The sequence below is a fragment of the Lethenteron reissneri genome, chromosome 22 (genome assembly GCF_015708825.2).
Source record: "Lethenteron reissneri isolate LAM-NWPU_2019-01 chromosome 22, ASM1570882v1, whole genome shotgun sequence".
NCBI classification, from domain to species: Eukaryota; Metazoa; Chordata; class Hyperoartia; order Petromyzontiformes; family Petromyzontidae; genus Lethenteron; species Lethenteron reissneri.
The window spans coordinates 7,302,678-7,424,573 of record NC_083800.1 but is presented as its reverse complement, the minus strand read 5'-3'; the positions used below and the strand labels follow the sequence as shown (position 1 = coordinate 7,424,573).

The window sequence follows — 121,896 nt, the reverse complement described above, 5'->3', positions numbered from 1 at the left end:
TATTGTGAAAATTGCGGTTAATCTGAAATATTCAATCGGAAATAATGACCCGCTCATGATTACTAATGAGGGGGTGGGGGCGGGGTAGACATAAGTGACGTCATCCGCTCATGATTGTGAATGAGGGGGGGGGGGGGTGCCCCATGTAGTGACGTCACCCGCTCATGATTATTAATGAGGGGTGCGGTATGTGGAGTGACGTCACGCGCGGGACACACACACATTATTGGCTTATTATATTACTAACCTTTTTGCCCGTCCAAGGGCGGGTGTATATGGCAGTAAATCTGAAATATTCAATAGAAAAATTGTTCTATTCAATAGAAAAATTGTTCTATTCAATAGAAAAATAGTTCAGCTCATGATTATTAATGAGGGGGGTTGCCCCATATGGAGTGACATCACCCGTTAATGGTTATTGGGGAGGGGTGCGGCATGTGGAGTGACGTCACAACCTCATGGTTATTGGGGAGGGGTGCGGCATGTGGAGTGACGTCACAACCTCATGGTTATTGGGGAGGGGTGCGGCATGTGGAGTGAACCGCTCATGGTTATTACTGAGGGGAGGGGTTCGGCATGTGGAGTGCGCGACCTTGTGCGTTCGTGTACATTTCCACGCGGGCATGAATATTAATGAGGGGGGGGGGCGGCTCTTTTGCGGTGACGTCACACATGTAGCACTGTGCTGCTTAGATTTATTTTTTACTGTCACTTTCTGTAAAGAAACGTCGCATTTGAAGCGACTTTGCGTAATAAATTTAGCTTGCCCTTCCGCTGCGTTGGTGTAAAAATTTGCTCATGAATATTAATGAAGGGGGGGGTGGGCCTCATGTAGTGACGTCACGCACGGGACACACATTCTTGACTCATTATAGTCGTACTCCTGGTAGGAACCTCCTGGTGACACCAGCCCACAGGGGATTATTGTGCGTCGTGCAGGGAGGAGCTGGTCACCCCGTGGTGCCCTTATAAAACTCAACGTTTAACCCACTCACGCCGGCTTGTGCCCGCCCTGGCAGTCGGGCATATTTGCGGAATACACCACGCCGCCGTTGACCCTGGCCATTGACCGAGCAACCAAACGTTCCTACCAGCTCCCTCCGCAGGAATGTTTATAACCTTAAAACAGGGACGTTAAACTTCTGTAGGTCCCATCCCTTCCTCCTGCCCCACTCCCATAATCCTTAAGGCCCACACCTTCCTCTTTGGGCCCCACCTTCTTTAGTCCCTGCCCCCTTCCTCCGGACACAGGGTGGGGCTTGTGTGGGTGGTGTGGAAGGGGGACATGGGGCACGGCAGTCGTGGGTGGGGTCAGTCGGGGTGGGGCGGCTTCATGATGATGACCGGACCACATGTTCGTTCGGTTGAACTTTAAGGATCAATATATGCAGTGGTGAGGGAATGCTGCCATGGTGTATTGGTCAGCACATTGAACTTCCAGAGGTCAAGCTACCAAATCGATGTCTTGAACATTAAACATGTTCTTTGCAAGTGCTTGCCATTCAAAACTTTCTGATCGTTCTCATGTAAATAAATACTGCAGTTCTAGATTTGAAGCTTTCGTGACTGCAAGGATTCATATTCTTAGGTTTTTTTCGGTAAAGTCACATAGGTAAAAAATTAATAAAAGTAAAATCACGTTTCGGAGGCAACACAAGCTTCCGTCTTCAGGTGGAACCGTCACAGCACGATAGCTGTATCTCACTTGATAGCTGTATCTGACTTGATACAGCTATCGTGCTGTGACGGTTCCACCTGAAGACGGAATCTTGTGTTGCCTCCGAAACGTCGAGATTTTTATTTTACTTTTATTAATTTTCATTTTTTACCTACGTGACTTTACCGAAAAAACCTAAGAATATAAATACCGTAGGCCATCCATTTCTAGTGCTTTGATCTTTCAGCCCTCCATGTAAACAAATTATGCACAATCGTCCACTTCAGAAAGTCATTCGTTGACATGACTGCATATAACTTGCAACCACAGCGTTACTAAACTCAGGACTCAAAGATCAATAACTTTCATATTCGCACTAATTTTATTACAAAAAAGTGGTCAAATAAAACATTGACATAAGACCCAGCCCCAGGTCCACTTGGATAAAAGTTTACTTTTAAAAGCATGGATGGGAACAGTCACAAACCTAGCTACCTGTGATGTTGGAGCTGTGTTGGTGGGAAAGAGCGGAAGGAAAATATGAAGAAAAATGCATTGAAATGCCTACTTGTGAGCATGCAATCATTCAATCCATTTTTATAAAAAGAAACCCTCCAATCTTGCACCTATCACAGCGGTCTATAAATACAAGGCTATATATTTAAGTAAAAAAATGTTGCTCTCTTGGCACAAGGCACTATTGAGACTGGCTATTCTACACAGATACCACATGAAGGTGTAATTGAATGCAGGCTTCAACAAAAAGCACAAGGAGGAATTCGACCCTGGGACAGTATGGCAGGCAGCAAGCATTGGCGCAGTGCCACACCAGACCATGTACGTTTCCAGCCTCTACAACCAAAGGATAACTTTTCACACGATTTAAGACAAGCTAAAGTATTGTAAAGCTGCTTGTGTAATCACCATAACAAAGACCCCAGTAGCCACAGGCAGGCCAGACCAATCAAGTTCAGTGCACGAGAAAAAGAACACTGAAATGGAGTATGTAATAAAGCTCATTCATTCGTGCCCTATACGCTTGGGTATCTCATGGCGATTTACAGCATATCTCACACATTTCAAAGGCCACCCCTAGTGGCAGTTGTCCCTGCGGGTGACTCGGCATCTGGCCTGCCTGAAGACCGGAATTAGTCTGCCAGTAGGAGGCAATGATTTGCTATGTAGAATCCTAATTGAGCAAGTTGTGGATAAGTTAATTTTTTTTTCAAATTTTAACCCAGACGCAGGTACACAATAGTCTACTCTTGCGAATAATGGGGGGGGGGGGTCTTTAATGTCAACTCTGAAGCAGACGACTTGTATTGATAATACCCACAGGAATAATTAGGGCAGCTGCCGGATTCGAACTGCAACAAGTGGTGAACGTGCTACCGCAAGGCCATGTCACTTCTCCCCACTGAGTAAGCGATTTCCCTTCAATGTCATGGTTGGATATTCGGGGTGCATTGGCGCCGATAAATATTTGTGCCAAAGCATTTGAGACATCGCCTGTAAAGTTGTGATAGATTGAAGGTGGATATATTGACAAATACAAAAATGAATACGACTCAAACTAGTGAAAACAGGTAATACATTAAAAAGATTAATTCCTGCCATTTACATTGCAGTATTCACATTTTCTACTTTAACGACTGTATATAGTTAAAATCAATTACAATTTACTCTCTCTCTCTCTGTTGATATAAAAACAGTACTAGCGATTATTCTTATAAAAATACTTCCAATGGCCATTTACCTTAAAAATATGAACATTACAAAGATATTTGCTGTTCAGAATAATTCTGCCTAAAGCCCACCATGAAATAGAGATTTAAAAACGATGATCCCATGTACATTCTGTATTACAATATAAATGCATTGAACAGTATTGCTGGGAGACTGTACAAGCAGACGTAACATAGTTGTACGTCGGCTATTAGCTAAGGTCCTGATTTATTTTCAGGTCCATCAGGTCTTCTTGTCCAGAGATCACCAGGTTCTTTGGAGAGAAAAAAGAAAACATCATCATGAGAAATACGTACACAGGACTATCCCCCCCCCTAGACGGGGGCTAACACATTCCTGCGGAGGGAGCTAGTAGGAACGTTTGGTTGCTTGGTCAATGGCCAGGGTCAACGGCGGCGTGGTGTATTCCGCAAATATGGCCGACTGTGAGGGCAGGCACAAGCCGGCGTGAGTAGGTTAATCGTTGAGTTTTATAAGGGCACCACGGGGTGACCAGCCCCTCCCCACCCAGCCCCACCCCTCCCACCCAGCCTCACCCTCCCCTCCCCACCCAGCCCCTCCCCACCCTCCCCTCTCTACCCAGCCCCACCCCTCCCATTTTTGGATGCACGACGGACGGACACAATAATCCCCTGTGGGCTGGTGTAACCAGGAGGTTCCTACCAGTATAATCATACTCCACCATGACATGCATTGTGATCACCCATCAAAGCACAATCCAGATTCAACCCTGCTTAGAACAGAGATCAAATTACCTGGCGCATTGCGGGTGATTTGGTGTAGGCCCTAGGACACATACATCAGTCCTAAATACTCAGTGACCTACCTTCGATTTAAAGCTTTCGTGACTGCAGGGATTCATCTTCTTGGTTCTTTCGGTAAAGTCACGTAGAAGGGAAATAATAAAATAATAAAAATAAAACAGTGAGAATTGTATTTTATTATGTTTTATTTTTATCATTTCCCTTCTACGTGACTTTACCGAAAGAACCAAGAAGATGACCTACCTTCCTTACTCATCGTTGAAATTGCATCCTATAATTTCTAATTAATAGCCGTATGAACAGAATTATGAAGTTTGGTAATGTGTAAAACATTTACCTTCTCATTGGCCAGGTGCAGGAGACAGACAAACGCCATGGGCACCGACAGGTTCTTAGACATCGAGATGGGTAACCTTGGGGAAGCAATATCCACACGTCACGATACAGAGCAGTTTCACAAGCCACGGGAATTACTATACGATGTAAGTAACAGTTATAACTTGAGAGTGTAACTATACAAACATGGCATTTTATGGACAATTTAATGTATTTGTGAAAAAGTGCGTTGATTCTCACCTGGCGGGTAGTTCTTTGTACATTTCTGAAAAGAGAATTTCTTTGGAGACTTTTGCTTCTTCATTTTCATTTGCATTATTCTAAAAAAGATATAAACATTGCTTACAAAAACACATTAAGAAATGTTTATTCAAATTGATTTGCGGTTTTTATATTTAAACATTTTGAACTGCTAGTGTTTTGTATAATATATAGATTTTACTGGTAGGAACCTCCTGGTTACACCAGCCCACAGGGGATTATTGTGTCCGTCCGTCCGTCGTGCAGGGAGGGGCTGGGTGGGGAGGGAGGGGAGGGGCTGGGTGGGGCTGGGTGGGGCTTGGTGGGGTGGGGCTGGGTGGGGAGGGGCTGGGTGGGGGGAGGGGCTGGGTGGGGGGTGGGGCTGGGTGGGGAGGGGCTGGTCACCCCGTGGTGCCCTTATAAAACTCAACGTTTAACCTACTCACGCCGGCTAGTGCCCGCCCTCACAGTCGGGCATATTTGCGGAATACACCACGCCGCCGTTGACCCTGGCCATTGACCGAGCAACCCAACGTTCCTACCAGCTCCCTCCGCAGGAATGTGTTTATGAGCCTTAACTGAACTGCAGTTACTGGGACTCAATACATTTGGCCAGTCTTCCATACACTAAATAATATACATAAAACACATTCTAAAACATAGAAACATCCCTCACATAGCCGTTAAGAGACTATAGATTTAAATGTTGTTCTCGAGCACTTATAATTATTAAGGATGGAATGGCATACCTGGCTAACCATTTGTTTTCCAGCGCAAATTTTTACACAACACACCGTGTATACATTCACAGCTGATTATTCTTTGGTTCTTTCGGTAAAGTCACGTATAAAGATAAAATAATAAAATAAATAATAGCATACGACGTTTCGATTGCAACACAACCAATGAAATAGCAACAAAAAACTAATTTTGTTGCTATTTCATTTATACCTGATGATGATTGCTTGTGTTGCAATCGAAACGTCGTATGCTATTATTTAATTTATTATTTTATCTTTATACGTGACTTTACCGAAAGAACCAAAGAACAATTCCTGCAGTCACGAAAGCTCCAAAATTAAGATTGAATATTCACAGCTGAGTTCAATTATGGAGAATCCTAGAACCGTAGAAATTTTTGTTGTGGTCAGGATTTATAGCGCAGTGCGCTAACCACTAAGCCACTGCTCCCCATATTGTAGCATTATATACACACACACAAAATGTGTAGCATAGTCGGAACACAATGTTCAAATGGCACATTTTCTCTTGCATTTGAATAAAACAAATATCAAGACACACGTGTACTTCAGTGTAAAGAATGGGGAGAGAATAACTTGAGATTGGCGCCACATAACAACAGCAATGGATCCTATCTAGATCTACAAGTCAACAAGTGCAGACTCTGGTGTCACAACCACAGTCTTCGTGAGCTGCAGACATAAGCAGCCACAAAACCCCTCCAGGAATGCTCCGCGTGGCTTTCTGTAATGGGGATGACTGTTGCATTAGCGGCACAGAAAATAGCTCAAGGGGGTTTAGGTGGGGTCGACCACATGCACCGCACTCGGGCAAGTTTTGACAAACTCCTTTAACTGCAGAAAAACGTTCAACCACCCCCAACTCGATATATCGCATCCAACCTCTATGTGAAGCTCAAATGAATAGACTCACACACACTGCGAGTGCGCAAGCTGCGATTTGTTTGTGAAAGCCTCTCTCTTGGGGTTGAGTCATAGCAAAACGTCTACAACTTCTGATGACACCAGGGGGATGAATAAGGAGTGGCACTGAACATAACGTAGTGTGCTGGCCCATGTTCACATTTTCAGGATCACAAAACAAATTAATGATTCATTTACATTAAGACCTTAAATGAATCATAACGTACTTTGGTTCTTTCGGTAAAGTCACGGAGAAAGAAAATAAATTAAATGATAGGAATAACCGAAGAGTAATTTCTGCAGTCACGAAAGCTTCGAATCAAGTTTATAACGTAACTTTGTAGGAGGCTTCTTGAAAAATAAAACGATTCATTTTAATGTACTTGTCATCATAAACTAAATATTGATTTCCTTTACGTAACAAATATATGTGCAATAAAAGGAAAATAGGTTTGTAATTTTTAACGTCGGTTTTATCATCTCTTTTGAATATCACAATGATTGAGGCATCATTCCATGATGGAGGTATGAAGGCTTAGGAAGGCCTTTATCTATCAGTAAACATATCAAGGCTGATGATGATTTTATAGAAAAAGGAGGCAAATCCTACATCTTAAACCATTTCCAGTGATAAAAAAAGTTTCAAAACCTAAAAATTGGTAAACAGTTTGTTCTAGATTTGAAGTTTTCGTGACTGCAAGGATCCATACTATTTGTTTTTTTCGGTAAAGTCACGTAGGTAAAAAACAAAATAAAATAAATTAAAATTAAAACAACTAAATTAAAACAAATCACGTTTCGAAGGCAACACAAGCCTCTCATACGCTACAGTAATTTTGCTGGAGCAGCCATCTGATGACGGAGGCTTGTGTTGCCTTCGAAACGCCGTGATTTGTTTTAATTTAGTTGTTTTCATTTTAATTTATTTGGCTGGGATTTCAACAATATTCACCGATGCATGGAAAACAAATTACGGTACTATATTAAATGTATTCTGCAGTCTTGGTGGATTTTAGTAAAGAGAACAGGGTCTGCTGAGACCAAGTCATCTGCTGACGATACTCATACATTGATATTGCTAATCCAGGGTTTGTATACTTAAAACAAATGCTGCTTGAAAACATCGGTATAAAAAGCCACATTGACTGAGGAACCAAACTTTAAATTTCGATCTGACCATTTGCAATCTCATATTGCTAATTCTATAAATAGCCAACTTAAGAAGGTTATGAAAAAGCCATAGCCACTTCCGTAATGTGAAAATTGATGGTTTGACAAAGTAAAATAACACGTTGAATTCCTTCTCATGAATGGTAGATATAATAGCAACAGCTTGTAAGATTCACAGAACATTTAGACAGGTACCCCATCATTGACTAACTTCATGACAAGTGATTTATGTTCTAACCAAAAATGAAAAGTGGTTTTAGTCATGCCAGCCTGAGGTTTGGCCGTGGGCTTGGGTGTAGCATTGTTTGTAGCCCGTGTATTCAGTCTCACAATGAAAAATGATGTTGACAACTTTAATATAAAAATTGTGCAATCCACCACAATATTTACGTTAAGTTTATAACAGTTTATAAAACATTTGTAATGTTCCTAGGTATGCATTAAATTAAGCTGTATTTTTAATATTATGGCAATGAAAGGGCTGGACGCATCAATCATTACTACATCGTTAACCCAGTGACTTTGTTGTGGTTGGGATACTGTGCGAGTTGAGTACAGTACAGTATTGCCATTACTGAAAATGTACAAAGTTTAAAAGAGTTTCAAGAAAACCTCAAGGCTCCCTCCATCGACGAGTTGCAACAGGCCTCAGATAACATGCTATATCCTCTTCCATTAAACCTAAGGCAAATAACAACGTTCCGTCTCACTGGGTATGGTTAATCAACAGAAGGCTCCCAACCGCACCACCCCTCACCCCCCTCCCCATATCCAACATCTTCTCTATGAACATTTGAATCCCTGGGATTTTATATATTTATTTTAAGTTCGCTTCTTTAAACCGTCCCCTTTCCAAGTGAGGTTGAGAACGTTTTCATTGGTGGTGTTGGCAAACAATAAACCACGCGCTTTCGCCACACCGCGTTTGAATGATGGCTTGTCTCTCTGTATTGGATGTAAACAAGATCCAGCCCAGCTGGATGAAACCATTTTTTTCTCAAAAGCCACAGGTTGACATCGATTGTATACTGCAGCCAAGCTCAGTCAGATAAAGCAAGCATTGTTTCTTTTTTCCTGTCCAAGGGTAAATTTAAACGGTTCAAGTTCGACAGGTTATCATCATCCTGACCATCCTAATGACTCGGGGAGCCATCTTCACTGGCAAAGAAAAGGCGCCCATGAGAGTCCACTCTTTGTTCTGCTTAAAGGGTAACAAAAAAAAAACACCCAGCCCCCACCAGCAATTCAGCAAAAAGTCCTCCTTGAAAACTAATTCAATAAAAGAGAGCACAAACGCTGCTTCTGTTCCCACACTGAAGACGTAATGCACTGTTTAACTCTTATTTATAGCTGTACATTTGTATTTGCACAAAGCATGGCTGCATACAATATAAAAACCCACACAAAGACAAAACTTCATGAAGCACCAAGGCAGAATAACAACGTGTTAGAGGAATGCAGTCTCCCCTGATCTGGGTGTTTTTAAATTGTAAATGTGCACTGCGGTAGCTATTAAAGCTTTTAAGCGCAGCTGTTGGGAAAGTTTTTTTTCCATGCAAAGCAAATCTTGAACTTGACTACTAATCTACACAGGTTATGAATGAAACGCAATGGCATTAATGGTGAGACAAAGACATGTATCGCCCTTGCCTTTAATATAAGCTTGCCTTGAAACCAATAAACTGTAAAACTATTGGTAAAATGCCAAGGTGGGTTAGAGTAGGGGAATCAAGCACAGCGCCAGTTGAGTTAGGAAATGTTTTGCCAGCTGCATAATATACAACAAAACATACCACACAAACGAATTATATATCAAGTTTTTAAGGAGAGTTGGCCAATTACAATGCCATTAATTGTTTCGTGTGGGAGTAAATCAGATTATCCCAGAGAAATACCATACCTACAAAGGGAATAACACTCAAAGCTCCATACAAATAGACGAAAGTCAATTTGCTGCACTGCCATCTCCTGGCCACATCACAGCACAGGGAATACATTTGCATGACTGACAAATTCTTGCCTTACAAAGCACTGGATTTACGGTCGGGAAAATAATTATTTAAACCCAAGTATTGTGATAAACGCAATATTTAATTTATTTTACTTTTGGTGAAACACATTTTAAAACGCTGCTTTTACATTCACAAAACAAGAATAAAGCATGTTGATTAAAACTGTCCAGGGTAGGCTAAACTTTGCTGTCAATGACTTTTCCATGATGGGACGACACGGGGACATCGTACATTTTGTTAAAACGTGTCGTATGTACTCTGGCATGGGCCGCTCCCTTTAGCTCATCTTACGCTGTTTTGCACTGCCAAGTCTAACGGACAATCTAAATACATTGGCCTGGAAACCAAATGCCAACAAGTCTCAGAAAATACCTCGTACACAATAGCAAGTAGGGAGGTGATGGGGCTGTTAGGGATACTTCTATTCAATTTGGTTTAAACTGGTAATCTCTCAAGCAGCTGATAATTTAACGTATAAAAAATCTTGACAAAATACCAAGCTTCTGAGGATCCACAAATAAATAAAACCCATTGCGAGTATAAAGTTAAAAGTATAAAAATTCAACGAAAACATATCGCGCCTAACGTTGTGAACTTTCCTGCAATGACAACCAATCCACTCGGATGTAAACATCTCCACGTGTACTTACTACACAGCAGAGCTAAATTAGTGTAATTAAATAAACAGTAGTCAGCTCTTTCATTGATCCCCTTCTATAAGGCCGAAGTTAATTTTCAAACAAATTTAGAGACACAAATCTACAGATGAAGTGACAAAGAGATACAGAGATATGTGTGTGAATAAATAAATCTAAGCAAGGGTCCAAAGGCACGGGCAGTACTACAGAGAAATAGGTGGAGTTTTGTGAGACGACTCTCATTTGGATGAGCGGAGAGTATATAAAAGTGATAAGACCAGTATTAACATAGGGTCTGAACGTTAGGCTAAAAACCACAGCAGAACAGATGTGCTCCACAGAAATCAAAGATGACCAGATGGATCTCGGGGATTACAATACTTCACCGGCTCAAAATTGCATAGATGAGGAAGGCAAGAGTGGTAACCCCCATCTCGGACAAGCTTAAATTAAATTTACTCAGATGAGTAGGACATACCATGATACGACAAGGAAACCAAATCGGAAAGATGTGATGAACATGGAAGACTCAAGGTGGAGACTGAGAGGGAGGCCTAGAAATAGTTGGGTTCCAAGTGGTGAATCAGGACATGAAGGACTGTGGAGTTCACGTGGACAGGATTGAGTGGAGAAAGGAAATCACCAAGGCAGAACACCACATGAGTGGGAACAATGCAAAAATAAAAATGTTGTAGACGTCTGCTAAGATAGGTACACACACCAATATATGTCGAGATACATTTTTATAAGGATAAACATAATAAATTACGCAAAAAAAAATCAGGTATGCCCCTATGTTTTAAATATATAAAAAGACATCAAACACTTTCAACAATATTTGATAATTCAGGCGTATGTCCCTAGGGATGTGAGCAAGTCAGTGCTCAAGGGAGGGTCTTATTCTTCACGAGGCTCAGCACCTGGACATAACAACCTGCGCTCGGGCCCACCAGCCAGACACATGAGACAGCCACCCCCCCCCCCCCCATGGCTTGCCATCTGTCTGTACCCCCACCAACCCATCAACACATCCTCCGTAACACACACACACACATTGCAGTATCTTTCACCTTCAAGCGCCTAACAGACTAAGTCACAGGACTGGTTTGACAGGGATACAGTAAATATATAGCAGTTTAAAAGTGTATAAATAAGTTACATCCCTTTGACAATCCACGACTGGATGCAGATCTCCCCCAACACACCTTGATCATACTTCACGACGCTGGTCAGTGTAGGATGATGAAGCGGGTGCCGACAACGGGTAGAGATATTACTCACCAATAATGGTGAGTAATATCAAACAGTCGTGGCTGAGATTCAAACGTATGTTGCCAGGTGTATTGGGCTAATCACATCACCAAAACGATACTTTATTAGCAGTGGGGTTTTCTAGTATTACAGCGGCATTATTAAAATATTTGAATGCGGCACCTCTTTACGCTATATAATCCAGGTACCATTGCATTAAAGGTTGTTCATACCATGTCTCCCTCCTGCATTGTCAGCATATTCCAAATGTTCTGCTTCAGCCTCTTGACGTCCATTTTCTTTGCCGTTTTCGCATAATCAAGCAGAATCTTGTTAACCTGCCCAGGTCCGTCACACACAAACAAACGTGCTCATTAAAGCAAGTTCAGAAAGCCAGTGTTTTTTAATGGAAGCATTCCTTTTGTTAGGGGACTCAACAGGACAATCAAATTTGTGCTTAGTAACAAGCAAACACACATGGATACATTGCTAACGCACATGTTACATCTCGCAGATATGCAACAAAGTGTATTTAACCATATTAAAAATGCTTTATGAAAAGTTTGAGTGCAAATCTTGTCTAAGAATCATAAAGATCTGGGTAGTGGTCCTCATACACTGTATGGTAGTTTAGTAGTGACTGGTTTAGGGGTTTTGCAGTTAAGTTAAAACACAAAAAGTTATCAAACAGAAATAGATATTTATTGGGCATAGCATATATGTTCTCTTATACACAATGTGCATGTATCCATAAATGCTGCCCACTAGAAAACAATAGTGTTGTTACAGGGGTCTGCCACAGTGGGAATGTGGCCTTAGTTGTGGACATTAATGTAAAGTTGGACACCCAAGGGAGAGAGACTGCAGACTCTAACCTTGTGAGGCTCGGCAACAAGATTGTCTCCTCCGTAGAAGGTGGCGTTGTTGTTCATGGAGTCTGAGTATAAGCACATGGTCTGGCTGAAGTTCTGGGTCTGGTCTGTGGTGTTAAATTGTCCAGGCTCGTATGCAGGTCCCGCATCGTCGTCGTCGTCGTCGTCGTCATCAGCAGCCTGAACACAACACGTGTACATTAGCGCGAGTACATAAGCTTCTTACAATAGACACATTTCATTTACTGCCATTTGTGGTTCTGTATTAACAGCACTGTTTGAAATAAATTGTCACATGTGTTTGGTTATTTTAATTGAGAAAACTGTAATTATGTACACGCCATAATTAGATGCTTAACTTAGACTAGGAATCGGTCGACAGATATTAATGACAAAAGTGGAGATGTGCGATTTATGAAGTTTGCCTGTAAATCCTCTCACATCGAAGTCACCACCTGCTGGCCATTCAAGGACCCCGCCTCCCACCAAGCGTAAACCGTGACTTACCGGCAGCGCGGGGCAGTAATTGGCGGCGTCGTTAGCATTATCGTAGTTGTACGCAGCGATGCCGTCGTCATGATTGCTGCCCATGTCGGCTCGGACGACCCGCATCAGCTGCAGCAACAGAACAACCGTTTGTGATGCGCGACACGCGGGAATGGAACAACTCATTCACAAGACTGTGAGGAATGTATCAACCATGGGCGAAATTTTTTTTTATGACCGTAATGATGATTGATGCCAAGGTGAAGCAGAATGCAAGTACAATACTCTTAACTACCCCAGTGACCTATCATCATTGAACTATGATTATTGGATAAAGGTGGGACACTCACCTTGAGCGAAGGTCTGAGGAACGCACGGATAAGGTTTTCCGGGTCGTAGTGAAAGTCATCCGGAAGGGTCGTTGATTTCATGTTGTATTTTTCCACAGTTGTCTTTGTGATGGTTGTAGCTGCCTGCAATGTACAAAGATCCCCCATCTAGCCTTAACAGACTGTAGGGGCAAGTGCTGTTAGCGAGCACCTATGAAGGCCGGCACGGCACACGAGGGAGTGGGTGGCCAACACCACGCCTGGCCGCCTGTCTCCTTAGTGATGGTGTTTACACATCGCACCAGGTACTCATTTGAGGCCAAGTCGACTTAGGGGAGGCTCGGGACCGGTTCAGATAATCGCCAGGTTCATAGCGCAGCACGCTAACCGCTACGCTACCGATCTGCACATACATCACAAGTATATTTTATCAAGGGCAGTGACCTTAAATTATTTGGTTACATTGTTTACTGGTGCATCATTTATGCACATTTGTAAAACACTAGAATTTCGGCGGCTTGTGGCCGACTTATTCTAGCTCCTGCGGAGGGCTTCTTGGCGCTTCTCACCTCGCCCATCGCCCCCACTGATGTTCTCTTGCAGATACTCCTGACTATTGTATGTAGGGTGTGTCGGCATATATGTCTGCAAAATAAATTTCTTTTTTTGGGGGTGAACATTTTTTATGGGGGGGGGTTGACAATTGTTGTAAACCTGTTGGATCATTTTTTTAATCAAGCCTCCTGAAAGGCTCTTATAATGTGTTGCCGGACAAACGGAACGCTGGGCTTTTATAATAGAAATGCTCAATGGATGGATATTATGTATTTATGGATAATGGTTGAAACAATAATTGATGGAACAATAATTGAATTGATCATACTGGTTCAGGAGGCTCTATAATTTAGTTTAGGGACAACCAGAATGCCAGGCTTTGATAATAGATCAGTTGAAAGCTTTTATGTAGTTTTAAATATGAACATTGCATTGCATAACTAAAAATTCCCATTAACTAAAAAAAATCCAATATACACACTCTTCTCTATTTGTCTGCAAAGAAAGCATATAGAAAAGCAAAAACTGTTTATTTACTTTGAACCACTAAAACTGCACACAAACCTTTGACTGCTTGAATTCATTCAAATTGATTTCTTGGTCAAAGTCGAGATCGAACGTCTTCTTCACTTTAAGTGTTTTAGTTACATCTTTGTCAGACAATAAAGAAACTGTAACGGACAAAAAAACACACGTGAAATTAAAAAGCCCACGCAAATATCACCGCAACAATTAAGTTAAAACTCGACAAACCCATCCTTCGGTGTACAGTACATGTGCACAGCACAATCATTCAATATTTTGAAATGCATGTCACTCCATATATTGTTTAAAGTTATTTGGTCAGAAAGGAGCCCTCAATTTTGACATATACAACGACTTTTGCAGTCTACTATGAATACATTTTGTAAAAACTATACACACAATTCCCCAAACTACCAGTTTTCCCACTCATTAATTGGTTCAACCTCTAGAAAATTGCAGAATCAATATTAACAGATAATATATACATAAATTTCGATTTAAAGCTTTCGTGACTGCAGGGATTCATCTTCTTGGTTCTCTCGGTAAAGTCACGTAGAAGGGAATTAATAAAATAATAAAAATAAAACATAATAAAATAATTATCCTCATGACAGCATTGTGGCCGAAACGTCGTGAGAACGGCTTCTTGCATTGTGGCCGAAACGTCGTGAGAATTATTTTATCAGGTTTTCTTTTTATTATTTTATTATTTCCCTTCTACGAGACTTTACCGAAAGAACCAAGAAGAAAAAATATATACATAAATACACAAGAACATCTACTTTGACAATAATGGGACGTGTAGAATATGGAAGAGATGCACTACTATTACAGAAAAAGTAACCACAGTTGAGGCCATCAGATGCAAGTGGAGAGTTGTTGTTGCCAAAACAAATCAGTGATTCGCTCATTAGTATATTACACATGGCCACTCACCTTTATATATGGGCTTAAGCCTCCAATGGTCAGGGCCTGCCCAGGTTGACAGTAACTTGGGATCAAAGTAAGAGTATTCGCTGGGCTGGAGAGACAGCTGTCCCCGCATTGTCTCAATGCCAGCATTCTCAATCCTCATGACAGCATTGCTGCAAAACACAGCTAAGCATTACTCTCAAATTAAAACGTAAACGGATATTCAATACTTAAATAAAATTAGACTGACGACCATCAGTGATATCAATGACGGTTGTTTTTTCCCCACTAAAAACCTGCAATCGGTCCTTTAACTCAAGACCTTAGGAGCTAAATGTTTAACACAGTCCGAGAACCATAATCACTTGTGACTTCCAAGCAAGTGTTGCTCACCATTACATGAAGTAATTTATGAAGCTAGTTGTTATTACTGGCGAAACGTCAAACTCAGATTGTAAATGTTGTGGCTTGGCTCTCCAACACACCGGTGTGCTGTACTAGTGACGAATTGGCATGTTCTGTTTACGTGCAACCCTTATAATTGGCTGTGTCGAGTGGTGGTGGGTTTTAACGACACATATTTATGCGATCTAACCAAAAAACCTCTACCATTCACACAATTAGATCAACTAAAATGAGTATGTATAAATTATGTCCAATTCGTCCAATTTTTATTTTTTTATTTCTCATGATCAGCACAATCAAGACAGATTGAGATATTATGAGACAGCAAAAAAAGGACAAATCAAACAATACAAATTAGAGTATAAGTAGGATCACAAAGTACAAACAAGATAAAACAGACAGCAGAGATGGGGAGTACAAATGACACAGGAAAGACCATAACAAATCGTGACACAGAATTATGAAAATTTTTCAAATGACTAGGATTTTAAGAACTAAAGCCCGAATGTGTTTTGTCCAAATGACTATGTTCTCCCATTCTCGGTAATAACACAGGAATGTGGTGGTCTCTTCTGCTGTTGTGTGGTCGCGACGGTTCGGTGTTTCACACCTCTTCCCAGCCACGGCAGCGCAACCGGTCCTGAATTCGTTGATCGTCCCGCCCTCGCCGTTGTCACCATTGAAATCGTCTCCCATGACCCCGAAGTCACCGCCGCCATCGTTGTCGTCATCTTCGTAGTCATCTTCTAGGGGTTGAGGCTCCGCATCCATATCAAAGGCCAGACGGCCGCCTTTGAGCTTCTCTAGCATGGCCATGGCATCCTGCGTGAAACCAAACGTGTAAGCGACACTTCCCAGAAAACTAAACTGAATTATTTTTTATTTTACCAGGTAAGGTCCACTGAGCTATGTAGCTATTTTTCAAAAGCAACCTGGCCACAAATGATAGCTCAACGAAGTGGCTTATCATGTAGAAGTTTATAGCAGCCAAATACTCGAAGCGCATATTTCTAAATGTGGAGGGAGAAGAGGACCCGGATAAAAATCCACGTGACCACAAGGCTGAGCTGAAGGGTTATGAAACACCTCACCCTTATCAAAGAGCTGCAGATGTTAATTTTGATTAACGCAGTAATGTACTGTAGCATATCAATATTTTAACAAAACTACAACATAAGTTATATCTGGGTGTTTTAAATAACCCATTGTATTAGTCAGCATGCTGGGGCATGCCTATAAGCCTGTACTTTGGAAACAAGGGTTGGTGGAACACAGATTTATATAACTCTAAAAAGATTACAGTTAAACCTTCCTTGATGAATAATTATATACTTCATCGCGAGAAAACAATAAAATCACAATTTTATTCTGGAGAAACCTCCAACATCAATGTCTCAAGGGTGGCCACAAGCTGACTTCATGTGATGTCATATAAAGCATAAACACATCTCCATGAATCAGAGACGAAAGGCCCAGCTGATTACCACCAGGGTCAGGGTTTTGGGAAATTACTCTTAACAGCAAGCACGTACCAGTTTTGAAGTATCGTTATCACCCTGATTGAACAAGAAAGAGGCCATGGAAGGACAAATCATCTTCTCCTCAAATGAAGACTGCTGCAGAATGCCTGTAATGTAAAGTACTAGTTAAAATTAGGAAAGAAGCCACCCCTTCAAAAGGTCACCATTTAAATCCAAACACTGTATGGGTAACATAAATGCATTTGTACAACAAAATATGTATTGCTGGTTCAATTCAGAGTAGGTAAAATTCCAAAAATGTTTCAACTTGCTAAAACAAGTACACGCTGCAGACAGAATTCCAAAATATGTGTTCCCCCTTCTAGATGTATGACTGATTTGAATTACATTAACTGTATTAGACACCTTTGCCAGCGGCACATTTTATGGTCGATGACTGTTTCATAAAAAAACAGCCCTGTTTTTGCAATGGGCAATACAAGTGATCAACAAGACATTTCCAATAATGATTAACTGTCTTCTTGGTTCTTTCGGTAAAGTCACGTAGAAGGGAAATAATAAAAGAATAAAAAGAAAACATAATAAAATTGATTCATAATCAACGTTTTTGGGTTTAGATCGCGTTATTTATAAATGTGTCGTAACCCTCCACCACCCGACACGGCCAATCAGTAAAAAAGTGTCGCGTTGACAAAAGACAAATAGTTCACTGCTTTAGCCCATCGGTGTGTTGTAGCGTGAATGCAATTACCAGCGAAACGTCGTACTCAAATTGTAAATGTTGTGGTTTCACGCTTCAACACACCGATGGGCTAAAGCAGTGAACTATTTGTCTTTTGTCAACGTGACACTTTTTTACTGATTGGCCGTGTCGGGTGGTGGAGGGTTACGACACATTTATAAATAACGCGATCTAAACCCAAAAACGTTGATTATGAATAATATTGGTCGCGAAAGCCTACGTGTTGAACATAATAAAATTGAATTGTATTATATTGTTTTATTTTTATTATTTTATTATTTCCTTTCTACATGACTTTACCGAAATAACCAAGAAGATGAATCCCTGCAGTCACGAAAGCTTTAAATCGAAAAATGATTAACTGCTTATTATCAACTTAACACTATTGAGCATTACGTTTAAGTGAACCAACACTAATTATAGCAGCACACAGCTTAATGTAATACTTATGAACTGTGATTGAAGAGGCACATAACAACTAACTCATCCATTGCAATCGATTCAATTGCTCACAATATGTGCATCAAAGAGTGCATGTAAGAATAGATTATTGGTGGTGAGTGGATAGCTCATTGGTCACAGCAGAGCTGACACTTGTGATTGTAATTTTGAATCTGGGCAGCAATCTGTAATTAAATGAAGCTTAATCTTGATTTGAAGCTTTCGTGACTGCAGAAATCCATACTCTTTGGTTCTTTCCGTAAAGTCACGTGACTTTACCGATAGAACCAAAAGTATAAATGTAGTTGGTTAATGGGCTCAGCCCGGAGTGCATAAAAAATGACATAAGAGTAGATTTTTCACTTAACTTCGACAAATATAAAATAAATAATCTTGCCTCCAACAAACATCTCGATAGCAGGAAACACAGTAAGTATAGTGCGCATTAGAGGTCACTTAAAGGGAGCTCAAGTATTTTTGTGATGCCACCTTCTGTGGGACATTTTATAACAGGGTGATGCACTGGTCTGCAAAAGTACAGTGCCATGTTGTTAGACATGACACCAAAAGCGCAAATAGGAAAAAAACATGATAAAATTATGATATAAAAAACGAAGACTGTCTATTGCATGCAATATTGACCAATGCTAATAGAACAAATTAGACATAACATAAGAGGGTCAATAAAAAAAGTCAGTAAAACAGCAATAACAAAGGCTCTTGAATAAGTGAAAATCCAGAATCATCACAATGCTTGGAATTGCAGGATAGGAGGTGAATTATCACATGCCGGGTATTTTAGGTGGTTGCTTTAACAGGCTGTGTACAACACATCTACTTTAAGGTACTAAATACTGCAGGAAAGAGATAATTAGGTGTCCATATGGATAATATTTAAAAGATACAAATGGGAGAAAAAAAGGTTTACAATTTTCTTAAAATCAGTCCTTAGTTATGGAAGACAAAGCAGTAAAACATTATAGGTGAATAGGTTTTTGCGTTATTACCCCAGAACACTTATCATGAGATGATTCATATCAAACGTTTCTCAAGGTGTTACATTTCATAAAAAATGGTATTCCATGCAACTGGGTATAGGTGGACCCTCCTAGACAAAAAGGCCAGTCCTGGAATGTACTGTATGCCATGAGGCACACCCTGGCACCGCAGACGGTAATAATAGTGGCTGTCTATGGCCACAGAAGGAATCGGACAAATCCAAAAGAAACCGCACAATTTCGTCCGCTTATGCAGGACCGGACAGGCACAATTCCCAACAGCCGATTAGTCATTCTTGAATTCACAAAGCTCATCTTTTCACTTGAAAACACTCAACAATTATTTCTAACAGGCCTATCAATTCAATCTTAATTCTGCTCTAATCTTGCCTCCAACAAGTATGCATGCATGTACATGGAAGCCCTGTTGTCAGTCCACTTCTGGACGAAGGCCTGCCTACACTATCCAGGTCGTGTGGGTTATTTGACCATAATTTACCATGCTTGGGAAAGCAATACATATTGGTGATGGCAGGGAGCACAGACGCTGTAGTGTAGTATAATAAGTACAATCGGTATACCTGCACTGCTCTCTGCTGACAACATCGCCCCACAGCGCCACCTGTAATACCCGTTTTACCCAACCTTAGCTTCCAAGCTCTACTGAGATCGGGCTCATGCCATGCGATTTGGTTATAGAGCAAGTCTGCAATGCTGTAAAATTACATTTATGTGGCACCGATATACCCACCGCGTAGCTCAGAGATGTCGGTGAGAGTGGAAATGGTGGGCGGCGTGTACTTGGAGTTTACTCGTAGCGGCACCAGGTCGCAGTCGAACAGAAGATTACAGCTGTAGTCCGCACACTTGAGGTTATTCAGGAGGAGGCCCATCGTTCCACACTCGTCGTACGAGGTACCAGTCTTCAACAACGGCTGACACTGAAAAGTGGGGGTGGGCAGGAGGGATACATGAGTTTAGCATGGAGGAACGGGAGCAATCATTCACAAAACATGGTGTTTGCAGCTGGAGAATACATTAGAGGGTGTAGGGCAAAGAAGACCTCAGTCAGTACTTGTCGTTTGAAATCTAATCGTTAACATTTTACATAAGGTTGTGTACTCAACTCCTGGGGTTTTCCATTACCCAAATGTCTAAAAGAGAGAATATACTTTTCAAATTTTAAGCAACTGCCACTTTAACAGAATTAGCGATGCATTTGTGTTATCATTAAAGATGCCTTTGAAAATATATTTAAGTTTAAAATGTATTATGTGTATGTACCATCAACACCTTGGTCCAATAACCCAGCACTCACTGGTCAACAGTTCATTGTAGTAGCAAACTTGTTGGCTCAATTCCATGGTCCAAACAGTAATCAAATGCGCAATATATGTGCATCTATATAAACTTGTATGTGTGCATATGCAATCCCACCTGCTCCTCCCCATCAAATTTGCTGTTTGTGATTTTGTCCAAATTCGTTTCGATATTCTTCACCGAATTCTTCTTCCTCTGCTTCGGCTTGCCTTTATGCACTCCGTTATCTGGGTTTTCTTCTCCATCACCTATACGGAGACACAGTTTATGAACTCAAGATGGTCCTATTTGTAATCATATACAAACAGTACAAGTTTATTAAACTCTCAAAGTAAAAGTACAATTAAACAAATCAGACTACGAATATCCTTTGCAATGTACTCGAGCAAAATTCCCTTTTTTCTGCCTGTTGCTGAATGAGGGCCTCCCTAGGCTGTGGTTGGTGGGAGTTATTTGATCATAATTTTCCCACTGGTCAGTGTGGGTTGTTGAAGAAAGCATAAAATTAGAGTGTCAAAATGAGATGTTGCTGCATTTCCCTCTGCAGCCCATAATGCCTAAAACACCTGTGGTTAGGCAAGGTGATCAACCATCAAAACACTACCCCGATTCAACCCTGCATAACTTCACATTCATTTGTTCAGAGGCAAATATACAGTACACATTGACTAGTAATCATTTCACTTTACACAAGTTTAGAAATGATTTTATCTCAAGTGACACATTTCCCTATACACATCCAACACCTTAACAATGGGGATTATGATATGGGAGTTCACCTGCTTGCTGCTCATTTGAGGTTTGAGAATTTCCAGCAATGTCTCCCAGCATCTTGTAAGCATCGGCGTGCACGGAATCTACTCGCACTGCGTAAATTTTGGTGCTGGCATCCAGTGTCCCTGCTGCCATCTGCAATGGCACATACGGAAGCTTTTGGTGTCAATTGAAATATGTAAAATGTAGAACTTCAGAGTAGGTTAAATTCCAAAAGCAATATCTGTGAACAAGTCAATACCAAAATCATCACCGACAACAGAAAAATACGGCTGGAATATAGTGTTGACCATAAAATGCCATTGTATACCTGAAAGTTGGTCATTTCAGTTCCTTTTTGTTTACACAAGTCGGCCATGTAATCGATCAAATGCAGGCCAAAAGCATTCTTGGTTGTGATTTTCTGAAGAAAAAAATACCAAGCACAGTCAGACATCAATTGTGTAATATTGCAACATAATGCAGTCAGCGACTATGATGATTGAATTTGCATATGATGATCAGGAAGTTAGTTGCCATCATATATATATTTTTACAAAAGTATATAAAATGTTACGAGGACAATTATAACGATATCAGCTTCTCTTAAGTTTGTAATTGAATTTAACATTTTCATCAACTTGTTTTTTGTGTATTTTTAGTATGAATTGGCAAACTAAAAGTTCTTCAAATAAAATTCACTCAAAGCAAGCCTACCATAAGTCTTCTCATCATTATAACTTTACAATATATAATGCTTATAATGCATGTGGGATGTCAGTTAAACAAGATTTTATTAATCCATGAAGTTACGTTCGAGAATGAGGACATCATATAACCATCATGCATTCAATTACTCTGGAAAACATTTTACTTAACACTACTTTTTTTACTTTAACTATTGTGGACTTTAATTATTGGACAAAGTAAACAAATGGAAGGTATTTTATTATTTTCACCTACGTGACTTTACCGAAAAAACCAGAGTATGGATCCTTGCAGTCACGAAAACTTCAAATCTAGAATACCTTCCATTTGTTTACTTTTTCCAATAATTCAAGTCCACAATAGTAAAAGTACAAATATTTTATTTTCACCTGTTACTTTGCCGAAAGAACCAAAGAAAATGGAAGGTATGTTTATCGTGGATCATGTATCATAGTACCGCCATCTCATGGCAATCTTTGGTATCATACAGAACTAACTTGCGCAAACATGTTCCTCTACAGCAGTGGTTCCAACTCTCAAAATGTTTGTGTACAAGTAAAAAATACAACGTTTTGTGGATAAAAATCGCATCTTAAACATTTTTGCGGACCACTTATGATGGCCTGGTGGAGCAAGGCCAGTTGCGTATATCATCACATTCACTTGCATGTTTTCTAATTTTGTAAGCTCACACTTACATATGTCATATAGGACATATGCAAGTGTCCACAGATCAAGTAAATATATCAAGATAAAAAAAATTAAGTCTAGAATTGAATGGTCAAGGGAAAGGGTGCATTAAATTGTTGCGTACATAGTCCTTTTATAAACCCGCTGCTAGATGAGGGCATCCCCATGCCTTGTGGGTCATGGGGGTTATTTGATTAAATTTCACCATGCTGGTTAGTGCAGATTGGTAAATATAGGGAGTATAGGACAAGAGACCATTATATTTTGCTCCACTGCCTACAGCACCTGTTTTACGCAAGATGGTGACCCATCTAAGCACGAGTGAAGCTCAGCCCAGCATAGCTTCTGAGATATAACGAGATCAGGCACATTCCTGACGATTTGATCATCAGCTAAAGTATATATACTTGAATATTTCAGAGACATTCTGGACACCAGTGCATTGTACACTAACATTTTCAGTTGATAGTTTGATGCACGTGGAATAATGCTCAGATAGCTGAGTGTTGGTCATCCCACCAGGCAAGGTCAAGAGAGATCTGCGCCTGCACAACAGATATAAAAATGACAGAATATTTCAATGCAACATCACATTTAGAAGTTGCTTATGTTATTGCAACTGGAAAATCCTACCATAATAAAAGCCTAATGTGGTTATTATACATATCAACTAGATCAATAAAAATACAATCCTGGCTAATTTGTGAATTATAAAGTATAAACATTGTGAGTTTAAACTGGCTAATATTTTACTAATGAATTAGGATGCACTTAACACTTGACGTTATAGTTTCCGTACTGCCATCATATGGATCCCAAGTCAGCACACAAATATGTATTTAGGGACTTTTCAGGTTTTGTTTGAAGTTCTTGGTCAGAGTCCAAGTTATGATGCAAACATGATCATGGCTGTTCAGATGTCTGATGAAAACTTACTTCTTCAGAAACATGTTCGTTTTTATTATAATTTGATTAAAAAATGCACTCCAACCTGCATTTGCTTGCCTCTTTCGTTCAATGATCCACCTTAATAATGCAGATTTCTAGCTGGTATATCCAAAAGCTACGTATTTTTATTTGTTCAGGTCTACTCCAGTATTTACCGGTCTATGGTAGGCGAGATGGGGCTCACCCCTCCCCTCTGTTGCAGCTCTATCACCCGGGACTTGCGCCTCTCCTTGCGGTCGTCGGCATCACTCTTCTTGCTGCCGAGGAACAGGGGCGAGTTGGCCACCGATCCATCGTCGCAGCCGGGGACATTCTGCTGTCGGTGCGTGGCCGGCGAGAGGAAGACCCCTCCGCCGGATGTCGTTGCTCCATGGATGCCAGAGCCCGTGGAGCGCCGGGGAGTGGTGAACATGTCACCGCTGCCCGGTGTTAAGAGCTGGTTGCGGTAGCGCACCTGCGGAGAGCTCATGGCTGCAAAGCCTGAAAGGTTCAGCAACACCAGTGTTAGTTCATGAGACACATTGCATATTACAAATTAATTTGTCTTTATACACAAACATTCAACGAAAATCAGGTTACTGTGCGCAACAATCACGTTGTGTGTCAATGGACAGCTAGTGAGAAAGCAATAGGCTCTCTCACCTGTTTAAATACTATATAGGAGTGTAATTATTGCCAGCTGATATTATGACGATGTATAAAAACGAACTGCGCACCGATGTGGATGATTGTAGTAAACAGTAAAGAATAGGTATAAAGTCTCTCCACATAACGGTAAAATTAAATACTATTGTCGTATATATAACAGGCCCGACTGTTGATGAACCTAATTCAGAACTTGTCTATGGTATTATTACAGAAATCAATGACAGCACAAATATTAAATGAAGTGTAAACAAAATTGGTGGACATTCGACAATCCCATTGCAAGCCCAAGTCGATCCATAATGTATCTATCCTGTAACTAGTTATTTTATAAACAAAGCGTAGCCTAGTAATATAATCTAATTAAAAAACATGAATCGCGCATTTGTTAAGTGGTATTAAAACGACAGCACACGTTAATTATAATGCAACACAATGAGTGGGTTTTCCACATTGTTATTCCAGGGAAAGTCAATTCATAGAATATCTAATAAACTGGACATACAACCCTTTTGTTAATCTACTGCTGGATGAGGGCCTCCCTATACCGTGTAGGACTCTAGGTCATGGGGGCTATTAGACCAAATTTCACCACGCTGACCGGTGCTGGTAAGTGAGAGGCAAGGGGGGCAGACGTGTGAGCATAGCACAATGCAAATTATGTTCCAGCACGGTCCCTATATTCTCCACAATGTAGCTACACAGCAGCCGATATCAACTTATTGTGCATGGTCGTTGCCCATCCAAGAACTAGACAGGCTCGAATTTGCTTAGCTTCCGTGTTCTGGCGCATTGGGTCATAGGCAACTACCGTTGCAAAACAACAAAGCACAGGCTTAGTGTGATCATTACCTGAAACAAAACACGATATTAAATTAGATGTCGGGTGTGATCAATACTAATAGCACTAATGTGAATTAAGAGACAAAATGAGTAGGGATTTTTCGATTTAAAGCTTTCGTGACTGCAGGGATTCATCTTCTTGGTTCTTTCGGTAAAGTCACGTAGAAGGGAAATAATAATATTTTATTTACTTTTATTATTTCCCTTCTACGTGACTTTACCGAAAGAACCAAGAAAAAAAATGAGTAGGAATTTAACTTTTCTATTGCAAGGCCGTATTACCCAGAGTACGTACATAGCACAATTACTGTGATAAATAACAAAGCAGAGACTAGCGAGCGGATATCCACTTTAAATAAAACACGCTAATAAGATATACGCTTTTAAAATCCCGAGTACAAATGTCAAAGAAGTAATGATGAGAGACGCTCACACACAGCACAATGTTAGGCCTCGTCTAGGCTGGCGGCCGAGTCGCAACTCGACAGTTAACGAAGCAAACATCGCGAAGCTTATCCCCGTCACGGACGACGCGATTACTAAGTAACGTGTGAGCATAGGAGCTATCGTAAAGTCTTATTTGTGATACAATTCGTGAATGTAAAAGTGTTTAAAGTCTCCTTTACCAGACGACGGAACGGACCCGAGTTTGAATATCGCGCACGGCCGCAATGCGCATGCGCGGCTGCTGCCGGGTTTAGATTTCCCAGCGCTGACAGTCGGTGCCGGGCCGGTCACGTGGGGGAAACCGTCCAACGAGGACGCGGCGACGTTCGGTGGCGTCGACAATGCGGTGTATGATATTTGAAGTGGTTGCGTGAAAAGCGCGGGAAAATTGTTGTTTGTTCTTAGGCGGCGGCGACCTGCAATTGTTTGACGCGTTACCAACGTTGGACATCGCGGGATTTGTTTTGTTTGTTATGCTTCATGTCATCTTCCGTTCGCGACGATGAACGAAGGCGGTGGAGACGAAGGTTCGGTCGCGGAGCGCAACGTTGAAGCGCCTTCGCCAGCCGACAACGTAACGTAACCAATCAACTTCAGGGACAGTGCACATTATCAGAGTTATGTTCTTTTGTTTGTATTTATGACTGCAGGTATTGCGGTCTATGCAAACATGACTCCTTGCAAAAAGGTGTCAGTTTTGTTGCCAGATAGAAGGGTAAAAAACCAATTATCATATTTTTACTGGCAAATGAGGTCCCCATAGTGTAACGTTAATCTTTACAATTCTCTTTATAAAATAAATTAAACTTCCAGTTGCGGTAGCAACAACAGTGCAGGGACGTAATCTAAATGATCAGCCCCCCCCCCCAGTCGTCGATTCTCATTCGCACTCCGGGATGAAGGCTTCGGTTAATTGTGTTGTTTGACCATACTTCACCACACCGGTCAATGGGAGTTGGTGAAGAAGGGGGAGGAGGAGAGGCGATTATCTGAGGATCGGTTCCCGTTAAATTTCGATTTAAAGCTTTCGTGACTGCAGGGATTCATCTTCTTGGTTCTTTCGGTAAAGTCACGTAGAAGACCCCCCCCCACTACCTACAGTCCTACACATTCCACAAGTAGTGACTAATCCCATATATGCATTTTTCCATAAATATGCTAAATTCCTCTGTTGATATGTAAATTACTTTGTCAAGGCGCCCTTCCTCCTCCAACCCAGCTTAAATATACGCTGCCAAGCTTGGTGGTGTTCATTGGGACGATGTCTTTCCGACAGCCCTGTTCTTCACCTGAGGACGACTGCTTGCGTTGTGGCCGTAACGTCGTGAGAATTGTATTTTATTATGTTTTACTTTAATTATTCCCTTCTCCGTGACTTTACCGAAAGAACCAAGAAGATGATCGGTTCCCGATTTCACTCGCCACTGATGTGAGCCGTGAGCCGGTAACGTGCGGTGTGATAACCAGGCACGCATTCTAGATTTGAAGCTTTCGTGACTGCAAGGATTCATAATACTCTTAGGTTTTTTTCGGTAAAGTCACGTAGGTAAAAAATAAAGAATAATAGAAATAAAATAATAAATTACGTGTTTAAATTTATGTATTACTTTATTATTTTATTTCTATTATGAATTTTTTACCTACGTGACTTTACCGAAAAAAGCCAAGAGTAGGCATACCTTCCACCAATAATTCGTCTGTAAAGCAGGGTTAATGCCAAATGCATTTCTATTCATGCGACGGAGATTACGTTTTGCTTCTGTCCATATAAAACAGATATATCACATGAATCGCTGTGTGTTTCTACTACTGGAGGAATACGATGAGCTAAAAAGCTATTTTTCACATCCAGTACTTCATGTTGGGATCACATGAAGTAATCCCAACTTCATATCTCCCCCCCCCCCTCTGTTGAAATATTAATGTAAGTGGTGGGCTGCCCTCCACTAACGTTATGTAACCCACTTAACATTCTAATCCACACTTACAATTATGTAAGTGGTGGGCTGCCCACCACTTACATTAACATTGGCTGCTAACATTTGGGTTACACCCATTTCAAACCTTTATAAGCAGTTTGCCTTTAGAAGCTATAACCCCCTTTTCCTGATGACGACCGCTTGTGTTGCGATCGAAACGTCGTAGTTTTTGTTATTTTCTTTGAACCTATCTATGTGACTTTATCGAAAGACCCAAAGAATAAGTAACATTTTTTGTTCCAAATTTGTACACGTATTCGTGTGAGTGGAATACTTCCCATTTTTTCAAATTAATTGCAGAACTGAGCAAAGTGTTGCTACTCAACCGTCTACTTCATTGTGGTCAGCAGAGAGCAGCCAGACCAGTACACTTAATTTGTTGAACCAAATTTATTCTTTGGTCCGATCTTTCGCAACCCAAACGAGCCAGTGTGTTGAAGTGTGATCATATAACCGCCACGGCTGTCACGGGGTGGAGAGGCCCCCATCTCGCAGTGAATTGTACACAACCCCACTGTCGTTGGTATTATATGGCTTACGCATTGTGCACAGCGTATAAGAGTATAGTAATTAGCACTGACTCTATAGAATTAGTCTTGTGTACCTTATAACTTTCTCTTTTACTTAGTCCTTGGGCCAGAACAGAAATTGGTATAATCTAAGGTATAAAAACTCTAATAATACAAATGTATTCACTGTATATGGCAAAAAAAAGATTGCATCATTTGATATCCCACTAATTTCAAGTGTTTATTACGTAATTTACTGTCATTGGTCACGTAAAAAATTGGAACCACTTTAAGTTATGCTACCGCAGGTGCAGCATGGAACTCCTGCCCTGTTGCAAATCAATCACAAATTAAATATCTGGTCTGAGCTCATAGACTAACTGGCCAAAATGTATTAATTTGAAATGCTATATATAGAGTACACGTACATTTCTTCCTTATAATTATCATGGCGTATATTTCTATCTGGCCTATCCATTTTTTTCTTCCAAACAATGTTTAGTTGAATAAACATCACTTTATTCAAACGGATAACTAAACATGGAAACCATGTGATTGTTTTGCAACAGTGCATGAGTTCCACGCTGCGACAGAGACTCATAAAGTCACGGCGGTCCTTCGAACTGACCCACCCCAAGAGACGGTGCCTTGCGAGCGGCACCGAGGAGCTGGCGTCTGGAACAATCCTATCGCTTGAGCAACCCAGCCAGGGCCTGGAGGAGGGTGTCTGCGCGCTGTCGCCCGATCGTGGAGCCACTGAACGCAACACCGGATTGGGGTTAAGCACACCGGAGGGATGTGCTTCAACCGCATCACCGGGAGAGTCGGACTTAAAGCGTACGCCTGCGTCCAGCTTGAATATTAGTACAGGTAAAACTAATCGAGTCATTTTCAGCTGTAGTGCATAATTGTTTATCGTTTGAATGTTAATAATTTTGAGCATTTTATAACAATACCTTTGTTTGTACGAAGTACAGCCGTTTTGTCAATCTACTGCTGAATGAGGGTCTCCCCCATGCCATGTGAGCATTTGACTACATTTACCAGACTGGTCAATGCGGGTTAATAAAGGTGAGACATATCAATGTAAGAACTGCATGTGTTGAAAATGACAGTTGCTATTTTTTCGTAATATTTATTAGTAGCAATAATAAGCTTACGTAGCACCTTTGAGAAAACTGAATCTACGGCACTTTGGAATCTAAAAAAAGAGGTACAATCGTCAAGAAATGTGATTAAAACAATGAAAAGCATTTTTTCTCAAACTGTACAATATATTTTAATACAATTGACCTCTGCAGGCAGCAGCCCTGGTGTGATGTGGACTCCTGGATCAGGTAAAGCCCTATCGGAGAGCCAGGCCACAACTATCCAACAGATGGCGAAGGAGCTTGAGGATATGAAAGGAGCGCTTGCAACGAAAGAGGAATTGTTGCGCAGGCTCCGATTGGTCTCGAGCTACCGGAGTAAGGTAACTGCATGGCAGCTGTGCCATCTACATTCCCCCATTTGTGAAGCTGAGCAGTATTCTTGGTTCTTTAAGTTCAAGTTCATTTATTAGGTATAGCCCTGTGAGCCATTCGGCTCTTGAATCGGGTTCAACTACCAACAAACAAAAAACATGAACAAAAAAACATCTTAAAGTGAATATGTAACTGAGTGCAAACAGAAAATCCAAGAAAAGACAGCAAAATATTGCAGAAAAAAACACCGTACACCAACGCTGTGTGCAAAAATCCCAGTGGGATGCAAGTCAAACAACCAACAACAACCACAAGACAAATTCACGTAGAAGGGAAATAATAAAATAATAAAAATAAACATTTTATTACGTTTTATTTTATTAAATAATAAAAATAAAACATCTTTTATTATGTTTTATTTTTATTATTTTATTATTTCCCTTCTACGTGACTTTACCGAAAGAACCAAGAAGATGAATCCCTGCAGTCACGAAAGCTTTAAATCGAAAAATCTGAGCAGTATTGTTTTTTTCTCAGGTGTGGTCCAGCAAATTAAAATCAATGTATTCGAGTATATCGCAATTTGTTCGTGAGGTTAAATGGCATAAACTAAAGTGCATATCATGTGATTGTACATGTACATGAACCTACTGATCAATTATTGCATGATAAAAACATTAATTTTGGTTTGCCACTTAAATCCGCATATTCCCGCTGTGAGGACTAAAGCAAGTTGGTTTGTCATGTATCAAAAACCACTATAATATGGCATGTGAGAAGGTGCACCATGAGTTTTCCCTTGAGATTACATGAAGGGACATCCCAAGTAGTTACGTGATGTTATCTTCTAGAGGCTATTGTCTGGGATGTATTGCTGTTACACAAAGCAATGTAATATCACCGAGAAAAGATAAAGATTTAAAAAAAAAATTCTGGTATCCCAATTGTGGTCACTGCACAGCTCATCCAAGCCTCTCATTGTGTTCAGAATAACCTGGAGGAACTGGAGAGGCTGATTTTCAAGTGGAGGAGCGCCTGCCAGAGTCTCCTGTGTGACCTGCAGCAGGAAGCCACGTCCGACAAAGTTTACAGCCTGGGTCAGATAATTGCTGGAATGGGCCTGGACCCTGATCTTCTGCAATACAACTCCACCGAGGACTGCTTCACCTAAAAAGTGAAGCAGAGGGCAAGCTGAGAGTCCTGAACCCAGAGTTTGCCTTGTTTGCAGTCCATTTGCTGTAGCGTATGTTTTTGACATTTAAACTTGCACTATGATTTTTTTAAAGTGGAAAATATGTATGGCTTACCTTTCAGGTGACGGAGCATGATAAAATTTGAAAGTGTTTCAAGGGTGAAAATATTTCCCTCTAGTAACTGATTATTGCAGCTAAGATGCTTGCATTTATAGAAAATTTCCATTTACAACCTGTTATTAATTTTTCAGTTTCATGAAATGCAGTCGCAAATCAATATATTCCTATCCCTGTTTCAGGCTGAACTTAAACGGTCCAGTATTCCTACATTATTAATGTTATATAAATTAATGTTTGTGTTGCTCCATTTAACATGAGATGGAACCCTAGGGAAATTAAGTTGCACAAAATCTGCAACTTCCAATTATTGTTAGACTCAGAAAACGATCCGATTGGTTGGACAGGTTCATGCGGTTGTCATGGGTTACAAATGGCTGTCCAACATGGCTACATTTATTATGTTTATGGTGGCATAGAAATAGTATTAGAAATGTGGATGAAGCTGGCTTTATTTGGGTTATGGGGATTTTCATTAATTGGGCATTTAAATGCCCCAGCATCTCAAAGCACCTCATTTAATCTAATTTCAATAATTCCATAGACCAGCTATATTTTTATTTTTTACCGATGGCACAAGGTGACGCAGCGCTGGCCGGCAAGTGGGCATTATTCTGTCAGTAGAGGGCGATGATGCTATTGGTCATGACAAAAAAAGTAATACTCTTTGGTTCTTTCAGTAAAGTCACATAGGTAGAAAAAATAATAGATCACGACGTTTCGATCACAGGATATTTGCAGTCACGAAAGCTTCAATTAAAAAAAAGTAATACTGTACAGGTAAACCTCGATTTGAGAAAGGGACGCATTCTTTAACAAACATGCACAAAACAAAATTCATGAATTGGAATTGCTTTTACCCCTGTTTATTTAGTGCAAAAACTTAAGAGATGTATTTCAGACAGTCATTCCAACTCTATTCCTAACCTAAAAATATACACCGACACCACTTTTCACGAGCATAATAGAGAACAAAAATACTAAAACTACTTAATAATAATTAATTAATAAAAATACTAATTACCCTTTTCAGGGAACTCGCCAAAAGATCTGCTGCATGTTGGAATTCCTGAAAAGGTGATGTGGAAGCCTTACTATTGCACGAGGGTAGGGGTCGGCAACCAAAACAACGAGCCTTGTTTTTCGAATTCGGTAAAAATAACATTTCAAGAGCCGCAATGCATGTGGTGAATACCAGACGGCGGTCCTTTATAAATAACGTCACGAAGCACTCCGTAATGAGCCGCATGCTGCTCCGGAGCATACGCCGGTTGGCGTTCCCCCGGCTTAGGTTGTTATATCCGAAGTAGGTCTTGTGTTTGTGAGTGACATTGTGAATGTATAGGTTTTCATTTATAAGCTGATCTCATTGGACTTGAGTCCTGCAACTATTGTATTGTGGTATTCCACCATTAATTGAATTGAGATAATGCTCTCTTGATGAAAACAAATTTTGTTTGCACTTTTAGAAGTCTAATTCACATTTGTATATTATTGCTGTGTTCGAGGCGATATGCGAGTTAGGAGAGCATTGCATGTATTAATTGTAAAGACTTTAGAAGTTAATCTGCTTGTGGTTGTAATTTAATTGCTGAAAAGAACAATAAAGAAACGATGAAAATGCCCATCCCAAGATTGGTTCAACCAAGGTATGTTAACGCTGAGCCACCGTTTTCATCGGGCGTTTCGAGAAGCAGATGCATATTCCAAAATGTGTCTCTGTGGAGCACATTTCACTTCAGTTTATACTGCAGGGACTCTTAGAATTCCTATTTTAAAATCTATTTGTAATGTTTTAGTTAGAGGCGGCACATGACTGTATAACATTCACTATGTTTTGGGTCATTATCTGGCTCTGGGTGATGTCTATAGCTATATTCTCTGGTGCTGGGAGTTTCCTCTTTTACATACTCAATGGCAGATCTTACTTCTATCAGTGTGGTCAGAATCTCTAAAACTTAATGTCTACTAATAATATCACTCCCTCATGAACATAATCTCTCCCTAAATTATAAAATAGGTTGCTGCTCTTCATAAATATGGAATTCTATTTCCTTTTTGCTAAGACCAACTATGTCCCATTATTTTAATGTCCACAATTCGACAAGGTTTCATGCTTAAGGTAAAAGTCTGCACAATCTATCAATGGTCAAATGAAAAAAGGCATCTCCTGTTGTTATGGCCAACACTGCTGACACCTACCCTGCTGTCATCTAGAATGATGAAATTAGATTTGAAAGTGATTGGGGACCAGGCTTCAGGCTACATTTTCATTGAGGGGATGATATACAGTTATTCACATTGGTGAGTACGAGTTGGTGAAGATACCCATCAAGGGTAATGCACCACTCACATTTAGGTGATCCAGCCAATTGAGGCACAGCGTAGGTTTTTACAATTGTGTTGTATTGCCCCTCGATGTTTTATCAGCTTGTACCGTGTGTTGTTTGGCATGATGGCTGACATTTCACTCCACATGCTGGGAGTTTTTTCAGGAACTGAATTTAGCAGCTTACTTCTCCCTCGATCGTATAGAATTTCCTGCTGCTGATGGTGTTGCCGGTTCTTGATGCCGACTGGCTCGACTCTGACGTAGGCCGGCTAATGCTATGCTTCATTTGGAAGGAAACAGAAATCTCAACATTCGTTAGCTAAACAGATGGATTGTCATATCCTGGCCAAGACTTTTCAGCGTTGCGGGTTTTTGGAGGTTACGTTATTCATAAACCCTTAAGCACAGCTTTCCAGATAAGTCTGTCATTTGTATCGCTTCCTGGATGACACTTATAAATTGTTGTTGGTCGTCTTAGAACCATCACTTTGTTGAAGTTGACCCACAGCCGGTGCCCTGGTGTGTGCTCAGCCACAGCCTATTTGTCAGGTATTTGCAAGCCAAGTGCAGTGTTGATACTTTGACACAACACAACCTAGATGTGGCTGCACGTGCAGTCCAGGCAGGAGACTCATTCCTTCATAGCTTGTCCTTGCTTGATGGATTCCCTGATTGGATCTTCTTCAGTGCTGGAGTGGTTTTGGTACGTTTCTCCTGTGTAATGCCTTGCATATCCAAGACATGACAAGGAAGAAACGTCCACGTTTTGAAATGGTCACACAGATGAGAAAACAAGATCCCTTGGCCTGAAGTTGATGATGAGCCATGATGTTATGGAGTTTTAGTATCTCGCAGCAAACTTGGGCAAATCAACTTTTACTTTGCCTCATCTGGGTTCATTATGTAGTGCCGTTTTATGGCACCCAAAAGCATTCTATAACAGACTGTTCTTTATGTCGAATGGTAAACGTAAATTATGAAAGTTGTCACAAAATTCACTCAATGATACACGTACCAAGGGCCCTGTTTATTTGTGTTTTATTTTTGAAATAAAAATTTACATAGAACTTCAAACTACAGACTGAAGATGGACATACAGTCATTAACAATCGGGTAACATTCTTAAATCGTGTAAAGTAATTTGAAGTATTCAAGCAATTTAATTAATTAAAATACGAACACGAAGCAGTTTCTTTATATTAAGATCCATTCTCAACAATATGCTAATGCACCAAAAAAACACACCAACATTTCCCTGCGTGTGCTATTACAAGAGTAGCTGGTGAGGTTCGCTATGATTGAAAAAATACTTCTGCGAGAAGGTGGATATGTTCCCTGTGTAGACGGCATTGTAGTTGTAGATGAGAGCCTTTGATTCCATCGCCTCAGTTGGGAATTTGTGGAAGTTCTTGCGAGCTGCAGATTTCAAAAGCAAAACACGCGATGAGCCTAAGCCAATACTGTCGCGTTAACCCGAGAAAACCGAAGATCAAGAGGGGAAAAAAAAAACGATTGAAGAATGGTAATCACATTGCGACTGCTATATTACCATGGGTTACGCATACAACTAAGATTTAAAACTAGCCATTCCATGGTGAAAAAAGGTTGCCTTTATCAACTTGAATACAGCCGGGGTGTGGAAAATGTTCAACTCATTGCTAAGCAAGTTTGCACTGCAGGCGCATGTTCGCATTTATACTGGGCTGCAACTCATGCGCGAGTTGTACGATAAAATGTCGAAAACACACAAAACCCAGCAATATGTCTCGAATGTTATCACACTCAGCTGACATTTCAGCCCAAGGGAAAATGTGGTTTAAAACTGTAACAAGCACCTAGTTGTGTGCAGCTCATCTTTGTTGCAGTTTTAAATAACTCAAGGTATGTCTCTTATCTAAAACAGGTTGTTCAGAGTAGAGGGTAAGTCAAATGTCTTTCATATTGATCCAACAGCTTTCAAACACTAATTTGTCCAGCTCGAACAATTCTTAGCATTCAACGATCATGATTCATTGTGAACTCGACTCAAGTATATATTTTTTACTGGCGAATGTAGCACCTCCAATGGCTGCACGTGTCATACGAACCAACTAAAATATGCAGAAACTGTAAACGATCAATTCCGACACGCACAATCTTATTCTCTCAACAAATTATCTCCGTAAAACAATGTATTTACATGGGATAAGAGGATAATGGAGCTGTAATTCTCACCGTTGTTTGGTACAACCTATAAGTGGCGTATATAATTTAGCGACGCGATTTAGCGACGGGGAGGAAAAAGGCAGGCAGACACACCTTCATTCACAAAGAAGTCCCCCATGTAGAAGGCAGCGCGAATGGCGTCTATCGAGTGGGGGTTCTGCAGCTTGATGCTCCACTCAAAGGGGTTTTTCTCTGGGTGCCACTGCACTCCATACACCGGATACTTGAAGGCTGCACACACAACGTAACAGGGGTCAGCGCGACACAGTGGGTGCAGTATTGCTGTGCTGTTACGTCGCAGCCAAAGCCTGGAATTCAGATGCAAGTCTTCCCATACAATTCTAGAACTCATCACTCCCCTCCTTCTCAACTGGTACAGCTGAACTCCGGATCTCATCACCCTCTTCATTCACAACCTATGCTGCCAAAACTCTGGCACTCATTAGCCTCCTATCATGTGATGGACGGATGAGTAGTTAATGGAGAAGCCTTTGGTTGTATTAATGATTCACTCTGGGGCTTGTAAAGGCATAGGGATATGCTGTGGTGCCGTGATGACGTGATGAACTCACTGCGCTATGAGCTCAGCGACCTGAGTTTGATTCCCAGCCACGGTTAACATCAGCGACGAGTGATATCTGAACCGGTCCTGCTCCCACCCCCCAATTCACCAACCCGTAATAACCAGCGTGGTGAAATATGTTCATACTACCCCCATGATTGATCATCGTGGCCAAAACCGTTGATGCCACCATACCTCGCCAAGCAACGCACCTCCGTTTAGCACGGTTGGCTACATACGGTGCAGAAGAAGTCCAACATACATACACACATACAAACAACACTCCCTGCCATCTGCCAGGTCCTGCGGTTGCTGCACGTTTACCTTCCATTGTGGAGATAAATTCGACACCGGTGGAATCGGTGTTCACCGAGATCACGCGGTAAAACGACTTAAGCTTCTCATTGGCTGTGAAGTTCTGCATGAGAGTAAATGCCACAATGGTTAGCTGCCTATACACATATTGAACAACATAGTTCTTTGCTTCTAGATTTGAAGCTTTCGTGACTGCAAGGATTCATACTCTTAGTTTTTTCGGTAAAGTCACGTAGGTAAAAAAAATGAAATTAAAATGAATAAAAATGAAATAATTTCATTTTTTACCTACGTGACTTTACCGAAAAAAGCTAAGAGTATAGTTCTTTGCTGTACCGATATTTTTTTGTCAACACTTATGTTTAATTTAACATGTAGGATTTGGCGACCAATATTATTCACAATAACATTTTTTGAGTTAGACAGGATAATAATACATATTCAGCGTGACTAGCACTGCCTGTGCATTTGCCGGGGTGCAGGCGTAAGGTCACCACCCAGATGTGTGTGATGACGTCACTACCGCGCAATTGCCCTACTGCCCGCGAGCCAGCCAGCAAAACTTTTTTTTAACAATATAGTGAATGATCTTAGAATTAAATTGACTGATTTATATAGGAACACATGGATGAGAGAACATACATAGGTTAATGAGATCATTCAAACCGTTTAAATAAATACTATTAATTTCATTTTAACAAATGCTTGCATGATTGACATTACACCGCGAGACAGAGAGAAGAAAGCATGGATTTGAGATCACAAGCAGGTTAATTCCATCATTTAAACCGTGAAGAAATGTGTAAGTGGGCTTGGGCAGGATACATCCATAAAAGGGATTTTATAATTATTATTCTTTACCCAGGAAATGGTCAAGAATAAATAAGTGGTGGCCTAGGAATGGAATGTGCCTGTATGTACGTATGTTGAACTTCTTTTGCACGATACGTAGCCAACCGTGCTAATCAGAGGTCTGAGGGGAAGTCGGAGAAGGTGATGGAGCAATGAAATCAGCTCGCATGCAGGTGCAAGGTGGGTCGTTAACATTGCGGGTTCGTGTGAGGAGGCGTTGGCTTGGGGAGGCCTTCATCCAGCAGTGGACTGAACATGGCTAATGACGATGAGCCTGGCCTTGCCACCACCCTTTCCTTCTCTTTCTGTTCCGTCATATCCTGCACCCCCCCCCCTCTCTCTTCTTTCCTTCATTCTACTACTCACTCTGTCGATGACCCGCGGAGAATATCGGAAACCCCTTTTGCGCATTCAACTATTGTAACTAGTAACTAATTCAACTAGTCTTAATCAATTAAGATGGAGACTTGTGTTGCCTCCGAAACGTTGTGATTTAATTGATTTAATTTCATTTAATATAATTCTATTTATATTATTATTTTTACCTACGTGACTTTACCGAAAAAACCGAAGAGTATGAATCCTTGCAGTCACGAAAGCTTCAAATCTAGAACTATTGTACTGTTGATCAAGATACCAATAAAATGGTGGTGTTCGCCTGTGATACAAAAACAGTGGAGGCATAGAGGGTTGGTGGATCACACAAATGCTGTGGAACTCCCTTCCCGTCGGTGTCGAAGAGACGATACTCCTGGCTTGCCAGGAGAACTCGGTAGAGCAATAAGCGGACTAATAGAATCTGTCGCTTTTGTATGGGATGCAGTGTTGGGTTTTCTTAGGATGCTCCGGTTTACCTCCCACATGTTAAAAACCCGACTAATTAGCTGAAACTTCTTAGTTAATAGAGAACCGCAGAGCTTGGACACATGTTGGCACCAGCTCGCCGCCTTGCTGCCTTCCAGGTCGTCTGTGGTTTCCTCAGCGATTGCGAGTTGAAATGTGCACAATGATCGGCGTGATATAAAAAGCAAACTAAACGACCCGACTTTAAATCGCTATATCTCTGCAACCATGAACCGCCCATGAATGAAACTCTTACCACTTGAAAGGGCCGGGCATAGAGTTTCAAATGATTACCGCTAGATGCCTTTCCCAGCGCACAAACAGCCCCTAGCCTCAGTCATTCGCAAGACACACTTCCTCAACGTTGGATAGGTCGCACGGGACCCCAAGACTTGGCGCTACACTCTTGGCCCCCTAGATCCACAGACATCACACCCTGCGACTTTTTCTTGTGGGGATACGTCAAAGGCCGTGTTTTTGTGCCACCATTAGCGACTAATCTGGATGACCTCAAAAACAGAATCATGGTAGCGGTGACTTCAGTGTAAGGAGACACTTTGAGAGGCGTTTGGGACGAATTCAACTATCATCTCGATGTTGTCCGTACAGCAGGTGGAGGGCACATAGAGCATTTATAAAATGGTTAGTAAAATTTGATAACTCATTAAACCGTTTGTAACTTTTTGTGTAATTGTAACATGCTGCCATCGTGAAATATGCTGCTTTTAAATGGGGTCCATCTTTTTAAAACACCCTGTAATACATTCTCGTCAAACGTAGTCGCCAGCAAAGTTACTGCATTGGGAAATACGCGGAACTAAATGTTGCACCACTTACCTTCGTCGAGAGGGACCAGTGATGGAAGTTGGCTGTGATGGGTTTCGTTTTGAGTGCGTGCATCACCTCCGTGGGAAAATTCCGGAATAGACGGCTCTCCTTTGCATCTGTGCAATTTGGTACGAAAAAAAATTAAGGGTCAATTTACTGTCATCGTGCTATCGTCGCTTCCGAACTTTGTTCTGCTAATACGCAGACATCGCCACGTTGCATTCGCTAAGCGACTGCGGCAGCACATTAGATCGTTCACGCAAATTGCTTCTCACGATCACCGAGAAACCACAGATGAGCGCGAAGGCAACCAGGCGGTGAGCCGGTGTCAACAATTGCCCAAGCTCTGCAGTCCTCGCCAAATTAAGATGTTTTCAGCTAATTAATAAGTCTTTATACGCGTGGCAGAAAACCGGAGCACCAGGAGAAAACTCACGCCTGCAAGGGGGTAACACTCTATCCCATAAAGATGGAACAGATGATAATAGTCTACACTTTGCTGCGCCGTCTTCTCCTGGAGAGCCACGGTTTGGCACCTCAACGCCCACGGTAAGGGATTTTCGCAACATCTGTGCGATCTACCAACCCTCGCCTCCACCGTGCTGGATTGCAGCCGTGCGCCACCGCCGCCCGGCTTAATAGGTGCTCGCTAAATGGCACTTTGCCTCAACAGTCTGTACGGCTACAGGAGGATCTCTGTTTGTGTCGGTCTGTGGGCCTCACCTTTGGTGAAGACCAATGGCATGGCGTTGTTGCTCGTGTTGGTGTGCGTCAGCAGGTTTTCTCCACTGATAAGGATGCTCAGCTCCTCAAACCCCAAGCACGTTCCCCAAATAGGAAAGTAGTCATTGTTATCATTTGCCTGTTACACACACACACACACACCCACACAACATGAATCACACACGGGTACTGTGACCAGTATCTACACGTTCAGTCCCATCAATCCATCGCTGGATGAGGGTCTCCCTGCGTCTTGGAAGTTATTTTGACCATAGCTTCACCATGCTGGTTGGTGCAAGGTTTATTAAGGTGGGAAACATATAAGTACAGTGCAGGAATGGGGTTTGTAGCACTGTGGTTCACGTACTTTACGAAAAGTGTGGTCCCGGACAGTAGGTATATTTATTTTATTGAGAGAGGCAGTCGGTCAGATGCAGAGAAGAGAATGCAGGTCTCTGAGTCTGCCGCTTGAATAGGTGAGGAGTCTGCAGCATGAATGGGGAGTGGGACGGATGTTCCAGACATTGGGGGCAGCAGAGGAGAATGTTCAAAGTTTAACTTATATAAGCTAAACTAATAATCTATTTTTTTTTCACCAGGCAAGGCTGAAGCAACCTATCCACAAATGAGAGTCCAACAAAGTGGCTGATTATCATATGGAAATTTGTAGCAGGCAAATACTCTAAGGGGCCCTCCATTTAGTACGTACGCAAAAATGTCAAAACTTTACCCCTCTCCCTGTACGCACGCGTACTATTTACACCCCCCTCCCCCCACCTGCGTACGTTCGCTTGACACACTCCCCCACCGAATTATTTTTGTTCTGGTTTACACAAAACAAGTAAAAATGTCATTGCAGGAGTTTTGGCCATTTCAGGAGCGCGTGAATCTGGTCTGTAACATTTATCACAACGCGGAATAGGCAACCGTGGGTGTTTAATGAGCGCCGTTAATGCTTGTCTGTTTTCGGCACTCATAGGCTTTTCATTGCACTTGAGTGGTGTGTGTGTGTGTGCGCGATGTGCCTGAGCATTACAGTCGACCTGTGGCACCTGGGTCTGCCCGGTGACCACCTGCCAGCGGGCGTTCGACATTTAACGTGGCCTCAAGGAGCACATAGCCTGGCACAAGCGTCGTGGTGACGTCACCGCCACTTAGTGGCGATTGGCGGTTGTTGTTGTTGAGCGTTACAACACAAAGAGTGAGCGGGCAGTGCCCTTACGTCTTTGTTCAAACCACGCGCAGATGCAGGAAACACATTTTTTTACTCAATCTCAAAAAGGTGTGTTAATTTGCTTCTCAGGTAACAGTAAAAGGCAGGAGATGCTGATTACGACGATGACGAAATGTCTGCCATCGCTGGCGTGAAAAAAAAAAATCTTAATCCGAGGGCAACATCAAGTCAACATGTTGCAACAATGTATGTAAATAACAATAATAAACATTATTTACCCAGGACAGCCACACTTAGGCTCAAGACTCTTATTTTAAGGAAGGTCCTGCATTGTGATGTTTACCCAATACCACTGACAGTGTATGTTTTTACCCTTCCTTCTACCTATGGGAGGAAATCAGAGAACCCAGAGGAAAATTCATTCAGATAAGGGGGGAGAATATACAAACTCCACACAGAAGGGTGCCCGAGTCAGGAATCGAACCCGGGTCCTTCTTGCTGTGCAGGCGCCAATTGTTTCCACTGCGTCAACCCTGATGCCCAAATCACGTGTTTTGTATGTTAAACAAAGCACACGGTTCGTGCGAGATTGCTGTTTGTTTCGTGGGAATTTTTTACTCGTATACCTGCACACAAGACAAAGATCCCCCTTATAGCCTTAAAATACATTGGGGCAAGTACTTTTTGCGAGCACCTATGATTTTGCTGTCTTTTCTTGGATTTTCTGTTTGCACTCAGTCACATATTCACTTTAAGATGTTTTTGTTCGTGTTTTTGTTTTTTGTTTGTTTTGGTTGCACCCGATTCAAGAGCCGAATGGCTCACAGGGCTATACCTAATAAATGAACTTGAACTTGAAGGTCGGTACAACACACGAAGGAGTGGATGGCCAACACCACTCCCAACAGCCTTTGTCTCCCCAGTGGAGATGTTTACACACCGCACCAGATACTCATTTGACGCCGAGTTGATCTAGGGGAGAAGGCCCCGACCGGTTCAGACGTCACTGTTGTTGGTGGCCATGAGCCGGAATCGAACTCTTGGGTTGCTAGATTCGTAGCTCGGTGCGTTAACCGCTACACTGCCGCTCCCCCCAGTGATACACAAAGACACAAGCGCGCCACGTGACCCACCTTGAGTGCAAGATCAAACAAAAGCCTGGCAGCTTTTGCGTAACCAGACGTTTTCAGGTCAACAGCACCGCCAGGGAAAAGCACCCTTTGAAATGCAAATCACACATTGGTAAATTATTTATTATATATATACTGCTCGAAGTTATTTGACTCTGAGATGTGTTGGTTGACACCACAGACACGGCACTCCCAAACGCTGCTTATAATCCACACACACACTGTCCCGTTGTAACAAATGAGTCCATTTCTGCATAGATTACTAAAATAACAGAATGTTACGCTCACGACATATGCAGTGAATCGTGCGTTTAAGATCGGATTGTTTACTTTTGTACTCATTATACGATCGTGTTATGTGTGTTAATCGAGCAAACTAAACTGCACAGAGACAGAGAGAGAAACGCATAATAAACAATACAATTGGCATCGTAAAAACGAAATGAAACTAATCACTTCTTGATTTTAATCGTGACGCTTCATCTAATCATTGTATGAATTGTGGCAGGCCTAGTATTTGCCAACACCACAGAAACCTTACGGATAGAATCTGAAACACACGTGATCCGGAATTTAGTTGCTTTAAAACTCAAGTGTAATGATTACCCGTTGAGGTAACTGAACAGTGTTTTCAGCTCTGCATCAGACAAGTCGTTCCTGGATGGGGGAAAAACACAAACATTTACAGGTCATGTGAAAGGAAACGGCAAACGGCCATCGACTGTTTAAGAACCTGACCAGACCATGAACCAGAGAGGGTGACTCCGGTCACTTTTGCTAATGAGACTCATCCTGTCCTCGAGTTTTCACCTGGTTACAAGAAATAAACTTGACTTGACTGGGACATTGCGAAACGTTGTGTACCTCGGTTAAATTCAGCGGAGGCACTGATCTGGCTATCAGACCTGAGACATGGACTTATGAGTTGTTAGACAAAAGCATCTCTTGCAAGACGTCTGTCCAGCACTGCAAGTGTAGGCCAAAATTCCCTCTTCTCGAGAGGGGCTGTCTAGAGCCCTCTCTAGTGGAGGCCTCTTCATCCAACAATGGATAGAGCATGGCTGATGATGATGGTGACGACAACGAGATCCTCACCGAATGGGCACAACCCGGGCGCCGGCAGACTCTATGTACTTGACGTATGAAGCCGCGATGTAGGACTCTCCAAACTGCGTGCTAGCCGGGAACACAGCTTGGGAGAGAATACCTGCACGGCAGAAACAGACGGACTTCACCGACTTTGAATCACACGTAGACGTAACGGTGTGCACACTCAAGCGCACTGCGCTACGAGCACTCACGCACTCACGCACTCACTCCCGCACCTCCGATGAGCAGTTGGCTACGTATGGTCCAAAAGAAGTTGAGCAACAACAAACGTCATTCGCCACCAAGTGGCGGTGACATCCCAACGGCGCGTGCAGAGTTCAACATACATACATGCATTCAGTCATCTATGTGTATATGATAATGCAGTAGGAGTAGTTATGTTAAATACGCAAATCTGTAAAGCTCTTGTTTTTTTTTGTCTCGGCTAAACCATAAATTGGGTAAAATGGTGACTATAAACGGCATTTACAGATTAATATGTTTTCTAAAAATGAAAGTGACGTGGCATTCAAGCGGCGTGACTAATAGACGACGATTACGACGACGAAGACGATGATGGGTAGTGTAAGCACTTGCCGATGATGGGTCTGTCATTGACGCCCTTTCGTGCGGGGCCAGTCGGAGCGCTGAGAACGGCCGAGAGGAGTGCGGCGAGCGCCGAGAACAGCACGGCACAGCGGGCCACGCTGTTGTCCTGCGTGAACAAAACAGAGACCCGCGCGCAAAAACCGCCGTGTCAAACGAACTCACCAATTTTTTTTTTTAATGAACCGACACGAGCCCAGGTGTGCGTAAGTTCCATTATACGCGGCGAGTTTGCTTACACGCACACGGCCATATAAAGGGTGTCCCGTATTTCCCGTGGCGAAATTTGTACGGTTTTTAAATTGTTGTAGTCATTTATTTGTTATATCTTAGCGGGGAAAAATGTGTGTTTTGCATACTGTTTTTGATGATACATTCGAGCACTCTTATTCGTTATCCTGTTTGCGGTAAGTTTCTGCGAGCGCTTTGTGTGAACGGCGTTCGCTTTTGCACATCCTCTCCGTGCAGTGTCCTGTAACTACCAACTTGGCCTCGGGCTGCGATCGGATACCTGTCAACCCACACGGTTTACCCCGTATTCATGTGCAGGTAAATTGAGCTTTCAGGTCCATACGGCGTACAGCCGTTTCAATACGAGCAAAATGTAGTTTTTGTGTTTCTCCCTTGTGATGGGACGTTGTAGGATGAACGTTGAGATGTATAAGGCCACGGGGTGACCAATTAGGTCTCTGAATGGGTCTGTAATAAGTTGGGGCACTGATAAGGGGTTGACAGGTATGTGATCGTCCTCGGAAGAGAGCTGCCTCGCTCAATAGGGCCTTGACCGGCTGAAATAAAAAGTCTTGAGTCTGTTCGATATGAGAATAATTAATAAGCGACTAATGTGTATTATGTACGGAGATCCACTCTGAGTGCGTTTGGGGGAATCAGGTTAAACGCCACCTATCATCGAGGCTTATCCGTGGCCAGGATATTAACTTCAGTTCATAATAGCACCATTTGTACAGTAATAAATAATACTTATTTATGGCCGAGTCGAGCAAGGGGAGACCCATGGGACCGATTCACATATTCGCCACTGATGTAAGCCGTGAGCGGCAATCGAATGCCTCGCCTGGTTCCTGACGCAGTGCCTGACACCAGGCACACACAGAGAGAGATCACACGTTGAGCCCACACGGGTTGTTGGGATTTGGGAGTTAAGTGCGTCACACACACCACACACCCCACATACACACCACCTACACCACGCCACACACACCACATACACCCCACCACACGCCACACACACCACACACACCACACACACCAAGCCACACACACCACACACACCACACACACCACATACACACCACACACACACCACCACGCCACACACACCACACACATCATACCACACCACACACACACCACGCCACACATACACCACACCACCACGCCACACACACCACCCACCCCATACACACGACGCCACACACACACCACACACACCACCACGCCACACACACCACACCCACACCACCACACACATCACACACACACACACACCACACACACGCCACACACACACAACCACATACACCACGCCACACACCACGCCACACACACACAACCACACACACCACGCCACACACCACGCCACACATACACAACCACACACACCACGTCACACACACCACACCACACCACACACATACCACACACACACACACCACACACACGCCACACACACACAACCACATACATCACGCCACACACCACGCCACACACACACAACCACACACACCACGCCACACACCACGCCACACACACCACGTCACACACCACCCACACACACACCACACACACGCCACACACACACAACCACACACACCACGTCACACACCACGCCACACACATCACACCACGCCACACTACCCACACACCAGCCACACAAACACCACGCCACACCACACACACACCACACACACACCACCACACATCCCACACCACACACACCACGCCACACACATCACACGCCACACACCACATCACGCCACACACACCACACACCACGCCACCCACCCACACACACCACGCCACACCACACACGCCACACACACCACACCACACCCACACGCCACACACCCCACGCCACACACACACCACACACACACCACGCCACACACACCACACACACCACCAAGCCACACACGCCACACACACCACACACACACCACACACACCACACACACCACCACACCACACCACACACACACCACACACACATCACACACACCACGCCACACCACACCCACACGCCACACACACCACACACACATCACACACACCACGCCACACACACACACCACACACACACCACACACACCACCACGCCACACACACCACACCACCACACACATCACACCACACACATCACACCACACACGCCACACACACACCACGCCACACACACCACACACCACGCCACCCACCCACCCCACGCCACACCACACCACACACGCCACACACACCCACACGCCACACACACCACGCCACACCACACACACACCACCACACTCACACACACCACACGCCACTCACACCACGCCACACCACACCACACACACCACGTCACACACACCACACACACATCACACCAAACCACACACGTCACACACCACCACACACACATCACGCCACACACATCACACACACCACACACACACCACGCCACCCACCCACCCACACACCACACACACCACGCCACACACATCACACGCCACACACACCACACACCACGCCACCCACCCACACCACGCCACCCACCCACACACACCACGCCACACCACACACACACCACATCACACCACACACACACCACATCACACCACACCACACACGCCACACACCCCACCACACACCACACACACGCCACACACACACCACGCCACACACACACCACGCCACACACACACCACGCCACACACACCACACACACACACACCACACACACGCCACACACACACAACCACATACACCACGCCACACACCACGCCACACACACCACCACACACACGCCACACACACCACACCACACACACAGACACACCACACACTATATAACCCCTTTCTCATATAGGGTCCACAACGATGGTAGCTCTCAGCCCCGTGCCAATCCACTGCTGGAGGACGAGGCTCCGTCTGCACGTCGCCTCGGTCGTGGGCCCCGTTGGGCCCCGTTGGGCCATACTTCACCTCGCTGGTCGGTGCCGCATGACAATCAGTTCGATAATCAATCACCGAGGGGTTATAGCCGGAGGCGGGATTCGAACCGAGGTCCATTGATCGGCATCGTAGCGCAGTGCGACAACGCTCACGCGCACAAAGACAAAGGTCCCCCGTGTAGCCTCGACAGACTGGAGGGGCAAGTGCTGTTATAGCGAGCACCACGCCCGACCGCCTTTGTCTCCCCAGTGGCAATGTTTACACGCCGCACTCATTTGAGGCCGAGTCGACCTAGGGGAGGGCCCGGGACCGGTTCAGACAATCGTCACTGGGTGTGTTTGGCCGTGAGCGGGAATCGAACACCCGTTCGCCGGGTTCGTAGCGCTAACCGCTATCCCACCGCTCCCCGCACACGAGGTTTACACACCGACACACACACACGAGAACGACTGCGTTACGATCTCATTGACGCAGAAGGGCGATCGAGCGCATTAGCGGAAGCCGACGGCGAGCAAAGCCGACACACAACGCTCGCTCGTCATTGGATGACGACAGACAGACAAACAAACACAGGTCGTCGTCCTCGTCCGACTCACGTGCATCGTCCAGGAGCGCCGATGCTGCCGATGACGATGAGACACCGTCCGTTATCGCTGTGTGTGTGTGTGTGTGGGGTATCCGGGGTTCCTTCTCCCCCTTAAGTGCTCGTCCCAGGCAAAGCAACTCCCTCCCCGTGTCTCTCTCCCTCCCCGTGTGAGCGAGCGAGCGAGAGAGAGAAGCAATGTCCGCGACACGAGCTCCCCCTTGCGTCCGATGCCGTCACTGCGTGGTCGTGTTGACGAGGGCACGTTCAAGTTCAATTATTAGGTATAGCCCTGTGAGCCATTCAGCTCTTGAATCGGGTGCAACCGCAACAAACAAAAAACAAAAACATGAACAAAAAACATCTTAAAGTGAATATGTGACTAAGTGCAAACAGAAAATTCAAGAAAAGACAGCAAAAATATTGCAGAAAAAACACCGTACACCAACGCTGTGTGCAAAAATCTCAGTGGGATGCAAGTCAAACAACAACAACCACAAGACAGCTTAGATTAAGGCCATCAGTCTAACTCTGTACTACAACAAACAAACATGGCTAAACCAATACACTTTTCGAAATCACCAAAATAAAGCCATGAAAGCAATGAAAAAGCAACCATAGGAACTGTGACGGAATTTTCACAATAAATGGCATAAACAACATCTACTACCAAAACCCTGCAGCCATAGCTGGCTGCATGAGTCACTCCACAACAGCAGGAGCATCAATCGGAGTATTGTCATTTTTCAATGCACCTTTAAGATCAGCACACTAAATCAAAACACAGGTCATACTTTGTAGCGATCATCCGGAGCGAAACATTTAATTTTAGGTCACTGAATAGCACTGGCAGCTAGGGGTGTACAACTCCTCTAGAGCAGTTTTGAGTGAAGATCTCATAGGTAGTGACTCAAGTTTCAATTTATTTGCAACAGCATTCCAGACCCTGGGGGCATCAATAGCAAAGGCCCTTCCTCCAGTATATGTACGGCAATAGGGAATATTAAGCTGGTAAATGAGTGTAGACCTTAGGTCAAATTTGTTCTTTGAAACAGAGACGAGATTGAGCAGGTAATCTGCAGATTTTTTTGCAAGTACATCATGAATAAATAAGATCTGGTGCACAAGCCGTCGAACATTCAGAGATGTTAAGTTTGACCCAATGTAGAGATCACAGTGGTGAGTCCTATATGGGCAGTTCAATGCAAATCTTAAGGCCGAGTGATACATTGAGTCAAGCTTCTTCAGTACAGTACTTGGGGCTGATTTATACACAATGTCACAGTAATCAAGTAGAGGCAGTATGGTAGCTTTAATCAATTCCAAACGGAACATAGGAGGGAAGCAGTGCTTGTGTCGATATAGAAAACCCATTTTAATTTTTGTCTTTTTCCCAATATAATCAATGTGATCTTCAAAATTCAGTTTTGAATCCAGGATGACCCCAAGATACTTATAGATCTTGACTTGCTCTATTTGATCATTATTTAAGGAATGTAATTGGGGGAAAATAACTTCCCGCTTTAGTCCTGGTGAGAAGCATAGCACCTTGGTTTTGGCAGGATTTAGGACTAGTTTAAGAGCAACTAGCTGATGTTGTAGTTTGTTGAAATCACTCTGGAGCTTAGCAATCACGTCATCCGGAGAGCGGCCAGCAGTAATTAGTACCGTGTCATCTGCAAAAAGATTTACCCTGGAATAATCCAGTTCAGTGCCCAAGTCATTTACATAAAAAGAGAACAAGAGGGGGCCGAGAATGGAACCCTGTGGAACCCCTTTTGTTATCTTAACACTGTTTGACCTCCAACCCTCTGTGAATACAGTTTGGGTGCGAGAAAAGAGGTAATTTTTTAACCATTTTACTGTGTTTTCGGAAAAACCGAGGCAACTTATTTTACTAAGCAGGATGTTGTGGTCTACTGTATCAAAAGCTTTGGACAAGTCAAGAAAAAGACAGGCGCAGTACTGCTTATTATCAAGGCTACTGTAAATGTGATTCAGAGAGTCTAATGCAGCAGATGTGGTGCTGTATTTTTTTCGAAACCCAGATTGTTTTAGATGTAATAGATTGTTGGCGGACAGGAAACTGCTAATTTGGTAGGTCAATAATTTTTCAAAAATTTTCATCAACGGGGACAAAATTGAGATAGGTCGGTAGTTATTTGGATCATCTTTAGGGCCCCCTTTGTGAAGTGGACAAACATAGGAATGTTTCCATTCTAGAGGAACTGATGCTTCTTTGATGGACAGGTGAAAATGGGCTATAGGTTTGTATATTAGGTGACCAACACTTAGTAGAGCAAAGACGGGAATACTATCTGCTCCGGTAGAGGAGGACCCTTTGAGGTAGGACAGTTGTTTCAGAACATTACTTTCGTGGATTGGCTGAAAACTAAATTCGCTTAATGTTTGGATAGGGGTGTAGGAATTTGCATGAGCAGGGGTGACTCCCAATACATTATCAAATAGGGTACCAGCTTCAGAAAAATGAAGGTTAAAATTGTCAACTATTTTTTGGGGATCTGAAAAATATTCCCCATTTCGGTTAAGCTGAACGGGCAGATGATCTGTTTTGGATGCCTTTTCGATACATTTGATTGTTTTCCAGAAAATCCTGGCATTTCCATGAGATTCAAGGAGAGTGGAAGAGAAGTAGTTATTTTTTGCATGTCGTATTTTTTTGACGCATCTATTCCTTAAAATCCTGTATTCTAGCCAGTCATTGACCAAATTACTTTTCTGAGCACATGCCCAAGCCTTGTCCCTAGTTTTCATGAGCTTTGTAATCAAAGGGTCAAACCATGGTGGACGGTTGCCTTTAGTTTTAAATTTAACCAACGGAGCATGTTTATTAAGAATTTGGAGAAACGTGTACCTGAAGATCTCCCAAGCCGTAGTCAGGTTTTGAATATCACAGACCTTGTCAATATCCGAGTGAAGCACATCATTAGTAAATGCCTGAGTGCTGAAGTGTCTCATGGAGTGCTTCTCAACCAATTTAGGGGGGGCTTTGGGTCTGGCTGATGATCTCACCCCAAAAATGAAGGAGTGACCACTAAGGTTATTACCTAGAACACCAGTCAGTGCGAAATTGTGAGGGGCATTTGTCAATAGGACGTCAAGCAGAGATGACTGTCCCGGATTTTTTAGGTTGGGTCTTGTGGGGACATTTATTAATTGAAACAGGTTAAATTCATCTGCAAAATTTGTGGCCACGGCCGGCGGGTTTAGCCAATTCCAATTTAGATCACCCACTAAAACTATTTCACCTTTAGGGAGGCCCCCAAGAAGCTCTCTCAGTGCAGATGCAGCTTCAACATCCTTCCCACTAGGCGGTCTATAGCAGCACACTACCAATATGTGTTGATTATTAGGGAGAGTTATTCTGAGAGCCAGACCTTCAAAGCAACATTTTTTAAACAAGGAGTGAGCTGGTGAACATGCAATAGTATTACGAACATAGATGGCAATTCCACCTCCTTTAGATCCTCGGTCAAGCCGAAAAAGATTGTAGTTGTCAATCGTAATCTGCAAGTCATTGACGGCAGGAGTGAGAAATGTTTCTGTTAGGCAAAATATGTCCGGGTCAACATTTGCTACTTCTAGTTTTAGTTGACTTAATTTAATCAAAAGCCCTCTGATGTTGACATGTAGAACACCAACACCTTTTCTGCCAGAAAAATCTACTGAATTATATGAGTTCTTTACATTTGGTCCAGGATGAAGCTCAATACCACCCAGAAATAAGAAAAGTAGAATTAATAGTTTGCACAGGTATTTTCTGTGAAAGGATGAAGAGCGACGAACCTTGGACGAATAGCAGCAGCTCGCAGATGGTGTTATTTTTAAGAGCAGAATGAAGTTTGGAAGGAGTGCTGGTGAAGTAATGGGACAAAGATAGGGTTTAAAAGGATATAATGATGGAGTGTAGAAGTGTCTATAAGTTGTTTCATTAGCAGGTGTAGTTGCAAATTTAGCAATACGTGAAGTAACGCGGGTAGCCGTTTGTAGAGTTGGGTGTGGCACTAGATATGGCCGGGAGGGACAGTAGTAAGATACACAGCAGGTGAATTGACATCTTTAAAACACTAAATTTAAACACACACACAGCTCACTCACACGCAGCTCACCCTCACCCACTCTCACGCACAGCCCACACCCATGCAGCACAACGCACACGCGGCCGCACACGCCGCCGCCATCTTGCTGCTGTTGTTGTTGCAGCTGCTGTTGTTGCTGCAGCTGCTGTTGCTTCAGCTGCTGTTGTTGTTGCAGCTGCTGTTGTTGTTGCAGCTGCTGTTGTTGTTGCAGCTGCTGCTGTTGTTGCTGCAGCTGCTGCTGTTGTTGCTGCAGCTGCTGTTGTTGCTGCAGCTGCTGCTGCTGCTATTGCAGCTGCTGCTGTTGTTGTTGTTGCAGCTGCTGCTGTTGCTGCTGCAGCTGCTGCTGCTGCAGCTGCTGTTGCTGCAGCTGCTGTTGTTGCTGCAGCTGCTGTTGTTGTTGTAGCTGCTGTTGTTGTAGCTGCTGTAGCAGCTGCAGTCGCAGGAGTCATACACGAAGCAGCCGCAGCTGTGTGTACTACAGCAGAGCAGCAGCGGCCGTGCGGCCTGGAGGCGCCGAGGCTGAATAGTTGCGTGATGTGGACGTGGAGACGAGATGTTTGGCTCATCAGCTTCATTGTTCTGCTTCCATTGACGAGCGCCCTCCACGTGGGCCCCGACGTAGGCCTTGAAGTAGGCCTCGACGTAGGCCCCGACTTAGGCCTCTATGTAGGCCCCCGTGGGCCCCGACGTAGGCCTCCACGTAGGCCTCACCACTCACTCACTCACCACTCACTCGCTCACCACTCACTCGCTCACCACTCACTCACCACTCACTCACTGCCCCGGGTAACACACTTTTATTAAATCTTGACGTGTCACAATACAACGTGTGGTCTCTATTCTTTGTACTATACACTCCACTTAACTCGTGTAGACTCTATGCCTCTGGCTACACACAATACACTCGCCTCTGGGTTACACAGAGTCCCGGTCCCGTTAGGACAGCAGGACTAGGTACCGCAGGGCCCTATCTCTTCGATCCCCGTCTTCATTCTTCGCTGGTTACATACTGCCCTTACGCCTGTGTGCATCCCCTTTTATAGCCCCTGCTCACGGGAGACGGAGCTGATGCGGACGTCTACGTGAGCATCGCTCCTTAGTTAACCAATCACGACGCGCTCTCTCTACGATCCGTTTTCCCCCAGCGCGTGTTAACACTACTCCACCAATCACACCGCGCTGTCACCTGATCACTCCCTCTCAGCGCGTCACCGGCACACAGCCAATCAGCACCCCGTAACCCACGACCCCGCGCTGACCCCTGATCCTCCACCGTCAGCGCGCGTCACCACATACACAGCCAATCATTACGTGCTGGCATACGATCCCTAATCCACCCCCATCACCCCCCACCACACCGCCACCACCCCCCACACCACCACACCGCCACCATCACCCCCACACCACCCCCACCCCACCCCCACCCCACCCCCACCACCCCCACACCGCTACCCCCCATCACCACCACACCACCATCACCCCCACACATCCACGTGGGGGAACTGCGAGCCGGACAGAGCAAAACAAATCGGCACTCTCGAGCGACGTGGCTGTGTGCGCGGTGCCGGATGAAGCTCGTGCGGAGTCTGTAGCATTTGTTAAAGATCCCCTAAATTAAAAGGACAGTGTAAATATTAAAAACACAAATGTTTTGCTTGCACAGTAAAGTAAAAGCATTTTTTCATTTGCTATACAGCCAGATAATACGACAAATCGCTAGCCTTAAACACCCAGTCGTTCATAAAAGTTGAAGGCGGTATAGTACTATAGTAAGAGCAAGTGCAGAATCAGGGAACCGGAATTGGTAGCTTGAAAGCGTTTAGCGCGGGGCCCGTAGCATGTGTAGCTACTTTTGCTACGAGGATAATCCGGCACTGGGTGCACACTTGTCTTGGCTACGCAATTATTGAGCAATTTTTAATTTAATATAAAAACCTCACCTTTTTAAACTTGCTTTTACTTAAGATTTGTTTTGTTATTTTTATATGCCTTAGATAGCAATTTATAATGCAATTTTGTTGTGTGGCATTTGTTTTTTTCACAATCTAGTAGTTATTTTTCATATCTGTACATCACTTTGGCATATTTTGCACGAAAGTGCTTTAGAAATAGACTTGCTTGATTGAAATAAATCCAACGTACAGCAATACCACGCCGTCTCGGCTTAAATTCAACCGGGAGTGGGGGGGGGGCGGGGGGGCTGTGCTTCAAAAAATATTCCCAATGTCAACCAGAGATGTCAACAAGGGGGTCCCCCGAAGATGCGATTTATGGGGGATGGAAATGCTTTTCGACTTTTAACCTTTCGTACCAACTTACTATTCTGGGTGAATTTACCGGAGAAACGTCCAACCGCTGCGCTGGAAAATGTAATAATCAAACCGGCGATCTGAGTTGCAAGTCCAGCCGTGGTCACCATTTCACCACGGGGCAGCACCGCTATTGCGCGTGGCACGAATATAGATGGAGGCCCCTCGCGCCTCATCGGATGAGTTGAACATTGGGAGAGATTTGGCTCTGGACTTACTACTCGGACAACACGACACGTCGTGACAGCGCCGCAACCTTCTGGAAGCGAGGCGGGCCTCATTGTGCGACAAGAGACTGGAGGGCGCCCAAAGACAATGCAGTGGGCAGGGCAGCAGACCTTTATACAATTAGAAACTTGAGCAGGTGCAGTTAGACACTGTATGCCGAGGAAGATTAAAGTTAAAATTGTCTTCATTTCGTGTTTTAGAATACCACTGGTCAACAAAAAAAAGTTTTTTTCTGGCCCGGACTTTTGCAGCTGTTTTAGACTAATTTCAGGGTGCCGATTCCTAATCTGATCTCTGATTTGCTCTATCACATCTCATTTTATGCTATCGGCATACCCCATTTTCATTGATTTTACCCAAAATTAACTGTCACTTATGATTGCAAGTTGTTGCGAGTCAGTGACTGCTTTAGTGTTAAAATATTGTGCTGTATTTTTTGGATAGTGTGTTTATAATATAATTTTATGTAGATATCCACATTTATTTAATATTTTTCTTCTGCAGTTTTGATTGAAAATGCAATATTTTACATCTCAAAAACTGATGCCAGATTTGGAATCAGCATCCCAAAATTACCTTAAAAGCGTTGGAATACATTATATGCCAGAAAAAGTGTGTTGACCAGTGTTACCAGCAAAGTGAATTAAATTCACACGTAAGCTTATCCACACATCATAATTTTATTTGATTTCTGCAAGACATTTAAACATACTTTCTTTTGGAAGACGACAATTAAAGTACACGCGTGCATTTACTTTCCATTATAAATAATCCAACCTGGACGTAAAAAAAACAAAACATCGCTTTATATGGGGATTTAATCACGTTAACTTTCCACCATCTCATCCGGATTATTATTCTTGGGCGGTGGGCATCAGTCGCAGCGCACCACAATGAGAGATCACACGGCGAGGCCGCACGTTTCATTAAAAACCTTGCACTGGAAAAGCGCTCTCATTCGGCAACATTCAGGAGCGGGTTTCGCGCAATTTGGCTGCGGAAATTCCTTCCCCGTGGCCGCTCGCCTGGCGGCCGCTACGGCCTCGAATCGCGGTCACAACCCGGCCGCTGCTGCCACTGCCGCGCCTTGCCGCAGCTCCCGCACGACACCAGCACATCGTCTACTGCCGCGTCTCCTTGGAAACCATTACCGAGGATACCTTCAAGGTGCAGCTGAAACAACAAACGCTCCTTAAGAACACACACAAAGACAAAGGTCCTCCCAACCAACCCCCCCCCCCCCCACTCTGTATAGCCTTAAACCACACTTTTGGGGCAAGTGCCGTTTTTCGAGCAGCACCTATGATGGACAAATGGCTGCTTACCTTGAACAGCTGTCGTGGCGGAACAAAAATGCCCAACTCTGCGTAGAGCCATGCATTGCCGCGGTCACCGCTGGCGGACCACAGGACTGGCCTATCGGCGCCATCGGTGCACTCAAGACGCACACTCAGCGTTCCTGGGAACAAACACAAGCGGTGGATTACATTTCTTGTGCACTGTATAGCAGACATATAAATGCCAACCGTCGAGGTCTGCTAGCCACGACAAGAGGGCTTCAGGAGAGAGAGTTGGTGTATAACAGGTTTTTTGGGAGTTTAGATCGCATAAATGTGTCGTTAAACCCGGCACCACCCGATTAGCAAATTAGTAAGGTTTGTCACTTGAACAAAACATGCCAATTCGTTACTAGTACAGCACACCAGGTGTGTTTATATTGGTTGTGAAAACCTACGTGTTAAACAGAGTTGTAGTTATTCCGTTCCTCATTTATTCAAGGAGCACGGACTACATGTTCAATAGTTTGGGTTGCTTGGCCAGTTGTACTCCTGTAGGCTTTTATTTTATTTTCCATTCATGAAAGGAGATGAGAACATCACTAGGCCAATGTGCACATGTGGTAAATTGTTTTACAGCTGCGTCTTTGGAGAAGGAATGTCAAAATTAGGAGGGTGAGCGTTGTTTGGGTCTTGGTCGAAGCATTTTTCCTAGATTCCCACATTGTGCCATTAAATTGGTTAATCAAGAATATGTTCGCAGATATGGCCTATTGAGGGAAGGATTCAGCCCCCTTCTCAAAAATGGGAGCCGATGAATCATGATTCAGAATCCGAATCCATCAATTAGTTTCCACTCAAGTGGTTGGAGAGATCACGGCATCATTACACCATCGTCGGGAAGACGGCCTTCCCAGTATTCCCCTCCCACTCCTCCCTCAAAGTTTCGATAACGTCATCTTACGTGGGCTAGTCTATAAACACCACAAGATAGAGCACCAAGCGCTACGAGAACGGTGAATTGAAACAAAAGTGTCCTAGAGCGCAACGCACGCAACATAATTTAAACATTTCTGGAATAAAACGTACATATTTGATTCAGAAAAAGTCGCAAATGCAAGCAATAAACCGTCATGCTTCTTTGCAAAAGGTTTCCGTTTGGTGTAACATCTTAACTCCTGATCCAGGATGGCCATGTCTATGTGCCGCTTCTCGGTGGCAGCCCCAACAGTCTGGAACGATATCCCTCTGCACATTCGCAGCATCACCTCAATCGCCTCCTTCAAGAGACACTTAAAAACTCACCTCTATAACCACGTGCTTTCGAGCGACTCCGAGCTTGGCTCCGCGCCTCCGAGTTGCGGCCGTTACGTTCGCAAATTTGCACGCGTTACAAATTGCATTATTATTATTTTATGGCGAAAAAGGGTTTAAAAACTATTCTAATATTGTCATGCGTTTGTGGTTGTACTTGTGCCTTTGCCATTTCACTTACCCATGCTCGCTCCCCTCATGTGGTACCAGAAGGTCATGCACTTGGGCCCTCGGAAGAGAGGGCTGGTCAGCACAGCCGTGTGACCGTCTTCCCGAGGATAAGAGGCCTCCGTGTACAAGTAATGACCTGACGACACTCGCCACAAACAACAGACGAAGAAGCCTTTGAATAGATTCTCAAGGTGCAAACACCGCATCGATGTCGTCCTAAGTATTTTATACGAACCTCGTTACTGCTTGGCCTTGGAACATTTTGGGTAAAAACATAAAAAAGACAAAGATCCCCCCCGTATAGCTATAGAAGACTGTGGGGGGGGGGGGCGCAAGTGCTGTTAGCGAGCACCTATTGAAGGCCGGCACGACACGAGGGTGGGTAGCCAGGACCAAGTCCGGCTGCCTGGTCTCCCCAGTGGCGATATTGACACACTGCACCAGGTTACTCATTTGAGCCCGAGTCGACCTTGGGAAGGCCCGGGATCGAGTCAGATAATCGTCACCTGGTGTTGGCTGCAAGCGGGAACCAAACGCGGGTCGCCGGGTTCGAAGCGTAGCACGCTAACCGTTGCGTTACCGCTCCCCACAGTTGTGTCTCTAGACAATAACGTCTGATACCCCCCAGCAGTATGTTTAACAAGCTTCACTCCGATTACAAGACCCAGAGAGAGAAGGCCAAAACTGGTCCCAGAGTTTATTTGCTTGAACAAATGCGGCTTGATAATAATCGGTCTGGAAAGTTACTAGTCTAGTGCCAACTTCCAGTCTACCTGGAGACCTGGAAAAAAATTCAGCCGAGAAGTTAAAAGCCCTGGCACCATCACCAACCATTGACTCAGCCCCGTAGCCTCAAAATATTGGTACATTTAAAATAGATGGCAAATTAAGCAACGGGCATCATAACCTTTCCCAAAATAGACAAAAGCGTGAGAGCGAGCACAGAATGCCCTATGGACAAGAGCAAATAGTATCGTTACAAATCAAAATTTAGCATTTAAACATTCATTAACAGCCGGTTTAAATGTCGACCTTGTCGCGTGTGCCGGCCGAGATTCAGTATGCCCCATTGAACACTTTCCCGTTTCGATGACGTACGTGTACGTCAGTTTTAAATAAAAATAACTTTATCGGTACCAAGGCTCCCACAAGGCCATGTGGGAGGGGGTATGGCAGTTTGGCACCAGCTATCATAGCGTGGTCGTGTCGCTACCGTTCTGTGGCTGGTACATTGTCTTTAAAAACAACGACGCTTTGCCTCCAAATACAATAGAAGCTGAACCGCTTGCGCGTTCCGAGATTCAGCGGTGAACGGGACCCACCCTGCAACCTACAGATGTCGCGGAACGGGAAAGCGTTAAAAACAAAGGGGTCGCAACGACAGGGCCGGGTCGGCGCTCCTCACCGGTCCTGGTTCCACACCGGCCGAGCGTGTGGTCGGCACGCGGCCCAGTGTTCCACGACGGAGTGCTGCCCAACGCCAGCGTCCAGTCGAAGTCGTCTGCGATGGACTGCGCCCACGGGCACTGCGAGCTCGTCTCGAAGTCACAGAGAGCCTCCTCCAGCACGGCGAGCGGGGCGCTTCCCGGCAGCAAGTGACGCAGAGAGAAGTTTCCGGTCCTGCCGGTCACCAGATCGCCGGGCGGAGTAGTCGGTTGTGTCCAACCGTTGGTGGTCAGTGGCTGCTGATCACCAGACGTCGTTGTTGCTGGGCGAGCGTTCGGATGCGATTTTAAGGTTGTCCGTCCTGCTGCATAGTCGGATGACCCAAAGCCATCGGCGGGCAGCATAGTAGCGTCCGATTTGGCCGTGTCATCCACTCCGGGCAATTCTGTAGCTTGAGGCACAGAGCCTTGCGAGGCTGTATCATGGTCACTTCTCGTCGATGGAGAGGCATCCAAAGGAGATATTGTACCGGCACTGGATGTAGTCATGGCAGTCGTATTTTTTGCCGTGGCGGTTCCAGTTACGTGTCCAGCAGGCACGGGGAGACTCGTGACATCTTGAGAACGCGTAGTCTCCGTAGCGGTGATTGACGGCGGGATTGTGGCCGAAGATGGGATCGTGGTTAAACACGGAATCATGGTCGACAAGGGTTCTTGCGATGGAGTGCCTCCAAGAGGACTCAAAGGTTGCGAAGCGTATTCAAAAGTCGCCACGTTCATTGGAAGTGCAGAAGAGCCAATGCCGTCGCTCACGGAAGAGCTGGTAGAATCGGAAACGTTTCGAGGTGGCGTGGTGAGAGCGACATTGTCATTGCCAATGGTCATTTCAATGTGAGATGAAGAGGAATTTGACGTCGATGTCGTCACGTTTTTGTCCATCTTGTTTTCTGGAACGGCACCTCGTGGAGTAAATAAAGTAAAGGAGAATTAGAGGGCATTGCTACAAATTTCAGAGGCTCGAAAGGCGAGTAAATATTTAGTATCCAGGTTTCAGCCACCGATTTTCTAAACTGGCTTCCTTCTAGTGCAGCGAGTTAATGGTCTCTGCCTGGTCACAAATGACTGCACAAAACATTGCAGCTCCGATACTTTAGCATTTTGGTTTGCTTGACACACAATGAACACTCGTTGCACGAGTCTACGACCTTTTTTTAATGCACAATAGTTGCCCAATAACAAGCACCTATCCAGGGCTCAAATCCTGCCAAGCTTGAGATCGGATAAGATGGGGCCTTTCATTCCAAGCGAGTTGGTGGTCACAGTCCATTCACGTACTCTACATGAACGCAACCGGACATCTTGACTGCACAGAGAACTGCGTACCTTCCATGTGCTTGCTGCACGCATAAAACCGGTTCACTTTGTAGACGTCCTGGTCACTGAGCTTCTCGCGCTGCCCCAGGGTCACGTTCGTCTCGGGGGTCGGTACGAGCGTTGGCCTTCTGTTTTTCGTGAACGCAAATCTGCAGCCGGAAAGCTCACGATTTTAACAAAAACCCCAGTGCAGGCCACAAAACCATTAAAGTGTCAAACACAGAAACGAATACTAGAAAGCTTTTGTGCATTATGCAAAAAACAACAGTTCCTGAAGAACTGCATTGTGGTCCCCAGTGCAGACCACAAAACCATTAAAGTGTCAAACACAGAAACGAATACTAGAGAGCTTTTGTGCATTATGCAAAAAACAGTTCCTGAAGAACTGCATTGTGGTCCCCAGTGCAGACCACAAAACCATTAAAGTGTCAAACACAGAAACGAATACTAGAAAGCTTTTGTGCATTATGCAAAAAACAACAGTTCCTGAAGAACTGCATTGTGGTCCTCTGTCTCAGGTCACCATCAAATTAATTTGAACAATCGTGACGGACCGACTGGCTGCAGTTAGCCAAACCTTTGCAGATGTTAACACTGCTGACTATTGTGTGTACGTAGAACTTTTTTCGCCGTACAAAGCCGACCCATGCTAAATCGGAGGTTACACCTTGCCGACGAGTCCTAACAAGGACGATACACCGCTCTACCGTTGTCCATCTCGGTGTCACTTTTCTCAAAGTTATTCCACGGCAACCACAATGCATCTTCTTGGTTCTTTCTAGTAAAGTCACGTGACTTTACCGAAAGAACCAAAGAGATGAATCCCTGCAGTCACGAAAGCTTTAAATCGAAATTTAACCACAATGCAGTTCAGCAACTGTTAATGGTTTTTCAATAATGCACAAAGGCCGAGGAGTGCCCTTTGCACAGGTTTGTGTCGTTTTAAAAGGGCATTTTAAAGTTGCAGTGTACAGGCGGATCCATTTATAGATACCCCACCGAAATAAGATAATTATAGGAGAAAGCAACATTTTATTATAAAGGCTCTAACATGTCTTGCCGCCAAACCCTACATTTAAATCTAGAATACTCTCGACATGGATCCACCGGACCAGAGAATTCGGAATCGCTTGCCACAGATAGGAATTTAACTTGGGTTAACCACGTTTATAGTGCAGTGTGCATTGAACCACTGTGCCTAAAGCTCTGCAATGCTTCAAGTATTGTGCCGAGTGCTTTCATTTGGTACAAGCTGCACCGGAAGTAAATCATTAAACATCAATCGTCAATAATACTGGGACCTTAACGTAATAAACAATGATCCAGGCAAAAGCGCTTCTTAAATGGCACAGAGCAAGGCCTAGAGATAGATAAGCGTTTGAGACTGTGCTTAATACCATAGAGCCTGATGAGTAATTGAATAAAAAAAATTCTGATGGCCAGTATTTAAAATGGCATAGGCATAGTTATTTAATAGTAGCTCGTGTAATGGACAAACCGCCTATTAAAACAATCATTGCTAAATACATTAATTTATATTAAAAGTACATTATAAAGTGTTGCTGGCAACATTGCATTGTGGGAAGGTTCGTTCTCGTTAGAGAACAAGGCAATCAAATCCACCCCCCTTGGACCAATCGGACATTTCAATGAAATTAAACTGCCATATATTCCCAACGCACAAGTGTGGCAAATAAAATGCAAAATACACACATTATACCACAATAACGAATCGCGTATGCGGCATGATTCTGGAGCTGATGGGGCAGGCGGCACTGGAGGTCTGCGAGCAAGAGCTAAAAAACTGAAATAAACTTTAATTTTCCAGATAAAGCCCACTGATCTATGTAGCTCTTTTTCAGAAGCGAAGTGGCCACAATTGACAGCTCAAAGTGGCTTACATTTTTCAGCAGCCACATTCTCTAAACGCATGTCGATTCGAAATGTGGAGGACCGGGGAGAAAAATCCACGCGACCACGGGGAGAGCACGCAAACTCCAAGCATACAGGCGTAAGGGTCGAACCAACGACCTCCTGTATACCAGGCGAGGTAGTTAAAATCTCGACACCGCGGCGCTGAACGCAACGGAGCGCGAGGTCGCCGCCGCCGCCCGTACCGGTTGTAGTGGAGAAGAGAGCCGTAGTCGTAGGGCGTGTCCAGGTTGTTGGTCTGCTCCTTCTTGAAGTTGTGCTCGTATCCTGCGCGACGACACACGACGAAGGCCAAAAAGGGTACAACGCGAGATTCGCACCCCGTATTCGCGACAGCGCTCAGCTTTGTAACGTGCGTAAAATGTATGTTGAACGTCTGTCGCACCGTACACAGCCAACCGCGCTAATCGGAGGTGCGGGCGGGGAGGGGGGGTAAGAGTAACGCGTCCCCCCCGTCGTCGCACAGACAGCAGAGGTCAGAGGTGTGGACTCGAGTCATGTGACTTGGACTCGAGTCAGACTCGAGTCATGAATTTGATGACTTCAGACTCGACTTGGACTTGCATAACAATGACTTTGTCCCACCTCTGGCAGAGGTCGCAATCGGGTACCCGATACCCGTACCCTACCCGATACCCGGCTACCCGTACCTGGCTGGGTACGGGTACACTATAGGGACCTCATTTGCCAGTAAAAATATGATAATTGGTTCTTTACCCTTCTATCTGGCAACAAAACTGACACCTTTTTGCAAGGAGTCATGTTTGCATAGACCGCAATACCTGCAGTCATAATACAAACAAAAGAACATAACTCTGATAATGTGCACTGTCCTTGAAGTTGATTGGTCCACACCCGAGACAGCTTTCCTTCGAGCCTAGTCTCATATGGGTTGGACCAGATGACGCCAAAAGGCGCACAACTCAAGGACAATGCACCATCAGAGTATGAGAGCTCGGGGCAAGCATCTACACTATGGGGACCTCATTTGCCAGTAAAAATATGATAATTGGTTCTTTACCCTTCTATCTGGCAACAAAACTGACACCTTTTTGCAAGGAGTCATGTTTGCATAGACCGCAATACCTGCAGTCATAATACAAACAAAAGAACATAACTCTGATAATGTGCACTGTCCTTGAAGTTGATTGGTCCACACCCGAGACAGCTTTCCTTCGAGCCTAGTCTCATATGGGTTGGACCAGATGACGCCAAAAGGCGCACAACTCAAGGACAATGCACCATCAGAGTATGAGAGCTCGGGGCAAGCATCTACACTATGGGGACCTCATTTGCCAGTAAAAATATGATAATTGGTTCTTTACCCTTCTATCTGGCAACAAAACTGACACCTTTTTGCAAGGAGTCATGCTTGCATAGACCGCAATACCTGCAGTCATAATACAAACAAAAGAACATAACTCTGATAATGTGCACTGTCCTTGAAGTTGATTGGTCCACACCCGAGACAGCTTTCCTTCGAGCCTAGTCTCATATGGGTTGGACCAGATGACGCCAAAAGGCGCACAACTCAAGGACAATGCACCATCAGAGTATGAGAGCTCGGGGCAAGCATCTACACTATGGGGACCTCATTTGCCAGTAAAAATATGATAATTGGTTCTTTACCCTTCTATCTGGCAACAAAACTGACACCTTTTTGCAAGGAGTCATGCTTGCATAGACCGCAATACCTGCAGTCATAATACAAACAAAAGAACATAACTCTGATAATGTGCACTGTCCTTGAAGTTGATTGGTCCACACCCGAGACAGCTTTCCTTCGAGCCTAGTCTCATATGGGTTGGACCAGATGACGCCAAAAGGCGCACAACTCAAGGACAATGCACCATCAGAGTATGAGAGCTCGGGGCAAGCATCTACACTATGGGGACCTCATTTGCCAGTAAAAATATGATAATTGGTTCTTTACCCTTCTATCTGGCAACAAAACTGACACCTTTTTGCAAGGAGTCATGTTTGCATAGACCGCAATACCTGCAGTCATAATACAAACAAAAGAACATAACTCTGATAATGTGCACTGTCCTTGAAGTTGATTGGTTGACCAATCAACTTCAAGGACAGTGCACATTGGTTGACCAATCAACTTCAAGGACAGTGCACATTATCAGAGTTATGTTCTTTTGTTTGTATTATGACTGCAGGTATTGCGGTCTATGCAAACATGACTCCTTGCAAAAAGGTGTCAGTTTTGTTGCCAGATAGAAGGGTAAAGAACCAATTATCATATTTTTACTGGCAAATGAGGTCCCCATAGTGTAGATGCTTGCCCCGAGCTCTCATACTCTGATGGTGCATTGTCCTTGAGTTGTGCGCCTTTTGGCGTCATCTGGTCCAACCCATATGAGACTAGGCTCGAAGGAAAGCTGTCTCGGGTGTGGACCAATCAACTTCAAGGACAGTGCACATTATCAGAGTTATGTTCTTTTGTTTGTATTATGACTGCAGGTATTGCGGTCTATGCAAACATGACTCCTTGCAAAAAGGTGTCAGTTTTGTTGCCAGATAGAAGGGTAAAGAACCAATTATCATGGGTACGGGTAGACCGCGAGTCACTGGTGAGTAACCGTTTGTCACTCATTTCCCAACGTCTTGTCTCTTCTCACAATTCAAGTTCCTAGAATCAACCCACCCGCGCCTGCAACATGGCTTCATCCCAGAGGTCGCAATCGGCTACCCGTACCCTACCCGTACCCGGCCGGGTATCGGGTAGGGTACGGGTACCCGTTTGCGACCCTGGTGCGGCCGGGTACGGGTAAGGAATCAAAACTCGTTTGCGACCTCTGACAGACAGGGCTTGGCCCAGAAGACATCACGAGAAGGGGGCGGAGAGAGGAGCTCGTCGTCTGTGGTTTGTGACCAACGAGGGCGTCTGCAGCCAATGGAGAGGGCCGTTTCTAAAAGGAGGCCGGGTCCACCGTGGGGGCATCGTGGGATGAGACCGGATCGTACGCGGCAGCCGCTGTAGCAGATCGTCGGATTGAAAAACAACGTTGCCGGAGACATCCATCCAGCAGTGGCTAGAACGTGGCTGCCGATGACGACAACAGAGTGAGAAATGGAGCAAGAAAAGTAGACGAGGTAGCCATAAATAATAATAGCACATGAGCCAAGCGGGGGGGGGGGGGGGGGTTGGGTGAGTACCACGTGGGGAGACGAATGCTACTTGCTAGTATCCCCCCACCCACAGGCAGTCTCCATCCACCATGGACAGATAGTGGAGCGTAACATAACAACCATTTCATATATTACACGCACACATGCCGTGGGCTTTTCAAATGACACGAGATTATTTTCTTCTTCTTGGTTCTTTCGGTAAAGTCACGTAACTTTACCGAAAGAACCAAGAAGATGAATCCCTGCAGTCACGAAAGCTTTAAATCGAAATTATTTTATTCTATTACACATACTGTACTATGGAACCCATTCAATAACAAATTCCTACATTCTGTATACATTTAACAAACAAATTACCACCTTGACCTTGCTACCACTCGACTTTGTGACCTAGGAGATTAAATGCCGAAAAGAAAAAGAATCCGTGGAAGCAGTTGCCACCTCGGGAGGCGTGTGGGTACTGGTAGAGCCACGTTTTTTGGGCCAAACACGGGGGTCCACACGAGGTTGTGCCGACCTGGAATGATGTCGTCCCACTGCACGGACACGAAGCGGTCGCGGTCGCTGCGCGCCTGCTCGTGCCAGAAGCCCAGCGAGTGCAGCAGCTCGTGCTGGATGATGCCCTTTTGCAGGCAGCGCTCGTCCAGAGACACGATCTGCATGCCCCTGTGGTGCCCCATCAGCGAGTAGCATCTGTCCCCAACCACCCACGTCGTCCACAGATGATCATCCACAAAAATCAGTGATGGGGGACTGGGACTAAACAGAAAATCGGGCCCAGGCATTTGTAAAACACAACGGGCCCAAATTGTCGTGTGGTCTTCTAAATTGGCCCATTTGGACGGGTCCAAAAAAATATTAACTAAATGGGCCGGCGAGGATGAATCTTTGGGGCTGCAGAATATGGGACTTAAATGCCAAATGAGAGCGTAAAGAGGCAATGAATCGTACACGTTAGAGATCATACAATATTGAAAAAAAAATTCTCCGATCAAATTTGCAATTTCCCCACAGAGTTTGGACTTAAACTCGGCTTAAAAAATTGTATGACTCGCCTCACTGCTTTACAGACTCAGATGAAAAACACCACGAGGTGTGGGGGTGAGAGCCTTAAATCAAACATCCACACACACACACCAACTTACCCCATGACGGGATAGAAGGCCAGGTAGTCGGCTTCATTGTCACGTGGCACAAACCTGACGCACGTTCGATCGTTAAACTCATTCATGGCCTCTTGTATGGCCCTCTGCTGCTCCGGTTCTGCACAGAGAAAGACCGCCCCCCCCAACCCCACCAAGGTCTCAAACTCATTCAAACTTGGGACGGACAGCGTTCAAGTTAATTTCAAGTTAATTTATTAGGTATAGCCCCTGTGAGCCATTCGGCTCTTGAATCAGGTGCAACCGCAACAAAAAACATCTTAAAGTGAATATGTGACCGAGTGCAAACAGAAAATCCAAAAAAAGACAGCAAATTATTGCAGAAAAAGCACCGTACACAAAAATGTGCAAAAATCCCAGTGGGATGCAAGTCAAACAACAACAACCATAAGACAACTTAGTTTAAGGCCATCAGTCTAACTCTGTACTACAACAAACAAACATGGTCAAACCAAAAAACTTTTCGAAAATCACCAAAATAAAGCCATAAAAGCAATGAAACAGCAGTAATCATAGGAACTGTGATGGAATTTTCACAATAAACGACGTAAACAACACGTACTACCAGACTCTGCAGCCATAGCTGGCTGCACGAGTCACTCCACAACAGCAGGAGCATCAGTCGGAGCACAAGCGTTGCCTCCGTGCGGATAAGAAACCTCTCATGCGTCAAGAACTACTCTGACGGTGCCGGGGGGGGGTGGGGGTTTGTCAGTGGATCTCTTCAAGCGAAGCCAAAAACGTGCCAGACACGCGGTTAACGGCCCTAAAACGAACCGTTGGAGAAGGGGCCACACAGGGCACTACAGCGACACCCTGGCACCACCGTACACGCACACGGCAGCGTCGCTCACCGTAGCGGTTGTACATCTCGTACGGGATGTAGACTTTTCCGTCTTCCGATTTTGCCCACTTAAAGCCTAAATTGGCGACCGCGTTTCGCGTGAGCTGCGACGCACGCACGCAAACAATTAGAAAGATTGTCAGCTTAACACGTAGGCTTTTACGACAGATATTATTCATAATGAAGGATTTTGTGCAAAATCGCGTAAATATAAGTGTCGTTAACCCACGACCAGCCGACACAGGTTTGTCACGTGAACAAAACTTACCAATTGGTTACTTTGGGGCCCTCCATAAATGACGTCACGCACCTGGGGGGGGGGGTCAGACATTTATGACGATGTGTGACGAGGGGGGGGGGTGAGAAATGTGATGTCACATAAAAATGCACAACTTTAAATAAGTATAGATGTGTTATTACAACACTAATTGTTAACAACACTAATTGTTATAACACTCCTACAACAGAGTGCAGCGCCACATTAAATGCGCACTACAATTACAATAGTTTAAAGCGATTTGAAGCATGTTTTTTTTTGGGGGGGGGGGTAGAGCTTTGTGACGTCATATTTGAGTGGGTTCTGACTTTTTGTGACGCCGTGTGACGAGGGGGGGTCAAAAAGCGTCAAAAATCGCGTGACGTCATTTATGGACGGCCCCTTCAGCAACACCGGTGCGCGTTGGCGAGTAAAACCCAAAATATTTACAATTTCAGTACGACGTTTCCGCTGGTGACGACAACCCAGCTTCGTCAGGCGATTTGCCACAATTATCACGAACAGAAACTCTCGTAGCGCCCCACAGCGACAAAGATGAGCAAGTCGCTAAAGCCGACGACGAGCTCACGAGGTCACGAGGTCGCAGTTAGAAGGTCACGTGGACCCCTCGTCCTTACCGGGCTCATGATGTCCGCTTCCACCAGGAACGTTGCACGGGAATACTCATTGAAGATTAACGCTGAGCGACACATGGAACAGTCAACATTAAGGCGTCTCCACGTACATGCACGCAATACACATACTACATAGTAGTTTACTTTTTAAGAAAATGCATTCAACCAGCAGTACACATTCATTAGTATGCATTACAAAGGTGGATTCAGAGTCTTTCAATGGATCCCGGGGCAGTATCGGCATTTCAAGCAGTATTGATTTCTGGTAGATCCCAATAACACACCCATTGGCAGGGTTGCAAGCGGGGGAGAGGGAGGTGGGGGGGAGCCTCACTGCCCCCCTCCCTCCTCACCCCATACTCACGAGGGACTCACGTTTGTTGATTTCAAAGATCGTGTCCAGCTCTGCGCTTCGCTTCTCCTGCAGGACTCGCTCCAGACGCCGGTTCCCCACAGACGGCACCTGGGCCAGTCCTAGGTCGCAGCCAGGGTAGATTCGTACTCAAGTACAAACATTGTTTCGATTTAAAGCTTTCGTGACTGCAGGGATTCATCTTCTTGGTTCGTTCGGTAAAGTCACGTAGAATGGAAATAAGAAATAATAAAAATAAAACATGATTAAATAATTCTCACGACGTTTCCATTCTACGTGACTTTACCGAAAGAACCAAGAAGATACAACATTGTTTCCGTACCACGCGCGCGTGCGTTTATCCATTGCCAACAATTTCTTTAACACTGCTTCGTTTGTCGTACCCTCCCACACACCTCCCATTAGCACGGCTGGCTACGTACGGCGCGAAAGAAGTTCAAGGTGCACACAATGCTCCGCAGAGTATAACAAAGGGTAAATAGCGCAGCACCTGCAACTGCTCGCCACCCCACTTTTGGGAAAAGGGCCTCGAAGCGTAGAGCGGTTTTGTCTCAGTTTTTGGCCCGCCAGACCACTCAGCCCTCCCAACCCCGGTGACAAAACGCATTCACTTCTCCACAAATACCAGAACTACATTATTCATATTACCAGAACATACAAACGTGGGTTTTTACACCACGATACTTTTTTTAGAATGGCGGGGGGGGGGGGAAATTTAGATCTCAGCGTTATGGTAGTTTACCAAACGTCATTTTAAAATTAAATATCATGAATAAAATACTAATTAAATGTGCGAAACAATAAGGTATAACCATTGTCACTATTGCCCGCATCAAGATGCGTTTGCATCAGCCCCCCTTGGACTCACCTGGGGGATCGTCACGGACCACATGGGGCACTGCGGACAATCTAGAGCGACCTTTACTACAATCTAGAGCGACCTTTACTACAGCCTTGCATCGCCGCTTTGGTTCTCAATCGTTAAAAATTTGTGTTAACAAATACACATGGGTTTGACGAAGCAAGGTTATTGTACACTTACGTGCCAGTGCTTAATTTGTATTTCGATTATTGACTTTCTAAAACCGATCTGGCCACGTCTCGCACCCCCAGAAAGTGCATCTCGCACCCGCAGCTGGTGCACGCACCCCAGGTGAAGAAGCTCCACTGCTCGATAGACGGAGCTCGTCTGGAGGGCTTTTCGCCCAGATGTTGTAGACAACGTTCATGGATAATTGGTTTTTTACCCTTCTATCTGGCAACAAAACTGACACCTTTTTTACGAGGAGTCATGTTTACATAGACCACAATACCTGCAGTCATAATGCAAACAAAAAACACAACTCTGATAATGTATGCACTGTCCTTGAAGTTGATTGGTCAACACCCGAGACAGCTTTCCTTAGAGTCTAGTCTCATATGGGTTGGACCAGATGACGCCAAAAGGCGCACGCCTTTTTTTTCATTATGACTGCAGGTATTGTGGTCTATGTAAACATGACTCCTTGTAAAAAAGGTGTCAGTTTTGTTGCCAGATAAAAGGTTAAAAAAACCAATTATCATATTTTTACTGGCAAATGAGGTTCCAATGGTGAACCGTTTCATGGAGTGCGGCATTATTTTGACGTCAGATCGTGGATCGGCGCGTGTCCTTTAAAGCTCATCGGATTCCTCCAGCGTAAATAAATGTACCGATTCAGAGGGACTTAATTTCATAAAAATGACTTTAACCTCGAGCATCTCAATACGGAGCAGTACAGCACTGCGATTTTGAAAACCATTTCAATCAAACCAACCATCAAACCGACCACAGCATAACTTTGGTAAACATGGGACGTCGAGCCCAACGTTACTCCGACAACGTTGGGGGGGGGGGGGGGGAAGTCAACTTTCGTTGACTGGGCCATTACCAGAACTTGCCTTAAAAAAATCGTTTTCCTTTCCTACACAGCGTTAGAAGATTTCGTTAAAAAGAAATAATCGCCGACTGCTCAGCAACTAACGTAGGAAGACTCGCGTAGTCGGAACAAAGACAACGGCCAATCCGTCAACGCCACCGACCTTGTGCGAGCATAACGAGCAGGGCGAGCAGCATTGGAGACGCCGCAACCTTCGCACTCCTCCCCGCCGTCATCACGGACCGGGGCGACGAGACGATCCAGAGAACTCCGCAGGAGGCCTCGACAGACGTACCCATTAAACGTGCCAAAGCTCAGAAACGCCCGACACAGGGCCGGGCATTCAGCGTTAACCACGCTCACAGCTCTCCTTAATGCAGGACTCGCAGAAGAAATTCGGCTGAAGATCTAAAAGTTATGATATTTGTGTTCGCGCGCTCGCGCGCCACGTTTTGAAGAAGCGTTTGTGGTGGTTTGTTCCACGGCGGTGCGATGCATCGGAGGTGCGCAGATGAGAGCTCAGACCAAGTTCGGGTGGCGAGCAATGTGGTGCCGATCCTGGAATTTCTCTCGATCCGCGTTGAGAATGTTCGCGTGTTTTGTATCTCTTGTCGTTTTAAAAACAAATATCAGCGGAACGGCTTGCAACCCAACGCCAATTCCTCACGATCCAACCGACGTTACCTCCTCTAAAAAAATATACACCAAATAAACGGCGCCACGTGTTCGCCCGTATTTGATGAGTTTTTTGCTTAACAAGTTGCACGTGCCGGAAAGATTATCTTTGTTCTACGTGATGTAATGAGCGCTGAATCGAATGCAAGATAAATGCATTGTGTGCGTGTTGCGTCCCGCGTGACGAGGACGGTGCTGATTGTTACCAGTTGGCGCTCTGCACGCCGCGTATAGGACGCGTTTGACAATTAATCATCAGGCGTGTGCAGCGTGTACAAAAAACAAGTTGGACTTGAAAGGTGATGCATTGGTAAATTGTGTGTACACGTGTACATTGGTAAACACGTTTACCAATTTACTAAACACGTTTACCAATTCTAGATTTGAAGTTTTCGTGACTGCAAGGATTCATACTCTTAGTTTTTTCGGTAAAGTCACGTAGGTAAAAAATTGAAATTAAAATTAATAAAAAATAAAATAATAAAAATGATGACGGAGACTTGCTTGTGTTGCCTCCGAAACGTCGTGATTTATTATTATTTTATTTTTATTTCAATTTTTTACATACGTGACTTTACCGAAAAAACTACGAGTACGTTTACCAATGTACTCCTACCATTCAAGTACGAATGAAGTCGTTCCACGCACCCGATAGTTGTTAAACACGTCCGTCGCGACGCGCTAAGTAATTAACGCTCTCTGCGTTAGTAGCGCCGAACCAAATGGAGACTTATATATGCGTGTGTGTGTGCGTGTACACATGTTGCAGGTGTGTGTACGCGTACACGTCTTGCAGGTGTGTGTGCGTGTACACGTGTCGCAGGTTTGCGCGTGTACACGTGTCGCAGGTGTGCGCGTGTACACGTGTCGCAGGTGTGCGCGTGTACACGTGTCGCAGGTGTGTGCGTGTACACGTGTCGCAGGTGTGCGCGTGTACACGTGTTCAGCTAGACGCAGACAGCGTCAATTGCTTAAAGCGCCACGTGGGACGTGTTTAGCAATCATCAGGCGCGTGCAGCGTAGAACGAGATCATTTGAATGGGATGAGTAAATTGGTGAGATGGAGCGTGGTGGCGGTGGGTTGCGAGAACCGGCGTTTTGGGAAACCCTGGCATAGCGGGATCTATCTTGCGACATATCTGTGAAAAGTGAAGACACTGGCACAATTGGATGGCAATACTAGATTGTGATATTTCGCTCCGGGCGGTTGCGCAGTGGTTCGTGCGCTGCATTATGAACCCAGAGACCTGGGTTCGATTTCTCGGTCATCGCTGTCTATCGATTATTTAATCAAATCGCAAATCCATCATCATCGAATGGCCCAGAGATGTGAATGCATATATACATTTAAACGTCGCTAATACTATTACGGCACTGTAATCTCCATATTATAAGCTTCAGAAAGCAATAATACGAATAACAAAAGTTGTGCCCGCTGTCAAAATAAAGCTTATGGAATTCGAAAACTACCGTTGTTTCACTATGGGAACCTCATTTGCCAGTAAAAATATGATAATTGGTTCTTTACCCTTCTATCTGGCAACAAAACTGACACCTTTTTACAAGGAGTCATGTTTGCATAGACCGCAATACCTGCAGTCATAATACAAACAAAAGAACATAACTCTGATAATGTGCACTGTCCTTGAAGTTGATTGGTCCACACCCGAGACAGCTTTCCTTTGAGCCTAGTCTCATATGGGTTGGACCAGATGACGCCAAAAGGCGCACAACTCAAGGACAATGCACCATCAGAGTATGAGAGCTCGGGGCAAGCATCTACACTATGGGAACCTCATTTGCCAGTAAAAATATGATAATTGGTTCTTTACCCTTCTATCTGGCAACAAAACTGACACCTTTTTACAAGGAGTCATGTTTGCATAGACCGCAATACCTGCAGTCATAATACAAACAAAAGAACATAACTCTGATAATCTGATGGTGCATTGTCCTTGAGTTGTGCGCCTTTTGGCGTCATCTGGTCCAACCCATATGAGACTAGGCTCAAAGGAAAGCTGTCTCGGGTGTGGACCAATCAACTTCAAGGACAGTGCACATTATCAGAGTTATGTTCTTTTGTTTGTATTATGACTGCAGGTATTGCGGTCTATGCAAACATGACTCCTTGTAAAAAGGTGTCAGTTTTGTTGCCAGATAGAAGGGTAAAGAACCAATTATCATATTTTTACTGGCAAATGAGGTTCCCATAGTGTAGATGCTTGCCCCGAGCTCTCATACTCTGATGGTGCATTCTCTTTGAGTTGTGCGCCTTTTGGCGTCATCTGGTCCAACCCATATGAGACTAGGCTCAAAGGAAAGCTGTCTCGGGTGTGGACCAATCAACTTCAAGGACAGTGCACATTATCAGAGTTATGTTCTTTTGTTTGTATTATGACTGCAGGTATTGCGGTCTATGCAAACATGACTCCTTGTAAAAAGGTGTCAGTTTTGTTGCCAGATAGAAGGGTAAAGAACCAATTATCATACCGTTGTTTCGGCAAGATGTTCAGAAAGCTAAATGACAATATCGATGTCTGCTAGCAGCGATGAGAGGGCTTCAGAAGAGAGAGAGAGAGTTGGTGCAGTTTTGATGTCTCTCCTCCTCCTCCGTCGAAGGCGCACAGAGTCGAGTGGTTTTACAATGTCAGCGTTCTTCATTGCAGCAAGGCCCCGTGGGCCACTGACGTACCCCCCCCACCCACAATACACAACACGTGACAACACCATCCCCACTATGGGGACCTCATTTGCCAGTAAAAATATGATAATTGGTTCTTTACCCTTCTATCTGGCAACAAAACTGACACCTTTTTGCAAGGAGTCATGTTTGCATAGACCGCAATACCTGCAGTCATAATACAAACAAAAGAACATAACTCTGATAATGTGCACTGTCCTTGAAGTTGATTGGTCCACACCCGAGACAGCTTTCCTTCGAGCCTAGTCTCATATGGGTTGGACCAGATGACGCCAAAAGGCACCATCCCCGTCACCACCGTGCTGCTATACTAATAGGGGGTTTCCCCTTTTTTCTGGCAACAAAACTGACACCTTTTGCAAGGAATCATGTTTGCATTAACCACAATACTTGCAGTCAAATGCAAACAAAAAACAATGCTCTGATAATTTATGCATTGTACTTGAAACGTATTAGTCCACACCAGAAACAGCTTTCTTTAGAGCCTAGTCTCATATGGTGTTCAACAAAATTGACACCTTTAGCAATGAATCATGTTTATTGTGGTTAATGTAAACATGATTCCTTGCAAAAGGTGTCAGTTTTGTTGCCAGAAAAAAGGGGAAAACCCCTATTAGTATATTTAGGTAATCGCAAAGGAGATCCCATGATGTAGCTGCTCACCCCGAGCTCTCATTACTCTGATAGTGCGTTGTCTGTGAACTGTGCGCCTGCCTTTTTGCGTCATCTGGTCGAACACCATATGAGACTAGGCTCTAAAGAAAGCTGTCTCTGGTGTGGACCAATCAGTTTCAAGGACAATGCACTCGTTATCAGAGTATTGTTTTTTTAATTTGACTGCAAGTATTGTGGTTAATGTAAACATGATTCATTGCAAAAGGTGTCAGTTTTGTTGCCAGATAAAAGGGGAAAACCCCTATTAGTATATTTTGGTACTGGCAAAGGAGGTCCCATGATACACCATGCTGCTGTCAAACTCCAATGGTTTCAAACGTGTGGCGGCACTCACACTGACGATGTTTCATCGGCCAAAGTGATCCCCCCCCCCTTCCCACCCGCTGACAATGAGTGAACACTGCTGTACTGCGGTTCCATAGCTTGGGTTGAATGGCCACAGTCCCAGCGCTGTGGATTGGGGCTTTACAGGTAGGAACAATGTTCCACACTGCCCACCAGGGATTAATTGTCTGTCTGTCTGTCGTGCATAAATAAATATATAATACACACAGCTCTTTGATTGGTGGAGACCTTACAAACAGCTTTTTGATTGGTGGAGACCTACTGCCGGGTACGGAGAGGGGAGGTGCCTAAGGGAGGAGGGTCAGGGGAGGGGCCTAAGGAAGGGGGGAGTCATGAAAGGGGCCTGAGGAGGGGGGGTTCAGAGGAGGGGCCTAAGGGAGGGGGGGTCAGGTGGAGGGGCCTAAGGATATGGGGGGTTGGTCAGGGGAGGGGCCTAAGGGAGGGGGGTAATTGGAGGGTCCTAAGCAAGGGGAGGGGGCTGGGTGGGTCACCCCGTGGTGCCCTTATAAAACTCAACGTTTAACCTACACACTACACTATACACGACACGATACACTACACTTATACAGGTAGTAACAGCTTCCACACTGCCCACCAGGTATGAGTTGTCTGGCTGTCATGCACGAATGCGCTGTCCAACCATGTTGCTACCTGCCCACTCCGAAGGAACGTGTTAAATTCTCGCGCACGAATGAGATGTGCGCATGTGCCTGTCGATGTTCCGATGCGGTTGGTGGTTCCGCCACCAGCTCTGGCTGCAAAGTTCGGTCGTACATGTTATGTATATCGTTTATTGTTGCATTTGAATCACAGTTCCTATGATTGCTGTTACATTGTTTATTTTATAGCTTTATTTTGGTGATTCGAAAAACGTATGGTTTAGCCATGTTTGTTTGAAGTACAGAGTTAACAGGATAACTTTAATCTAAATTGTCTTATGGTTGCTATTGTTTGACTTGCATCCCACTGGGATTTTTGCACACAGCATGTTTTTTTTCCTATCTGGAAGACTTTGCTGTTTTTTCCTGGATTTTTCTGTTGCGTGTAGTCACTTTAAGATGTTTGTTGCGGTTGCACCCGAGTCAAGAGCCGCATGGCTCACAGGACTACACCTAATGAATGAAACAAACAAAATGAAACAAACCAGTGTCTTCTTCTTCGAGGAGGAGGGCGGATTGTCAAGGCCAATTAGGGTGCAATGTTTGGCGTATCAAATCGATTAACACGGTTGGCTACGTACGGTGCGAAAGAAATTCAACATACACCATACGACAAACGAGGCGTTCATTCTGGACGTCTGCGTTGTTCGACGATGTCTGCCAGGGTCGTTTTTTTCTCTCTCTTACCCGTCCCCCGATCTAAGAATACGGTCATCCCACGCCGAGAAGTGCAATGCTGCCATCTAGCGGCAGCCCGGGCTTGAACGCTGATTGTCACGGACAGGGTTGACAATGCACGTTCGCTGTTGCGCAAATGGCATGCATCATTTCACGTTCATTGTGTAACACTCAGGCAAGTATTAAAAGTAGACAAATTTAACCTCGTCGAACGTCTCTATGCTGGTTGCAATTGGTCAGCTAATGTTCTACCGTTACACCGTTACACCACACTGTCGTCGTCGTTGTTAAACGCAATGGAAAAATAAGTATAACCCGTAAAAACAAAGTTTTTCACTCTAAATCCTTTATATGCGTGGCGGCTAGAGTCCTCTCGTCCTCTGGCTTTAGATGGCTGCCACCTATGGGTCAGATGATTGTCTGCAGTATTAAACAATTGGTAATTAAATATTTAATTTGTTTTCCCTAAACAGTGTAAAATTTTGGAATTTTTTTTTCACGAACATTAATTGTCTCGCACAACGAGTCTGTGTGCAAAATGTCAGCTCGATTGGATCACGGGAAGTGGGTTAAAAAATGACCGAAAGGTTTGCACGGTCGTAAGCAAGCAAGCACGCAAGCAAGCAAGCAAGCGAACTTAATATAAAGGATTTAAAAACAATGAATCGAGATGTTTGTATTAGAAAAATAAGCCCAAGGCCCCTGCGAGATTTGAACTCGCGACCCCTGGTTTACAAGACCAGTGCTCTAACCCCTGAGCTAAGGAGCCCCCACGTGAGTCTTATCCTTCCTCTACAAAAACACACTACGAGCAGCAAACACAATAAAAAACACACGACATTGAGCGATAAATAACACATTCCTGCGGAGGGAGCTGGTAGGAACGTTGGGTTGCTCGGTCAATGGCCAGGGTCAACGGCGGCGTGGTGTATTCCGCAAATATGGCCGACTGTGAGGGCGGGCACAAGCCGTCGTGAGTAGGTTAAACGTTGAATTTTATAAGGGCACCACGGGGTGACCAGCCCCTCCCCACTCAGCCCCACCCCTCCCACCCCCCACCCAGCCCAACCCTCCCCACCCAGCCCCTCCCCACCCTCCCCACCCAGCCCCTCCCTGCACGACGGACACAACAATCCCCTGTGGGCTGGTGTAACCAGGAGGTTCCTGCCAGTATAATTTCTCTTTTAGGGTCACGGCTAACGTCAGTGGCAAAATTATATCAGAATCGGTCCCGTGCGTGGGGAGCGGGGTGGGTGGTGGGGGGCACACACACCCACACCCTTCGTCAATCCGCACTGACCAGCGTGGTGAAGTATGGTCAAGCAACCCCCTGTGGCCGACACCGCGTGGGACGCCCCTCGATAGAGTGACTGTAACTATGGAATGTTATAATCATCACTCGCGACATCGTAACGTAATTTGGGGCTATACAATCAAATCCATTCACGTGACACGCATTGCAAACCCTACAGAAATCAAGCTCGCTCTGAGCTTGGCTGATAAATCAGCATCATCAGCTATGGTTTATCCACCGCTGGATGAAGGCGGGCCCTCCAGAGGTGTCGTCATCTCTCACGGCCCTGCGGTGCAACCACCCACGTGCTCCCGAGCCAGAGGTCGCAAACGGGTTTTGATTCCTTACCCGTACCCGGTCGCACCAGGATCGCAAACGGGTACCCGTACCCGTATCCTACCCGATACCCGACTACCCGTACCCGGCCGGGTATCGGGTAGGGTACGGGTATCAGGTACCCGATTGCGACCTCTGGGATGAAGCCATGTTGCAGGCGCGGGTGGGTTGATTCTACGAACTTGAATTGTGAGAAGAGACAAGACGTTGGGAAATGAGTGACAAACGGTGACTCACCAGTGACTCACGGCCTACCCGTACCCGGCCGCACCAGGGTCGCAAACGGGTACTCGTACCCGGCCGGGTACGGGTAGCCGGGTATCGGGTAGGGTACGGGTATCGGGTACCCGGTTGCGACCTCTGTCCCGAGCACGATCGAGCCGACGACGATTGATTTGGTCCGTCGTCCGCGATGGACGTCCTCTGCAGGGCGCGCGGTTTTCCCCGTTTTGGCTGTTCTGCTCCTCCGCCGTCACTGAGTCTCCTCCGTCGACCACCAAACCCTTGAGCACAGAGCGCGCACGCTGCCCAACACGAGCCCTCTTCGCTTGGCACGCAATGGGAATTGCGCGTTTAATTTGCGTTTCTTATCCGCCGAATCCGCGCGTATGCGTGCATGATATTCCACAACTTGTCCAATAATAATTATTGTAAGCTCCGCCAGCCTGTGGGTTCTCATCGCAAGGCCCGCGGAGCACTGGGGGCCTCTTAGCAGTGCCGGGTTATCCCAGTAGCACACGTAGCTACTACACGTGTACTACACCTGTAGTAGCTACACACGTAGTAGCTACACACGTAGTAGCTACACGTGTAGTAGCTGCTACACGTGTAGTAGCTACATATGTAGCTATACGGGGCCCGCACGTTCAAGGGCCCCGCGCTAAATGCTTTCAGGCTATCAATTTCGGTTCAGTGATTCTGCACTTGCTCTGTTACCATAGTACTATACCGCCTTCAACTTTTATGAACGACTGAGTGTTTAAGGTTAGCGATTTGTCGTATTATCTGTCTGTATAGCAAATGAAAAAATATATTTACTTTACTACGCAAGTTACAAATTAGTGTTTTAATATTTACGTGTTTTTTATATTTCGGGCCCCTTTATTGTTAGTAAATACATATGTTACAGGCCCCGGCACTAGTTAATCTGGCACTGCCTCTTGGTGGCCTTTAGTGAGGCCCCTGACAGTACACAACATGTGAGAACACCCACCCCATCAGCATCATCATCGTGCTGCTGTCAAACCCAAATGATTTCAAATGTGTGGCGGCCCTCACTCTGACGCTGTCTTATTGGCGAAAGTGTCCCCCCTCTGGAAATTAGTGAAGGACACTGAGCAATACCATTGTTTAGGTAGGGGGGGGGGTGGGGGGGGGGTAACCCATAAGCTGCCAATGGGATACGCGTGTTTAATAACGAGAAGGAGCTCAAACTGCCCAAGGGGTAACAGAGAGAAAACCCCACACCCCCCCCATGACCCCCGCCGGGTCATAGCGGCCAGACAAGAGAGAATTGCACGGAATCCGTCGCCGCAAACCTCAAACATCCTAATCGGGATCTTTCCACACAAGACGTATCACGTCCCCTTTGTTGGCAGACAGAGGGAGAGAGAGAGTGGGCATGTGGATGGAGCCTTTGGTAGTGTCTGTGTGTATGGTGTTGGGAGCGATAGTGTAGCGGTTAGCGCGCTGCGCTATGAACCCGGCGACCCGGGTTCGATTCCCGCTCACGGCCAACACCAGTGATGATTATTTGAACCGGTCCTGGGCCTCCCCTAGGTCGATTCAGCCTGAAATGAGTACCTGGTGCGGTGTGTAAACATCGCCACTGGGGAGACAAAGGCGGTCTGGCGTGGTGCTGGCCCACCCACCCCCTCGTGTACCGTTCCGGCCTTCATAGGTGCTCGTTAACATCACTTGCCCCTACAGTCTGCTAAGGCTATACGGGGGATCTTTGTCGTTGTTGGGAGGAGGCGGAGTGTATTGGTTTAAAGCAGTGGTTCTTAACCTTTCCTGCAGTCTTAAATCATCATCCCTTTGGTTCTTAATCTTATATTTTTTCATATTTTTCTTGGTTCTTCCGGTAAAGTCACGTAGAAGGGAAATAATAAAAGAATAAAAATAAAACATAATAAAATGATTCTCACGACGTTTCGGGCCACAACGCAAGCAGCCGTCCTCAGGTGAAGAACAGGTCTGTCGGAAAGACAGCGTCTGAATGAAACACCACCAAGCTTGGCAGCGTATATTTTTTTAAATCGATTTTTTTTCATATTGTTAGTAAATACATCGGATTTGATAAAACAAAGTAGTGTTCTACTTACGTGCCCGTGCTTAATATATGTCTCGCTAATTTACCTTCTAAAAACATCTGGCCACGTCTCGCACCGCCAGAAAGGGCATCTCGCACCCCCGGGTTAAGAACCACGATATTAAAGCATAACCCCATAATTAGGCGTCCCGAGTTCGATTCCCGCTCACGGTCAACAACCGCAGTGACGAGTATCTTGAATGGGTCCTGGGGTCTGCCAGCCTCAAATAAGCACTGCACCTGGTTCGTTGCGTAATACATCGCCACTAGGGAGACAAAGGCGGCCGGGCGTGGTGCTGGCCACTCACCCCCTCGTGTGCCGTGCCGGCTTTCATAGGTGCTCGCTAACAACACTTGTCCCAACAGTCTGTTGAGGCTATAAGGGGGGATCTTTGGCTTGTGATGTATTGGTTAAAGCACTGCGCTTAGTATCAAACCACCCGATTCGTAGAGCAGTGCTTATACGCCGTACCAGGTACTAATTTGAGGCTGAGTCGACCTACCGGAGGCCTAGGACCGATAATTATCGTCACTGATGTTGGTGACCTTGAGCGCGAGAAACAAAAATCAAACATCCTCCCGTATAGCCTTAACAGACTATTGGGGAAGGTGCTGTGAGCGAGCACCTATGAAGGTCGGATAGGCACACGAGGGGGTGAGTGGCCCGCTGGCAGGAGGTCACGGGGCAGACACAGGCGACATGGGTCGACTGACTGAATGACTGGGCGATGCACCACCTGTGCCCACTACTGTTCCAACGTACACACACGCAGAAAAACACACACGCGCACAGAAATACACATACACATAAATACACACACAGACAGAAATACACACACATAAATACACACACACGCAGAAATACACACACACACAGAAATACACACACACACACACACAGAAATACACACACACATACACACACAGACAGAAATACACACACGCGCACAGAAGTACACACACACAGAGAAATACATACACATACATATACATACACACACACAGACAGAAATACACACGCGCGCACAGAAATACACACAGAAATACACACACGCACAGAAATACACACACGCGCTCCAAAATACACGCACACAGAAATACACACACATACACACACACACAGAAATACACACACATACACACACAGACAGAAATACACACGCGCGCACAGAAATACACGCGCAGAAATACACACACGCACACACACACGGACGTGGCAAGACGTTGAGATTTCATTCGGATTTTCCGGCAGAGCGAGCGACAGGGGACGACGACGCGCAGACGGCGGTGGTGGTGGCGGTGGTGGTGGAGGCGGTGGTGGTATCGGTGGCGGTGGAGGCGGTGGTGGCGGTGGTGGCGGTGGTGGTTGTGGCGGTGGTGGTATCGGTGTTGGTGGTGGCGGTGACGGTGGTGGTGGTGGTGGCGGTGGTGGTGGTGGCGGTGGTGGAGGTGGTGGTGGTGGCGGTGGTGGAGGCGGTGGTGGTGGTGGCGGTGGTGCATCGGGCAGAGGCGATTCCGGGCCACTACGCCGGAACGCGAACGCTGCTAATCCAATTACCCCCCAAGCCCCAACACACAGACTCTGCTTAATTTCCTAAGCAAGTTTCAATTTCACAGGCGGTAAGCAGTCGGGCGTCGTCTCCGTCTCGTTCGCCCGAGCCGCTCCCCGCCGCTCATTCAAACATCAACAACCCGCACTGACCAGCGTGGTGAAGTATGGTCAAACACCCCACCCCCCCCTAAACCCACCTCACCGCCGACACGGCGTGGGGGTAGAGGGGAGGACTTCATCCAAAAGTGGATTGGTGCCCAAAAAAAAGCTTTGATTTTAATACTTAGCAGCAGCAACAGCAGCTTGTAAGCTTGTGAATGATGATTACATTTCCTCTCGACGTGCCCTATATACATGTACATAATAAGCCAAGCACTCGTCCAATTGTTGTGTATTAATGTGACAGATTGCGTTGAAGCTCTCCGCAGGAGATAAACCCCCGTAATCCCTTTAAATCCTGTTAAACGCACCAACTATTGTAGTCTAATTGAATATTACTGCTTGTGACCGTAAGGGTTATTTTGTCAGTCCCACTGCTGTGTGAACGTGTCCCCTCGGTCGTGGCGGGGTTGTTTGACCATTCTAGATTTGAAGCTTTCGTGAGTGCAAGGATTCATATTCTTAGGTTTTTTCGGTAAAGTCACGTAGGTAAAAAAAAAATAATAAAAGTAAAATAAAAATTAAATAAAAATGACGACGTTTCGGAGGCAACACAAGCTTCCGTCTTCAGGTGGAACCGTCACAGCACGATAGCTGTATCACTTGAATTTTATTTTATTTTTATTTTACTTGTTTGACCATACTTCACCCCGCTGGTGACAATGGGTTTCGTGAATCGGTGGGACGGGGGTGGGGGGACCAACTCGGCAAAATAAAGTAGTTCTACTTACCAGGGGCATTGAACTCAGGTCACCGGGTTCATGGTGTACGGTGAAATTGTACCTGATCTGTGCCTCCTGCAGGTCGACTCGGCCTAAACACGAGTGCTTTTGTGCGGTTAGGTGAACATCGCCGCTCGAGAGACAAAGGCAGCCGAGCATTTGTCGGCTGGCCTCACCACGTGTTCTATCTAGCAGCGCTTTATGTATCTATACTTTATGAGGATAAATGCGAAACGTTAAGCATATTACTTGTGTAATAATCACCAGCACGCGTGCTTGCAACAGCAGCAACGGCGGCGTTATGTAAGTGGTGAAAGAACGTGTAACGCTGCGTCGAATGCGTGAAGCGATGGCGCAGTGATTCGAGCTCCGCACGTGCTTAAGGCCACCCAGCTGAGTTAGACTCCTTTCAATGGATACCGACGGCTGATTGACGAGCGACGTCATATTAGCACAGGTGACTACGTACGGTGCGAAAGAAGTTCAACATACTGCCTATATACTCGCACTACCCATAGACTCAACACTAACCATAGACTCACCACTACCCATAGACTCAACACTTCCCATAGACTCAACACTACCCATAGACTCAACACTGCACATAGACTCAACACTGCACATAGACTCAAAACTGCACATAGACTCAACACTTCCCATAGACTCAACTCTACCCATAGACTCAACACTGCACATAGACTCAACACTACCCATAGACTCAACACTACCCATAGACTCACACTACCCATAGACTCAATAATTCCCATAGACTCAACACTGCGCATAGACTCAACACTACCCACAGACTCAACACTACCCATAGACTCACACTACCCATAGACTCAATAATTCCCATAGACTCAACACTGCGCATAGACTCAACACTTCCCATAGACTCAACACTACCCATAGACTCAACATTGCACATAGACCCAACACTACCCATAGACTCAACACTACCCATAGACTCAACACTACCCATAGACTCACACTACCCTTAGACTCAACACTGCACATAGACTCAATACTACCCATAGACTCAACACTACCCATAGACTCACACTACCCATAGACTCAATAATTCCCATAGACTCAACACTGCGCATAGACTCAACACTTCCCATAGACTCAACACTACCCATAGACTCAACACTACCCATAGACTCAACATTGCACATAGACCCAACACTACCCATAGACTCAACACTACCCATAGACTCAACACTACCCATAGACTCACACTACCCATAGACTCAATAATTCCCATAGACTCAACACTGCGCATAGACTCACACTGCCCATAGACCCACACTACCCATAGACTCAACACTGCGCATGAAGTATGGTCAAACAACTCACCCCCCCCCCTCCCCCCTGTGACCTTCACGGTGCACGGTGAGATGTTAACTCCCTCGCCTGGTGTACAGGAGGTCGTGGGTTCCATTGCAACCCTGACGCCTGCTGTACATTTGGAGTTTGCGTTTCTCTCTCTCCCCGTGGTCGCGTGGAGTGTTGTCACATACCGCGTCTCGAGTCATTGGCGGCTCTGCGTGTCCAGATATCGACAAACCACTTCGTGGAGCTTGCATGCGTGATAGCCAGGTCGCTCCTGGGAAAAAAAGGGCTACATAGCTCAGTGGGCTCTACCAGGTAAAATAAAAATAGTTTATAGTGGTTCTAGATGTGAAGCTTTCGTGACTGCAAGGATTCATACTCTTAGTTCTTTCGGTAAAGTCACGTAGGAAAAAAATGAAATTAAAATTAATAAAAAAATAATTTGAATTTCATTTTTTACCTACGTGACTTTACCAAAAGAACTAAGCGTATAGTTTATAGTGGTTTTTTTTGGGATTGATTGACAAGGAGGTGTGTGCTATTATTATTATATTTATTGAGCCGTTCTCTAACGTCAAGATGGGATGAGTGGGGGAGGTTGGGACCAGAGGGGGAGACGGGAGGAAGAGCAAGAGAGGGCAGCGTGAGCGATCGGATCCTCACAAATCTCATGTTCCACCCATCGCGATTAAACATTTGCTCATTAGAAAGAGATTAGTAGCGTGGACGGGGGGGGGGGGAGAGAGAGAGAGTGAGTCACTCCGCCTGGCACGCCACAATAACAGAGGAAGCGAGAGAGCCAATTACGGCGCTGCTGAGCCAGGCACCGGCCCCGAGGCGTCTAGAGCGAGCGAGACACACAAACATGCCGCTCCACGGCAGCCCTCTCCCTCATTACGGCAGGATGGATACAATAGCAGCGGGGGGGGGGGGGGGGGGGTAAGTCGCGTGGATTCCCGGCGTCTTTCGGCTCCGCGAACAAAGCTCCCTTGTGAACGCAGACAGAACTCTTGGGCGCTCATAAAAGTTATCATCGTCCTCCCCGCTCCCCCGCTCTCTCTCTCTCTCTCTGTGTCTCTCCCTCTGCACCAGCGTGCACGGCACCCTCACGTTCACCTTCTGAAGCGCTCGCTCGTCACCGTGGCGTGCGCGATGACCACCACAACCACAGCCACCACGTGACTTTTCTTTCGTGTTGTGCGCGGTGCTTGTAGCGCCACAGCGCGTGGATTTGTAGCGTTAATATTTCATTTGTGTTGCTGGTGACTTTGTGTATTTCAGATCGAAATCGCCTCCAGTGCTTTTGCTGCTGGCGGCAATAAAAGTTGTTTGAAAGTCAAAGTCTCTCTGTCTCTCTCTCTCGCCCTCACTGCGTTGAAAAAAAAGACACTCACCGCGCGCATTCTTCATTAACGGTGACTTGCAAGAGGGAGAATACAGGCAGGCTCCAACTTACGAACACTCGACTTACGAAGATTCGCATTCAGGTTAAATAATTGATCTTCTTCTTCCTCCTCCATCTTCTGCTCTCATCTCCCTCTCATCCTGTTCCACCACCTGCTTCTCATCATCATATTCTTCAACCCTCACCACACTCTGTACCTCTCTGCGCCCCCCACTTCCCCAAAAAAAAACCCAGTTCGCTGCCTTCTTCAGTCGCACAAGAACACTCATAACACATCTCTTTATTCGGTGGACGTATCGGCCAACGAACCCCCTTTAAACGCAGACAGAGTGGAGGGAGAATTGATAGGACTTTATAATCAGAGGATGCACTTTTACATTGTGTGGCTTCGTGAGGAGCTGGGGCATCCCTGAGGAAAGTTGAAAAATGAGCAGCGCTGCGTTAGTTTTGTTCATGAGTAGACACTGAGTATCGATTAAACGCTTAGTTGAAAAAAAAAAATCGTGTGAACCGATTTGAGGAAATGTTAACGAATCTGAGTGATGAATTGCATCGTGGGAAAGTCAATAACGTCCTTGGGTATTCGCCAATGGCACTTTCCCCAACAGCTTGTTAAAGGCTATCCGGGGGATCTTTGTACGTGTACTCATGTATAAGTACTCGCACTCGAAGGACAATAACACATGATCCTTATGGTGGTACCCCGGGTACCAAATAATACAAAGTTGCCGAGGCAATTACATACTTTATTTCTGGGACACAATTTTTGTTAACTCCGCGACTGGGGTACCAATCAATCCGAAATCGATGTCGAAACGCCGAACATCGGCATACAAAAATCCGCTACCGAAAAATTCAACTTTGAATAGTTGCATCGTGTACAGCTCGTCGAGATGAGTCGATTGCCGCATCGCCGACCATCAACAGACTGAACGTGGCTGCAGCACGGACATTGTGCGAGAGCCGGGGCACTATGGGTGACCTCGAGGTACCGCCATAAGGTTCACATGCAAAAGGCAAAGATCCCCATATAGCCGTGCAGACTGTTGGGGCAAGTGCTGTTAGCGAGCCTCAACAAAGGCGGGCACAGCAGCACGAAGGGGTTTTCTAACCGGCACCGCGCCCGGCCGCCTTTATTTCCCCGTGCTGATGTTTACACGCGGCAGCCGCTACTCGTGATCGTGAGCGGGAATCGAACTCGAGTCGCCGGATTTTTGGAAGGCGTTGATGTTGTCTGCCGGCCGAGTCGCCCTAGAAAAAGCTCAATGGGGCTTTACTCGGGAAATAAACTTCCGATCTGATTCTGTTTCGTAGCGCAGCGCGTTAACCACTGCGCCACCGCTCCACCTACACAAATCGCACACACGCACAACAACAAATGCCATTCGCCACTAACTGGCGGTGACATCTCCACGGCGCTTGTGCCAGGCTAGATGCACTGTAAGGCCACGTGAAGTGTCGCACGCCCGCTGTCAGGAGGTCTCGGGACAGACCCAGCAGGTACCACGGGTCGACTAACTAAGATGACCGAGATGACTGGCTGATGCATCACCTGTGACCCCCTACTGTGCCAACTTTCTGTCTTTTAGCCACCCGGCGCTCCGCTCGTTGTTGTGAGCGTCGCTCCTCTGCCCCACGTTGTTGCTGGAGGGCGACTGCCTCCAACTGCCCAGTAGCAGCGTCCTTCACGAGCCTCCTCCACACACACAAACACAAAGGCACTCTCCCCTCCCTCCCCCCACTGCACAGCCACCACCCTGGTGCCCTCTTCTAAATCTTCCCCTGGTCGCTGTAATTAGCGGTGGGCTCTCAACGCAATCTCGGCGAATGAATGGACGCACGTGACCATGTACTGAACGATTAATTCACGTGATGGGCCGCCTCTTCATTTTTACGAGTAATCGCTTTTCTGAAGTCACATTAGTCTCGGCTTGAGCCAAATTAGTACTTGGTTATTTCTTCTAAAGGCAGCCCAGAGGCTACTTGTTGCAATATCCGGGCACATGGTGTGTCCCTCCGGCCGTGTGTCTTCGTTCCAGTCACTACGTCTGTCCGTCTGTCCGTATGTCTGTCCGGTTTCGACACACAGTGTCTCATCAGAAGAGTCAGGATTAACACGGAGGCTTTCGCCACCAATATTATTCATAATAAAGGTCTTTGGGTTAGATCGCGTAAGTATAAAGGTGTCGTAACCCTCTACCCCCCCCCCCAAAAAAAAACAGACAATTAGTAAGGGATTTGTTATGTAAACAAAACGCTAATTAGCTACTCCTTCAGCCCATGGTGTGTTGGAGAGCAAATCCACATTTACAATTTGAGTACGACGTTTTGCTAGTAATTACATACAGCATCATCGGGCGATTTGGAAAATCGATGTAAATGTTGTGGATATACTCTCCAACACACCAGTGGGCTGAAGTAGTAGCTAATTGGCGTTTTCGTTTACGTGACAAATCCCTTACTAGTTGTCTGTGTCGGGTGGTGAAGGGTTGCGACACATTTATACTTACGCGATCTAACTCAACCACCTTTGTTATAAGGGTCAGGTGTGTTTGAAGCAATGTTGTTGAACTGTCGATCTTTCAGCCAAAGACGGTTTCTTGATGCCACAGGGTCCCAGTTCGGCGTACCATTATACAGGGTGGCCCAGAAGTCAGGACACATAGGGTTATTTACTTTAACAAATCAGATGAGCTTATTTCATTTATTAAAAAAAAACAGATGTTCAAACTGACTTCAATTGACATTTAATGCGTGCGTGAAGTCTCTTTTTTAAATACATGTAGAACTTTGTTTAAAGGTTACGGGTGTGCAACATTTGAACATGAATCAATTATGTTTCGTCTAAATTTATTCAGGGGTCTCGGTCGAGTTTTGTAAAATACCTATTTGAGTTGACCCCACAGGATATTAGTAACGATAACAGCTACAATATTAAGATGATGAATAAACTGTTTATTATACTTAATGCCAGTGTAAGATACATTAAATAACATTTTGAGTCCTGACTTTTGGGCCCCCTGTATAGATATACACAACTCACAATAATTAGCCCGATTGACGAAATGCTTACTTAACATTGACTGATAAGCAAATAATGAATGCAATTGGCTGACGTTTCAATACAATTCTCACGACGTTTCGGCCACAACGCAAGCAGCCGTCCTCAGGTGAAGAACAGGTCTGTCGGAAAGACAGCGTCTGAATGAACTCTTTCCGACAGCCCTGTTCTTCACCTGAGGACGGCTGCTTGCGTTGTGGCCGAAACGTCGTTTTAATTGTATTATGTTTTAGTTGTATTATTTAATTATTTCCCTTCTACGTGACTTTACCGAAAGAACCAAGAAAATGCGCAACGACATTTTTATTTAAAGCAAATCCCAACCACCGCCTGGGGCCACCCAGCAGTTTGCAGGAAGTGCTGTCAATGTGCACACCACGGTGAGTCGTTGGGCAGGCCGCGTGTGGTGGGGTAAAGCGTGGGAACTCCCCCACTTCTCCGAGACGTCTAGTCAGCGTGGAAGAGTAGGCCAAACTACGATGTAGGGGTGCTCTCTGGAGCTTCCTCTGGACATCTTCATCTCATCTCAATCTACATTAAGATTATATTTCTGAGTGGACGCCATTTGGCCAGCAGTGGCGACAGCGAGCAATTGCAGGGTTGCGCCTTTACAAAGTGTATAGGCTCGGCATGACAAAGCGAACGCGCTTTCCTGCATGATGATGATGATGATTCACCATGCTAATCGGAGGTGCGGGGGAAGGACAACTAAACACACACACACACACAAAATATCCAGCACAGCTACTCAAGTCTTGAGTGGTCACCAGCTTCTTCGCCGCCGCCGCCACCAGCCACCACTGCCACCACCACCACCACCACAACGTCAAGTCAGTGCCAGACTGAAGGAGCCTGGTGACGGAATGGCAGCTGAAGGATGGAACGACCGCCGCGGAAACGGATCGACAAGATCAGCGCAGGTGGATGAGCGAGGTGAATTTCTGCATCATCGCGGTAGCGTGAAGGATGGAGACTGCGGTGGGGGAATTGTCTTCATCGAGCAGTGGACAGACCAAGGCTGGGCGACAATCGATTTACGTGGCCGTTTGAACTCAGTGTTGTCGTGAAGCAAATGACATGCGTGCTTTGTGTCAAGGCGAAATATCGTCTTTGTAATAATAATCATAACAATCCTCAACACATTGTTCATGCATGATGGAACATTACTTTGCTTATAGAAACACACATACGCAGGTAGAATCAACTATATTTATTACTATTAATCTGCAGTATAAAACAAACGCACACGTAATGCAGCAGTTACAAAGATTGTAAGCTCGGCCTGCCCACAATGCACCACGACATTGTTCTATTTAATTAACTCACAAGATAGCAGGTACAGTCGGAGTAGGTCTGTAGTAGTTGTAGTAATAATAGCAACTATAATATACAATATGTACACCCCTCCGTTCAACGGAGGGTATGTTCTGCTACCTCTATGGGATATACATATACACAGATGTATGTTCACGGGTTAAAAAAAAACAGTAAGGACGCAATAAAGTATACGTTGAAATACTGAAGGCAATTAAGGCTATTACGGTCCAATGCGACGCTGAGAATGAAGAAATAGTTTGGTTGGTGGGACTGCAATCAAAGGTTTTGAGGCATCTTGAGGAGGAACCGTTTGCCTTGGCTTTGTTTGGGTCCCAATGTCCGCACCTACGAGGAGCCCGACGGGCTGCGTACGGAGCGAGAGAAGCTTCAACACGCGCACAAATAACGCAGATTCTTGCAGCAGCTAAATTAGGAGAGAGGAGGCAACGTAAGTTGGTAAGGTGACGATAAATAGACACTGACAGATAGAGCAGGAAGATGAAGCTGACGATAAAGCGGATGTTGAACATCAAGCAGTGGAATAAAAGAAACATTAAGATAGAAGACGTTGGAGAAGCAGTTGATGAATTCAAACAAACAAGCCAAATAAGATATCGTTAAAAAAGTAGCTCAAGAGGCAACTGCCGAAGCAGCTGAATAAGAAACTGAGCAATGGAGACAATGATGGAGAAGGAGCCGATGATGCGATCAAAGAAGATGAAGACAATGAAGCCGCAGCAGCAGTTGAAGATGAACTCAAAGCATGAATGTGAATAGGAAGAAGCGAAAGCAGCAGCAGCAACACATGAAGACCAAGAACGGAAACGATGAGATTCTCCAAAGGCGCCTGTCTGGGAACTCTAAGCCCAAGTGGCACAAGTGCACGCGTCACTTCTCATCACGCCCCCCCCCCCATTCCTCTTCCTCCCAACGCCCCCCCCTGCCCCCCCCTGCTCCCCATCTTCCTCCGCCTCAATCACGGGGCGATGCGCCGGTAAGTGGCGGCGACGCCCGTTCCGACTCCGCGTCGCTCTCGCTGCCGCTGCCGCCGCCGCTGCTGCTGCCGCTACCGCTGCCCACGTCGTGTGTCGAGGGCCCGGGGATCTGGGCGGCTACCGGAGTTGAGGTCCCCATCTGGATTTGGCCCGAGACCAGGGCTGGGGTCGGGGCGGGCAGCGGGGCCAGACCCAGCTTGGCGAGGCGCGCCTGCTGCTGCTCGAAGCTCTGCTTGCGCCACTTGATGCGTCGGTTCTGGAACCAAACCTTCACCTGCACGCGCGCGGGGGGACGAGGTTTGAGAGCGGTGGTCGTGAGCGAGAATCGAGCTCGGCGCGACAACCGTTGCGCTCTCTCGCTCCCCGCAAAGACAAAGACCCGTCCAACCCCCGTATAGCCTTGACAGGCTGGAGGAGCAAGTGCTGTTAGCGAGCACCTATGAAGGTCGGCACGGCACACGAGGAGAGGTGGGTGGCCAGCACCACGCCCGGCCGCCTTTGACTCCCCAGTGGCGATGTTTACACGCCACACCAGGTACTTAATTTAAGGCTGAGTCGACCTCGGGGAGGCCCAGAACCGGTTCAGATGATCGTCACCGGTGTTGCCCGTGAACTCGGGTCCCCCGGATTCGTAGCGCAGCGCGTTAACCGCCCCACTACCACACGCATTGGTCGATGAATGAATACACTTCAAGGCCGTCATTATAATATATATTTGGGGGGACACATATTGTGGGGGGGGGGACACATACCCCCCCCCCCCAATATTCATATATGCTCAAAATGTCCCCCCAAAATATTGCTGTAAAATAGATTTCTGTTTATATGATTGTGGTTATGGTTGTACTTCATTAATCCCTAATCTCTGCCATTTCATACAATGAAACAAGAAAAGGTAAAACATAAAAAAACAGCTCAATGTAATACAATACAATACACTATTACACATTATTGTAAATAAAAAAATCCATCCTACGTGTTAGTGATTTTTTATTTATATTTTAGCCAGGAAATTCGTTTTCAAATTTAGATTTTTTTTTCTGGGGGGGGGGGGGGGGGAGGGGACCCCCAGACCCCCTGGAAGATTTGGTCCCCCCCAATGTTGACTCCACGGCTACGGCCTTGATGCATTGACATTCGCAGGATGAGCGAGCGCCAGTACCTGCGCCTCGGTGAGATGGAGCGACGAGGCGAGGAAGTAGCGCTCGGTGCCCACCATGTACTGCTGGCGCGCGAACTCCTTCTCGAGGCGCTCCAGCTGCGCCTGCGTGAAGATGGTCCTCAGGCGCTTCGATTTGCTGCCTCGGGCACGGGCCGACGGGCCGTGCAGAGCCGCGCGGTGCGCCGGGCATGCATCCCCTGCAAAGGACAAAGATCCCACCAACATTCATATACATTCGATCAGTGATATTCTTAGGGTTTTCGGTAAAGTCACGTAGGTAAAAAAATATAAATTAATAAAAGTATGCATCCCCTGCAAAGGACAACGATCCCACCAACATTCATATACATTCGATCAGTGATATTCTTAGGGTTTTCGGTAAAGTCACGTAGGTAAAAAAATATAAATTAATAAAAGTATGCATCCCCTGCAAAGGACAAAGATCTCACCACCATTCATATACATTCGATCAGTGATATTCTTAGGTTTTTTTCGTTAAAGTCACGTAGGTAAAACATTTAAATTAACAAAAGTAAAAAATAAAAAATAAAATAAAAATCACGACGTTTCGGAGGCAACACAAGCTTCTGTCTTCAGGTGGAACCGTCACAGCGCGACTGATGCAACAGTCGTGCTGACGGTTCCAAATCCAGAATCGATCCGTGATCTTCACTACATTTTGCGAGGGACGGGGGCGAGTGGGGGAGCACTTTCGCCGAGAAGACATCAGCGTGAGTGTCGCCACGCGTTTGATACCACCGGGGTTTGGAGAGCACTACGACAATGGCTGGGTGGGTGTTGTCACGTCTGTCGTGCAACTGGGGGGGCGGGGGGAGGGGGGCACGTCAGGGGCCTCACTAAAGGCCACCAGGCGCCGCAGTCGAGCCTGAACAGATTGTTGGGGCAAGTGGCCGCTTGGCGAACACTTGTTCAGGCCGGCTGCTGGCACGCACACGAGAGGGTGGGGAGGACAGGGCGCGGATTGCAGGAGGGGGGGCAGGGCAACGCCACGCCCGGACGCCTTTGTCTCCCTTGTGGCGATGTTTACTACACACAGCACTGGGTACTCATTTGAGGCTGAGTCCACCTCGGGGGATGCCTTGGGACCAGCGTAGATATCGCTCACTGCTCAACTCAAGACGCACGGTTCGTAGCGCCCGGAGTCGACGGCGAATGCACAAAAAAGTACTCGAACTCGTCGGAGGATTTAAACTTCGATTTAAAGCTTTCGTGACTGCAGGGATTCATCTTCTTGGTTCTTTCGGTAAAGTCACGGAGGATCTTTAATTCTGAAGTCAATCCGCTGCAGGATGAAGAACCACTCCCCTCCCCCAGCCGACTCTCCCTCCCAACTACATACGCGGAGTGCCCGTCTCGTGGGTTGCTACTTCACCAATCCACGCGACCCAGGGCCGGGGGTGGAGCGGTGGCGCAGCGGTTAACGCACCGTGCAAGATAACCCGGCGAAACCAAGTTCGATCCCCGGCCACGAGTAACATCAGTGGCGAGTGACATCTGAAGCGGTTCTGGCTCCCCCCTCTCGCCCCCCCCTTTACCAATTGCGGTGAAGTATGGTCACACAACCGCCCGTAACCGAAAAGTGTGGGAGCCCTTTATCTAACAGTGGATTCATAGAGGGCTGTAAACGATTTTATTTTTTATTAATTGAATAAAATACCGCAGATTGTTTTGTATTATCATTCTTAACTCTAACGCTTTTACTTAAGTGGCATACCACCCTTCGTTATCATATCGAAAAAAAGAGTTTCAACCCTTCTTGCCAACATTTAGAATGCCATTGTAGAGCTGTGTGCATAACTCTCCATTCTGTCCATGCATCTCCTAGGCTCCATGAGTTCTGTGTCTACCTAAGCCCAGTCACGCCGACGGGTGTGTATACACCGAATATATATAAAATGTCACACGAATGATGACTACGACATCCTCGCTGCAGTCGCGAACGCTTCCCTGATTAAATACATTTACTGTCGCGGCTCGAAAAGTACGCGCGTGTCCATGATGCAACTGAGCCGATGAACAAGTCACACACGAGGAAGCATTGCACGGCTTATATGTACATAGTCCTGCCCGATGAGTAAATCAGCCGGCATGCGCTCCATCTCTCTCTCTCTCGTCACATCTCGGAGGCTTGCGCGGAATATTCTGAAGGCTGGACAGCGCTCGGGGCAGGCTTCAACACCGTCCACGGCAGCGGCTGCGCGGCTCTGCTCCGTAATTGGGCAAGCAGATGGCGGTGCAGCAAATGTAATGTGCGAATTCTGCACTACCGACTGACCAGCGTGGTGAAGTATGGTCAAGTGACCCTCGCGAACTGCAGGGCGTGGAGGGGAGCTTATCCAGCAGTGGATTGGCACGGGGGGGGGGGGGCTTAGGGTGGTTTCCGTCTTATTACACGGCTAGTCTGGGCCCATGAACTGTTATTAAACTATAACAGACCGGGTGATGAGCCTTTGGTTGGCATAGACAGTGGCGTCTCGTGGTTCCAGGTTGAATCGGCTACGAAATCCATACCGGGATTTGTTTTAATGATCACGTTGCACGCGCATTGGGAGTAGCAACTGGTCTGGCAGTGGCTTTGTCAATCAGAACATTTTTATTCTCAACCAGACGTCCGTGCAGCTTCCCAGAAGAACTGGTCTCACGGATGCTGAGCATCTCTGGTGCAACAGCAGCAGCAGCATCATCATCCCTTGCCTTTGTGCATCGCCTGGGACTGGAAAACGCGGGGTGGAGTTTGTAGCCTTTTCAAGCTGGAGGCAGCACCTCCAGCGACTACAGGCCGATATATCGATCATCGTGAATGACCGATATATCGATCATCGTGAATGACCGATATATCGGTCATCGTGAGTGACCTATATATCGGTCATCGTGAATGACCGATATATCGATCATCGTGAATGACCAATATATCGATCATCGTGAATGGCCGATATACCGATCATCGTGAATGACCGATATATCGATCATCGTGAATGACCGATATACCGATCATCGTGAATGACCGATATATCGATCATCGTGAATGACCAATATATCGATCATCGTGAATGACCGATATATCGATCATCGTGAATGACCGCAGTAATGCCCTTTTTGTTTTCAGGCAAGTCTCGAGGCTATTTTTCAGGAGGGTCTCTGCCACATTGTGATGCTTGGCCAATTTCATTGATGAGATTTCGGCTTCGCGTGGGAGGAAATCGGGGAACTCGGAGACAACCCAACACGCATACGCGAGTATAACACACTACAATATCCGCACAGATGGATTCAAACATCTCTTGCTTGCTGCACCACCACCACCTCTCTACAGCCACTTCGCAACCAGAGTCTACAACACCCCTGATATTCCAGGGGCCGTCTCCCATTAGAAGTAACGGCGCTCACCACGAGTAACCGGGCTCGTTCACGTTTAGCTTCCGAGATTTGCCGCAACGCCACACGCATCACCTTGCCGATAATCATCATCAGCAACAGCAGCATCAGTAATGATATTTATAATAAACGAGTTTCCAGAGGTGGATGTGTCCTTCAAGCATCAAGATCTTCTCACATTTTGCTTTTTTAACGTTACTATTAGCGGCCGAAAGTGTTGAACGCTGCTGCTGAAAACTCGCGACGGTGATGAAGATGACGACGACGGTGATGATGAAGATGACGACGGTGATGATGATGATGACGACGACGGTGATGATGAAGATGACGACGGTGATGAAGATGACGACGGTGATGAAGATGACGACGGTGATGATGAAGATGGCGACGGTGATGAAGATGACGACGGTGATGATGAAGATGGCGACGACGGTGATGATGAAGATGACGACGACGACGGTGATGAAGATGACGACGACGGTGATGATGCAGATGACGACGGTGATGATGAAGATGACGACGACGGTGATGATGAAGATGACGACGGTGAAGATGAAGGTGACGACGGTGATGAAGATGACGACGGTGAAGATGAAGGTGACGACGGTGATGATGAAGATGACGACGGTGAAGATGAAGATGACGACGGTGATGATGAAGATGACGACGGTGATGATGATGATGACGACGACGGTGATGATGAAGATGACGACGGTGATGATGAAGATGACGACGACGGTGATGATGAAGATGACGACGACGGTGATGATGAAGATGACGACGACGGTGATGAAGATGACGACGGTGAAGATGAAGGTGACGACGACGGTGATGAAGATGACGACGGTGATGATGAAGATGACGACGACGGTGATGAAGATGACGACGACGGTGATGATGATGATGACGACGACGACGGTGATGAAGATGACGACGGTGAAGATGAAGGTGACGACGGTGATGATGAAGATGACGACGACGGTGATGATGAAGATGACGACGGTGATGAAGATGACGACGACGACGGTGATGATGAAGATGACGACGACGACGGTGATGATGAAGATGACGACGACGACGGTGATGATGAAGATGACGACGGTGATGATGAAGATGACGACGACGGTGATGATGAAGATGACGACGACGGTGATGATGAAGATGACGATGAAGACGACGACGGATGATGAAGATGACGACGGTGAAGATGATGGACGACGACGGTGATGATGAAGATGACGACGACGGTGATGATGAAGACGGCGACGACGGTGATGATGCAGATGACGACGACGGTGATGATGAAGATGACGACGGTGATGATGAAGATGACGACGACGGTGATGATGAATGATGAACGACGGTGATGATGAAGATGACGACGGTGATGAAGATGACGACGACGGTGGATGATGAAACAGACGGCGACGACGGTGATGATGAAGATGACGACGACGGTGATGATGAAGACGGGCGACCGACGGTGATGATGAAGATGACGACGACGGTGGATGATGAAGATGACGACGACGGTTGATGATGATGACGACGACTGACGGTGATGAAGAGGACGACGGTGAAGAGAAGGGTGACGACGGTGATGATGAAGATGACGACGACGGTGATGATGAAGATGACGACGGTGATGAAGATGATGACGACGACGGTGATGATGAAGATGACGACGGTGAAGATGAAGGTGACGACGGTGATGATGAAGATGACGACGGTGATGATGAAGATGACGACGACGGTGATGATGATGACGACGACGACGGTGATGAAGATGACGACGGTGAAGATGAAGGTGACGACGGTGATGATGAAGATGACGACGACGGTGATGATGATGACGACGACGACGGTGATGAAGATGACGACGACGGTGATGATGAAGATGACGACGACGGTGATGATGAAGATGACGACGACGGTGATGATGAAGATGACGACGACGACGGTGATGAAGATGACGACGGTGAAGATGAAGGTGACGACGGTGATGATGAAGATGACGACGACGGTGATGATGAAGATGACGACGGTGATGATGAAGATGACGACGACGGTGATGATGATGATGACGACGACGACGGTGATGAAGATGACGACGACGGTGATGAAGATGACGACGACGGTGATGATGCAGATGACGACGGTGATGATGAAGATGACGACGACGGTGATGATGAAGACGGCGACGACGGTGATGATGCAGATGACGACGACGGTGATGATGAAGATGACGACGGTGATGATGAAGACGACGACGGTGATGATGAAGACGGCGACGACGGTGATGATGAAGACGACGACGACGGTGATGATGAAGATGACGACGGTGATGATGAAGACGACGACGACGGTGATGATGAAGATGACGACGGTGATGATGAAGACGACGACGACGGTGATGATGAAGATGACGACGGTGATGATGAAGACGACGACGGTGATGAAGAAGACGACGACGACGGTGATGATGAAGATGACGACGACGGTGATGATGAAGACGACGACGGTGATGATGAAGACGACGACGACGGTGATGATGATGATGACGACGACGGTGATGATGATGATGACGACGACAGTGATGATGAAGATGACGACGACAGTGATGATGAAGATGACGACGATGATGATGATGATGACGACGGTGATGATGATGATGACGACGACGACGATGATGATGAAGATGACGACGACGGTGATGATGAAGATGACGACGACGGGGAAGACACTCACCGCGGCCGCGCAGGACCGTGCCGTGGCACGAGCAGGGGTAGTATCCCAGCGCGGAAACGGGGTACATCAAGGGGGACGGAGGGACCCCTCGGAGGTAGCCCGCGGACCCAGGCGCTTGCGTGCCCGAGTTGGGCCCCGCTTGTGCCGGCCTCGTCCACGCCGCGACCGCGCGGTCGCGAGGTGCCCTCCTCGACTCGAAGTCGGACGAGCGAGCGAGGATTGCCTCGATGCTGAACGAGGGTCTCTTCCCGGCCGAGGTGTCCTCGGCGGCTGCAGGCGGGCGAGGGTGACGTGGCGGCGGTGGCGATGGAAGAGCGGCGGCGGCGGAGGCGAGTGCCGGGGAAAGCGGGGAAGAGGAAGGCGACGGAGGGTGACTCCGAGTGGTCAGGAGCGGACGCGCGAAGTGCATGACCTGAGACGCTGCGGACGGGGGCAGCATCATCGGCGGAGCAGTCACGAGAGCCGAGTAATAGAAGGGTCCTCCAAGGGCGCGGTGGATGATCGAAGGGCCCTGCATCGTGAAGCCGTGGAAGAGGGACGGGGATGTAGCGGGGGGGAGGGGGGGGTTAGGCGGTGGTCGGTGTCTGCTTCTTGTCTGTCGAGGGTTGAAGGAGGCGAAAGGCTTCGAGGCTTTTGGGTTTGTGGTCTCGAGCCAAAGTGACCTGAAGGAAGCGGGTGCTGCCACCACCGTCTTTATATGGCGCGACTGTGACATTCAAATGAGGTGATGCGGCCACCGTGAGATGTTCCGATTGCACGTGGTCTCGCGTGGTGGGTGCGGGGGGGTTGGCAGAGGAGGTGGGACACTCACGGTAGGGGGGGGGTGTGCTAGGAGAGGAGGAGGAGGTGGGACATTCACGGGGGGTGGTTGGTGTTTGGTGGTGAGGTTGAAGGGGGCGGGGGGTGACATTTGCAGGGGCCGATTCGAAACAATGCCGCTGATGTAATGACACATCGAGCTGGCCCACAGAACTGCAGGGAGCTCTTTGAGTGGATTAGCATATGCTAACGAGAGACGGGGCGCCCCTCGCGCACACGTGCAAGGCCAGCGTGGGTGAAGTATGGTGAAGTGTGGTGAAGTATGGTGAAGTATGGTGACGTTTGGTGAAGTTTGGTGAAACGACCGTCACGACCGACGGTCCGGCGTGGGGGGGGGCAGCCTTCATCCAGCAGTGGATCGATCAAGCATTGGTCGTCACGTTTTATTTTAATCGATGCGAATACCGCATTCTCCAGATTGATACGACTCACGAATCGTTGGGGCTGCTGCTCTGTCTTTTAAATCCGATCGCTGTGTGTGTGTTTGTGTGATTTTCTATACCTTCATTTGATACCGGGAACAACAATTATTGCGCGGGGGGGGGGGGGGGTAGGTTAGGGGAGGGGGGAGTGCGTCTTACTCTCCGAAGCGTCTTATAATCGTGAGAATACGGCAGTCGTACTCGCCGATGGCAGCAACACGGCCAGCCCCACGTTGGAGATGAACACCTCTGCGCGTGTCGAGTGCAGTGGCAGTGCGTTCACGTGGGCACGGTCATTGACTGGGGCTGGATAATGAGCTTAGGGTTAACTTGAAAGAGAGAGAAAGTAAGAGAGAGAGCGTGGGCAGCTGAGACTAAATTGACAACAGCAGCAGCAGCAACAACAACAGCAGTTACTACCAACACTACAAGGACGGCACGTGCTTAGCGAGACGTATAAGAAAAAGCCACGCAACAACAAATACCCAATTCGACACATTCGGTAATCATACCGCCCTACAGAGGAATCAGTAAGCAATAGACGTTTCAGATATGGATCCACTTCCAGCGCAGTATCACACGTTGTTTAGTGTTGTCCAAACAAGAATATCATCATCATTTAATCATCATCATCATCAGCAGCAACAGCGCCAGCCATTGTCTATCCACTGCTGGATGAAGGCGGCCATCCCTCACGGTCCAGCGCTACTCGCACCACCCATGGCGCTCCTGCGGGACGCGATCCAATCTCGTCGCTCCATCTCCGCGGCGCTCGTCCACGCGGACGCGTTCTCTCCTCGACTTCAATGGTTATGGCGCGCGCGCGCACGCAAATAAACAGAGCGCGTTGGGGCGAGAGCATCGGCACAGTGGTGGCGTTTGCGCTGCCCGATGACCAGAGTCGTCCCGAGGGTACGGCGTGATTCTTCCCGGGCCCTGCCGATGTCATCTTTGACACGGCGAACATCAGTGGCGAGCGATATCTAGAGCAGTGCTGGATTATCCTCTAAGCAAAAGTAGCTACGTGTGTAGCTACGGGCCCCGCACTTTCAAGGGCCCCGCGCTAAATGCTCTCAAGCTATCAATTCCGGTTTAGTGATTCTGCACTTGCTCTATTACTATAGTACTATACCGCCTTAAACTTTTATGAACGACTGGGTGTTTAAGATTAGCGATTATCTGGCGACCATAAATCTAGGCATCAGTGTCAATGCCCGAATCTCACAGAGCCAGGCTCAACATTCGCTGTGGTCCCATGGGTGAGTTAACTCTACGCGGCACGGCTCTCCTCTAGGTTGACTGAGCCTTCATATTTAGTACATGACATGCCGAGCGCGCGTTGCCGTCAGTTGGTATCGCCAGCAGTGCAGGTATTGAGACCAAAAATTCGACCGCCTTTGTATCTCCACCGGTAGGCATTGGATATTGCGACGCGGCACACAGAGTGGCCTGCACGCACAATAACTCACGCATTTCACCATTCATCACAACCTCCCCGCTTTATTGAACAAAAAAAGAGAATCATTCCAAGCTTCACCGAAGCACTTGATGCGTTTCCATTGTTGTTCCATCGCCTCGAGGTGGAGCGGTGGCGCAGTGGTTAGCGCACTGCGCTATGAACCGGGCCATCTGAGCGGACATCAGCGGTGAGTGACATCTGACCCCCTCCCCCCCCCCCTTGTTTCTAATTAGCCCGCACTGACCAGCGCAGTGAAGTATGGTCAAACACCCCCGAAACCCACACCCCCCCCGTCTCTATCACCGACACGGAGTGATGAGGTCTTGATCCAACAATGGATTGCTAAAGGACAGAAATCATCAAATGTGACCATCTTTTCAACAGACGGCCGCACAAGCAACTTAATGAAAACAAACTTACCGTCCCCTTAATTTACAGAATATTGGTAAGACATCGTCTTCTGATGTCGCTGTGAATGCCGCCTCAGCCACCACCCTACACCCCAAAGACAAAGCTCCCCCGTATAGCCTCAACAGACTGTTGGGGCGAGTGCTGTTAGCGAGTAGCACCCTACGGAGGCCGGCACGGCACACGATGGGGGTTGTGGGATGCCGTGCAGCACCACGAACACACGACCGCCTTTGTCTCCCCAGCGGCAATTTTTAACAAACCGCAGCAGGTACTAGTTGGGAGGGGGGGGGGAGTGGGAGCGTTGGGGGCTTCACGACCGAATCAGACACTCGCCCAATGGTGATGCTCGCAAGTAAGCGGGTATCGAACTCGGATTTCTACGCAGCCTCCACCTCTTCCACCCCCCCCCCTACCCACCTCGTACCTCGTCGCCCACACCTCGTCTCTCGGCCGTGGGAACGTCGCTGCTGCGGTGCACGCTCGCCGCACGTGCGTCACAAAGGGAGTCGTTATTGAGGGTCCCCCCACCACCACCTCTGCTTGCACAGCGGCGGAGGAGGAGTTGTGACGAGGGTGCGATCGAGGCGCCCATTAGCGCGCTCCGCTTCGCTTGATGCCTCTCGATTTAACCGCGGGCGCTTGGTCAACTTTTGCACCTCTGCCTAACGAGCCGAGAAAGATCACACATCCCGGACTCTCAACCAACCACGACGGCAGTTCGATATCACCATCAGCATCAGCGACGATAGATGTGATGATGATGATCGTGGACTGATAATGATGACGATTGTATGATGATGATGATGATTGAAGATGATATTTGATTGATTTTGATGATGATGATAATGGTGATCATGTTTGTGCATTCATGTACAAATACCCTTTTAAATGGTTGAAAACATCTTCTTGGTTCTTTCAGTAAAGTCACCCGTGACTTTACCGAAAGAACCAAGAAGATGAATCCCTGCAGTCACGAAAGCTTTAAATCGAGGTTGAAAACATCTTAATGTATCGAGGACTGCAGAGCTTGGGAAATTGTTGGTGTCCTCGGCTCACCGCCTGGCCGGTGCCTCTCAGCTTGCCTGTTGGTTCCCCAGCGACTGTGAGACGCAATTCGCACGGAAGACGAATAAGAAAAAAAAATCTTTGTTTTATAATTGCTGTGCGATTTTTAATTGAGAAATATCCATTGAACAACATCATCCTCATTATCGGACAACGTCAAGCCCACCGCTGGATGCAAGCCTTGCCACAGAAGTGATCTCAAGCATCACATGTAGCAGGTATGTATCTGAAATGTCGAGCCAATTATAAGAAGATACTGCTGCTGCTACTGCTGCTACTACTGCTGCTGCTGATGATGACGATACTTGTTGCTTCCTGACAGAGTTTAGTGTTTTCTTTAGTTCACTCCAACGTGAAACGATAAATGTACTCCAGAGGTCGCAAACGGGGTTTGATTCTTTACCCGTACCCGTACCCGGCCGCACCAGGGTCGCAAATGGGTACCCGTACCCGTACCCGGCCGGGTACGGGTACCCGTTCCCTACCCGTACCCGTACCCTACCCGAAATGAGTGACAAACAGTTACTCACCAGTGACTCACGCCTACCCGTACCCGTACCCGGCCGCACCAGGGTCGCAAACGGGTACCCGTACCCGTACCTGGCCGGGTACGGGTAGCCGGGTATCGGGTAGGGTACGGGTATCGGGTACCCGTTTGCGACCTCTGATGTACTCCATCAAGTAACTGGGCCAACACATTGTCTCAAATCAGGATCCTCTTGGAAATTGGTTTTGGGACTCAGTTGAAATAAATGTATATTCTGCATACACACACCACATTAGTGGCGGGGAAATTTCATGGTTGAGTTTTTAGAGCCATGTCCATCGTACTTTATTGTGTTTATTAGGGCGCCGTGGTGGCGACATGTTAACTACTTCGCCTGGTATGCAGGAGTTGCGTGAGTTCGATCCCGACCCTGACGCCTGCTGCTGTACATTTGCAGATTGCGTGTCTCCATCCCTGTGGTCGCGTGGACTCTTCTCCTCCGGGTTTCCCCCTCCACATTTAGAATCAACATTCGTTTAAAGTATTTGGCTGCTATGAATGTCCACGTGATAAGCCACTTTGTTGTGCCATCATTTGTGGGCAGGTCGCTTTTGAAAAAGAGATGCATAGCTCAAGTAGGCCTTACCTGGTACAATAAAACAGTTTTAGCTTAGTTTAATGTTTACGTTGTCAAATACATTTGTTTGTTGGTTCGAGATCAGGAATAAGAGCGCGTGTAGATAGAGAAGTCGTCTCTTTCAAGGCAGATATAGGAGCAGCCCTGCAACGGCGTGGTTGAACGCCACTGCTGTGCAGAAGAGCCTCCCATTAGAGGGGCGCTTGAGAAAGCCCCAATAGAGGGTATTTGGCCTACTCTTCCACGTTGGCCAGACTAATTGGAAGATGTGGGAGGACTCACGGACTCACACCCGCGTTGACAGAATGGGGGGGGGGGGTAGGGAGATAAATGAACATAAAGATTTGCCCATTGTTTAATTGCCGCACCGGGAAATCGAACCAACGACATTTGTATTGAGAGTTCAGTGTGTCAATCCTTGCTGATGTGCACGTGCTGCGCGTACCGTCTTAACTCTGTATATATTGTAGCTATATATATGTGTGTGCGTTTATACATTGTAGTCCGCGCTGGGGCATGAGGCTCCGTTTGCCCCGGCAGTCCACGGGCTGGGTTCAGGGCGACGCTTTGCGCAATTACCCTTTTGGGCCATTGTCCGAAACGTCGTCTATTAAGTACACGAAAATTTCCCCATTAGTCCAGTGCCATTGAACAAATGTGTCGAGTTGCATGTGTTGAGATGGGTATATGTATATATGAGGGTCAGTGCCCGAAACGTCTTCTTTTATGTATCGTTATCCTCTGCGAGGGGGGGGGGGGGGGCGGGGGGGTGCAGTGTTAATGGATCACGTTCCAGGGCAGTGGTTCCGTGTTAATGAGCAATGTGTTGAGTTTGGGAGAGGCTCAGTTTACCTTGGCAGTGGGGGGGGGGGATAAGTTCGCACCCACGTGTACGAGAAAGATGCGGGGGTCCGATGCCCCCCCCCCAGGATCCACCTCCTCCTGCCTGCTGGGGACAAAGAGAGCAGCAGCAGCAGTAGGAGCGCGTGGTCTGACACGGGACGGGCGGGGGGGGGGGATGGCAACGCCGAGGCTCAGGGGTGGCCCATTTAAAATCCTCCCCTTCCAGGACACTTACAGAATTGGCGTGAACACATTAAAAAAAACCCAAGCGAGGAAGTCAGTAAATAAATAACATGACAACCACCGCCCCCCCCCCCCCTCTCTCCACCCCATCCTCTACCCCTGTTATAGCCGTTCACAAGGCACACCGCGCACACAATACTGACTCACGCGTTTGGCCAGTTTAAAAGCGGCGTTTGATTTTTTAGTTTCCTCTACACTCGCCCCCCCCCGCCACTCCACCCCCCTTCACCCCCCGTTCCCCATCTGTTTTTTTTTGTTTGTTTGGAACCCGCTTGGCAAAAAAACACAAGTTCGTGCACGGTATCGCGACTGGGCATCGTATTCCTCCAAAATAAAGAAATAATCAGATTCTGGTCACTTTTTGTGTAGTAGAGCGTTCTCGCCAACAACAACAGCAACAACACATGGCAATCCAGCGGCGTTTATGATGAACAAAGCCTCATTCAGCTGCTGCTGATGAGACCCAGAGAGTCGAATCCGCCCTCCCCCCCCCGGGGGTTTGCTTGCTTTTGACAAACTCCGATTGATGATGCGGTATTTGTCTGGAAGGCCAATTTTAGGCTGACACGTGTTGGTTTATACGCCGAGACGCAGATGTGAGATTTATTTGATATTTACGGAAGGTTTCCATCACCCCGTTGTGTTGCATAAGTGTGATGCGCGTGATAGGCACGGCTACAACAACAACAAAAAACACACACGCACATCAATAGCAGTGTACGATTGTATTGTTATCATTATTACCATTAGCAGTAACTGTTTTAGCTTAGCGTAACTTCTTAACACGCCGAAGCAGGAGGAGGAGGAGGGGGCTACGAAGTAAACAAACTGGGACCCGTGTGTTTATGTCGCAGCTATTCAGCGGCTTGTGTCGTGTCGGGCCAGTTGTGGCTGTGACGCTTTGAAGTTCCGCTGCCCTGCCGAGTTAATGCGGATCCCTTTGGCTGAGAACAACCCAGGCCACATAAAGGCGGCGACACGGGGGCAAGGAAGGGAGAGCAAGCAGTGGGCGGAGATGGATTCCCCCCCCCCCCAGCCCCCCAAAAAGAGAGAGAGAGGCAATGAGTAGGGCTTGGCCAGGGGTCGGTAATCAAAATCACAAGAAGAATCATTTGTTTTTTTCAAAATTCGGTATGCATATATATAACAAAAAAGTCGCAATGTGAAAACGAGACAATGGTCCTTAATAAATAAACGTCACGAAGCCAGTTAACCCCCCCTCGCCCCCCCCCAAAAAAAAACAACAAGTTGCACGCAACTCCGGAGCCGCAGGTTGCCGACAACCTGGCGCTGGGCGAAATATGGAGACGAGAGAGAGAGAGATGGGGGGAGACGGAAAACGATCGGAGGAGAATTCCACCGCTTTGCGACGTTGTTGTTTGTGCGCAATGTTTGCTGGATGGCTGTGCGACCTTATTTGTCGTGTTGTGCCGCGCGTTTTGTTCGAAGCGGGTGTCCCCCCGCCAGTTCGCTCCACGTGCTGACAGCTCGCAGAGCGATCCCGAGCACGTGCAGCGAAACGTACAGCCCAGTGTGTTCTTGAATCCATCTGTGCGGAGCTTCACGCATCGCATGGTTGGGTGTTTTTTTGTTTTTAATCTGGCACCTCGGTTTCCTGCCACAAGAAGTCAAGAAAATAACTTTAATGGAATTGGCCAAACATCGCCATATCGCAGGACCCTCCTTGACAACGAGAGAGGTTTGTCCTGGGTACTCGACGTAGCATTGTTACAATTAGTTCTGATAATAAGCGTAACGCGGACTTCCTGTGTCAAGATGTGGCATTATCATGCATACATCGTCTAAGTCCGACGTTTCGCTGCACGTGCTTTGGAACTCCCCGCGTTCCGGTTCCTCCCAACTAACACACCTGCGCCGCCGCGACACTCAACCACTCCACCGTCCTCTGGTGTAAATGACGTCCAAATGAGTTCACAATAGCCACTTAACATTCTTAGGCGGGCATTGGCGACGCATTACAATTGATCTGCTTATCAACGCAGCGTGACTCACTTACATTAACAGCGATTAGCGCGCGCATGTTCACACGTCGCTCGCGACCCAAATTAATCCTCAATGCGCAATCGGATCTCGGAAGCTGAGCAGGTTTTAGCCTAATTAGTAAACCTGTAGGGGTCAAAGGATGGAACGCGTCCGAGAGGTCGTCTACCCCTCGGCGACGGAGCCATGCGATCACCTCGTGTGCGGGGCAGGCGCTAGGTGAATTATTTGTCGTTACATTGCAACATCGTGAGAAGTGGCAGTGGTGGCGGCTTCATTCAGCGGTGGAATGATCATGGCTGATGACGAGTACTTGGATGGGTGATAACAAGCAGGGCTTGTCGGGTGCTGTAGGTGTACGGCGGCTACCCGGCTGGTTAGGAGATGGCAGTGGTGCGTGTTACCCCTGGTGGGCCATTACTGTCCGACATTTCGCATGCCCGAACAGCTTTTGTCTGGCCCGATAGAGGGGCATACACGGGCGGGGCACGGGCTGGATAGCAGATGGGACTGATGGGGTACAGGAGGATATGCCGAGCTGACTTGCCGATGACTGGTACCAGCGGTGTCAAGATCGGCCTTTGTGGAGGAGGCTCGTGAAGGACGCTACTGGGCAGTTGGAGGCAGTCGCCTTCCAACAACAACGGAGGGCGGAGGAGCGTCGCTCACAACAACGAGCGGAGCGCCGGGTGGCTAAAGCACAGCAAGCTGGCACAGTAGAGGGCATAGGTGGTGCGTCTGCCAGTCATCTCATTCAGTGAACCCTCGGCATTTGCGTCTGTCCCGTGACCTCCTGCAGCCAGCGAACCTTCGACACTTCACGTGGCCTCAAAGTGCACGTAGCGCCGTGGTGACGTCACTCCCACTTAGTGGCGAATGTCGGTTGTTGTTGTTGTTGCTATCTCTGGATATTTTGGTTTCCTGCCACATTGAAGTCACTCGTGAATGGATTGAATACGCACATACTCTGGTGGTGGAACGGTGGCGCAGTGGTTAACGCACTGCGCCTGTGACCGCCACCCACCTAAGTTCGATTCCCGGCCAGGACTGACGTCAGTGATATCTGAACCGGTCTTGGGTGCTTTCGTCCATACCACGTGGTCTCGTTTCCAAGAGAGCGAATAATAATCTTGCTCAATATGAGGGGCGCGTTAATTCGTATCACGGCTTTGACAGTGCTGTTTGTTGCTGACCGTTTGGCTTGCGCTCAGCAAATTTTGTGCAAACCCCCCACCCCCCCCCCCCCACCCCCCACCACCACCTTACCAACCTGCACTGACCTGGTTTGTGAAATATGGTCAAGTAAACCCCACACCCACACAGCGTGGAAAACCCTGGGCTGTACATTATATGGGTTTGGTGCAGGCGAGCTGGAGAAAGTGATCGGATGTGTGCTTCGTGGGGGGTGAGAAACAGAACGGTAAGGGGAGGGGGTGGTGGGTGGTGGCGTTGGTCGTGGGGAATTTGGTGGTATTGTTGGGTGTGGTGGTGGTGATGATGATGGTGATGTTGGTAGTGCTGGTGGTGATGGTAGTGGTGGCGATGGTAATGATGGTGGTGTTGGGTGTTTGTAGGTTGTGGTAATGGCAATGGTCGGTGATAGTGGTTGATGAGTGGTGGTAAGTTACGATTGACAAAAAATTAAACATCACTTTTCTGTCACGTATAATGAATGCGTAAAATCCCATGTATTTCACACACCGCCTTTGTTGACATTTCGTTTTAAAATATATTGTGATTTGTTGTTGAACAGAGATGACGGTAAAGGCGACCCCGGAGTGATGGTGAGCTGTCTTCTCTCTCTCTCCCTTCCTCAGCGAGTCCCGAATCCGAGTCGTTAGTGGCCCAGCGGGTTGTCGTGAAGGAGGAGGACTCGAGCAAGGAAGACTCGAGCCAGCCCAGGCGCCGAACGAAACACGAGGGCGCGACGCTCTGTGAAAACCACGCGCGCACGATGATCCGCAAAATCTTCGCCATCGTGTCTGTACAACAATAACAGCAGCACCAGCAGCAACAACAACAACAGCCGTGACGAGTCGAAGGGAAAACAAACCCCGCCAACATTGTTGAAACTCAAACGGCATGTCATTGAGCTTGTACCACACCTGATCGTATATGGAAGCAGTTCGCAGCCTTGTGCTGACGCTACCGTACTTATTACCCCTTTGTTGAAATGTCTTTCAAACAAATACACGCTTTGCGTGACCCGACACGGTTCCGAGAAATAAATGTTACGAATAGAGAACATCGATGTTTTAACTCCATTGTCCATTTTGCGAGCTTACCCTAACTATATGAATATGAATATTATATATGAATATTACCCTAACTAGCTGCTCGTAACTGCAAGCGACTGAGACAATATTTCGCGACGGACGCTCTCTCGCGCGTGGCGTCGTCTGTGCGCGCTCGCCGCTCACTCTTGGAAACCCACATTGTTTACGGACGACGAGTTTAGAAAGATCTTCTATATACTCTTGATTGTTTTCGGTAAAGTTACGTAGAAGAACACCGCTTGTGTTGCGATCGAAACGTCGTGTTTTTTGCTTCTATTAGTATTTTATTTTTTATTTAATTTAATTTTAATTTTCGATCCGGTTTTTTGCTTTTAGTTTTTATTTATTAGTTTATTTCAATTATATTTCATTTTATATCTACGTGACTTTACCGAAAGAACCAAGAATATGAATTCCTGCAGTCACGAAAGTTTTAAGTCAACATCTTCTATATAGTTCTAGATCGCCATGTGGATTTAAATTGCATCGCAGTGATTTTACATAGCAGATTCACGCGTGATTATTCGCCGAAATGACTTTCGTGCGTGCCATAATTCCACACATTTATCAACCTCCTCGCGTACACCCCCCTGGGACACTGCCACGTGCCCTCAGGGGTCCGCGTACCCCCGGTTGAGCACCACTGGTGCACGTTACAATAAAACAATAACTGCACAGCAGGGCGTTATAGGCTGCTGCGGGGTTACGTGGTATGGGTGGGTGAGGGGGGGGGCAGCAACGGGCAGTGCAGTATAACCCACTTCTATGCTCCCCGCCGTGATCAAGTCGGGTTGAATGAGCCCCACCAGCCACACGGCGCGAGGAAGCTGCCCAGTACGGGGTTCACTCGCTCTGTGCGGTAGGAGAAGTAGCGGTAGTAGTGGATGCGTTCCAAGATAAAAAAAAGGATGGTTACGCAAAGCGAAACCGCACGAGGTATCAGACTGAAGGAATCCGATGAGCTGTAAAGCCCTTTTTCACAGATGTGCAGTCGGAGACAGCTGCCTGCCGAGCAGCGCATACAGGACAGTAAACACAATGTTGATCCGCGTCCGACCGCATAGTCGCATGCGAGTGAATTCAAATCGCACATGACGAATTTTGGGTCGTAATAGGCTCGCCGCATGCACGCGAAATCGCACAAACCGAACCCGCATAAAACGAGGGATACCTGTATTACATAACGTAATTCCAATATCATCATCATCATAAAATCAACTCTGACCACTACCACCGTTTCTAAACGGAAATTGTAATTGGCGTGTGGAAATGCGCACCATTTAGTTTTTTTCGCGAAGCTATCCAATTAGTAGATGAATGAGAATTGAACTTTTTCACCCAGTCACCCCCCGCCACCATTCTCTCGCTTTCCTTTTTTGTTTTAAAGAAAAAAGCACACGCACACACAGAAATACCCCGCCGGTAGTGAATCGGGAGGAATTACATATGCGTGCACGTGTTGATGGGTCTCATTGTCCCAGCGCCGGACCAAAGGAAGCCGAGTAAAGCTGAGCAAACGCTACCGTGGCTCTCAGTTTGGCGAGAGGGCTTAGCAGGATGTAATGGGAGGCGGTGTCAGGCTCGTCTCATTAAAGGGCATTAGTCAAAATTATCCCCCCGTGTAGCCCCAGCGTGTGGATTCCAACTGCCGAAGTTACGGCTCGCCCACTCGCTCGCACACTCACCTTACCGACCACACACTCACTCGCTCGCTCGCTCGCACACTCACCTTACCGACCACACACTCACTCGCTCGCTCACTCACCTTACCGACCACACACTCACTCGCTCGCACACTCACCTTACCGACCACACACTCACTCGCTCACTCACCCATTCACGTACCCAACCAAACAGTCACATGCTCACTCACTCGCTTACTTACCGACTCACCCACTCACCCACTCACTGTCTAACCCACACACGTACTCATCCACTGATTGACTAACCCACTCACCCAACCACTCACTCGCTCGCACACTCACCTTACCGACCACACACTCACTCGCTCACTCACCCACTCACGTACCCAACCAAACAGTCACATGCTCACTCACTCGCTTACTTACCGACTCACCCACCCACCCACCCACACCCTCACCCACTCACTGTCTAACCCACACACTTACTCATCCACTGATTCACTAACCCACTCACCCAACCACACAGTCGCTCACACACTCACTTACCAACACATACACACTCACACACTCACTGTCTAGCTCACTCACTTACCCACCCACCCACACACTCGCCCGCTCACACACTCACCCACTCATTGTCTAACCCACACACTTACCCATCCACTGATTTACTAACCCACTCACCCAACCACTCACTCGCTCGCACACTCACCTTACCGACCACACACTCACTCGCTCACTCACCCACTCACGTACTCAACCAAACACTCACCCGCTCACTCACTCGCTTACTTACCGACTCACCCACCCACACACCCACTCACTGTCTAACCCACACACTTACTCATCCACTGTTTCACTAACCCACTCACTCAACCACTCACTCGCTCACACACTCACCTTACCGACCACACACTCACTCGCTCACTCACCCACTCACGTACCCAACCGAACACTCACCCGCTCACTCACTCGCTTACTTACCGACTCACCCACCCACACACCCACTCACCCACTCACTGTCTAACCCACACACTTACTCATCCACTGATTTACTAACCCACTCACCCAACCACACAGTCGCTCACACACTCACTTACCAACACATACACACTCACACACTCACCCACTCACTTAACCCACTCACTTACCCACCCACACACTCGCTCACACACTCACCCACTCACTGTCTAACCCACTCACTTACCCATACACTGATTCACTTACCCAAACAAAAACACTCGCTCACACAATCACTTACCAACACACACACACACTCACCCACTCACTGTCTAACCCACACACTTACTCATCCACTGATTCACTAACCCACTCACCCAACCACACACTCGCTCACAGACTCATTTACTAACACATACACACTCACACACTCACCCACTCACTGTATAACCCACTCGCTTACCCACCCACCCACACACTCGCCCGCTCACACACTCGCCCACTCACTGTCTAACCCACACACTTACCAACCACTGATTCACTAACTCACTCACTTACCCAACCACACACTCACTTAGCAACACACTCACCCGCTCACACACTCACCCACTCACTTTCCAACCCACACACTTACTCACCCGCTCACGCACTCACCCACTAACTTTCCAACCCACACACTTACTCACCCGCTCACATACTCACCCACTCACTTTCCAACCCACACGCTTACTCACCCGCTCACGCACTTACCCACTCACCAACCCGCACATTTACCCACTCACGCTCTCACTGACCAACCCACACACTCACCCACTCACATGTCGTTACAGGGTATGCTCATAGCTCTCCGATGTTTTGGCAGTGGTTATGTTCATGGTTTGTGTTTGTAACTGCGACATCATCGGAGATTTTGTCTGCGCTTCGTGTCAGCTCAAGCGCCAGAATCTTCCAAGGTTGTACCTGAAACATTATAAATGCGTGTGCAACATCCATCCCGTTGTCAGAATCAGAATCACACAATTTTTATTTGGACTGTAGGAATCCGATGAGCTATGAAGCTATGTCCATAATGGGCGGGCCAGCACGTTACAACAGCAAGCAGCCAATCCACTGCTGGATGATTTACTATCCACGCCGTGTTGGTCGTGAGGTCTGTTCGAACATACTTCACCAGGCTGGTCGCAGTGCTGGTCGCTTTCTTCTCGTGGCCGCCTCGCATCCAGCGGCTTTGTAGGTTGTACAAATCTCTGTGTGATCCGCCAACCCTTGTGTTCACAAGCACATGGTCACAGGCGCGTGCCACCATGCCCAGAAAGGGATGATGATGGTAAGGATTGTTATGATGATGGTGAGGAGGAGGATGATGATGATGGTGAGGTTGGTTATGATGATGATGATGGTGAGGATGGTTGTGAGGATGGTGAGGATGGTTATGATGATGATGATGGTGAGGATGGTTATGATGATGGTGAAGATGATGATGGTGAGGATGGTTATGATGATGGTGAGGATGGTTATGATGATGATGGTGATGATTGTTATGATGATGATGGTGAGGATGGTGAGGATGATGATGGTGAGGATGGTTATGATGATGATGGTGAGGATGGTTATGATGATGATGGTTATGATGATGATGGTGAGGATGGTTATGATGATGGTGAGGATGATGATGGTGAGGATGGTTATGATGATGATGGTGAGGATGGATATGATGATGGTGAGGATGATGATGGTGAGGATGGTTATGATGATGATGGTGAGGATGGATATGATGATGGTGAGGATGGTTATTATGATGGTGGTGAGGATGGTTATGATGATGGTGAGGATGGTGATGATGATGGTGAGGATGGTGATGATGATGGTGAGGATGGATATGATGATGGTGAGGATGGTTATGATGATGATGGTGAGGATGGTGATGATGATGGTGAGGATGGTGATGATGATGGTGAGGATGGTTATGATGATGATGGTGAGGATGGTTATGATGATGATGGTGAGGATGGTGATGATGGTGGTGAGGTTGGTTATGATGATGATGGTGAGGATGGTTATGATGATGATGGTGAGGATGGTTATGATGATGATGATGGTGAGGATGGTGATGATGATGATGGTGAGGATGGTGATGATGGTGGTGAGGATGGTTATGATGATGGTGGTGAGGTTGGTTATGATGATGGTGGTGAGGATGGTTATGATGATGATGGTGAGGATGGTTATGATGATGATGGTGAGGTTGGTTATGATGATGGTGGTGAGGTTGGTTATGATGATGATGGTGAGGATGGTTATGATGATGGTGGTGAGGTTGGTTATGATGATGGTGAGGATGGTTGTGATGATGGTGAGGTTGGTTATGATGATGATGGTGAGGATGGTTATGATGATGGTGGTGAGGATGGTGATGATGATGGTGGTGAGGATGGTTATGATGATGATGGTGAGGATGGTGATGATGATGGTGGTGAGGATGGTTATGATGATGATGGTGAGGATGGTGATGATGATGATGATGGTGAGGATGGTGATGATGATGGTGGTGAGGATGGTTGTGATGATGATGGTGAGGATGGTGATGATGACGGTGAGGTTGGTTATGATGATGGTGAGGATGGTGATTATGATGATGGTTATGATGATGATGGTGAGGATGGTGATGATGATGGTGAGGTTGGTTATGATGATGGTGAGCGGCGTCCTTCGAGTTATCATCATCGTCGTCGGCGAGCGAGCGAGCGAGCGCACAAGTCGGCGGTTGGTGCGATGCAGTTTGATTTTTTTCACGGCCGAGGGCGCCAAAGGCGCGTCCACGGATCTCATCATCTCGGAACTTCAAACTCAGATTTAGATTTGAAGCTTTCGTGACTGCAAGGATTCATACTCTTAGGGGTTTTTTTCGGTAAAGTCACGTAGGTAAAAATAAATTAAATTAATAAAGTAAAATAAAAAAAAATCACCATTTATTTAACTTTTATTAATTTAATTTTATTTTTTACCTATGTGACTTTACCGAAAAAAACTAAGAGTATCAGTTTCAGTTTATTTTGAAGGACCATGCGAGCTAATTTTGTTGTTGTTTTCCTCTTGAATCGAGGTCTCGTCAACAAAAGCATCGCTTCACTGGTCAGACGTGACGTGCGCAACAGGTCGCCAGAAAAATTCGGGATTAAAATAAAATTTTAATGATGAGATCAAACATTTGCAACAAATCGCATAATGTAGAGTATATTATACATTATCTTTGAAATATTTAACGAGAGTGAGGATCATGATTAAACAACATGTTGCAAATAAGGCATCACAACGCAAATTGAAAAAGAGTTTCCCTGAGAAACATCCATTTTCACGTTACAGTAATAAGGGGCCGTCCATAAATGACGTCACAAAGCTCCCCCCCCCCAAACCATAAAACATGTTTCAAATCGCTTTAAACTATTGTCATTATAGTGCGTATTTAATGTGGCGCTGCACTCTGATGTTGTAGGAGAAAACATTTATTAAAAAGGCTATTTAATTAAGTAGAACGTGTTGTCTATACTTATTTAAAGTTGCGCATTTTGATGTGACGTCACATTTCTCAACCCCCCCCCCCTCGTCACGCATCGTCACAAATGTCTGACCCCCCCCCCCCCCAGGTGCGTGACGTCATTTATGGACGGCCCCTAATTACAACAATCACGATATTGCACCGAGCAAAATAATGCAGCAGCATCTAAATATATAACGAACCTAAACCTTGACTTAAAGCTTTCGTGACTGCAGGAACTCATATTCCGTGGTTCTTTCGGTAAAGTCGCGTAGATAGGTTCAAATAAAATAACAAAAACTACGACGTTTCGATCGCAAGCGGTCGATTGTGTTGCGATCGAAATGTCGTAGTTATTGTTATTTTATTTGAACCTATCTACGCGACTTTACCGAAAGACCCAAATAATATAACGAACCTGTCACTCCGTTTTAATTAAAGGCTAACGAGCAAAGCAACGCGCGTGTTTCGGCACCCACACGATAGATCGAACAGCATCGATGAGTTTGTTCGCTACGGGGAGTTCACTCGCGAAGCGGTTTCCATTTTCCCTCTGAGGCTCATCGGCAGAGCACGACGCCGAGAAGGAGATGGAGCGGAGATTTGAGATGAATTCGTGTGCAGGGAGCGAGATGCATTGCCACGGCGTCCATTGACTTTCACTTCGTAACGGAGTAGAGGTAACGACTTCAACAAAAAACAAATAAATAAATAGGCAAATAAATAAATAACGACCCAGCCCCCCCCCGATTCCACCCCCCCCCGCCCCCCGATTCTACCCCCACCCCCCCCTTCTAGGATCGCGTTGTCAATCTCATCCTAGAATTCTATCGAACCAAGAGCCGGAAGAACGCTGCACATTTGCGGTACAGAGTGTGAATAACGGCGCACGAGGGGGTGGTCTTGCCAATAACCACGCCCGGCCGCCTTTGTCTCCCCACTGTTGATGTTTACGCACCGCACCGCACCAGGTACTCAATTTTTTTAGGCTGAGCCGACCTAGAGGAGGCCCGGTGCCGGCTCGGATTTTCGTCACCGCCGTTTTCTGCGAGCGAGATTCGGACTCGGGTCACCGGATTCACTGCGCAGTGCGCTAACCACTGCACCACCGTTTCCCATTAAAGTCAACAAAGACAAAGATCCCCTGTGTAGCCTTAACAGACTTTTTGGGGTGCTCACCACCCACCCTCTCGTGTGCCGTGCCGGCCTCAATAGGTGCTCGCGAACAGCACTTGCCCCATTTAAATCCACACACCTTAAACCAGAGGTCGCAACCGGGTACCCGATACCCGTACCCTACCTGATACCTGGCTACCCGTACCCGGCCGGGTACGGGTAGCCGTTTGCGACCCTGGTGCGGCCGGGTACGGGTAGGCCGTGAGTCACTGGTGAGTAACCGTTTGTCACTCATTTCGGGTAGGATACGGGTACGGGTAGGGAACGGGTACCCGTACCCGGGTACGGGTACCCATTTGCGACCCTGGTACGGCCGGGTACGGGTAAGAAATCAAAACCCGTTTGCGACCTCTGCCTTAAACCACACACAATTGGAGATAAGGACATTCTCTTACTTTTACGCCAGGTGGCGACGTCTGACTACTTAAAATTTGTACAAAAAAGTTTTTGTTTGGGTTATATCGCGCAAAGATGTGTCGTTGAATCCGTAACAGCCAATTAGTAAGATCTGTCACGCGAGCAAAACGTGGCAATTGTTTAATCTCATGAAAATTGCAAATCACGTTTTATTTCTTACATCTAGAACTAAATTGACGTAGTTACTAATTGGCACGTTTTGTTGGTAAGAGCACTCCATCTGAACAACGGTGCCCCCCCCCCACCCCGCACGTAAGAAGAGAGAATTACTTGAAGTTAGAAGCAGCGATTCCGTGGTGAAATAACGCAGAGACGAGGGGCTGATGCGGTCAACTCTTTAGCAGATGTTGGGTGGAGGTGTTTGCACGGCACAAATGCGGAACCTTGTAAACAACGTTGTGTTTGCTGAACTTATTTTCGCGCCGTACCTCCGATTAGCACGGTTGACTACGTACGGTGCGAAAGAGGTGCAACATGCACGCGTAGCCAACAGGTGCGGAGAAGGGCTACAGATTGAACACAAAAAGCATTTCGAAAGAAATTCGTTTTTTGTTGAGATTTAACAAAAAACGCAGCAATAACCCACACATTGCTTGACCATTTGCCATCTTCCTGAATGTTGTTGTGATGTAGTTGAGCAGTCACACTGGATCATGAATAAAGAGTCTTACAAGACGTCTCGTGTTATGTGATTTGGGTGTAATGTTACGACAATTGTTAACGAGGTGTTATTTGTTACTTGCGTCTCTCCGCCAAAATCAATGTGTGGTCATCAGCCATGATCGATCCACTGCTGGATGATTGCCACACCGAACCGTCAATCTATCGCGGTCTGGAGAAGCAACGATCCGTCCAGCTCCTACGCAAGAGCTGATTTTATCGCTCCATCTCCACTGAGCGTGCGCTCTTCAGGACTTTGACTGCTACTTCATAGCTCGTCTCGACCCTTGAGAATCAGGATCATAATATGTATTCATACCGTAGGAATTCGATTAGCTCCTTTTCATGATTATGATGATGGTGGTGATGAAGGATTGTGCCAATTAGTGTGAGCTGCTATTTTATGAAAGCAAAATATATTTAATTAAGTAGCCAACATTTACCCGCAATGTAATGAATAAGAATGATCATTATAGGTGTTACAAGTAATGCTTAACACCGCGTCGTTGATTCGATGATGATTGATCACGTATCGATTGAGTAATAGATTGTTATTTGTAACGTTTCGATTAGGTTTACGGCATCAAGCCGAACTCATTGTACACAACGACCTACGATTAAAAAAACATCGATTCTACGTTAATCGATTAATAGTGTCTTCGTTAGGTGTTCATAGCTAACGAGAATGTAAGTGATACGCATATGATTGGGGAAAAACTATGCTAAAATATATACTATGAAGTGCACATATTTAATCTAAAGACTAAAATATGAATCGTTCATCGCTATTCGTAGGTTAAACAACTTTGTTTATCTTCAAAAAATAATATGGTCTATAGGTCGTATGTTTACACTACGGTTCATATGCAATGATCGTATACATGAATTGTAATATATAATTTGCCGGTGTGAATTTTTTAAGATACATGCCACATAAATATAAAGGTACGTTAAATAATGTTTGGAGAGTCAGAAAATATTATACGGAATATATATAGGGCAATTATTGAAGGCGGCCCGGAATCAAATAGATGTATTAAAGATACAAGATGTTAATGTGGGAATGAAAGGCTACATCCCAGTGTGCATTGAAAGCAGGCATTTTTTTTTCATTTGGAGAATGTATCTACTTTATGAATGCACATTATACTACTCGGCAGGACGTGAATACGAAGCGTGGACACTCACAATGAACGTGGAGCAAACAGCCGAGAATTGCACGTAAAGAAGAGTGGAGGGGCACATGCGTGCTGCGGATTGCAATGGGAAGACGGTACAACCACGCGGATCTGAGAACTAAGGCAGAGGGCATCCTAAGCTTCTGCCAGGGACTGTCGGTTGACTTGGACGGGGCACGTCAAGAGAAGGGGAAGGATGGCGATGGACGAGACCGGTGACGGAGTAGCAGCCAAAGGAGGCAAACACGCCCGAGACGAGGGTTCCACCCAGGAGATGGAGCGATGAGATCGGCCGGTGGAGTAGCGACGGCGTGGGGAAGAAGCATCCATTCAGCGGTGGATAGAACATGGCTCATGATAATAACAGTCGACGCGTGTAACGGGTGATGATTAAGTCTTAATTGGCTCGACGAGTCACACGTGCTTGGGGTTGGTTCATCTCCCGTTCACAGCTCTAATCAGTGGTGGAGCGCCCACATTCTGATGGCGGGGCTGAGCCCTTTCATAGGCCAGGCAATGGTAACGTTCCGCAAAGTGGTACGCGTTTTATCGGCCACGGAGAGCTTGAAATGCTGAATCGATGACTGATCGAGTCTTTGAACTCGCAACCTGATTTGGAGTCATCTACTCCAACCACTGCGCCACCCGCCCGGACAGAGCTTGGTTACATAGATTGTATCTGTGGGTGAATAATATGTATAATCCACTGCTGGATGAAGGCCTCCTTACGCCATGGGCAATGCGGGTTGGTGGTGAAGACCGGGTGACCCACGACCGTTTGAGATATCGCTCGCCACAGACCTTAGCCGTGACCCCAGAATCGCTACTCAAGTAGCCAGGTTCATAGCGCAATGCTAAACTACAGTAAACATTTAATTTTATTTGACCAGGTAAGGCGCACTGAGCTATGTAGCTCTTCCACAGAAGCGACCTGGCAATCACAAATGATAGCTCAACGAAGTGGCTTATCGTGTGGAAAAGTATAGCAGCCAATTACTCTAAAGGCGTGATGTTGATTATAAATATGGAGGGATAAAAACCGGAGGACCCGGAGAAAAATATTCCACGCGACCACAAGGAGAACATGCAAACTCCAAATATACAGGCGTCAGTGTTGAGTTCGAACCTAAGACCTCCTGTATACCACGCGAGGTAGTTAACATCTCGCCACCACCGTAGCGCACAATGCGCAAGCCACTGCACCACCACTCCACTCACCACTCCACCACCACTCCACCACCACTCCACCACCACTCCAGCCATGTGACCTGAAATTTGGGTTATATAAAGTAACTGGTCTGCTATGTGCGAACATCGCTTGCGTATTTTAGTACATTAGCAGATCGCACGTGATCGACGCGAGGGTTGGTGGACCACGCGGACATGAGATTGGTGAATCCACCAATGCGGAGTTTCGAGTGGCATCTCCTCGTATGCGCGGGTGTTCTCCAGATACTCAACATTCACGAGTGGAATTGTCCAGACATTCTGCGACCCCCCCACACCCCACCCACACCATAACAAGTACAGTGTTAAATTTCGATTTAAAGCTTTCGTGACTGCAGGGATTCATCATATTGGTTCTTTCGGTAAAGTCACGTAGAATGGAAATAATACAATAATAAAAATGAAACATCATAAAATAATTCTCACGACGTTTCGGCCACAACGGAAGCAGTCGTCCTCAGGTGGAGAACAGGTCTGTCGAGAAGACAGAGTCTGAATGACACACCCCAGGCTTGGAGCTCCAAGCCTGGGGTGTGTCATTCAGGCTCGAAACGTCGTGAGAATTATTTTATTATGTTTTATTTTTATTATTTTATTATTTCCATTATACGTGACTTTACCGAAAGAACCAAGAAGAAGTACAGTATTGTGACTCGGTGAGGGTTTCCGGAATGAATGCGTGCCATTATTTGCATTATTCTTGGGAGAGCGGTGGTGGTGCCGTAGGTTCAAAAATTGCGCTTTGAACTCGGCGACCTTCGCTGGTGTCCCGGCAAAGGGGTAACATCAGTAGCGAGTGATATTTTCACCGGTCGATCCTCAGTTCGGGTACCCTACCCCCCCACCCCACCTTTCACCAACCCACACTGACCACAGTGGTGAAGTATGGTCAAACACCGCTAAAAAACTTACATCACGTGGGGAAGCAAATATCCAGCATTTGATTAATCGACTAGCGGCTGTAAATTGTATTATTCGTTTTTCTGTGATGTGTACAACAGCGCATCGCGCCACAGCAAATTATTTACATTAAATTCGTCCCTATTACCAACTAAATTCCAGACATTCTCAAAACATCAATGGGTTAAGGCCCTCCCCACGCTGTGTCGGTCATGTTTTTTTTTATCTTTAACCATACTTCACCACGATTGTCAATCCCGGTTGGTGAATATCACTCGCCACTGATGTTAAGCGCAAAACGCACCGACCACAGCACCCACCCACCCACCCATCCACCCATCCACCCACCCATCAACCCACCCATCCATCCACCCATCCATCCACCCACCCATCTACCCACCCATCAACCCACCCACCAACCCACCCATCCACCCACCCATCCACCCACCCACCCATCCACCCACCCATCAACCCACCCATCCATCCACCCACCCACCCATCAACCCACCCACCAACCCACCCATCCACCCACCCATCCACCCACCCACCATCACCCACCCATCACCCACCCACCAACCACCCATCCACCCACCCACCAACCCACCCACCAACCCACCCATCCAACCCACCCACCAACCCACCCACCAACCCACCCACCCACCACCCACCAACCCACCCACCCACCCAAAATTCGCGCCCTCTGCGCGCGCGGTAATTAATTCTGTATTATTCTGCCCATGGCGCTTGCGAAGGCCCGGAGTCTAACAGCCAAGGTTCGTAACGCAAACATAGCGGAGAGTGTAGAGTGAGGACTTTGTTTGCTCTGCGCTTGTAAATAGCGAGCCACCCACGCGCACCATTTGGTGCCTCTTATTTTGAAACGACTCCAGGTTATTTATCTTACGAATACGCGCCGTGTGCTGGCCGCTATTAATATTGTCGCAAAATAATAAAAAAAATGTTTAGCTGTAAGGCTGAGTCGGAGAAATGTTAGACGCCAGTGTTTGCTCAAAACAATAACAAGTTAATATTTGTCGTAAAAAAAGCAATTGTAATGCGATAGGTATAGGGTTAACCAACACCCACCACACTAAATACATATATGATATTCGGACAAAAAAGCCATTATATAAGACAAACGATATTGAATATCGTAAATTGGCTTGTTGCACAAGTGCGGGCCATTTCAACCATGATTTATCCGTGTAATCGTAAGTATTGTTATGACAACAGTCGGCTTTGTAATCGTAAACGGCTGATATTTACGCTTGCTTATTAAATAACCGTGTGTATAGTACACTTCGAGGCGCGTACACGCGATGCGCTTAGCGCATCAAGACGCTTTCCGAATCGGATAGATATTTTCTTTGTATCATTTCAAAAGCTCCTAATGAAGACAATGCTATGCACGTGTGTGTACATCCAAGCCGTGTTGATAATCACGGCACGGTTGGCTACGTACGGTGCGAAAGAAGTTCAACATGCACACGTACATACACGTGTTCGCGTGCACGATGACACTCGGTATGCCCGTGTGTATGTACGCACCTTTGTGTAGATGTGTGTATGTACATGCGCAGTACACTGTAGCGCATGCCAGCTATGTACTAATGTGCGCGTATACAACAATCAAAAACACACGTGTGCACAGCTGTAGTGGCATGCCTATGTGCATACGCATGTACAGAATGCGTGTCTTTATACATGCACAAGACACTTGTAATTCCCAGCTAGATATTCCATCGTGAATGGAAGCTTAAAGGGCCAGTCACACAGCAGTGTGACTGTGGCCATGCAACCCAATCTGCAGACCGTAATGTCGTATTCCATGCTACTCGAATGGATGAGGAACAGCAAAACACCACGCCAGCGCACTCCGGAAGCCCCCACGTCTTGGCCAGCAAACGTCGACATTGGCATTTAGCTCCCCAACATATTGCCGTTATTGTGCGCAAGAATAGCCATGTAAGATGGAATGAACACGCATGCGTTTATTTAACTGTTGCACAGATCTATGTTGCGCGCGTATGCGTGCGTGCGTGCATGTATGTGGGGAGCGGTGGTGTAGCGGTTAGCACGCCGTGCTACGAACCCGGTGACCTGAGTTCGATTCCCGCTCACGGTCAACACCGGTGAAGACTATCTGAACCGGTCCTGGGCCTCCCCTAGGTCGACTCAGCCTCAAATTAGTACCTGGTACGGTGCGTAAACATCGCCACTAGGAAGACAAAGGCAAACGGACGTGGTGCTGGCCACCCACCCCCTCGTGTGCCGTGCCGGCCTTCATAGATGCTCGCTTACAGCACTTTGCCCCTACAGTCTGTTAAGGTTATACGGGGGATCTTTGTATTTTATTATGTAA

At 46.3% G+C, this 121,896-nt stretch overlaps 5 protein-coding genes and 1 non-coding gene across 8 annotated transcripts; 1 reads left to right on the top strand and 5 right to left on the bottom strand.

Annotated features, from left to right (window-relative positions):
* Positions 1–2,032: 2,032 nt before the first annotated feature.
* NCAPH (non-SMC condensin I complex subunit H) lies at positions 2,033–25,812 on the bottom strand. The gene is made up of 18 exons (XM_061556493.1): positions 25,758–25,812; positions 23,799–24,123; positions 23,150–23,240; positions 21,629–21,721; positions 21,324–21,453; positions 20,662–20,792; positions 19,976–20,165; positions 17,095–17,189; positions 16,173–16,384; positions 15,182–15,330; positions 14,285–14,391; positions 13,187–13,309; positions 12,858–12,965; positions 12,354–12,530; positions 11,712–11,816; positions 4,744–4,823; positions 4,505–4,580; positions 2,033–3,656 (listed from the first exon to the last, which is right to left on the bottom strand). Exons 2-18 carry the CDS (start codon positions 24,110–24,112, stop codon positions 3,594–3,596), a joined length of 2,244 nt encoding a protein of 747 aa, XP_061412477.1. The 5' UTR covers positions 24,113–24,123; positions 25,758–25,812; the 3' UTR covers positions 2,033–3,593.
* A 124-nt stretch (positions 25,813–25,936) lies between these two features.
* On the top strand, positions 25,937–32,462 carry SFR1 (SWI5 dependent homologous recombination repair protein 1). 3 transcript variants are annotated; one of them, XM_061556491.1, is made up of 4 exons: positions 25,937–26,152; positions 28,705–28,936; positions 29,368–29,537; positions 30,518–32,462. In XM_061556491.1, the coding sequence occupies exons 1-4, from the start codon at positions 26,081–26,083 to the stop codon at positions 30,698–30,700; spliced, it is 657 nt and encodes a 218-aa protein (XP_061412475.1). In that variant the 5' UTR covers positions 25,937–26,080; the 3' UTR covers positions 30,701–32,462. The 3 variants fall into 3 exon arrangements, with proteins under 3 accessions (XP_061412475.1, XP_061412473.1, XP_061412476.1); XM_061556489.1 differs by having other exon boundaries at positions 28,636–28,936; XM_061556492.1 differs by having other exon boundaries at positions 25,938–26,157; positions 28,636–28,936.
* Positions 32,463–34,193: 1,731 nt separating this feature from the next.
* LOC133345582 (gamma-glutamyl hydrolase-like) lies at positions 34,194–47,422 on the bottom strand. The gene is made up of 10 exons (XM_061556488.1): positions 47,263–47,422; positions 43,490–43,607; positions 42,899–43,010; positions 42,410–42,460; positions 41,807–41,891; positions 39,500–39,638; positions 38,786–38,892; positions 36,263–36,356; positions 35,470–35,607; positions 34,194–34,587 (listed from the first exon to the last, which is right to left on the bottom strand). The coding sequence occupies exons 1-10, from the start codon at positions 47,266–47,268 to the stop codon at positions 34,439–34,441; spliced, it is 999 nt and encodes a 332-aa protein (XP_061412472.1). The 5' UTR covers positions 47,269–47,422; the 3' UTR covers positions 34,194–34,438.
* Positions 47,423–54,657: 7,235 nt separating this feature from the next.
* On the bottom strand, positions 54,658–83,296 carry LOC133345410 (uncharacterized). Its single transcript, XM_061556134.1, has 13 exons — positions 83,280–83,296; positions 67,754–67,852; positions 67,382–67,443; positions 66,756–66,797; positions 66,498–66,591; positions 65,626–65,743; positions 64,998–65,173; positions 61,525–61,606; positions 59,417–59,556; positions 58,054–58,992; positions 56,659–56,784; positions 55,212–55,345; positions 54,658–55,059 (listed from the first exon to the last, which is right to left on the bottom strand). Exons 3-13 carry the CDS (start codon positions 67,388–67,390, stop codon positions 54,922–54,924), a joined length of 1,998 nt encoding a protein of 665 aa, XP_061412118.1. The 5' UTR covers positions 67,391–67,443; positions 67,754–67,852; positions 83,280–83,296; the 3' UTR covers positions 54,658–54,921.
* Positions 76,079–76,151, bottom strand: TRNAT-UGU (transfer RNA threonine (anticodon UGU)). The gene has a single exon. It is a non-coding gene; the product is annotated as a tRNA-Thr (tRNA).
* A 6,550-nt stretch (positions 83,297–89,846) lies between the features above and the next one.
* Positions 89,847–97,692, bottom strand: LOC133345708 (homeobox protein not2-like). The gene is made up of 4 exons (XM_061556687.1): positions 97,176–97,692; positions 91,890–91,973; positions 91,032–91,228; positions 89,847–90,143 (listed from the first exon to the last, which is right to left on the bottom strand). Exons 1-4 carry the CDS (start codon positions 97,690–97,692, stop codon positions 89,847–89,849), a joined length of 1,095 nt encoding a protein of 364 aa, XP_061412671.1.
* Between the last annotated feature and the right edge of the window lie 24,204 nt (positions 97,693–121,896).

Bases quoted from the DNA above. Each gene is read 5' to 3' on its own strand.
- LOC133345410 (XM_061556134.1), bottom strand. The intron at 56,785-58,053 runs GTGAGGAGCGCC...GAGTGTCGTCAG, and splicing joins CCGGTGTGGAACCAGGACCG to GTCATTACTTGTACACGGAG. The intron at 55,060-55,211 runs GTAAGCAGCCAT...TTGTTGTTTCAG, and splicing joins CGCCACGACAGCTGTTCAAG to CTGCACCTTGAAGGTATCCT.
- SFR1 (XM_061556489.1), top strand. From the start codon at position 26,081: ATGAACGAAGGCGGTGGAGACGAAGGTTCGGTCGCGGAGCGCAACGTT. The intron at 28,937-29,367 runs GTAAAACTAATC...TGACCTCTGCAG, and splicing joins CAGCTTGAATATTAGTACAG to GCAGCAGCCCTGGTGTGATG. The intron at 29,538-30,517 runs GTAACTGCATGG...CATTGTGTTCAG, and splicing joins TCTCGAGCTACCGGAGTAAG to AATAACCTGGAGGAACTGGA.
- NCAPH (XM_061556493.1), bottom strand. From the start codon at position 24,112: ATGAGCTCTCCGCAGGTGCGCTACCGCAACCAGCTCTTAACACCGGGC. The intron at 20,793-21,323 runs GTGAACTCCCAT...GTCTCCGTATAG, and splicing joins CTCAAATGAGCAGCAAGCAG to GTGATGGAGAAGAAAACCCA. The intron at 20,166-20,661 runs GTGGGATTGCAT...CCCACTTTTCAG, and splicing joins AATTTGATGGGGAGGAGCAG to TGTCAGCCGTTGTTGAAGAC.
- LOC133345708 (XM_061556687.1), bottom strand. From the start codon at position 97,692: ATGCAGGGCCCTTCGATCATCCACCGCGCCCTTGGAGGACCCTTCTAT. The intron at 91,229-91,889 runs GTGAGGCCCCTG...TGTCCTTTGCAG, and splicing joins GCGGCGCCTGGTGGCCTTTA to GGGATGCATGCCCGGCGCAC. The intron at 90,144-91,031 runs GTACTGGCGCTC...GCGCGCGTGCAG, and splicing joins TCCATCTCACCGAGGCGCAG to GTGAAGGTTTGGTTCCAGAA.
- LOC133345582 (XM_061556488.1), bottom strand. The intron at 36,357-38,785 runs GTAAGTGGTGCA...ACTCTCATGCAG, and splicing joins ACTGGTCCCTCTCGACGAAG to AACTTCACAGCCAATGAGAA. The intron at 34,588-35,469 runs GTGTGTCTGCCT...TGAAATCTGCAG, and splicing joins GGACTTCTTTGTGAATGAAG to CTCGCAAGAACTTCCACAAA.